The sequence below is a fragment of the Podarcis vaucheri genome, assembly GCF_965113315.1.
Source record: "Podarcis vaucheri genome assembly, chromosome: 5".
NCBI classification, from domain to species: Eukaryota; Metazoa; Chordata; class Lepidosauria; order Squamata; family Lacertidae; genus Podarcis; species Podarcis vaucheri.
Window position 1 is genome coordinate 57,747,495 of NC_138763.1, and position 118,471 is coordinate 57,865,965.

The 118,471-nt window shown below is 41.1% G+C and overlaps 1 protein-coding gene and 1 long non-coding RNA gene across 2 annotated transcripts; both read right to left on the minus strand.

The window, feature by feature from the left end:
- Window positions 1-8,863: 8,863 nt before the first annotated feature.
- On the minus strand, window positions 8,864-11,742 carry LOC309532498. Its single transcript, XR_014219884.1, has 3 exons — window positions 11,631-11,742; window positions 10,332-10,592; window positions 8,864-9,202 (listed from the first exon to the last, which is right to left on the minus strand). It is a non-coding gene; the product is annotated as an uncharacterized lncRNA (long non-coding RNA).
- A 20,913-nt stretch (window positions 11,743-32,655) lies between these two features.
- On the minus strand, window positions 32,656-102,101 carry CHST15 (carbohydrate sulfotransferase 15). Its single transcript, XM_082222779.1, has 8 exons — window positions 101,903-102,101; window positions 55,617-56,627; window positions 53,963-54,302; window positions 49,572-49,709; window positions 46,696-46,852; window positions 36,994-37,150; window positions 35,694-35,841; window positions 32,656-33,271 (listed from the first exon to the last, which is right to left on the minus strand). The coding sequence occupies exons 2-8, from the start codon at window positions 56,160-56,162 to the stop codon at window positions 33,081-33,083; spliced, it is 1,677 nt and encodes a 558-aa protein (XP_082078905.1). The 5' UTR covers window positions 56,163-56,627; window positions 101,903-102,101; the 3' UTR covers window positions 32,656-33,080.
- Between the last annotated feature and the right edge of the window lie 16,370 nt (window positions 102,102-118,471).

The window sequence follows — 118,471 nt, forward strand, 5'->3', positions numbered from 1 at the left end:
GTGTCACATTACTGTAACATTAACTTTATTCTAGGGCTGAGCTGAAATTGTTCAGTAAATAATCTTCTGATCATTTAAAAAATATTTTAAAGGTCTAAACTAGCTAAACTTCTGGAGAATCTCAGTTCTCCCTTGGAGAATATTCAGTGAAATGGCACCCTCAGTTTCACCACCCATGAATTTTGGGCAAAAGCTGATCATTGTGGGTCAACGTTTAACACTGTCTAATATTATTTATTATCATTGCAAGAAAACCATGGGCTCTTCGTCTTGCAATCCTCCTCTTTTAGCCCATTGCTTTTTTAAGCCACCAAATATTAACTAAGAAGAGAGCTTTATTCAGCATCGAGTGAGCCAATCATTTCTCATAAGGATACTTTCTGGAGGAAATGTTTGAAAGAATTTCACCTCCCACTGCTGAAAATATTTAGCATGATGCCCCCGCCCTGCTGCTTCCAATTTTGCCACCACCCACAGATTGTGTGGAGAATTTTAGAAGGCTATTTTCACTCAGCCCTGTTTTATTTTTTTCCTTTCTGTCTCCTACACCAAATCTTCAGCTAACTGAAGGCAGCTATGTGCAGATGGGAGGAATGGTAGCAATATTGGCTGGATGTGTGGGAAGTGGAAAGAGAATAACTGAATTCTGCAAATATTCTTGCTTCTTTTGGAGAATGATGTAGGTGAAGGAAGGGCTTAGATATATGTACTCCATCATTAAGAGGAGTGTGTGTGTGTGTGTGTGTGTGTGTGTGAATGTTTGTAGCAGAGCCATTCCTTGATCCAAAATGTTTGAGTTATGTCAGTCTGTTCCAAAACTTACATTAGAATGAGAACATTCTAGGAGGAACAAAGTATATGCAGAGTTAGAACCTGAATGTTAAATTAGACATCTACTAAGCCTATTCCAGCTGATCATTACAAGAACTCTGTAGCAAAGAACTAATGAATGCCTTTGCATGTTTGGTTTGTTTGTTTTGTCCTCCCTCCCAAACCCTTCTCCTTTTGTGCAAGCTTCAGGACAGAGATGGCCTTATTACCGACTTTTGCAAGACACTCTGGGAGCAGTGGTGGAGCTTCAAGCTCAGGCAGGGCGGAGAGTAGGCGGGGGCATGGGGCGCCGCCCACAGGGGCATGACACGCGTCCCGGGGGCATGGTGCGCTGCCTATGGGAGTGTGGCACCCAGCACGGGGGGGGCAGCCGCAATGGCACCCCACCGGGATCGTGCCACTGGGGGGGTGCTTCCCCCGCACCCCTGTTCCTCCGCCAGTGTCTGGGAGACCCTTTCCCCCCCTTTGGCTGAAGAGTGGGGTAAAAAGGTAAAGGTACCCCTGCCCGAACGGGCCAGTCTTGACAGACTCTGGGGTTTGTGCGCCCATCTCACATTTATTGGCCGGGGGCCAGCGCTGTCCGGGGACACTTCCGGGTCACGTGGCCAGCGTGACAACGCTGCTCTGGCGAGCCAGAGCCGCACACGGAACGCCGTTTACCTTCCCGCTGGTAAGCGGTACCTATTTATCTACTTGCCCCCGGGGGTGCTTTCGAACTGCTAGGTGGGCAGGCGCTGGGACCGAGCAGCGGGAGCGCACCCCGCCACGGGGATTCGAACCGCCGACCTTTCGATCGGCAAGCCCTAGGCGTTGAGGCTTTAGCCCACAGCGCCACCCGCGTCCCGCGGTAAATAACTATTAAATGGTAAATAACTATTCTTCATCCAGATTCCTGTTCCTAAGAGTTCCAGGCATAAGTTTGTTTCAAGCATTTTTTTCTTTGTTCCTTTTTGCTGATACTAAACAGAATTGAACTTTAGTGATCTGCATCAGAACACTTTTATAGATCCATGCATTGGGCAACCGGATAAACAACAGCAGTAATAGAACCAAACATTTGCTTTGAAATTTGGTCTAATAAATCACTAGATGTGAAATACTTTAAACACTTGAAATGTGCTACATAAATCTAAAGTTTAAACTTACTGGCAGTCAGCACATGTTGTGCAATCTAGAAGGGAAGATTAAAGGTGCAATCCTATAACCACTTGTCTGGGAGTAAGTCCTGTTAAACAAAGTGCTGCTTCCTTTTGAGTACAGACATATAGCCTTGCAGTATAAGGCATAATATTCTATCCAATGCAGGAAAATAGTATGCTTTCACATCAGAAAAATGCATATATACCTGGACTCATTGATACTAGGTTGGATGACTTCATCAAGAAAACAATTTTCTGAGATGTGTGAGTGGTAAATTGACTATATGTGGATCAAATAAAGGGCACAATCCAGTAAAAGTTAAGCACTATGTTTCATTGATTTCAATTGAGGAAGAGTTAACTAGGAGCCCAGAATCTATATTCCCAAGATCTAATGGAATTATTTTCTTTTTACATTATACAGTGTGAACAGGCTGTGGAATTTTATAGCTGTTTCAGTGTCAAGAACATGAGATTTATCTTACTTAAAAAGTAATTACCACATCAGTAACATGGTAATTATTAGAACAAGCAAGGGTAATGATAATGCCTACAGTTTCAATTCTCAGCCCTCTGCAGTAATATTTTTATAACCTGGGTCTATAGGGCTATTTATTGTACTGGTAACAAATACTGTAATAAAAAGTGAAAGCTTGAATACAAGTAGAAGTATATATGTTCTCTGTCTTAATTGTGTTGACATGAAGTTGAGATTATTTTCTGTGGTAAATTGTTTGGAGTAGATTCTAGCCATATGAGAGAATCTGGTCAAGACATTTTACCCTCTTTATTTACACAATGGGATTTAGGGGACCTTGACTGTTTTTATGTCCCCTTGGAATCTATGGGTCTACAGTGCACAACTTTGCCTAATTACCGGTAATTTCAGTGGGCCCTTTTCAGCCATTGTGATATTAAAATATTTAAAGGGGGGAAATGACTTTGGGAAGATCCACACCACAGGCATTAACTAATACAGGGGAGATTCCCTTTCTGCAGAGAATACTACGAGCTGCAATTCAGGGAGCGGGGGACTATAAATCTCTAACAGTGTCTTACTAAACTACATGATTTGGCAGTAAATATGACAGTTATAGTGGTGGAAAAGGAGAGATGGGCTAAGGAGCTCATTCTTTCCCATTTTAGTCTCACTGGCCTTTAATCATCAATCCATTGGGTGCTGTTCTGTCCCGTTTTGTCCCATTCTATGTTTGTTTGTGGGCATCCCTGTGCCTTGGTGTCTGGTTCATGCCCCCTCAAAATTGTGTATCCAGGGCTATGCCCCCACACGCTATGCCCCTGGGGATGTGGCTTTCTGGCAAGTAGGGTGCAGCTAGAGAGGTTTACCCTACCTGCAAGTCATAGGAACATAGGAAGCTGCTTTCTACCAAGTTAGATCCTTGGTCCATCTAGCTCAGTATTGTCTACACCAGGCATAGGCAAACTCCACCCTCCAGATGTTTTTGGGACTACAACTCCCATCATCCCTGACCACTGGTCCTCTTAGCTAGGGATGATGGGAGTTGTAGTCCCAAAACATCTGCAGGGCTGAGTTTGCCTATGCCTGGTCTACACTGGTTGGTAGTGACTTTTCAGTGTTTCAGACAGGCATCTCTCATACTTGAACCTGGGACCTGCTAGTTGGAACCACTAAGCTACAGCCCTTCTCCAGTCAGTGTCTCATGCCAGTGTTAGTGCCACTGCAACTAAAGCCTTCCGGAAGAGAATCATATAAGCTTGTAGCTGGGCTCTGAAGATCTATCTCAATTCACTTTTCAACTGTTGCCAGAGCCTTTAGTAATGGCTGTCATCTTTCCTCAAACTGTCCCTCACTGAGCAGCTGGGAAGAGACATAACGCCATTTGGAAAGAGATAAAAGAGGAACAAAAACACAGCTGCAAGCTCCGGTTCTCTCACATGGTGCCACAAAGACTCAGAACTGCAGTAAAGTTTAAAGCATTTCCTGACTGTGCAGCTTCCAAAGCATGATGCATTGCACAAAGTGTGAACCCAAGAAGCAAAACTTACTGTGTAAGGCCCATCTGAATTGGTCAAAAGGGTTTTCAGATGAATGTCATCGCAGACTAACGCTTTGCAGTTCAAGAAAGACTATGCATGAATTATCTTGAGAGCACATCATTGTATGCAACGCAATGTGCTCTCCTCAGGCCTCTGACAGCTCTCTCTTATAGCTATCCATCAGCCTGATTCTTTCCAAGCCCCTGGTGTGCAGCATATGTGCAATTCTCTGAGGTGCAACCTCTGCACCTGGGGGCAGGGGAACAGCAGGGTGTTTGGTGCAGGAGAGGCCCAAACAAGAATAGCCGAGTACATCGCCTTGTACTTCACTGAGCCCTGAGAGATCTCTGTAAACTCTATAGAGAATTCCCTCCATGTAAACAAAACTGCAAACTTGCATACCCTCCAACATTTCTATGAACAACAACAACAACAACCCATCTGATGGGTTGCCCCAACCACTCTGGGTGGCTTCCAACATATACAAAACATAGTAAGACATTAATCATATAAAAACTTCCCTATACAGGTCTGCCTTCAAAGGTCTTCTAAAGGTTGTGTCTTGTCTTATCTGCTTGGCTCAGAGGTCACATAACTTCATACCTTCATACCTTCCAAAAATTTCCCAGGACGTCCTACCATACCCTCCAACATTTATCCAATGAGGGATGTCCTAAAGAAAACCTAGCTGTCTGGTACTGCCACAAAATGCTCATTCTGCAATTCTGGACCATGCAGATATATCTACTATAACAAAATATAAATGTGGTAAATATATTAAAATATGCCAGAATACTATCTTTTGAGGCTCATTTATTTGATATATGTTGATTAACTGTGTTTTTTGAGCCTTCATTGTTCAAGCTAGCAGAATATGTATATTTTGAATTGCAAATGAGACCATCATAAGTCATAATCAAGAGTGGACCATTAAGTCCATTGATTTCAATGAATCTGCTCCGGCTATGGCTTAATCAGATGCAGCCCACTGTGAGGGAACTGTAGATATAAGCAAATGGCAAAGAAATTAGTTTCTCAGAAAAAGAAAAAGAAATACTGTATAGAATGCAAGATTTAGTATGACCCATTTTGCAGAAACAAACACATAAAACACCAGAATCACTAGCCAGCTTCTAACAACAGCACAAAACTAAAAATGTAAACAATATATGCAGTATATACAAATTATTTCCAAATTAAGTTGCTGGCATAGAAATAAGATATTTATTTATTTATTTATTTATTTATAAAACTTGAGTTAATTTGTTCAGTTTTATTGATATTTCTCAACATGAGGTTAGGATTTATTTATTTATTTATTTGCAATTTTTCCATGGTTACAATATGGAACAATATGGAACACTGTACAATACACATAAGCTGAACTTAACCTTCTCTAAGCTAACTGGCAACGTTGCTCTTCAGGCTCTATTCATCTTAAATATACAGCAACATTTATCAGTATGGGGGGGGGTCCGTGTGCAAAGGGGACTGCAGAATAGGAGAGAGAAGGATGCATGGAAATGGGGGTGATCTGAGTGCAAGGGAGAGTTGAAAAAAGGAGAGAGGGTGAAGGGGGTAACTGTGATAACTGTGTGCAAAGGGGGCTGCAGTGCACAATAGGAGAGAGGATAAGGCATTGAACAAGGGTGATCTTTTGTGCAAGAAAGAGCCGAGGAAAAAAAATGCCTCAACTGTTTAAAATTCTAGTTCCATTTTCTATCATCTGGGGGTGATAAAGTTGGAGGCTGGATCTTCAGTCAGCCTCTCAGCATGATGTTGCAGTATGCAAAGTATAACCCTAGGAGGAAAACGACCATATACGCTATAAGCAGCAACAGACACTTTCGCTGAAGCAAAAGTGGAAAATGCAGCTTCTTCCTAGCAAAGAAAAGATGATGTTTTGTGGATGATAAAAAAAATACCCCAACTAAATAAACGACTTGAAATTATAAATACGTCTAGAACTCTAGATAATAACATTACTGTTATTTGGTGGAAGACAATTATCCTTTAATAGGTCATATGTTGGGCTGCATTTGAAGGCTGTTTGGAAACTGCAGCTGGTGCAGAATTTGGCAGTCAGATTGTTGATCGGGGTCAGATGATCAGAACCTATAACGCCAATTGTGGCATGACTGCACTGGATACCAATTAGTCTCCAGGCTCAGGTCAAAGAGTTGAATTGGGCCTATAAAGCCTTAAGCTGCTCAGGAACCCTGTACCTCAAGGACCACCTCTCTCCACATGAACCAGCCTGGATCCTGTGTTCTTCATCTGAGGCCCTTCTTCATCCACCCACTCCATGAGAGGTTTGGAGGGTGACAGATGAGAAGAGGCCTTTTCATTGGTGCTCCCTAGCACAGCTTGTAGAATGCTCTCACCAGGGATGCATGCACAGAACCATTTTTATCCTTTGGTTATGGGTACCAGACAAAAACTTTAGTTTCCTCCCAGGATTTTGGCCTTCTTCTGAAAGATATTGTGGCCTATTTTAAAGGAGTGGGATTTATAGTCCTGCTTTTTGATTAGCTGTGTGTATCCTATTTGAATTGTTGTGTTTTTAGGTTTTTATTTTATTTATTTACACGAAAACCCTTTTGGCATCACAGTGCAGAATGGCATCATAGGAATGCGTAAAGGAACGAAAAGCTAAAAGCAATAATACACTGTCATTTTTAATGATAAATTGCAAAGTCTTTGGGGAGAGGATTTTCTTGGGAGGTGAAATATTAAAGACAGAGCTATATAGCTACCATAACATGTAGTGTGGCCATGATTTTCTAGGCTCATCTAGATTTTTCTAGTTCATCTGTCTCTAAACTTTTTATAGCAATGTAAAGTTAGTCAGCAGGGTCTGGAAAACATACTGCGTGTTATGGAGCTTTAACCATTCTAAAATTAAAATGTGATTTTCAGGAAACTGTTTCTCAGAAAGAGCAATAATTTATAACAGAGGTGACTAATTTGGGACCCATGGGCTATATATGGCTGCCAGAAGGTTTTTTGTGATCCTTAAAAAAAATCAAATCAAAAAATGTGTGTTTTTTTAAAAAAAATACTCATATACCATGACACATGTATCTTGAAAAACTAGCTTGTTTTCAATAGACAAGTGAGATGTTCACACATTTCCACATTGTCATCAGTGGTGGACGTTGACGTCTCAAATTTCAGTGGTGCCCTGTGTGATGCTCAAAACCAGCACCCCATGCCTCAGCTCTCACCTACCATTTGATGTCACAATTGTGACGCCCCCCTGCGGCATTCCAGAAGCTCTGCACCCACCTCACCAATCATGCTCCCCTTGATCTGCCTTATCTGTTATGTCTGCTTTGGCCTCTACTGTTTTTGGAAAGAGAACATTAGTATGTTTTACACAAAATGTAAAAGATCACATTTCATATATTGTTCTTTTAGAACATATTACTTAGCATCTGGAACTGCATATCTCTAAGAATGTGTCTCTAACTCCTAGTCTAGACAAAATCCTAGAAATCTTTTCATAGGCCAAAAGCTTTGGATCAAAATCCAAAGGATGTCAAATGTTTTTTTTTTCTTTTTCCCTCCCTCTGTCCTTTTTCTGGTTTAATATTCTTTTCTGGTTTAATATCTGACAGGCCTTTTTGAAAGAGATCTATTTTCTATAGCTCACTTAGGAGATACCGTGGCCAAAACAAGTTTTCTGCTTCCAGGAACTGTTAATAGTACTGAATATATTGTTTATTGCAGGGAATCAAAGTGTACTGAAACCCACTGATTGCTACATATAGAAATTTGGAACAAAAAATATGGCATGCTCATTTGAGAAAACTTGGCAAGTTTTTGTATACTTCTTTTCTTCTGATTTGTGTAAATTGACTTGGGGAAATTCTGATTTGATTACTAGACCATCCTTATGATAATGTGCCTTAGGTGGGCCTGTGTTGCTGGAAGCTGGCACGGCCTATCCTTGAAAAGCACAGCAAGAAGGAACTTAATGAAAAGCATCGAAGAAGGCTGCCAATTGTGATGCATTCATCCGGCAGGACAGTCAGAGATCTCTAAATCGGTCTGCTTCTACTGTTCATCCGAGGGGGAGCCACATCAATAATCAACATGCAAAACAAATCAAGGATAACAAGTGAAGCTGAGGCAGGGCTGCAACAGCATATGCCTCTAAAAGAGTAACACTAATCATGGGCTTAAAGATATGCAACTCAAGGTGGCCAGAGCTGCCTCTACTGTAACAGCAACATGATTTCCCATCACCTGAGATGCCACCATGGCTAGAGCTTCACATTGAGTAGGGTTCACTTTTTCTGGCATAATGCCACTTCGTTTCATTTTCAGGCAATATTAGATGCCCTAGACCAGACCATGGTCCAGAACCCAGAAAACGGATGTCTTTAGCTATCTTCATCAGCCTGCAAGTCACAGAATTCATTGCCACACTCAGGTCAACTAGGGCACCATGAGAGGAACAAGGGCTTCAGATTTGTTTTGAGCAGTAATGAAGGGCAAGCTTGTTAGCGCAGCCATCTTAGCAGCTATCTTCTCAGGAAAACCAATTCTTGTGTTCATTTGAATGCAAACAGAAGTGCCAACAGCACTGATAAGATCCTAGTGATTCCATGTCTGACTCGCTGCACCTAAGAACTAAATTCCTGCCCAGGGGGAAAGGGAACTGCATCCCTTAAAACAGAATTTAAGATTGGAAAAATGTGAAACTGGGGAAACCAAAATTGACATATTTGTCCATCCCTAGTTACAACAAAATCAATAAAGGATATTTTGGCACCTTAAAGACCAACTATTTTAAATGATACAAGATTTTGTAGGCTTGAGTCCATCCGGTGCCAAGAAATCTCATCCATGAAAGCTTATGTTAGCAGTAGACTATAATTCCCATCAGCCTCAGTCACTATGGTCAGTGTTGGGGATGGTGGGAGTCCCAAAAATATCTGGAGGGCATCACATTGACTACCTATGGCTTATGCCACAATAATAATAAAAAGATCTTTAATGTGCCCCATAACTCTTTGTTCAAAATGGAAGGTGTTGCAATATTTCACTAATGAACAAAAGTTGCAGGAAAATTTTCTGAGAAGTCAGAGTTCTAGCATTATGTTTTAATACTGGCGTAACTATGAAGAATTGTTTGTGCAGCACTTATCTGAACCAATACAAAAGGGCAAAAGTATTCTGTAAACACACCACCACATGATACATTCCTGGAAGACAAGAAGAAAGCAGGAATCAAAAGGACAGCTGCAGCAGGGTGAACATCAATAGCAAAAAATAATAATTGTGTGCTTCTCAGTTTCTGCGGAATATGCTTTTTCAGATCTTCATACTGTACTTCCCATTATATTTTACCTCTTTCTCTCTCTGATGCCATTTGTGTGGCTGCAACCAACTGATTTTGTTGTTGTTGTTGTTAGAAACACCAGTCTCCCAAGGCTATATTAACATTTTATGAGGTTTTGTGTTCCCGTGGGAGTAAAATGATTCCACAGTTCACCTTTAAAACAGAAGTCTGAAAAACAGTAACTTATAAATAGAAGTTTTGGCCAACCATGCTGTGTCTTCAATCAAGGTGCTTCATGAAAATATTTTCTATTCAAGCTGCTTGATGTTGACATCTATATTGTGGTTTGTTAAGTTGCAGTACCTTGTGAGGTCTGAACTAAGAAACTGTAGTTTGTGCACTACTTGAAAACTAAGTTATCAGGATCTGATCCTGGAAGATCCAGGCTTGATCCCAGTTACTTCCCAGAGAGTCAGAGGTAGCTGCTCATGGTAGGTCTTATATTACTGGTCACCTATTCCTTCAGAAGTAATCTGTCAAAGGCCACATGCCACTTGTATAGGATGAGAGCCCAAGGTGGGCAGTTTGCAGGATTGCATAGCAAACTTGCTCACCGACACCCCATATCTCTCCTCCTTTCTTTGCTCCCCCTCCCTCCCTCCATCCAGTTTGCATTCTCATACTGCCTTTCCCTCCTCCATTAACACAGATTACAAGTGACTGCTTGCAGTTGGCTTTCCTTCCATTGTTTCATCCATTTCCATTTCCCCCTTTCTACTGTACCCCCTCCCCATCCCAGGCTTCCCCAACCCTCGTTTCCTGCCAAGTTTTTTTCGCCCAGCCTTATTCTGTAGCAACAACATCTTCTCCACCTCTCTACCCCTATCTCTCACATTCACAAAACAGGAGAATAAATGATGCCAAGGAGGTGAACTGGGCAGCTATAGTGAACCTGCAGTGTCCCAGAGAACTGCATTAAATTAGACTGGCAACAACAGGTTCCCAAGCACTGCACTAGGGCATGCGTGTAAGGGATCAGTTTTAGGACTTACTGGTGTGACCTTGACCATTTATGCTGAAAGTTATTATATGTTCTATGTTCTTGAGCAGACTTATTGAATCCAATAGATCTTGGTTAATCAAGTCACATGAATATTGTCATGCAACCAGACAGGTTTCTTAGGGTCCTTGGAGATTATGGCAAAGAATGTGCTGTCAGTTGACCCATCAAAGATCCTATAGAGAAGAAGCTTGTCCCTTCCAAACATCATTTCTCTGCAAAGTTGTTTCCAAGCTGAACAAGTGTTGTAAGTCTGCAAATGAAAAAAGCTGATTATTTGGGGTTGCATTTTCCACCTTGCTCAGGGTGAAAGTGTAATTCAGATTATTTGCAGCTGGACAGCTGGAAATTCGCTCCCCTTCCACCAGCATCCTTTTCTTTGCTAATGCCTACAAGATGATGATACGTTTATATGTTTGAAAGGTAGACTTCTTTGATAAAATGTATGTTCCACTGAAATTTATAGCTTTCACACGCAGACCAGATGAACTAGAAATAGCAATCTGGCAAATATGATCTCTCTCAAAATAATGCTTGACTCATTCTGTGATTGTTACTTCAAGTTTCAAACCCCAAATATTTATAAATTCGTTTTTATTGTGCCTCTTGCCATATTGGTACACTAGCCTGTGTACAGCACATTGTCAAAACAGCAAAAGATGCGTCTTTCAAAGTCCACACCTCTAAAATAGACACCTTTTTAAACTAGGTGTTTTGGGACTACAATTCCCATCATCCCTGACCACTGGTCCTGTTAGCTAGGGATGATGGGAGTTGTAGTCCCAAAACAGCTGGAGGGCCAAGTTTGGCCATCACTGAGGTAAAGGCATGACTTTTCTGCAATATATTTTATTTCTCCTATCAATGGGGAGCCTGATCCAATCATGTGTGAATGAGTGCGAGAGAGCAAGCGTTCATCTCATTGTCAGAATCTGACAGGAAGAGATGGTGAGTGGGAGACCATGCTCCAAATTCACACTCGGAGAAAGGCGTTTGGAAGCCGACGAAAGCCACTTCTGTTAAAATGACTTTTATTATAAAGGAGGAACAGAATAACTTTTCTCCAGCACAAAATGCCCTTACAATACCAAATCCTGTCTTGTGCAATAAACTAATACTGCAGTCATTTCCCCCAGTCCAGTTCCTTAGGATGTTGTGAAGTTCCCTGGCTGTTCCTGTGAATGTTATGTTGCTCCTTGGCATTGCTGCTAGCCAAATCCCAATTCACCTTACAGCTCTTCTCTCTCTCGTCATTATTTTTCCTCCCTGCCTCTATCTACCACAGTCACACCTGGAACTTGGCTGCAGGGTCCCCTCACTGAATGTGCTTCACAAACTCACAGCAACACTTTCTTCTTCCTTCCTAGCCCACCCTTCCTGCTCTTCTCTTCTCTTCCCCCTTCCCCTGCCTAATTGCCCCATTGTCACTTTCCCAACATTCTGATTCCCTTGGCAACAGTTGCTATGACTGCCCAGAACTCTCTTGCCCTCAGCTAGTTACATATATATATATATATATATATATATATATATATATATATATATATGCTTTCGTAGATTTTCACGGGTACAGGAATGCAGGTTTTGGTGTCTTCGGGTGTTTTCCCGTGTAAGAGTCGGGGTGTCTGTGCGACGTTTCGACGAGGTCTCACTCGTCATCTTCAGGCTGGTGCTTTCGGCTTCTTGTTACTGGAACAGAGCAGAGTCTGGTGTTTGAGTTCCTATAAATACTGTTGAGGGGTGTGGTGTATAGCCTCCAACGTTCTGGGCAGAGAGGAAGTTCCTAGATTAGTGTGCCTTTTTTTTTTTTTCTTTTGTTCCTTAATTACTTGAGGGATATCTTGGGTGATTTCATGAGTGATATTCAGAATATCACTGGGTGGGTCATTAAGTGTAGATTAGTTGCTAAAGCTTTCGTGTCTTGACCTCTTGAGCTTGTGAAGAGTTTTTCTGAGAAGATGGCTGTGCTGTATTTAGTTGTGCTCTGGCTTGGCTTCGTGTATAGGGGCGAGCTATGGTTTTGTGCCTTGTGCCAGCCAGATCTGTGTAGGGATTGCAGGGGGGTGCAGCATCCAGTAACAAGAAGCCGAATTGGAACCAGTAACAAGAAGCCGAAAGCACCAGCCTGAAGATGACGAGTGAGACCTCGTCGAAACGTCGCACAGACACCCCGACTCTTACACGGGAAGACACCCGAAGACACCAAAACCTGCATATATATATATATACACACACACACACACACACACACACACACACACACACCTATCCCGTTTTTCCCCAGGCGACTAGCCTTATGAAATACACGAAAACCAAAACAGAAATGTTAAATGTTCAATAAATTTGAAAATATGACTATACCTATGTTATCTGTCCCAGGGCATTTCCAGGTGGGGGTTTCATATTGCAAATGGGTTGTTCAAATGTCATAACGACAGCAGCTAGAGGGGTGTGGTGTTAGAGTTGCATTATCTGCAGAAAGAGTAAATCCAGATTAAATGGGGGAAATCCAGGCTGGCATTTTGATGGCAATTGATGTCATGTGAAGCCTACAAAAAAAAATAATGCATGAGGTGTGCCTATCCCACAAGAAACACCCACCTGGAAGCACTGGGAAATACATTTAAAAAGTGTGGCTTAACAAAAGTTTTCCAGGTTCTTTAACTGAGCAATTTCTGAGTTCAACCATAGAGAGCTATTGATTAACACTCTGCTCTGCAACTGTTTGCAAGCCTGTTTTTGTAAGCCTGACAGTTTGTTATCTGGATGTGTTTTGCTCATTAGCCTTAGGTCAGTGTGAAGGATCTTTCCAAGATAACGCAATGTACTTTGAAATCTAAAAACCTAAAAAATAGTAAGAGCAGGTTTTATCTCTGGACTCTTTGAAGAAAATTAGGAGAAAAGTATCATGAACAAAATGTGCATAAGCAGAAATCAGGATTTGGCAATCTCTTTTAGAGGTGATGGTTTTTCCCACTTCTGTAAGTTGCAGACCATAAGTAAATTATGAATTTTGTTCCTTGGGCAAATTCTAAACACAGCGGCATTAGTTAAGAAGCTCCTTAAAGCAGTAGTGCAGTCCCTTGGGGAAGCAAACAGAACAAGGTTAACTTTCTTGCTTAGATGCTTTGAAGACAAAACTGCTTGTGTCGGCTGTTGCCCATGAAATCTCATGCTAAATTAAAACCAATTTGTCACAAAGATGCTGTAGTCGGCTATAGCACTCTGAAATCCCAAATACACAGGGCTGATATTTCCTTGCGATTTTGGTCAGCTCCTTGAAGATCTTTCGCTTCCTCTCAAATTATCCTGTCAATGCTATGGAACGGTTCGCAGGCCAGGAATGTCCCTGAAGATTGTTTAACGCAACCTCTTCCCTCAGGCAGATTCCTCCAAACATTCTTGGACGTTCCCATTCCACCTCATGATGAGCGTGGTGTATTATAAAGCGAAAGCTAGAAAGGTTCCCTAAGGTAGGGAGGCCTGCTTGATTCAAGGGATACATTATTCAAGTACAAAAGTGCTTGACTAGGACATCACAACTACTATTCCATTCTAAGGCAGTTTTTGTATGCCTGTTTTTTTTGGGGGGGGGTATGTGCAGCATGAGGACAGTCCACCGTGGCTCCCTTTTGAGAATCTATAAAACAACCATCTTGCCTGGATGATCAAATAATCTTTTCATTAGCACCAAACTTGTGTTAGGGATACTCTTGAGTCTGACAGCTTATCCTCACTGAGAGGAAATTACTTGAACCATTAAACGAATTCACCAAAGGATGAGTGCAAAAGAAATATCTTTCATGGGACTGAATGGAATCATTTTTTAAAAACATTGCCATCTGTATCACCCGAACTTTCCACAGCAAACCAAAACTGTTCTGCACGTAATTATCTTGGTCTTAGGTAGGTGAGAATGGAGGTGGGAAAGAGGAACGAGGCAACAGAATGGCACATTGTGCTGTCACGCACATGTTTTTTGCTCCCTGGTAATCGACATGGCAGCAGGTGACAGCAACTTATGGCAGGCAATTAAAGTGTGGCTGCAGAGTGTCAAAACTGGATACCTAGCTTGCAGCAGCTATCACTGCCCCAGATTTGATCTCCAGTCTCTGCACTTCAACAAAATAGTTTCCTTAAGTCCTAAGAAAAGTGCTGTGTTTTTGCTTTAAATTCTAGCTTTGGAAGTGTGCTTACCATTCGTTTATTCCTAGGGTCCAGGAGAATTTTTAACTATCCTGTCTATTTCCCTACTGCACTCCTATATTCAGTGTAGGTGATATCATTCAGTGTAAGTAGGAACAAGCAAAGCATACCATGCCCCAAACAAGTTTCATTTAAAATAAAACAAATAAAATAAAATAAAAATTGCTCCATAGATGAAACCAGGCCACATGTGCCCAAAGTTTAAACAAGCAAAAAGGGATATCAGTCATTCTAACCTGGGAATGTGGAAGTCCTCAAGTATGGAGAAATTGCTGAGATGCTTCCAAGTACCATCTCCAGTGGTAGGGGTTTTGTGATCTTTGCTTAGTAGTTTCCCACACACAGCTGTGATCCCACCTGCTGCCTGAATGTGGCCTTCAAGGGGGGGGGGAGTTTCCAACTACTAATCTATTGGCTGCAGGAGCTGTATACTCATTGCACCTCTTCCACTCTGAATTAATTGTAGAAAAGATCAAGCATGTTCGCATTAGTATTATTCTAAAATTCAAAATCTCTTTAGAGAAGAGCAAAAGGACGTGACCATTCATGCTCCAAAGAATATGGAAATAGCAAGTAAAGACCTTAACTTTAATGTCATGTGAGCTGTAAACATCTTCTACAATTAGCCACATGCTTCTTCTAGCTTACAACTTTAACTTCATGAACCCATATTTTGCCTTTTTCTTTTAAGACTCAGATCTAGTACGTTGCAGTTTAGGTCTGAAGCTGAGATCAGGGGTAAATATCACAACTAAAAGAGGGAGGGGAAATAAACTCTCCTCTGCCCTTTCAAAAGCTTAAGCAAGTTGAATTGTTTTCACCTGTAGCAACAGGAAGGTAAGGAACCAAATGAATTCTGCTGGGAAATCAAAATCTGGGGGCCACCACAGAAAAGACTGTTCCTGATGCTGCCAACCTTTCTTCAGATAGTGGCATCTCTTGGAGCAGAGCCTCTCCTAAAGAAATCAGCATTATGGTTAGGTTTACATTGGACAAGGAGACCACATGCAGCTAAGGTTGTTTAATGCTTCAAAGATCAGTGTCAGGGATTGAATTGCACTCAGAAACCAACATGAAGACATCAAATATCATTCATCACCAGAGGTATGTACTCAGAATTTGGGGTTCCTATTAAAAGCCTGTTTGCTGCTGGGGGAGCTGCTGTTTTTAAATGTTTTTCAAGGGCAGTCCTATGTAAAGTGCATGTTAATAGAAGAAGGATTTTCTTGCTGGTCAGGTAGGGCTGTGGGTAACCCTGATCTGAAATCCTGGAGAGCTGCAGGAGTGTAGAAAATACTGAGCTTGATGGATCAATGTTCTGACTTGGTGGAAGGCAGCTTCCTATGTTTCTTATTTTACTCATTCTCTATATACATACTTTGCTTTGCATGAAATCTGTGTGTGTAAATTACATATTCTTGCATTAGCCTGCCCTCTTGTGGTATTCTTAGCTTCAGTACTGACAACTCATCTGGCAATTAGGTTATATCCTGATACATTTTAAAATCAACGTTCACTCTTCTTTCTCCAAAAGCTCCAGGCCACATTTTCAATGACTTTATAGCCCTTCTAGCAGGTGAACTGCTTAACAAACTCAGCACTAATACAGATGTCTTTCCATCTGAGCTTCAGGTGGCCTCTCCATCTTCCTGCATTTGAATGTTTGCTCAGATTTGTTGGTTTTGGTTTGTAGTCATAACTACCTTTTTAATAGTTAGAGAAACTGCTTGGAGGCAGGGGGTGAACATGTCACATCACAGGGGTCAGCCAACCAGTGCCCCGTGCAATTGGCTTATGTTGCAAACAGGAAGAATCAGATTTATGGGATTTGGTCCTGAAGAGAAGACTACAGTTCCTCTTCTGGTGTCCCACTCGTGTGATGAAAAAAGTGGGGAGAGATCGCAGCAGCCCCCACTCATAGAATCATATGTGTACATAGTTCTCTATTGCATGAATGGCAAAAACAGTGGTACCTCTGGATGCGAATGCAACCCGCGTCTGCACATGCGCAGGTCGCAATTCGCCACTTCCATGCATGCGTGTCATTTTGAGCGTCTGCGCATGCGCAAGCAGTGAAACCCAGAAGTAACGTGTTCCATTACTTCCAGGTTGCCGTGGAGCATAACCTGAAAATGCCCAACCTGAAGCATATTTAACCCGAGGTATGACTGTATGCCACTGATTGGGTGCCTGTTCACCTATATAGAACCACCTGTGCCTTCAGGTGTTTGCATGGAGCCTCCTGTCAGAATCAGTACATGAAAGGAAAGGGTCCATAGGGTCATTAATCTTGTGAGCAGAGCCCCTGAAGGAGGTGGTACATATGTGTGGAATATGGCAAGTGGAATTTCTCAGTGGGATTAATAACTCAAAGTTGTGTGTGTCATGCACAGCCTAAGTCTTCAAAAAGAACTCTCTCTTTTTTGTTCTTGTAATAGGTGTGTTACTCTCTTGCATGCAGAAAGTGAGGAGCAAATATCCCCATTTCTTTCTGCAATAGCATTTATCTTCTTAATCTTGGTAGAACTGATTTTTCTTTTGTTTCAAACCCTTGACGATAAAGTACATAGTATCTCAGACATTTAAAAACAATGTAGAAAGTATCTAAGCTTGCATACTGTGTAACAGTATATAAAGTTACTTTTGAATATCACTCACTAGCAAACTACCAGACTGTGGAATGTGACTAAAATACATTTATTCCTGTCCTGCATTTGCCAACACAGGTGGGTGGATTAAATTATCCTCTAACTAGCAAGAACAAGGAGCTTTCCAATAGGTCAGAAAAGGTTGCTAAGAGAGCAGGAAGCTGTCCAACTATAGAGCCACATGGAGCTGAGACAGATAAGATGGTACACCAGGATTGTCTATGCACCACCTGCCTTAGTTCTGGCCCCCCAACTAACCCTGCCACTCAACTCCTTCCTGGAACATCAGCTGGGCCCTGATCAAGAAAATGTGTTTGGCTATTGCCCCCTGTCCCAAAAGTCTTGTTCCTTGTGGTCTAAGACTCTGCTTGAACACCCTTTCATCTCCTTTCTCAGGATTGTGGGGTTTATTTGGGGGTGAGAGGTGGAACCAGCCAGAATGCATTTGCCCCCTAAAATCTGGAATCCCTACAAGTGTGGCACTTTCCTTGGTGGTATATGAGGAGGTTTATGAGTCTCCACTGGCCCCATCTTGATTCCCAATATAGAAATTAGGGCCAACAATGGGACCCTCCTCTGAGCAAGAAGATCCTACCTGGATTTAGTTGTAGTTCCTGTAGGGCAGAGGTAGAAACTTTTTCCAGCCTCTTGAGCAACCTTGCAAGGGACATATGCTAGTAGTGGCTGGGGCCATAGGCAAAAGTGGGACAGATATGGCTCTTACATTTACACAACAGGATTCAACCTCAATCTGTTAGCCGCCATCCATCCTCCAACCGCCTCCAGACACTCACACAGGACCTTCCCCGCCTTCACTGGTTCTGATTTGAAAGAGAGGTAGAGCTGGGTGTCATCCGCATACTGATGAACACCCAGCCCAAACCCCATGATGATCTCTCCCAGCGCCTGCATGTAGATGTTTAAAAGCATGGGGGAGAGGACGGAACCCTGAGGCACCCCACAAGTGAGAGCCCAGGGGTCTGAACACTCATCCCCCCCACCACTTTCTGAACACGGCCCAGGAGGAAGGAGCGGAACCACTGTATGACAGTTCCCCCAGCTCCCAGCCCCTCTAGGCAGTCCAGAAGAATGTTATGGTCGATGGTGTCAAAAGCTGCTGAGAGATCCAGCAGAACTAGGAAACAGCTCTCACCTTTGTCCGAAAACCCTAACCCTAACCCTAACCCTAACCCGCCAGAGATCATCAACCAGTGTGACCAAGGCAGTTTCAGTCCCATGATGAGGCCTGAATCCCGACTGGAAGGGATCCAAATGGTCCGCTTCTTCCAGACGTGCCTGGAGTTGTTCAGCAACCACTGCTTGATCATCTTTCCCAAGAATGGAAGATTTGAAACTAACAAATGTAATAAATAATAATAGCTCACATAATCTTCTTTTTCTCAGTAATAAAAAATAAAACATCAGACCCGTTATCATTACAGGTACACACTTGTAACAGGCCTGTATCTATAGTTTTTCAAAAGTAGCTGTCATGTTGAAGAGAGGAGAGGCCTATTTATTTATAAAATGCATCTAATACATAATAAAACCATGTGAAATATTGTTAATTATCTCTCCACCCCCCTCCCCATCCATGGATCCTGAAATGTAAGGAGAAAGTGACTTTTTGGTCTCACTCATCTACTGAAATACAGAGTGCATCCATTGAAGTCTCAGTGGAGTTAATTCCCTCTTCAAATTAAATTTAGCTTAATTGAATAAAGAGTTTTCCAAGGAATATTCTCTTTCTATATCAGGATGTTGGTTAACATTGGCCAAAGAGGTTAGGTCTTTTTGTATAAATAATATGTCCCTGGGGCATTGCTTACATTCCAGTTTAGTACCGTGCCATCAACATAGTACCCAGAAACCTCTGTAATTGGATGAATTGAGCAGTTTTGTAACACCAAGCACTTAATCTGGTTTGATCTATGCACATAAACATAGCCTTGGAAGTTGCATATGATTTAATTTTAGCAGGAAATTAAATAGACATGAAGAGCTCATCCTTTCTGGGAGTGCTACAGTCACTTCTCAACATCATCAGCATAATGTCGTGAGCGCTGCTTTTCTGTTGCTGAAGATCCCTGAACAGAGCCCTTCTAGCCACTTCTCAAAAGCCTGAATTGTGGCCATACTGACTTCCAAATATCAAGTAAAAGATCCAATATTAAATATTAGTTCCTATCAAATAGAATCGGATACCAACTGTCAAGTGTCAATAATCAAACCCTGACAACATTTTTTTTTTTTTTTTAGCCTGATGGCCATTATAAAATTACTTTAGGCTATATATGAATCTCTGAGAATACTGGAAAAGTTGTTTGGTATCCCGGTGGTCCTAATCAGAGAAACTTGAAAACCAGATCTCAGTTTGGGAATATTCTACAGCCTACAGCATGCTCCCTTTCTCCCTCCTCTCCACATGAGTAAAATATCACAGCTCCTCATGAGCCTCAAGCAATTTTTCATTCTATTTTCTCTGCATTGAAAAGGATTTCCCCTTGCTCTCCACTGTCAAAGCATCTGCACAGGGAATTGCAACAAAATCTAGGGAAATCTGCAGATTGAAGTCCCAAGTGACAGTATGGATAAGATATACAGTAATTTGCACACCCTGGGACCTTTGGGTGAATGATAGATTATAAACACTTTTAACAAACCAAATCTAATTAAATAATTAAATTCAGCTGCTGGGCATGGAAGCCATTTTGAAGTTTCCACTCAACTAGCAAATTGCAGGCAAAACGTTGGGCTCCGCGTATTCTTGGTGGCTCAGAATAGGAGCAAACGGAAAGTGCCCAATAGATTCATCCTTTCATACAAAGTCTGCTGTGAGCCAAGATATCAGTGAAAAACTGAGGCATTTCCCCTCCTCACCTCCACTTAAATAAGCAAACCTAAGTTTGTCACAATTGCAATGTAGAGCTGCAGCCAATCAGAGCACCCCAAACATAGAGCTGAAGCAAATTAGGTCACACTGCTGAGCATATCTGTGTAACGCTTGTGTTTACAAAAACTTATTTGTTGCATTTGTACTCTACATTTTAGGTGTTGTCAGAGATTGAGAACTTCTATCTAAGAATAGCTTTTTCCTTAGAATGTGGGAAGCCAGCAGATTGACCGTTGAATTTCCCCGGGTGACAAGGCTACTACTCTCAAATGTGTTGGCTCTATCATTGAGCTTTGCTTTGACAAATAACAACAGGAGTGATTCTCCATGTTTTTAGCCTTTTAATGATTCCCCCCCACCTTTTAATTAAAAATGGGTCAAAATGTTCAAAAGCATGGTTGAATTAAAGTCAATACTCAATATAAACAGAAGTCATTTCCCTTCTTTTAAAACATCTTTGGCACATGCCATGAAAGTGTAATTTACTGAAATGTAACTTGTGCACCTTTTCTTTTTTTAAAAAAAAAGAAGCACTGCAAATGCATAGCAAATAGGTATTTTAAAAATGAAGAGCAGAGCAGCTGCTCCCATGAATCTGAGAAAATTGTAATAATTTCCTTACTACAGGAAGAACTTGGATTTTACGTACAATATAAAAGTGTTCTGTGTAAAAGAGCTTTGTGGTGCCATTAGTAGCATGTGCTTAGCATTTACCATGGCAACTGCTACTTCAGTAACAAGGAACAAGCTGAGATCTCCCAGAATCTAGCATACAAGATTTCATCAATATCCTATATGCCTGTAATGTGTAACTAACGGCTAACTGAATTTTGTACTATACACAAAGGAGAAAAATCAGTTTCCAATGAGCTGAAATGTTTTGAAGGCTAAGAGACAGTCCTTCAATATTCGTGGAAGGACCAGCTACTCATCTTGCCACTGTGGAAAACCGGCTTTTGCACATCCTTTCCCAACTTAGTAGCCTACAAATGTTTTGGACTCCAACTCCCATCAGCCCTACTGAGCCTGCCCAATGGCCAGAGATTATGGGAGTTGTGGCTCAGCAAGATCTAGAGAGCACCAGGTTGAGGAAGGTTACCTTAGAGCACAGTTGGCCAATGAGATGCCATCCAGAGAAGGAGCATAGCTCTTAAGGGGAAAGGCTATAGCTCTGGAGTTAGTGCATATGTTATGCATGCAAAAAGTCCCAGGTTCAGTGTAATTTAGTTGTCAATATTTGTTTTTAAAAGTATTACTAGTTTTACCTGTGCTTTATTGATGATTGTTTTATGAAACTGTTAAAACAATTTTGTGGATTTTAGCTGTGTTTTACCGCTCCGGCGGGAAGGTAAACAGTGTTTCTGTGTGCCAGAAGCAGATTAGTCATGCTGGCCGCATGACCCAGAAAAATTGTCTGCGGACAAACATCGGCTCCCTTGGGGCCACCAGGTGGCGCATTGGAAGATGGCCAACAATAACATCTCTCTGACCCACATGAGGTAATTAAGAGGCTGCTATGGGAAGTATGCAGTCTCTCCCCCCCCCAGGATATGGGGGGGACTGCCTTGCCAGCGGTGGCCACAATGCACCCCCAGATTTGAGAGAAGGGGGTGCGCCGGTCACTTGGCTCAGCCCTCAGTGTGGTCGGCTCTTCCCGGACGCCGTCTCCAATCTGCGTGTGCTGGTTTGCTTTAACATGAAAATATAATTCGAAATATATAATTGGAAGATGTTAAAGCACATACGTCAAGCAAAGGTCGGGAGATAAGACTGCTGATTAATGGATCTCTGGGATCGGAGCGGCGGGCGAAGACAAATAAATCAAGAGATGAAGCGCCATTAAGAGATGGGTATGTTTGGAGCTAAGAAGGTGGGGTGGAGGAAAAAAACTTTTCTTTCTTTGTCTTATATGAGCATAAATAACTCTCCACCCCAAAGAAAAAAGAACCGCCGTATTTTACTACACAAGCAGGAATCTAAAAACTGTGTGGGATGAATTAATGATGAATGAAGAGAGGATTGGTAAAGATCGGAGAATGGAAAAATTTTATGGCGCAGTTTTAAAATGGCGTCTCGCAAGACAGGCTTGTTTAAGAAAGACGGGGGGAGGAGAACCAGGACTATTTGAAAGTGAACGATGTTTGGAATTTGATCTTTAACCTGGAAGAGCACTCTAGGAGATATTTTACAAGCCTGGGAAAACTAAAGGGCAGACCGAAGATAAATTTTCGAAGGAGGAGTGGAATGGCGGCTGTCCCTATGAGATATGACTTGTGGAGTGCGTAAAACCCACGCAGACGATGTTTGTTCTTAACCTGCCTGTGAAGATTATCAGAGATCGCAAAGAAATGAATATATGACAACAACAAGAAGATGAAGAAAGTAAAAAAGAGGCTATCTGGATAGAACTGGATAGAACTGTCTAATTAAAGCAGTAATAGAAGTGATGTTTAGATTCTCGTCCGGAGCTTGATGTATGGGTACCCCCAACAAAATTGAAAAATTTGGCTGTATAATTTGGAATTAATGTGATTTGAAATAATGTGATATGATTGGCCTGTTAATAAAAATTATTTTTTTTAAAAAAAATAATTGGTTCCCTTGGCCAGTAAAGCGAGGTGAGCGCCGCAACCCCAGAGTCATTCGCGACTGGACTTAACTGTCAGGGGTCCTTTATCTTTACCTTTAAATTTTATAGGGTTACAGCCTCAATTTATTTCTTACATGTGTCTGCAGCTGCAATAGAGAATATCTAATGCTGTAGGTCTCTGTTATACCGGAATGCCTTTCCCCACACTGACTTCAGTACTGTCTGTTTCTAACTTGTACATAAATTAAAACTCTTGTACCTCTGGGTTAAAAACAGCAAACTTTAAACTGGTGAAAAAGAAAGCAATAGTGCCCTCTAGTGATTTGCCAAGCACTGAGCAGAGCTGTGTAATAATTCATCCTAGGGAATTTAATCTAGGGCCATAAATGGATTAGAATTTACTGATTTGTTGCATAACAGATAGCAGGACTGTGCAATTCTGACTGCACTGTATCTTTCATAAATTGCAGAATATCATTGTGATCTGTCAAATTACAATCTGTCTATATCACAGTCCTGGTTATTCAAATCAGCTCTGAGAACACTTATAAGTGCTAATCTGAAAGATTCCCGCCCCCCCTCCAAATCTATATATGAAAGGTGTTTCACTCCTCATAAATTAAATATGATATATCAGCTGAATCTATTTTGTAGGAAATGCAGGAAATTAAAAGCAGATTATATCACATTTTCTAGAGGTGCATCAAAATAAGAAATTTCTGGGGCAAAGTCCTTAACACAATACAAAGAATGGACCATATAAGAAATCCAAAATATTTACTTTTTTGTTTACTAAAAACAAAAGTAAGAGACATAGACTTGCAGCTTGTTTCCAGCTTACTGCTGAGAGCTAAGATATGTATCACACAATTATGGAAAGAAGAAAGACCCCATACATTAAGAGAGTGGATACAGAAGTCCTGGGAAATTGTTTTGTTAACTAAATTGATCTACCAAAGGAAATAATCAATTAAGCAACAAGAAGATAAATACATGAAAAATAGGAACTTAAAAAAAATACTGGAACACAGAAACAATCTAAAACAGTTGTGCTTATGTGGAAATCAAAAGTTGTTCCTGCACTATAAAAAATCATTGTGTGTTAATTTGGGCCTGGCCTCCTCCATCCCAATCCTAAATACTGTACACATGATTCTTAAAGGAGTATTTGTTCATGTGTGCACATACGTAAATTGGAAGAGAAGTAGTAAAATTATATGCAGGAAAGTTGATAGCATTTCAAAGATTCTTAACATAATGATTATTATTTGATTATATTTCATAACTCCAATGTAAACTATATCCAATTCAAAAAATTCACGCTTGTATGAAATTATTTGCAAACCTTATAATTAATGTTTCTTGACTGCACTAGTTTGATTCACTTTCATAATTATCCTTGATGCTTCATAATAATTAAGTATTTAGAATAAGCGGCATATGTAAAATTTAAAGAGTTCGTTCCAGAGATTTTGACACCCCTGTAGTGAATGAGACAGTGAGCTGGGTTGCCAAAGCTGCTTCTCTAGCCAGCTGCTGGGCTGGACTACAATTTAGATTCCTTGTAGTTATTTAACAAGGTTGGTGATGATGGGGGGACTATTTTCTTCAGCACATTGAAGATCTCCTGCCCTCAATGAGGATCAGAGAAAACTAGGAAATGATGGCCTTTAAAGATGAAGCCCAGACCTGCGAAATAAAAAGGACCAAGTGGATCAAGATATTGGCAAATCCACATGCCCTGATTATTCCTCCCTCATTCCCCAATCCAGTTGACTCCCACCCCCCTCCTGACTAAACCCCTTCCAAATACTTTACATTCCCTGACAGTGATGATGGCAGTTTTAGTTCTCCTGTTGTGCACCTTTCCCTGCCTTTCTGGAGCAGCCAAAACAGCACACACTACAAGAATACATAAGAATAGCTCATCGGGATTAGGCCAATAGCCCATCTAATCCATCACTCTTCTCCCAGAGTGGTCAGCCAGGTGCCTATAGGATAATTGGAAGCCTGCAAGCAGGACCAGGGTTACTCTTCCCACCTGTGATTCCCAGCGGCTGGCATTCAGGCAAACTGCCTCCAACAATGGAGGCAGAATATCATGCAACTGTGGTCCATGAACCCCTTCATTCAGAGGGTCCATAGCATGTCCCTTAAAATACAATTGAAAATTGTACAGCATCTTGCTACAACAGGCACTAATGTTGAGTGTCTGCCAAGAATCTCAGCAATTTTCAAGTGGTCTGTAGAGGAAAGTTTGGGAAACACTGGGTCAGACCATGCTTATTGCAAAAAGATCTCTGTTGCAGCAAGGCATGCTGGGATGAAGGAGCGACAGCTGTTTTCCCTCTCGAGATGTAAAAGCCAGCAGCAGTTTGGCTTTGCCACTAGCATTAACCAGAGCCCAGCAGAGAACAGAAGCAAAGAAAAATGGAGATATCTTTATATTAGCAAACCTGAAGATTAATCTTAGGTGATGCACAAGGCATGGAATCTATTGAAGCCAATTCAGGTAGTGATGGATGCTAAGCATGTTGTTCTTTCCCCTGTCATTAGGCAATAAATTGAAGGGTGGTGGTCTTAAACTTTTGGAGCAGCTGCTTTTGATCGTCTTTAGTATTCAAAATGTAACCATGGTGCATATTTGTTTATTTATTTACTGTCTTTATAAATTGAGCTCAGGGTAGTTAAAGTCACAGTATACAGTCATAAGTGCAGATGTAGCGTATAGGCAATGTACCTTTTGCAACTGCCACATAACATCATTTCCTGGCCAATCCTTCAGTGTAGCAACACCAATGTTCTGCAGCTCCCTGGCTGTTAGGATTAGGCAGGTGCCTTCATTGCATTGTTTTCCATGTCTGCTATAAAGGTTTTTAAAGGCAAGCCTATCCAAGACACATAATTTATGATGCCTTAATAGCAGGATTTCCAATTGTGCCTTTAAGGTATGTCTTTTAATTACAGGCTGCCTTGTTGCGCCACAGTCCTGTAGAAAATAACAGATGCCCCATATTTGCACAGAACAATCCAATGCCACAGATTCATAAAAAAGCCCTTTGTTGTTGTTGCTTTCCAAAATTCTGATCTTGTACGCTGCAGGATCCCAATGGCTTCTAGCAGCTTTCAGCTCAGCGGTCTATTAAACCCCCACCAAGTTGACTTGTGTATGAATCATTTTAAGCACCATTATGTTGATACAGCACAGGAACAAGGCAGCTATTTCATAAAATGTTAATGTTTCAAAGGCAAGCCTGGATAGGGGCTTGAGGAGCTTGTCACTATCGAAAATAACGATTACCATCAGCCTAGGGCAGGGAAGTTTCACACCCAAGAGCCATACTGGAAACTTAGTTACTTATCATCATCAGAAGAGGCCATGGCAAGTTTGCCACTTTTTGTTAATGTACCAGGGAAATCTCCCAGTACATCTCTTGCTAGCTGAGCCCTCCAGTTGGCTGGGAGGATAAAAGGGGGCTGATCTTGCCAAGCCAAATTTATGCTTGCTCTTATACAATATCAGGGGCTCATATTGCATCCATTAATTCCTTTTCAGCATCTCTGGACTGCTTTTCAGAGAAAAACCCAGCTGACACAGAACATAAAACATTGCACGACAACATCCTGTTTCACTGCAATGCAGCCATGTTAAACAGCAGTTTCAAACATCTCACAATCCCGTCCATCACCCATATAAAGCTAACTAAGCCACAGGAAAACCATTTTATGCCAAGCGTGCAGAGTCCTCGTCAGACATGTTCAGTCTGAAGAGGGCTTCTAGATGTGGTGAATGCACTCAAAAATCCCAGCCGTCCAGAACCCTGTGTGATCACAGTTCATGATTATGGGGAAGTTTCTACATGTATTCAACCAAAGCTATACAGTGGTACCTCGGGTTAAGAACGTAATTCATTCTGGAGGTCCGTTCTTAACCTGAAACAGTTCTTAACCTGAGGTACCACTTTAGCTAATGGGGCCTCCCGCTGCCGCCCTGCCACCACTGTGCGATCTCTGTTCTCACCCTGAAGCAAAGTTCTTACCCAATGTACTATTTCTGGGTTAGAGGAGTCTGTAACCTGAAGCATCTGTAACCCGAGGTACCATTGTATTCAGACATTTGCACGTAATGTAAGACAACCCCTCATGTTGGGGTCAGGACTTGCAGGCACAGCCCCTTCTCCCCTCCAGGTTTTAAACCACTGGCAAACTGGCCCAGTCCTACTGAGATCTAGTGTGTTTTGTGTTTCTGGTCTTGGTCTTCAGTCCTGACTTGTTTAGTTCTGCCTCCTCAGGTTGTGCTTTGTCTTTGGTCCCTATACCTGGCTCGTTCTACCAGGCCTGCCTTGGGGTTTCCATTCTGTTCTGGATTGCTCTTTAGTCCTGACTCCTAGTTCCCAGTTACAGGCACAATCCAGGCCACTGTCCATGCCTTGACACTTTATTTGTATGTTCTAAGCATAGGAATACAGGGAGCTGCCTTATATGGAGTCAAACCATGGGTCAACCTAGTTCAGCATTGCCATTACTGACTGGAAGCAGCTCTCCAGGGTTTCAGACAACAAGCAGAACTTCCCAGGGATTGGACTTGGGAACTTCTGCATGCAGAACATATGTTCTACCACTGAGCTACTGGTCTTTCCCTTATATCAGATCAATAGACAACAGAGATATCATTAAAAGAAAAAGAAACTATGCAGGGATACATATGGCATCAAACAATTTCCTGTCATGGTTTGAAACAAAGAACAGCTGATCAGAACACAGTTGTTCTTTGAGTATCCTCACTGTGTGTGTTTTGCTGACAGTTATGAAGCTCTACAGGCTCACAATTGGTTGGTTGGTAGCCCACAAGAGCGTACATCATAATTAATGTGTTAGTGTTTAGATACCACAATAGGTATTTTGTGTTGCCTTATTTCATGTGTTATTTTCTGGGAGTAGGGGGCCCCATTTTGGAAATTGCACCAGCCCCCCCCCCTTAAATCTAAATCATAGTTAAGAGTAGACCCAGTGAGATCAATTTACTTTAGTGGACCTACTCTGATTTAGTTGGATGCAACCAGTAGAATATAAACTAATATGATACATGGCAATTCAGCAATTTTCAGTACTCATGGCTGTAGTGTAGATCCACCCTTTTTTGTGACAAAAATGTCCTATATTTAGGTTGAAGAGTCCAGAGAATATCGAAACAGCAACCTCCTTTCCACCATATGGATCTAAACTTACTTGAAATAATTTCAGAAAGTCAAAAGAAGAGTTTGAAGTAACAGAGAAGAAACTCATCTGTTTTGCAAACTTATTGCAAAGAACAGTGTTCTCCATGAACGCAAGGTGGCAGCAAAGCACTTGCCTTTCCTCTTTTTAATCTATTATTTCAAAGGCCAGCAGAAAAAGATAGTGCTTTCACTAGGGACAGACATTGTTCAGGGTAACGTTAAACACATGTACGTGCTCAATCTGGACAAGGTATCTAATGTAAATTGCTTTCTTGCAAAGAGCTTAGTGTCTTCTTATACACACACACAAAATGCCTCTGGCTTAGTTGGGAAACTTGGTTAATTCTTGGCAAGGTGACAGATGCATAGCTTGAAGGAACTTCTTTGTTTATCTTGAGATTATTAGGTTGAAAAAAGACATGCCTGAGCCCTGGGATCAACAGGCAACAATGCCTTGTTTTCTACATAAATATAAAAGTCAGTTTGTCTTGTTTCAAGGCTAATTTTTTCTTTGTGGTATGATTATACTCTGTTTCTGCTTCCAGCTTTCCAAAACTCATAGATATATTGCAAAGCTTTACTAAAATATTTTTTGCTACTAAAGGCACAAAACAAGAGGTTAGAGGATGTTTTGAAATCCACCCTTTCCTGAATCTATGTTATCTTCAGCCTCCCCTCGATTCCCACAGTTCAAGAGAAATTAGTGGAACTAAATGATAAGTCCTAATTAATTTGTATTTTGACAATGTATGAAGCTTGACAAGTACTCTGGCAATGGTGCAAAACCTTGGTCCAGGAAATGCTAGTCTTTTACGCTAAAGCGCCACTCTGAATAATGCTGCTGGAATATTTGGGATTTGTTCAACTGGTCTTAGTCCAAACCAGATTGCAGTGCCCTGTAGGTTACTCATTATCTCCTTACCCTTGAGAACAGTATGGTCAAAACTCTGAGGCTCGTGGGAACGTGATCCTGGACCATAAACAAGTACCAAAACATGGGACATATAATGTTGGGAAGGTAGTTTTAAGAACTTGTGGGGAAATTTTCCCTTACATTTATGATCTCTTTGTAAAAGGAGAGCAAGCAGGCCCTGGGTCACCCATTTTCACTGGTGGCCCCAGGGCTGGTGAATAACCTCCCTGAAGAAACTCACTATGCAACTGGACTTCGTAATTGTAGGCATGCTGTTAAAACTTTTTACTCTGCAGCTTGTTGGTGTTTGGTGGAACTATTGCTCTTGTTTGCTGTGTTTTATTACTCAGTGCTGGTTTGATTGTACACTGCCTTGGGTATCATTCTTTCACAGAAATGTTATAAATAATATAGAGAGATATATATACAGGGCAGACTATCCTGACCAGTAGTGTGGGTTGGAGAGAGATCTGGGATACATCCACTTGACTCCACTAAGCTCTGCCAACAGGGCGTACATCTGAACTACAGTGGAATGGAGGCAGGGTGAAGAAGAGTTGGGCCACCCAAGGATCTGCTGGCTCTTAAGCCTGGAGTTGGCACAGCAAAAAAATCTGGGAGGGAGGCTTCTGTCCTAGATGGCATGAGCAGTGGGGCTTCATATATGGCAGTGGCTCCACCATTTTGTTCAGCCGTGCTGCTTGTTGGTCTAGAAGTTAGGCTTGCCCCCTTCTTGCTCCCTATAACACTAGATCCCTAAGCAAATACACACCCCTGAGCTTACGTTTAGTGGTGCATCATCAGAACTCGCTATGCATTGGGCCCATCTATTTTTTTCAGCCTCTAATCTATTTCAATTCTCTTCACTGCATGATGGGCTGAGTCACATAACTTGGTGTGAGATTTGGCAGAAAAATAGAACCGCAGCCTAATGGCCAAACTGCCCATTACATGAAGCACACTGTTTAAACATTCAGTTAGGATCTGCCACTTCAGCCCCTTAATGAATGCAGGGGGGCCATGGCAGAATTAACTTCCCCACTCCCCCATTTCCTGCTCCCTCTCTAAAATCACCCTCCCTCCAGGTGCTTTTTGCCCCGTAAGGTATTGATGAAGCAAATAGCACATTCTAGATGTCTTTGTTGGTGGTAAAGAAACTGGAGGGAGGATTTAACCCCCCTACCCCACATGCCACAACCCCATCTAGCCTTGACCCAACCACCCCCACCCCCTCTTAACAGCTGCTTTTCTTACAAAGGAGAGCAGGCAAGTCATAAACATGTGTTGCACAAGGACTTTATGTAACATGTAGTTTGTCCCTATGGTGGCTCTCTAGTGTCATGGCTAACAAAGATGCTGAGGAATGTGTGAGATCTGCAGAGAATTGCCCTCAACATCCTCCCATACCTTTAATCCACAGCTGCACTCCCAGAAATATTACCTGTCTGCTTTTGCTTTTCCCTTTGAGTGGGATCCATGCTCTTAGGTATCCCTGGGTTTCTATGCAATAATAATGAAGGAAAGAGGCCTTTCAAAGAGGTCTCCAAGAAGCAAAGTGTGAACTGTAGGAGAGAAAATGGAAATAAAAATATAACAAAATGGATGAGAGTCTCATGGGTAGGGGTGTGAGAGAGGGAGAGGGGAGGGGTAATGGAGGGAGATATTGAAGGAAGGCTTCAAGAACGAATGTCTGCAATGAAGATCTCATCAAACTGCTCCAGGGTCCTGCAGGGCTGTTTTCCTTTGGAGTTAATGGTGATGGTGGTTGTTTTGTTTTGGGGTTTGTTTGTTTGTTTTGCAGTGTGTGATATGCTTTTATCTGTGCCTGCTTGCAACAATACTTTTTGTCTGTTAAGTTAAAATTGATCTTCCCAATGTGCTTGCATCAGTATTTTGAATGCTACAGTTAATATTCCCTTTCCATTTTGGAATCAATACCTTTGGCGTGGGGATGGGACAAATTCTCCATCTCTTTTTGTCTTTCAGATTTTCATGTACTGTATGTTACTGAGGTGCCAGCTAACTGGCTAGGGCTGAGCTTCCTGGATGCTCTTGGGGACAAGAAACACTTTCTGATGGAGTGGTGTGAGAAGGCAGCCGATGATCATTCCCTCCGGGTCCCACTCATCCCCATCTCTTTGAAAGCCAAGTGGAGATAAACTGCATTGCTAGGTGGGTGCCAGTGTTGATACTTCCTCTCTTTTTTACATGGTTATTAATGATGTTGCTGTTGGGAGAGCGTAGATTATACAGTAAACTAGTTAAGCTGATGTAAACTAGGTCTCATGGCAGCTATCTTAATTGTGGTGTAGGCCTAGCTTGCACATTGTTTGATTGTGTAGCCTAGGGGTGTCTACTCCACAAGCTGTATTTAGCCTAAGTGATATGTGGTGGTCCCCAAGACCTCCAATAATGCAATGTTTGTGGTGGCAAAAGGGGGGGGGACTACTCTGCTATTGACAGGCAAGGTGTGCAAAGGAACCCCCCAAGGTTTTCAGAGTAGTTAAGCCTCAGCATTTGTGGTTGAGAAGCCAATAACAGAGTTGGCTTGAGAGTCATAGGTCTGTTGCTTATTGCTACTGCAGTCACAACAGCTTGTATCAGATACACATCTCAGATAAGCATCCTGCCCCCTTCCATGGGAAAGCTTGGCACCGTTTTGCTTTACTGTGGGCTATGCTGTGTTACTTCCATTGAGTCCTTTCTGGGGAAAGTTTCTTTTTCTTTCTTTTCTTTTCTTTCTCATGCAAAACATTTTTTTAACTAGTAGCCATTGAGAAGGGCATATGGGGTGTTGAGGAGGGATAGTACCTCTGGTGGGGGACTCATTGTGCTCCTTCTAGAGTAGTTTATCTATCTTTGGTTTGCACCCTGCACTCAACTCTCACCTGTGGCTCCAAGAAGCTGTTAGCATGTGACAGCGGCCACATCCCAGGAAACTGCTTTGACTAAACCAGTTGAGGAAACTGCTTTGACTAAACCAGTTGAGGGTAGCCAATGGGTCTCAAACCCTTGTTCAGATAGGGGCTTCACATGCATGAGGGGGAGATAATGTGAATAAGTACTTCAGAATGGATTACTTGGACCCTGAGAAGTTCCTTGGGGGGAAGGCTCAAGGAGCTAATTAAAAAGCTCATTGGTCTAGAATGGATAGTGAGGGAAGCCAACTCAATATGTGTATGCATGAATTTGTGTGTGTATGGGTATGTGTGGCGAATTTGTATTCTGTGTGTATGCATGCACAAGTTAGAGCAAGTGCATGTTTGGTGGCCCAAACCACTTTGTCCTAGCATGTGGCCATTCTTGAATGCTGCCCTTGGGCTGAAAATATTAACCACACCTGGCCTAAGCTAATCATCAGGCCTAATCATCAGGATTTTAGGCTGTGTACTTCAGTGGAATATTGTAATTCTATAGCTAGATCTGCTCTGTAAGTCAAACTCCCAGTACTTTCAATAGCTTTTGGATGAGACCCATATTGCATAGGGACAGAAACAGCACATAACTATACCAAACGAAAAGCAAAGCTATAATTTCCCTCCCTCTTCTTTTATTTTATTTGATTGTAAACTTATTATGACTGGATCATATTCTTACATCAGTTTGAAAGTCAGCCCTCTTTTCAATTAATATTTTAGAGTAAGTCACCATTGAGAAAATTCTTCTCTTGATCACTGTTACAGGGGAAGGATTCATTCTGCTTTGGGCTTACTAAAACACAATCATCCATTCAAAAGTTACTTGGTTTTGAATTAAGTTACACAGCTCAGGCAGATTCAATAGGTTTATTATGGGCAAAGAGAACACATATTGAAGAGTTTGTTGAAATTAAAAACAGACTTCCAGATGAAAATCAATTAACTTTTAATGGTTAAAAAGCTGTTTTGAATAGTTTAAAAAGAATGCGAGACATATCTTAAAAATTAGAATGAATGTGCATTTTTAGGTGGCTAGTGCTTTCTGTACTGTAACAATAGCTTAAAAATGGCATTTCAAAAACCATAACCACAGAATGCGAGACTGCTTCATATCAAGGCTATTGGCGCACTGTTTGCTGAGAGAGAGAAAAGTTTACAAAAGACATTGATAGAGCTTTATGTTCTTCTATGGCAAATCTGATATAACTTCGTTGACATATTGTATGCTGAACGTGGAGACAAAGATTTAACTGCAGTAGGCTTGCTTGGCCTCAGAGTGGGCAATTGCTTACAGCTGAAAACAAGTTTTAAAAATAATCCCAAGCACTGTGTTTGTGGTACCGGAATTGACACATCAGGATTTTTTCCATAAAAAAGCTTCATCAGAAAGAACTTGAGCCAGTTTTGTGTTGAAAGGCTGATAGAAATCTCGTAGAATTTCCTTTGTGATAGGTAACATAGGGCCCAAATTGCGATCTTCAGGCCTCCTAGTGTTTGATGCAGGACTTTTGGTAATTAGAGCTTCTTCTTTTTCACTTAGAGCACCTGTAGTAAAATTAAGAAAAAGAAAAAGATAACCACAAAATATTCTTGTATAGCTTTCTGTTATGCATTTCCTCAAACATTTCTAAGTTAAATGACATGAGATGTATAAACGTGGCTTTTGGACATTATAGCTTGTTGTCTGAACAGGAAGCATGACTTCTTGGCAGTGCCTGAAGCACACACCACCCCTTTTATTAGGACCAAACTATACATGGCATGAAATGTTTGCAAGCATTTACTATACAAGATTTTCGTTTTTAAATTGTTGTTCTTTTGTTCTTTTCAGCTGGTAGGGATAAACAGCCCCATGGAATGTAGAGAGGAAGCTTAGCCTTTTCTGTACATGCACCAAAAATCCCCCATCCGCAACTGCTATTGATGCCAATGGAAACTTCTCTGCTAGGGCTAATATAGCAGCTTTGGAAAGAACGTATATGAAGAAAAAGAGCTCTCTGCTGGATCAGGCCAAAGGCACATCTAGTCCTGTGCCCTGTTCTCACAGTAGCAAACCAGATGCTTGTGGAAACCCTAGAAGCAAGACTTGAGCACAACAACACTCTTCCTACTTGTGATTCCGGGAAACTGGTATTCAGAAGCATGCTGTCTCCAACGGTAGACATAGAACATTGTCATCATGGCTAGTAGCCACTGATAGCCTTGTGCTCCTTGAAGTTGTCATTAAGGACCTTTTTCAGTGCGACTCCATTATGTGAGGAAAGGGTTAATTCTCCCCTTCTCTTGCACAATGGCTCTGGTTATGTTCACTGACATCCCCACTCTTTAAGGAAGGGAATTCATGCATATTGAATGCTTGCATACATTTAACCTCAGATCATTGTTTGCCCCATAGGAGCGTGAGCTTGAGATGCAGAAATAGGGGTTCTAGCCATTTTGTCCTACTCAAGAGTACGCCCCTTGAAAAGAATGAATATAATTAACTTTGGGCCTTTATTTTCAGTGAGTCTACTGTGAATAGAACTTAGCTGGATACAACCCTAGGTATGTTAGTTCAGAGGGACCATGTGAAAACATGAAGAGTGTGACTCCTGTTCCACTTGCAAGCCATTCTAAGTAAATATGTGTTCTTTTATTTCTTTACACAATGTAAAAAAAAAATTCCCTGCTGGTGCTGGATCGTTCTAGCTCAACACCCTAATTCCCACATATTAATACAAGTTTAATGCAACTATTCTACTCCAGGTTATGTTCTGTAGTATTTAGACAGTTTTTAAATACTTAAAAGTTAACTGCATTTAAAACATAATATGATTCCATCCCCCATGTATCACTTAAATCATTTTGCATCATAAGCAGCATGAATTGTTCATCTATTTTTAAAATGTCTAAACCAACCTTCATCCAAACAGAATAAATCCTTATGGCTGATTGTTTGCTCGGAACAATTTAGCATAAAATAATCATGAATGTACATTCTTTCTCCTTTTTTCTTAAAAGTTATCCTCTTATGATGGAGCTCCTGATGTCAGGAAGCATTTATGTCACTCATGCATAGAGGTCCAGCACACCCTCATGCAAAAATGATAGCAATTCACTTTTGAAATATATTACATGCTACAACCTTTTGATGATCTAAAGCAGAGGTAGGCCACCTTGACATCTGGGTGGAGCTGAATACAAGCCCAGGAATCGGCTCCACTTGGGAGCTCCTAAGTGGAGCAGTTCCCAGCAGGACTTGCATTGGTGCCATTTAAACAAAAAACACCAAACCCAAGTCCCATTTGTAGGGGAACAGTTGGAACCATACTCAAATGCTCCCGATTGTTCCTTTGCAGTTGCAGCTTTCCCTTACCCACAGATGGCAGCAGGTGGACACGGCAAAAGAAAAAATGGCCTCATGGGCCAAATTAGAATCCCTGGTGGGCCTAATTTAGCCTGTGGAGCACGGTTCCCCATGACTGATTCCCAAACCTGATCTAAAGAATAGCAGCACATGTTGATCAGTTTCCACATAGAAATGGTTCACTGAAGGCCATTTTTGATATAGATAATCACTAAATTGCTCCATGTGGAGGGGGGGAGTGTGCAGCCATAACTTGATGCAACTGCACTACTTCATAAGTCTGTACATCTGCCAGTTCTTCCAATGAACATGCAACATTCTTAAATGCTATATTCTTATACTATCTGTATAGGAAAGCATGTGGCAAGTGACCCAAAGGTAACATGAACCTGTGGATTAAAATTAAATTTAAAATAGCATACCTCTTGGTTAAAAGACAAAGAATGGCTAAATTTAAGCAACTTGTTTTTCTTTAAATTTGAATATGTGTGATCTAACTACAGAGCAATTACCAGGGACTGTCTGAGAGCAGATTTAGGAAGGGGGCTGAAGCAGAGCCTTAGAAAAACAGGGCAATTTCATTAAATGTGCTTTAATCAGAAAGGTCAGAAAATTTCCTACCTAAATCCAGAAACTGGAACACCATGTGCATAGTAAACTTAACGTTGGATGCATGATCCTCCAAGCGGAGAACTAGTATTTGATCTTTATTAAAAACTGTCAGCCAGTCCAAGAGAAAAACAACATACAGACCAACCTGGAGCCTTACCTAAAAGAATGAAAAACAAAATAAATTATTGTTTTAAGAAAACACTCCAAATGAATTGGCCATGGCAGACAACAATAAGTGAGATTATGCAAGGCATAGTTTTATTGCAGGAATGTGACATACTCATGGGTCACCATATTTGCTATAGCAGAGGACTCCCATTCCTGAAATTAGACTTTGGAAGGCTAACTTCTTACCTCCGCCTCTGCACCCATATTAGGCTTGAAAAACAGCAAAAAAAAATCATTTAATCATTTTTAAAGCCTAAATGGAGATGGGGAGAAAGTGAGTGTGCATGTGTTGTGCATACTTGCAGGGCTCATGCGTACAGCTGCAGCACTTCCATTGTACCCACAACAGTTTACCTGGTTTGCAAATGTGCCCACGGACCCAGAAAAGTTGGCAACCCTGGCATACATGCATCAGGAAAGCCCAGAGGGGAGATGATAGTTCTCCCTCAGCTGTTATGCTGCCCTCCGATACGGGAGGCAGCATGCAGCCACTATGGCAAACAGCCATTGGATTTGTCTAATCCCCTTTGAAAGCCAAGCTGGTGACCATGACCATATCTTGTGGCAGCAAATTTTATATCTTAAGTATGCATTGTGTGAAGAAGTACTTCTGACTTTCCAACATTCAGCTGCATTGGATAATCTATTGTTCTAGAGCAGTGTTATGAGAAAAGTAGAAAAATGCCCCCGTCTTCATTTTCACTGTGCCATGCATAATTCTATACACCTCTATCATGTTCCCCTTTACCTCCCTTTCCCTCCAGATTAAAAAGACCCAAATGCTGTAAAGGTTCCTCACAGCGGAGAAAGGGGATAGTACATGAAAGCACCCATTAATGCTCTAGCTGGGTGCTCACCTGATGGAATGCTCCCTTCTTACCAAAGATAAACAGTTAAATCCCCAATTTAGAAGAAGATCCAGCCTTTTGTCTTCTATGTGGATGGATTTATTTTTAAGCAGAAAGACTTTGTCATATGAACCACCAGGTTCAAACACAAGTTTAGGAAGATAGTGGTTTTTTCTGGTGTTTTCCCCTAACTCTGTAATATATTTGTTACATATTCTAATATGTGATAATACCAGTTTCATGAAATTCTATTGTCTAAGAATCGTATCAAGTGAGAACTGAAATGTACGTACGGGCATGGCATTATTAATGGTGTTGTTGTACACACAGGCTCTCAGGGAGTAATCTGCCAGGCAATTTTCAAAGAGCTGCAATGATTCAGCCACTTTTTCATGGAAGTCTTCTACAGATTTGTTAGCACTTGCAAAGTAAAGATAATCAGAATACAATCTGTAAATGAAATAACACAGGAACAATTGAAGCACAATTGCAGCTAAGCCATCCCACATTATCATCATAGTAATAAACCAATAGCTATTGTCCAGGCAAGAAAAGAAAGAGTGCTATTTGTATAGTAAGGCTGTGCTTTAATTTCTTGTTTATTCCAGCAGAAGTCTCACAGCTCCATTCCAAAGAAAATTAAACTGAAATGCCAGGCTGATCCAAGTTGCCTATCTGGCAAAGGAATCCTACAAGTACCTCACCTTAGTGGAGCATACTTCCCAGCATCTTCCCACCATCTCTTCGGTCATGCCAGGGGTGTCAGATGAGAAAAAATATTATAGGAACAAGATCTAATAATACTATTACTTGCCTTCTCTTTGCTAACTTACCATTTTTATCTCTCAAACTAGCCATATGAACCACACGATTCAGATCTTGACCCCATATTGCTCCTTGCAGACTATATTCCTTGCTGCTCTTATTCATTCTTGTTTGCGACCACTTTTATATTGATTATCCAAGTCGCATGGCCACTCTCATTAGTTTTGCTTATTTATTAGTCACTCCTTTCTTTGATTCCCCATCTTCAGTTATCTTACTCTCAAGCCTCCCTCACCTCCAAATACCCTTCCTTCAGGGTCTTCTTTTCCAGTCCAGTGTCCACCAAACACTCTTTTTCAGCCACCTCTCCTCTGGTCCCACTATCTGTTGATTCCCTCCTGCTGTGGCCCCTTCCCTGACCTGTGCCTGCTACACAAAGTCACACTCATCCCTAGGAACCACCTTGACCTTGGAATTTTGATACACTTTACTTCAGCCGGCTGTCACCTTTTGTTTTAAAAGATGTTTTAAGGTAAAACACCTGCTAGCAGCTTCAAGCTTGTTTACTTTGAAAGATATCCCCCCTTCCTTTCATGTGACGAATAAAAACTCTATTGATTTTCATGAGAAGGAGGAAAAGAGAGTGCAGCAGAGATGTCAGAACAGCCAGAGGTGGGAAAGGAGGGTCTCACTAACTGCTGTGTCTCTGTGTGGTATGTTATAACAACAGAGCCATGTACGAATGGGAAGCTCTGTCTGTAGGTGTAATGAAAACAAACAGAAAAGTGTGCCACTCCCAGCTTATATTTCACTGACAATACGGACGTGCTGAATATTTGGCCGTGCTTAATATTTTGCTGCCTTAGGCAGCCGCCTGTTTTACTGTGCATGAAATAGTTGGCTGTGAAACTGGAAGATATGAGAAAAATAGGAAGGATGGAGCCAGCCGATTCATTAAATGCGGCACTTTGAAACATAAACAATTTTCCCCCACTTTCCCTGCAGAAATGTGTGTGTAGAAGAAGGTTACTCACTAAAAGCACATTATCAAAAGAAATCGAGAAAGGTGAAGTTTGCAATTTCTGCCTTGAGTAGCATCAGTGCTAGCTAATAGTGCTTGCTATCTAGGTTAGAGGGACGCGGGTGGCGCTGTGGGCTAAAGCCTCAACGCCTAGGGCTTGCCGATCGAAAGGTCGGCGGTTCGAATCCCCGCGGCGGGGTGCGCTCCCGCTGCTCGGTCCCAGCGCCTGCCCACCTAGCAGTTCGAAAGCACCCCCGGGGGCAAGTAGATAAATAGGTACCGCTTACCAGCGGGAAGGTAAACGGCGTTCCGTGTGCGGCTCTGGCTCGCCAGAGCAGCGTTGTCACGCTGGCCACGTGACCCGGAAGTGTCCCCGGACAGCGCTGGCCCCCGGCCAATAGATGTGAGATGGGCGCACAAACCCCAGAGTCTGTCAAGACTGGCCCGTTCGGGCAGGGGTACCTTTACCTTTACCTTTACCTTTATCTAGGTTAGACAGGCGAGAAGGTGGCCAAGAAAGTGAGCCAAAAGGATGGCTGGCATATGCAGCTCATTTAGATGGCTCTTTCTTGCCAACACCATTTAATCACATTCTCTAGATCCGAGGTGGGGAACCTGTGGCCATCCAGAGGTTGGTGGGCTACCAATCATGCTGGCTAGGGATGATGGGAGTTGTGGTCTAACAAGATCTGGAGGACTGCAGTTTCTCTATGCTTGCTCAAGATGGTAGGAAACTTAAACAGATAAAAATAAACAACATGATCATACATATCCATTCCAAAATAGAACGTGAGTATGAAATTCTGTCTCAGAATTAAAATCTAATCTTATAGGAGGGCAGCAGCTTTCTGTACTTACATAACCATGAAGTTACCCCCTAGAGTTTAGGATCAAGAAATAAGAATTGCAACTAAGCTACTCACAATTGTGATAGAGTGGAAATCACTTTAACGTCTGGGATAATCTGGACATATGGCAACCTGTGCTGGGAGTGTCATTTAAAAATAGCTCAAAAGCTTCAAAAAAAAAATAAACAACTTTCCTGTCCGGATTTTCACTTTCTGAAATATGGCAACCCTGCATTGTGATTACTATTATGCAATTTACACCCATAACAGCTAATATTTTGCTTGATACCAAGGGATATTCCTCAAAAAACTGGGGATATGTCATTCATTTTGATTATAATCAACTTCAAATATGTTTCTCTCTGTGTGCTTTCTGTTGTTATCACTTGTCTGAATATTAGCAGAACTATGCCCAGCACAGTATGCTCTGTCAATGGTCTATCAGTTATACTTTTTAAAAACAAAACAATTCACTAAAATGTATATCTTAAAAGAAGAGTTTGGATTTGAAGAAGAGTTTGGATTTGATATCCCGCCTTTCACTCCCCTTCAGGAGTCTCAAAGCGGCTAACATTCTCCTTTCCCTTCCTCCCCCACAACAAACACTCTGTGAGGTGAGTGGGGCTGAGAGACTTCACAGAAGTGTGACTAGCCCAAGGTCACCCAGCAGCTGCAGGTGGAGGAGCGGAGACGCGAACCCGGTTTCCCAGATTACGTGACTACCGCTCTTAACCACTACACCACACTGGCTCTGACCAATCAGATTCTTATAACCAATTTTCCCATTACAGGAAACTCATGCCTATATCTTGGTTAAGTACAATGACCTTTAGAAAGAGTCTTATCTCCTTCTCCAAACCCTTTAACTGAAACCAATCTGCTTTCTGATGACCTTTTCCTGAATAGTCTGTTTATGTATGTGTGTCACAACAGAATCCTATATATGTCTACTCAAAATTAAGCCTCAGAGATCAGTGGAACATACTCCCAGGTAAGTATGGATTAAGATTGCAGCCTTAGTTTCTCTTGGTAGAACATTTCTCCAAAGAGGGAATGAAATTGATTTTCCCAAGAGTTGTTAGAGATACATATGTTCATGTTTGTATGTCCAGATAAAATATGGTTTATGCACAAGCCTTGAGCTCTCAAAACTCCCCTCCCTCTGCATGGCCAAGAGGGGGACTTTGCTGAACTAGGGAACCTGGTTCACATTGACTATGGTTTATTGAAGCAGTACAGCTTCAGAAACCAAGGTTACAACTTCCTATGTTTTTGAGACGTACCATTATTAGAGTTATACCACAGTCCCTGCCTCAGAGAAAAGGAGGTTAAAACTGTTAGCTAACTAAAGGGTTGATTAAAATGAAAAGCTTAGGAAGTCCTTCTCCCAGATGCAGGGGAGAAGAGATGGCTGAAGCACACCCTACACAGTTTAGTAATTAAACTATGGTACAGCAAGGGGACTTCATGCAGACAGAGATTCTCATACAGTGGTGCCTCGCAAGACGAAATTAATCTGTTCTGCGAGTCTCTTCATCTTGCGGTTTTTTCGTCTTGCGAAGCACGGCTATTAACGGCTTAGCGGCTTTAAGAAAAAGGAAACAAACTTGCAAGAACTCGCAAGACATTTCGTCTTGCGAAGCAAGCCCATAGGGAAATTCATCTTGCGGAACGACTCAAAAAACGGAAAACTCTTTCGTCTTGCGCGTTTTTCGTCTTGCGAGGCATTTGTCTTGCGAGGTACCACTGTATTCTAATGAAATCTGTATAAGTTGTAGGATATTTCCTTATTTATTTATTTTGCTTTGTGGGACATCTTTATAAAAACCAAATATTTGCTGATGAGGATTTCAGCTGCTCTTGCTACTTATGGCTCACTTGATGCTGCTACCGACTGCCATAATCTATCACAATTAAGTGTAGGTGCACATGACTGCCTCTTCATCAGAAAAGATTGCAGAGGAAATGGAACCTAGCATAAAAAGTGGAACCATTTCTTTCAAGCACAGTTCCATATTTCAATTCTATCAGCATAAATACTTGGTTCTTGATGTGTTCCCTATGTTAACAATTTTGCAGAAGCTGTTTAATGATAGCAAAAATGAAAGGCTGACCCAGGCTTTAAATAAATGTTCACGGGTGGTCACATGGGCCTGCAGCTCTCAACGGTGTGACTGTTCCTCTTCCCTCTGTGTTGTCATGGTACAGAAATGTGTTTTTCCACAACTAAGGAAACATGCAGCTGCATGGTAGCTGCCTGATTGTCTCTCTAATGCCAGAAGGAAAAGAGAAGGAAAACAAAGGCATTGGAAAGGAAAAGTGAGTGAGCACGCATGCCATAACACAACAGTCACATGAAGTGCTAGGGCAGCAGAAGAGCAACTGCAAGTGCAGCTGCCATAGTGTTCTGTTGCATTTCTAAGTTTAAACTATTAAATAAATTTGCTGTATGAATCCCTTTGTTCGTGCAGATTCTAGGAAAGGAAAATATGTGCACTGCAGCTACTGCTGGAATATCAAGGGGAATAGCACCAATGAGGAATATCTAGGCATTACCACAACCATGGCCATTGTATTCTCTTCCAGTACCCAAGATAACACAGATTCTCTTTTGGCCAAATACTAATATCTCGGAAGATATTTTACAGCTGAGCTACGTAATTATAGAATTCCATGGCTCAAAATGACTGGAAGTCAATTAGTTTACAGGGGGAAGCTATGCTGTATATCAGTGTACAATTTTTCTAGACATAAAACACATATTTAACTCCAGTCCAGTTTAGGACTCTTAGTTTTTCTTTCTCCATCCCTACAGCATTCCTCTAAAGAAAACCCCAAAACAATTAAATAAATAGTGACAATAATATTGGTGTAACCTCCCTTAGGTTAGGATGAAACCAGCATGTGGGTCTTTACTCTACCCATCAAATATTTACATTATGGCAAGGCACAGTTATGCTACTTTGCTGTCAGGACTAAAGAATTTACAATTCAGCAGTACATATAGGGTTAGATTTATCCCGTGGTGAGAGAAAAAGCACGATCCATTGTAATGGAAACTGTATCCATTACAAGTGGACAAAATTGGTATCTCCCAAGTTAAGGGGGTATATTATGATATGAGACAGACACTAAAGCAACAGCTGGTGAATATTAGAGTCATATTGCAGAGCATTTCCAGATCATTTACAGAAGAAAGCCACTTCATCCAGCTCTCTTGCATACAATTACCATCTGTTAACATTCAGAGGCCACAAAATATATTTATCAAGTCAACAGTGCACTGTCTGCCATGCAGGGGGCCATGAGGTGACTTGGGCAATGGGGAGCACTACTGTTGACAGCTCTTATTCTATGTAGTGCTGCTGATGAGAATAGAATTCTAATAAGGAAAATATTCACATCAGGCGGTAGTGTGTTTTCCCTATGACTATCTTTCAAAAAAGAAAAAAAAATTAAAAGCCAATTTACATTCTAATATTTGATTTTTATATATGTGGCCATGATGCAGGAAATGCTGATGGCACTGGAAACTGATTTACCACCTTTTCTCCCATTTTGTAAAAATGACTGATCTGGAAAGAGGCAGGGCCTATGGACACAAATCAAATGAGACAAGGCAAATAGTCTATGAGCCTGATCAGATTTTACTTCCTCCCCTACTTCCCACTGTACCTCCTTTTCACAGGGGGGAAATGAATGAACCATACGTTCATCCATTTATTTGAATATGGCATGACTAAAACTTCTTGGAAGGAATTTAATGTCACAATGGGCCAGTTTAAGATTTACATCTTCCCTTGTATCAGGAAAAGAACATGTGATCTTGCATGAATCCACAGCTCTCCCTAAGTATAAGCTGATCAGAAACAGCATATGAACGGAACCTTTAAATAGGGATAAAAGTTATCATTTCCCTACAAAAATAATCTCATTCCTAAATTCCACAAGTTACTATTTTCAACCAGTGGTGCAAGTAATTATAGCCTCTTTAATAGTTTTATACCCCGACCCCCCTTCTCTTTAGATACTAATGTGTATTACTTCACAAATGTGGTAAGCTAGCCCTCCTATATATAGAGTCTCTCTTGTTCAGTCTGCTGAGTTTGACCTTCCAGCTCTGTTCTAACCAGCACCACTGTGTTAGAGATGAACAAAAATCCCCATGTTCCACTTGAAAATCATTTGAGTTTTCCAAGCATTTCCACTGAGAACATTTTATTTTCAAGCACTCGCAAAAGCCTTCGAGCTTTTGTGAATGCTTGAAAATAAAATGTTCACAAAAATCCAATGTGCCCACTGAACTCAATGCAGGCATCATGCCTCCATTAGTTTTAATAGACAGATTGAAACCTGTTGTGTACCCCAAAATGGCTGATGAGGGACAAAAAGTGATAACAGCTGGGAGCAGCTCCTGCTTGAAATCCTGGAGAGCTGTTATCAGTCGCTGTCAACAAGACTGAGCTAGAAGGATCAGTGGCCTGATATGTTAATGTTTCAACACGCAGATATAAACCTGCGGCATTCTCTCAAACACCTGGCAGGAGGGCAACAAGCAATGCACTATCTAAGAAACTTTAGGACTATTCCTTGGAAACTGAAGCCAGCACATTAAAGCCTTGGGGAAGAGGGGAACAGAACTGATGCAGGAGACTTGCTCAAGTCACCTTAGAGAAAAGTGTATCTTTGCAGCAGCAGACTAAGCTTCTGATCCTGCAACTGTAGTATTCTCATTGCACAAAAGTAAGCAACAGTGAGTGATATTGCAGTGGTAAGGAAGCTTGCTTGTTTCTTTTTAAATACAAAAAGGGGAGATATGTGCCATGAGGCTAGAAAGGAGGAGCACATAGACTTGTGGGAGACAACTATGTGCTCCCTTGCACCACTTTTTCTTTTCAAGGATTACACAAATGCCTGTATAGCATTGTGGTAGGAATGGAGAAGGCATGGAAATAACAGCTGACAGAACCAAGAAAAAGAACCACAAATACAAATACACCTTAGAGTTGGGGGTCCCAAACTATGGTCCATAAACTTCACCCAGATGGTCTGTGGATTTGTAGTTGAAGATGACATATTCATCACATTAAATATAAGTATTGATTTTTGAATTGTACTTTTATTGCTTCTTTTGTTTCACATTTTGCATTTTATTATATTAGGATCTGAATCCTATGGCATTCAAACTGCAATACAAGGAAGTACAATATATGAGAAAAAAGAGCAATAAAAATAAAATTAAGAATCATATAGCATCTAGCACAGCACATTTCAATTGCTACAACAGGCAGAAAAAACAATTAAGTGATCCACCAAGACCCTGGGCAATCTTCAAGGGGTCCATGGGGTAGAGTGTGGACAGTTTGGAAACCACTGCCTTCGTGTGTATAAGCTCACATCAAAAGATGTGGCTGAGTATTACAGATTATATTTTCCTTTACTATCCTTGCCTGGGGCCTGCAGAGCAACATATATTGCTTTCCAATATATGCTGCTAGCCTCTGCCTAAAATATACACAAAAGAAGAAAATAACTGAACATACCTTTAGTAAACTGAGGTAACAAATATTTCCAGAAAACAAATGTTATTACTTCAAGCTAGAAAGAAGCAATACTTTGACCAAAAACCATTGGAATAACAGGTGGGGTTTGGGACCTGAATTTCAGCTGTCCTGCATTCCTCAGATGTCCAAAGTTCTTTATAGTTTCACCTCTTTCTGCCGTAACAGTAAAAGGATGAAAGTCATGGAATCCACTCCTAATAATGATTTATACACTCAGAGGAATGGTTGTTTGAAATTTAAAGCTTTGTTCTGATTTATCCCAAACTAATTATAAAAAGCAGACCTCAGCACTAGTGGGCCTTGCCAGGATGCAAGAGCTCCAAATGCCAATGCCAAGCCTGGATGTGGTGACCTTAATATAATATTACTATTATCTGCCATTTTACATATGATGAGACGTCTTTTGAGTATAGTTAATGAGACCTGAGCTTAATCATATCATCAAGGCTTTTTTACTTAAATCCTTAGGAAAAGATGGCGCTATATTGTTCCATAAAACTGTCTATACCAGTTGCCATGGGCTCTTTCAGGAGGAAGAGCAGGACAGAAATGTTACGAATAAATAATAAGAGAATACCATGTGACTGTTGAAATAAATCACTTTACCATTTAAAAAAGGTGAGAATTGGACCATGCAATACAAGGCAAACAAATCCTTATATCTCACCAAAAACAGGGATATTAAGAAGCTGGTGGAATCCTGTGAAGAGGCTTAAAATATTTATTCCCATATTACTGCTAAGGAGTACATGTCAGCAAAGGCTGAAGAACTGTGTTTCCTTTTCTTTCACTACAACTTGGAGTGGACTCTTGACCAAGGTACACACTACCTTGTGCAGGGGAGGAAAACCTGTTGACCTTTATTTCCATGCCTTATAGCAGATGGGATACATTTGCCTTTTTCACACTGAAATTGCCCTAAGCAACTGGGATCTCCACACAGTTCCCGGTTTCCATAGTTACCTGCATCTCTGCTAATGTCAACAAGATGAAAGATTATCTGTTATGGGAGTTTTACTTGTTCAATTTTACAACTCATATCAGTTCAGATTGCATACTGTATTAACTCTTTCCCAGATCATGCACAAGAATTAAAGGTATTCAAAGTTTCTCCAATATATGGAAATGAGGATTGAAAATGTGATTAATTAATTCAGAATGGGAAGTCAAAGCTACCAGAGACTGTAATTCACCTTATTCTGAACACTAAGCAAAACAAGGAACATTCATCCTTTGGTCCAGGGCCACATGCCAGTGGTGGGTGTGGCTACTCCACCCTCTCGCATGCACTCACACATCTTCCTAAGGTAAGCTAAGTGAATTAGCTGACAGGGAGAGGGAGGTGCCCCCTCATCAAATGATCAATCTGATAAATAGTGAGGGGGGCAATTTGCATCAGGGCTGGGTGGAGAGGTTCAAACCTCTCTGCCCTCTGTCGTACCATGTCTACTTTAAATTTTCTTTTCTCTATTGCTGTTACCAATGTTGTTGAAGTCTTGGGGGATTGCATCAGGCTACTGGGCTACAGGTAAGCCATCTCTATTCTAGAGCTTCCTAAAGATTCCATTTCTACACTAAAAACACTATAGCTTTCCAGATTGTATTGGTCATATTAAAAACAAGTTTTTTAAAACAATGGATTCAATGAGGTGGTACGAGTGTTTATGGAGTCGAGTTGCAGGTGAGTTATGCTGCTCTCAACTTACCAATTTTGGGGGCAGCTGTCAACTATCCATGAGAACAAATAAAAAGAATAAAATACATTTCTTTGATACTATGTAAATATGGCTTGCTAACCTTTCAACAGGGTCCCTAAGCATAACAATCAGCTTTGCATTTGGCTGGAAGGCATGGATGAAGTCCTGTATTAAGAATGGAGGCTCCCCTTCTGTACTGTTGTCATAGAAGAAAATCCAAGCGTTGTTGTCCCACATTGTCGAAGCACTCGCCTCTCCTAGGAATCACAAAAAGCTGCAGATCAGTGTCACTCTAGATGACTGGCTCATTCTGAGCACTGTTGTAAATGCACTGCAGGACCAGAACATTCAATGAAATATGCTAGGTCACTTCCTATTCTTGGCTATGGCAGCCAAAAATGCACTTCTTAATAGTTGAGGGAGTTGGGTATGTCTTGGGCGGAGACTGAAAGCAAATACAATTGAGATTCCTGCATTGTAGGGGGTTGGATTGGATGATCCTTGGGATCCCCTTCCAACTCTACAATCATTCGATCTTCAAATATCTGAAGGGCTACCACATGGAAGAGGGGGCAAGCTTTTTTTCCACTGTTCCTGAGGGTAGGGCCCAAGCCAATGGATTCAAATTACAAGAAAGGTGATTCTGACTAATCATTAGGAAGAACTTTCTGACAGTAAGAGCTATCCAATAGTGGAACAGACAACTTGAAAGGTAATGAAAGGTCTTTCAAAGGAGGTTTTTAAACAAAGGTTGGATGGCCTTCTGTCACAGATTCTTTAGCTATTATTTCTGCATTTCAGGGGGTTAGATTAGATAACCCCTTGACTTCCCATCCAGCTCAGAAATTCCATGATTCTATTGTTTCATCATCTCTCTCCCCCACCCCATAGCACCGCAACACGAATTAATGTTTGTGAGGAGGAATCTATATTTAACCCATGATGAATTAAATGCTGCTGCATTTATATATCAAATGAGAACAGCGCATTCCAAAATATACCAATTTTTCATAGACGCTAAAAGCATACAACATATGATGAAACTGCCTACTTTCATTAAAAATGGCTCTTTAATGTCCTTAGCCAGAGATTAATGGGGAAAAATCATGTTGTGCTTTCATAAACCATTCTGGTAAATTTATCATAATAAGGATCAAAAATAAATAAACCCTGTCTAAAATGCCTGGAGCTGCAAGGGTAATGTCTTGTGTAGGGCTTCTGAAACCTCCATGGCTTCATCTGGCAATATAATTACAACCCAATAAAGATTTGATTCAGAGATGTTTTTGATTGTAAAATTACTTTCCCTGGTAAAGTTAGAGGGATGTTTATAGTTTTAATTATATCTCTCCTTTTTAATCATTTGACGTTTAATAATGTGGCTCCCTAAGAAAATCTCAGATTTTCATATTTCCTATAGATGGATTCTTGACTAAATTGTATTTTTAACAAGGTGATAAAAAAAGTTCATTATAATGAGCATATTAATTCAGATGATTTCCTGTAAACTATTAAGAAGAGGCCATGTAAACATTTTCCTTAACAAAAAGTTCAGCTCCTTGCAAAGGCAATTGCTCAAAAAAAGTACATTAGCCGTTTGAATTAGCATTCTTTCCCTTACAAGAGACCGATAAAATAAAAAATGTAGCTTGTATGTGTCCTTGATAATAAAAGTCCAGAAAGAGCACTTGAGGCACAATATTTGTTTATAGAAAGAGCAGTGAACCTGCTCATATCACAACAAAATAATGAGGCCTAATAGCTTCTTGATTTAAAAAGTCAGGATATGTCAATAATGTCATAATAACTTTCGTAGGTCACAACAGCTTAGACTTTCCCCAGTCTCAGTAGACAGTAGAATAAATTGGTCCCTTGAAGGAAATCCAACCTATCCCATCTCTTATGCCTAGCAAATGTTTATTGTCACTATATTTGGTTCCTTTATGTAACTAAACAGCAGCACAGCAAGCAGAAATTACAGGTGGAGGTTCCTATTAACACCACATCTCCATCCCATGAAAAGTTTTATTTCCTAAAGTTTCCCATGTCATTTGTAGAGTCTGAGCAGACTTTGTTTCCGACCTGCTGATGCCACACTTGCAACTATCCTGCACTGTCTTCCAAAAAAACAAAGTGCTGTTGCTGAATTAGGGTGACCAGATGCAAAAGAGGAATCCTGTGCCTTTAGCATTGCGTAGAAACAGATATTTCAGCAGGTATAGCTTCTCATGCAAACTACACCACCTGAAATTGCCTCTCCTACCCAACCATTAAAGGTGCAAGGACTCTGTCCTCTTTGGCATCTGGTCAACCCTGCACTGAATGGATCCTAAGGGAAACAATAGAGCTAAAGTCCCATATACGTTATCTCATATATTCTTCCATGCCCATCAAGTTAATCAGATTACTTATTTGCTTCATATGATGTCATTTGCTGTGGTTAAATCAGTGGGACATAGTGATGGAATGCATCTAGATTTCACTAGCAAGTGAAGGTATTTTTTATTCACAAAGTTTTTGCCCGATTCTGCATGTTTGTATTTCTTTGTAGTTATTTTTTATTTTAGATGGACAGGATGTTGCATTGAACACTATATTGTTGCCAAGGTGCTATAAAGTGTTATAAATAACTCAATAATATTAATGCATTTTTAAACAGCCTCTATTTACACTGAAAACAAGGTGCAAAATTAAAGATTTATAATGCTCTTCTTTTCAGACAGATGTTTGCTCAACTTTTCATTACTAGTTGAAGGCACACTTTCATGATGCTGTAAAGCTTGCATTACCCTTTTGCCAACAGAAGTTGTTCTAATAAAATGCCTTATCCACATTTTTGCTATCGTATACTTAGCTTACATTGCTAAGATACAGAGGAGATCAGTGAACTCTTATCTTAGTACAGATAACTACCGATGTTATTAAAGCAAGTCTCATACCAGCAACATAAACCCCTATAAGCAGTAGTTTCTGTACCAATAATTATCTTGTTGAAGTCTTTTGCAGTGTCCCCCTGCAACACACTCTGAATCTGATGAGCAGCCAAGTCAAACAAGTCCAGGTAATCTTCCACTGGGTAGCGATCATGAAATCCATCCCTCAGACGAATTATCCCTGAAAGCAAAAATAAATAAATAAAGTGAGCCTGGAATCTACAGTGGTATAGTAGAGATGTTTACTGCTCTGCCTTTTGGACTATTTGGTGGAAGACCCTGTTCAAATAGCATAATCATAAATAGGATACGATAGTTATTCAATTATACTGATGGTTCAACAAGGAAGTAACATGAATAACTATTTTCTTGCATGGTAGCTGCAGCAGGAATACTGCTTGCATAGAAACAGAGCTCTCAAATAACACCTGGTATTGAATTAGTGGACACATAACATTTGGGAATTTCTTTTAATGAAGTCAAAAGAACCAGGACAGAGACAAAATGGCAATATAGCAAACTGGATTTGATGTTATGTGGTTAAGTACCATCAAAAGAACTTATTTTCTCCAAATTATAAACTACTGCTGTGAAATGTTCTGAAATTTAAAGAACTGATTTACTCTCAGTATATCAATCTCATTTTGTTTTTCAACTTACTTTATAAAACACTATATTCTATTATTTTTTCAGGTTCTTTTTTATTGTAAAATTAACAGTAATAAAACATGTCCAAAACCCTAAATAAGGATATGATAAAAAGAGTCTGAATGGTTGCATGATTAATTTCTACATAATCTATTCCATGTACCAAGTTCTTTGTAGTCTACATGTACATGAACATGAATAAATTGTTCTTATTTTTTCTTTAAGCCACCTTGAGTTCTTGTCAGGGGAAAAGGCAGCACTATAAATAAATATATAATTACAGTTATACATATGTGTGCATAAATACGGACATTGATAATTGTGTATTTATTTCACATGAGTGTAAATACTATTTACATACTGGCCACATAGTAACAGAAGCCACCTTGGTGCTTGCTAGGGAAGCTCTTATTGACAAATCTAAATGGTGTAACCTTATAAAGAAGACCACAGGATGACATTAAATAAGGAAGTGCTAATTAGCATGGTCCAGGGGTCCTTTACCTTTAACCTTTGTATTATAGAACCGGCCCAGTAAGCCAGAAGCATACAGAGCACAAGGAAGGTCCAATAAAATATTTTATTGGAAGATGCTTATAAAACGAATCTCTTTCTCTTTCTAGATTATGGTTGTTTCATTAGGCAGAAAAGTGCACGAGAACCATGAGTCAAAGAAAGTCTGCCTAGTATCTTCTATACTAAAGCACAGTCTGCCACTGTAGAAATGAATGAATAAGGAGATATTAATAGGTCAGGGCAAACTTCAAAGACTTCAGAGCAAAGAACCGGGAAATGCAACCAAGAGAATTATGTAGAAGGCCCAGAGGATTCTGGTTTTAACCAGGTATTTATTATCATGCCAGTGTTTGTGAAGCTGCTCCAAAATATCTAGGTCCTGGCACATCTAGGCCTGATGGTGAATAGACTGGAGGCTGCTATAAAGATGTAGACTGGGTCCTGGAGTCAGGCAAGGAAGTGAGTACCTGATTCATATCGAGCAGGCTGCAAACTTCACAGTGCTCCTGTACATAAGCATGGTATGGCCTGCATGCTTTGAATTGGTTTTTCATGGCCTCCTTCTTTTTGGATGCTGCTGGAGCAATAGCCCAAAGGACCTTATTTGTGCTGTGCCAGGCACAGTAGGCATAAAGGCCTCTTGCTTTTAGTGTATAGCAGTGATGACATCAATATACCTCAAAAGGCCTTGGAGGTCTCTGGACAGATAAAACAAGGCATGGCATGGTGGGCAACCCAAGCTGTATCAAGACACATCATTGCATTAGAATTTAGTAGTTCCTCCCAATTTTTATAGGGTGCTCTGCCCTGTCAGAACTCCAAATCCACAGCTAAATGCCAAATATTTGCAAAATATGGAAGCAAACCTACTTATAATATAACTTGGAATTCTGGGGGAAAGTGTATTTTTTGCTATTATGTTAATGAGTTTCATGTTCTTATGTTGTGTTTTTATGTTCTAAGCCACCCTGTGATCTTCAGATGAAGGGTGGTATATCACTTTTAACGAGGAAGAAGCAGTAGAAGAAGGCTGGTTTATGGGTATTCTTCCATGCTGTTACATGTAACTTGTTAGCATGCCTGTGTTCCACTCAGAGTGGCACACACAGTCTTCTCGGCCAGATGGCAAAGCCCAGAGTTTCTCAGCTTTGGAGATGTACCTGCCTGGTCCTTTCAAATAATTCTAAAACAGTTGTTGTTTGCATTTGGCCTCAGAACATGGAATTTTATTTGAAATAAATTCAGAAGTTGTTTTATTGGGCCAAGTATAGAACTCGTATAAGAGACAAACCACAAAGAATATGCTTGAAAGAACACTGCACACCAATTAAAATCCCTCTGAAATTAGTTCAGCTCAATTTTATTGAGTTTGCTGCTTCAACTGCCTTAGTAGAGGAAACCAGTTATACCAATTTAGTCCATTTCAACTAGAGGGACTTCACTCATACTTGAAAGCATTATCATATATAATCTGAAAAGCAGTGGTTTCCTATTCAAACCAATTTGCAGACAGAAGAAGCTCTGTTGTGTATTCATTCTAAGGCTTTATCTGAAGCAGGGGGAGGGCATACACAACTGAACCTATCCCCTGTCTGGTATAAACCTCAGGCTACTAGGCCATCTATATCACTAATCATAAGCCAAAACACTGGTGTTAAAATCCATAGAGGCTAAACTGTTCCCTTGTGTCTTGAGACATACTGAGCAGAACCAGACTGAAGTGACTACAACCAGGCTTGGCAGGGAAGGAGCTCAGTTTTCAATAATAAAAAAATAATGAAAACATATTCTCTACTGCTTTGATATTTCAAGATTTGAATCCTTGCAACTCTTGAAAGCAAATAAAAATAAATCTGTTTCCTGAACTAAAAATCTTAGGAAACCCGTCAGCAGAATGGTAGCAGGGTCAGTGTCAACATCCACGGGCAGAAGCCCAAGGATTCCAGGTGCTGACGCTGGTCCTGCTTTCAGATAATCATTGTAATTGCTTCCAACCCTCACTCCTGCCAAACTGGCACTCAAGCAAGGTAGATATTAGAAACTGTTGTCACTATGTCCTTGAATGAGCTCATCATCAGATGGGAACTAGCACTAAGTCTGTTCACCTTTCAAACCAGGCCAATATAGACCGTGGAGTCAAGTTCTGTTATACAACACTATGCAGCTGAAGCATCTGGGCAGGCTAATCACACCTGCCTGTATTCTGAGATAGCTCAGTTGGTAGAGCACGAGACTCTTATTCTCAAGGTTGTGGGTTCGAGCCCCATGTTGGGCAAAATATTCCTGCATTTCAGGCGGCGGAACTAGATAACCCTTGCAGTCCCTTCCAATATTATTCTATGCAACTGGCACCTTTCCTCCAAGGGAAAACCCATGCAATCTGCCTTATCCTTGTGGCTGCATCATCCATATACCAGCCACAGGCCCAGCACCAGAGTTCCATGGGCAGCTGCCCTTGACATGAGCCCTTTGCTTTGGGCAAATGAAAACCACTGATTCTCCAGCACTACAGCCTTAGCAGCTGAAGCACCCAGCATATTAACTCCACAAAATAAACTACTCCTACACAGGGACCTCACATACTAAGAGGGGGCTTAAAACAGTGGAGACTAGCAGAACTTGCTCACTAAACTGCCCCCTCCCTTTTATGATGCTGCTGCTGTATATACCTGTCACTTTCAAGGTTAAGGGGTGAGAGTCCCTGGGGGCAGGAAACCAAGAGCCCCACTAAACCTGGTATTGATCAAGCCACATGGAACTGTCAAAAAGAAAAGCAGCTCTCATGTTACTGCAAGGCACTGCCTGAAATGGTATTTTGAAAGAACTGCACAAAAAGGCAGATTTGTATAGACATCTGCTTATGGCCAAACAACAAACAGTGCTACCCATACTAGGTTTTTCTAGTTGATGACAGATTATAAATTTGTGCAATGTTAAGACTTGTTCTGCACACAGCTGTCAAGCAACCTGGGCATTATATAGATCAATTAATTAATATTAGGGCAGGCTATTGTTTATACCAATCCAGCTGATAGGCTTCTCTATATTAGGCTACTGATTTGGGGGCTTGTTACGTGCACTTCCAGTGTGTATCCAAGGCAATTTGCCACAGATACAGACATTAAGGCTAGACCTATTGGTTTCCAGCATTGGGTCTACTGCTAAGTAGGGATGGAGAAACTTAAAAATGAAGAGATGCTGCTTCCAAAGGAAGATTTAAGAATTCATTTCTGCAAAAACAACTCTGTGTCAGATAGTGTGTTTACTCACCAAACCTTTTCCTTGTCCACCAGTGAGGCTCCTTAATTGCTGAGAATCTCACATCAGGATGTAACCTGAGCCTATCATAAAGGTCTGTTGTTCCGCACTTTGGCTGGCCTATGATGTAGAAATGGGGAAGGCAGCGTAGCCGGTAGTGCTTCTCCTTGTAATGATACAAATGGCTCCAAAACACCTTTCTAAGGTAATCAAATATTGTCCTAAAACGTTTGGAATACAATGCATATGAGTTTGTAGCATAAGGATCCCTAGTAGTGTTTCCTTTGTATTCTTCATACCAACAAGGATTCTTGCTGTTTGGAAGAAACTTGTTAGGAATTACGGAGAACATCTGCAAAACAGAGAATAAAAGCTCTCATTAAGGCAGGAAACGAACATGGTACCACTTCCGGTTATGATAATCCTATTGTTTACACATTCCAGACATTTTAATGTTCCGATAGCCTATGCTGTTGCACAGATATAAGACCAGGAGGATATGTAGAGCTGGCAGAGAAGAGGAATATATTTGTAAAGCCCAGCTCTTAAACACAAAAAGAAGTGATATGGTTATCTAAACCTAAATATTGCATCTATGCAGACTTCCATAGATAGAATTGTATTTTAAGAAATTAATTCCTAGAGCAGATGGAATTCATCTATGTATAACAAAATTATAATGCATCAACAGAAGGAATAATTTGAGAAAAGCAGCACACACTACATAATACAGCAATTCTCTACAAAAGCTTCTTCATAGCAACCACTCTATTAAATATGAGGGGTTGGGAACCTTTTTTTAGCTCAAGGGGCTTCTGGGACCCACATGCCAGTGCTGGGTGGTACCAGAAGCAAAAATAGATGGAGCAACAAATGTGAATTTTACCATTGTACAGTAGGCTAGTTTCTATACACATTCACACACACACTCTCTCTCTCATCCATCCAGACAAGCAAACAGCATTATCAAATACAGATAGGTAGCCGTGTTGGTCTGCCATAGTCAAAATAAAAAAATTCCTACCAGTAGCACCTTAAAGACCAACTAAGTTAGTTCTTGGTATGAGATTTCGTGTGCATGCACACTTCTTCAGATACACTGAAACAGAAGTAGCCAGATCCTTCTATATAGTGAGATATATGCAATTTTGGCTTTACTCGCAATCCTCCAGAACGTACCCCCTGTGCAACTTGTGAGTCTATTGTACATACAATTGATAAAAATCACTTTATTTAAGGGTCTGATCTGACGGGTGGAATGTCTATGATCATCCAGCTACAGTAACTACCTCACTGTTTGATCTGATCTTCCCATATTTCCAGAGGGAAGTTATAAAGCACCACAGTGGCTTTCCCTAGGCTCCAACATGTGTGTTCCAGCTTCTGAGACTATCTATTGTTCTCAATCATATCTACTACTGGGTCATATCAAAAGCATGAATGAAGAGATATACACCTATACAACTGATAGGGAGTCCCAACACCTTGCTAAATGTCAGTGTTAACCTAAACTGAAGTGCATCTGCCTTGATTCCTCAGTGAGTGTTAACTTAAGAGTACATTGGCTTATAACAGCATCACTCTGTTGGTGTTGAATAGATACTACAGAGAGTAATGGTCAAGGTTACCATTTTTTAATAAATAGTTCTCCCTCTTGTATACTCACATGCATCTCTTGTTTCTTCAAATCTTCTAAGTCTGGAAGATGTCTAGTTATAAACTCAATGTTTGTAGTAATTGTGTCAATAATTACTTTAATGCTTGGATAATCCTTTGCATATGAAATATTCATTTTAGATGTTTGGTAATGGTCTTTCATATCACAGAGGCTCTCATTGTCCATTAAGTTTGAACTGCTAGTAAAAGCTCCATATCGTAGTGCTGGCTGCATCAGCAAGAGGCCACGTTTAGCTCCAGTCAGTATATAGGATGCCATCACTAGCATCATTATTAATAATCCAAACATTAAACTGCATAGTTTTCCTTTCTTCAAGCAAAACAATCCAGTCCAGCTTTCACTGTGATAAGTCCTTACTTCTAGCACTGCAAGCAAGTTCATCTGTTTGCTATCCACGTGCAACAGAACTTTATTTTTATCTCTGCACAGAGAAGGACACTCTTTAATATTTTGAGTTGGCCGCTGGCACTTGAAACACTGTCTGTGCAAGTCATTTGATAACAATGCTATGCAATGTTGAATGCAATGCTTCATATTAGTACCATTAAAGAATTGGTGTAAGGAGCCATTTCAAATGGATGAAAGTCACTTTCTACAAGCAATCAAGAAACTTTGTCAAATCAGTATATATATATATTTTTAAAAATCAGACTAACCAAAATAGATGGCAACTACTGAAAATAATATGGCAATGTATTAGAGGCACATTATACTTGATCTGGACATACAAAATTTTCTTTTTAAGTTGATGATGATGACTTCAGGTTTTTCCCATTGAACAAAATGAGGAGAGTGGGATTTCACTGTACAGAGTGAAGAGACACAAAAAACAAAAGGAGCTCATTGTCCTTTCATCAAAATTAAACAAATTTAGGTATGTGAGAGAATAGGTTCTTCTTGAGATTTAAATATATTCATTTAAAATGTAGGTTCCAAGACAGAGAAATGATCTGGAGTTCTTCATTTTTATAATCACTTCAGAGGATTCTGTTGTGTAACCTAGAAGAGAACAAAGAGAAAACGTGAATAAAATTATCTGTCCAGAAGTCAGATCAAAGTGTTACTCACTTTATTAGGTAATGGACTATTAACCCTGGTTGATGAATCTATGCTAAATTGCATATTCAGCGGAAAGGTAAATTCTGAGTACTGGGAATAAGTATAGATGACTTGGAAATGATTTGGACAGGAACTTGAAGGACTAACTACTTGCATGAACTTGCTGAAGTACTCAGCCCCTTTTGAGGTGGTATCTATCCAGTGCCCCATCCTCTGAGGTGAGGAGGATAGCAACAAGAGTCAGGGCCTTCACCAAACCATAAGGCTCCCCCCCCCCATAATTTGGGGGGGTTAAATTTCTGCTTTTTACTTTGGTTTTTAATAGCATCTGGTGCATGCTTCTGAACTGAATTTGTTGTGTGTGTTTATCTGCTTGATTTTTCCTTGATTGTTTTGTGGTATTGTGAGCCATCTGAAGAATCCCCATGATTAAGAGGCAGGATATAAATATTTGAGATAAAGAGATAGAAAGATAAGGTACATGGAAGGGAAAGGTGGTGAGCGTGTCAACTGACAATTTTATGCTGGGATATTCTGAAGACTATGGTACAGATTACAAATAAGATTAAGCTAAGCAATCATCTGGGTCAAGATTACCCAGTGGGACATTCTAAAGGCCAATCTAATGGATCTGTGGGGCAAGAAAGTTGTTTAGAAAGGGAGCAGCATCTGTGGTTTGTGTGAAGGCTCCACAGGCAAATTTTGAGCAAAGAATAATACTAGCACAGTGTATTTTTGAGTAGCAAAATTCACCAAGTTTGTATTGGGCAGGAAGAAAAAGCCATGGTTAAGGGTTCAGGAATACAGCAGCCCCTAGAGATTCTCAAAAATGAATTGTGGCCACAAATTGATTTCTGTTTTCCAGTCCTTGCTTGGACATACTCATTATTAACCTAAGCAACAAAGGGGTAATAAGTAGGATACTTCTGGAAAGAAAGTAATTGAATGTCTCTTTTTTTCAAGATCGATAAAGAATATTAAGCAGCAGCACACACAAAAAATGCATCAAACTGTTGCAAATAAATTTTAATACTGTGGAGGTAGCATATTCCAAGAATTCAAGGGGAAATGAGAATATGGCTATATCAGACCAGAGCATTAACCCTTTCTCTAATGTGCAGTTCAAGAAGAAACACTTGGACCTTTAGGTATGTATAGCACTGGGATTTTTTTTCTCTTCCCTACCCCATGAAACAGTTGTGCTACTTGTGGTAAATCCAAAGTCTCACTTAAGCACACAGAGCCAGCAGCACAAGTCTTTGAAACAGAGCCTTAATTGCTTACATTCTATTAAATTAAAATGTTGATCACAATTAAATTTCAGCAGGACAGAAAAGCCTCTGATTCCATTCTGACATACCATCTTTAAAGTATCTATAGCATCAACTAACATTTTGTTTATATCATGATTTCAGAGATGTAAACATTATGACCAATCACATTTTACAAAACATAACTGAAATTATGTGTGCTACAAGAAAAAAAATGAACCAAGAAATCACTTTAAACCACACACTGCTGCTCCTTAGGGATGCTATACTCTACGATTTCATTCAACATTTATTAAGCACACCAACCTGATCCCCACTTCCCAGATGAATACATAAGATTGTAATGTAGTTGTTGCATTGTCTTCTGTTGCTTTTGTAGGAACTCTACAAGCTGAGTTAATGGCAAATTAAACTTCATTCTTGACGAGGCATGGGAGCCCACACTGATCAGTAACCAGCTCCTTCAGCCAGACCACACCTCTGACTCATAGATGTTTCTCTTAAAGTTGCCACATGCAGGAAACTGTATTAAGTTGCTAATGCATGCATTAGAGCAGGCATCCCCAAACTCGGCCCTCCAAATGTTTTGGGACTACAACTCCCATCATCCCTAGCTTACAGGACCAGTGGTCAGGGATGATGGGAACTGTAGTCCCAAAACATTTGGAGGGCCGAGTTTGGGTATGCCTACATTAGAGATATCCTTCCGTTTTCCATTAGGGATACTGTTCTTGGCTCAGAAAATGTATCAAAATATGCATTAAAATGTTTAGATGAATATAAGAATATGTTTAATTTATGTCAAAATGCACATAAAATGTGTTTTAGGAGACTATATGTACAGAAATGCATGTTTTGTTGGGGAGAAAACGTCAGTAAATGTGAATTTTTATACATTGTTTTAAAATGCAGATTGACATGTAAACAGGGTGGACTAGATTTAGGAATGGGCTTATGGATGCAAAATACACATGGACCAGAAATAGACATCCATCTATCCCCAACTGTTGAACCACAGAAATAAAATGAAAATTGTGCACATAAGAACTTAGTCTACAAATAGGGTTCCCTATGCTGGCTAATTGGCTATGGAGTTTGAGAAGTGCAGAAAAAACTTTCCACTACAGCAGAAAAATCCCTTATGTTTAAATCATATGTTTGATGAGAGATAACCTTTTGAGGGACACCTAAACAACTTGTGCAAATACCAAGCTTTTTCCCTCCTTTTTGTGCCAACTCTTGAACACTGATTGGACCCAGATCTTAATAACTAACATAGACATAAGTGCCCCTTTCCATGAGATGGTGATCGATAAGGTAGCGGCCTCTCAAGTCAAGACATTATTGGAAGTTTCTATGCCAGGTACAAAAGTTGTTATTCACCCTAACTTTTAGTTAAAGTAGTGCTCCTAACTTTGTCGGAGTAAGATCAGTGAAATCTCCAGTCCAAGCTCATGAAGAATCTATTTATATGTTATTTGTAAACCTCCTTTCAAGACTGCATTTTTCTGATTCAACCAATTATTCTGGTTACACAGTAGCGAGAACAAAGTTTGCTAAATAGGACACAGAGGAAATCAGATAAGATTCAATATGGTTGGTAGAATACATGTTATTAGACGCCTGCATTTACAGGTGTTTTTGACTTACAGAAAATCTTTCCGTCTGCAATTTGTAAAAAAAAAAAGAGACAAAGAACACAGCATATAAAGAACACAGATTCATGTTATCATTGGCACTGGAAACAGGTACATTCCAGTTTTTACTTTGTAAAACTAGCAAATATATAAAAGAAAATTATTACCATGAAGTATTCTTAAAATGTACCAAACTAAGTCTTCAACTACCAGTTGCTGCTTCAAGTGCTTCAAAACAATGTTTTCTTATACAGTTCTTATGAAAACCAGCTGAGTCCCTAAGGGCTTAACACTGACTTACAGGCATAATTACTGTAAGTTTGAAAAAAGTTTGTAATTAAAATCAGCAAATGACAGAAAGTGGAGCATTTGAACTTCTTCTTGTGTTGAGCACCGGCTTATGTCTGAGTAGAATTAGAAGACCCAGAAGGAGCCTTCAGAAATGTTCAAAAGCATTATTAGAGATATATGTGCCAGTGCATAAATAAGAACCTTCATATAACAACTCCTGAAAATAAGTTTCAATATGATTACTCACATTAGTAAAAGGAACACATGGATGGGTTTTAATGACCCTGCAGGCTTTAAACTAAGATGTTAAGAAAAGGGAAAGAAAGAGAATTGCAAAAATAGTAAGCTCTCTTCATAATGATTGCATAATATGATTATGGAAGATTTAAATAAATGGGATGAATTATTTAAATAAACAAGACAAATATGTGATTCGCATTTTACAAGGGTTTGTTTCGCTGTGATCAAGTAGTATATTTGCACACCAAGAATGATGAAATACTGTAAACTGCTATAGTAGCTAGAGAATAGGAAATTACTCACCCTTTAAAATTAACTATTAAGAGCAAACTTTAACAGTGACATGTAACATTTTTTCTACATGTTCAATATCATGGTGTTTTAATATACGGTACTTGCAAACCATATGTAGCAATCCCAGCAGAAAACTTTAATAACCTGAAATCAGGATGAAGGAAGAATCCATTGTATCTGGATTTATACCAAAGTGAGCATTGCTGCATCTTGCATTGAGTGCCCATTTATGTGTGAGTGGCTTGTGCAGTTTATTAAAAGTAGCCCAATCAATTATATGCAAAATTATGCACCGTGTGTGTGTGCGTGCGTGTGTGTGTGTGTGTGTGTGTTATAAAAGGACCAGGCCCCATGCAGTACTACATTTCTGAAGAGTAATTTTGCAAATATTAATACATGCATACATATTAATACATAAGTTTCTGGGTAGTTTTCCAACAGCACTTCCCATAACACAGCAAGAGAGTTAGAGTAGCCAGTAAGAGAGGCAGTGACAGCCAGTGTAGATAAGTGGTTAGAGTGTTGGACTAGGATCTGGGAGACTAAGGTTCAATTCCCCACTCAGCCATGAAGTTCATTGGGTGACCCTGGGCCAGTCGCTGGCTCTTAGCCTAACCTACCTTCCACGGTTGTTGTGGAAATTAACGTGGAGAAGGAACAACCATGTATGCCATCTTGAAGTTTTTTGGGGAAAGGAGGGGAATGTAAATGCAATAAAGGATGTTATCAGATTACCAAAGTACAAAGCTGGTACATCAGCTATACCTGGTGAAATATGCTATAGGCCACAGAAGTCAGTTGGGTAGCACCACCAAGCTGCAAATCTAATGGAATAGGGACAACTAAACACTCCTTCCCAAGCCAGACAACCCCCCACGCAGCAGCAGCAAATATTCTATATTTTACAGACTGAGCTACGTAACTGTTCTTGATATTATGTTTTTGTACACCTGAAGATACAGCTGTGACTTCAGAAAACTGGTCCAAATCTTTCAAATGGGAGGAAGACCAGAATAGAGCTATTTTTAATGTGTAAAATGTCAGTGGGTATCTGACTGACTTGGGGATGGAATCCAAGCAACTCAATTCTCACCCTGATCCATCAACCTGCTCTCAACTTTTGTCTGGAGCTACGAAGACGCTATGAATAACAATTTGTTAAAGAGGAGATTTGGAATTTCTCTTCAAGGCCCATCAATGCAACACTTGTTAGGAAGCTCCATTCTTGAAGCCAGACAAAGCTTCTATGACTGACATTAATTCTTATTCTTCTAAAAATGAACTGTCAAAACTATATTAAAGAATGCAGAGCTATGAATCTTGCATAATGCTTCTAAGCCTTGCCCCCATTCCCCGCACAAGCAAATTTATTGTGACACTTCATATGGAAACAAAATGAATAATAATTTATTAGACCTCTACTGGAATTTATTGGAATGCTTTGAAAGGTATTTGCATTTGACGAACTATACCATTTCAATGTGCATGCAATGCAGTGATGATAGATGGCATCGATAGCTGGAGCTTGCTTCAATATGGATCTAATTTGTGTCTGTAGTTCCTAATTCAGATATGCATGTGGATCTCCTTAGCTTGATTAGAGTGATTTTTTAAAAAATGAAACATTCATATAGAATATTACAAACCGGTGTGAGAGCCCCCGTTAATTGCTACACTAGTAGAATGATGCAACAGGGAGTCAGTACATGTCCAAATCTCTCCAGCTGTTTTGAACTACAACCCTCATCAATAATAATAATAATAATAATAATAATAATAATAATAATAATAATAATAATTTATTATTTATACCCCGCCCATCTGGCTGGGTCTCCCCAGCCACTCTGGGCGGCTTCCACAGAAACCAAAAAAACACTAAAATATCATACATTAAAAGCTTCCCTGAATAGGGCCGCCTTAAGATGTTTTCTGAATGTCAGGTAGTTTTCCATCACCTTGACATCCGATGGGAGGGCATTCCACAGGGCGGGCGCCACCACCGAAAAGGCCCTCTGCCTGGTTCCCTGTAGCTTCGCTTCTCGCAATGAGGGAACCGCCAGAAGGCCCTCGGCGCTGGACCTCAGTGTCCGGGCAGAACGATGGGGGTGGAGACGCTCCTTCAGGTATACTGGGCCGAAGCCGTTTAGGGCTTTAAAGGTCAACACCAACACTTTGAATTGTGCTCGGAAACGTACTGGGAGCCAATGTAGGTCTTTCAAGACCGGTGTTATGTGGTCTCGGCGGCCGCCCCCAGTCACCAGTCTAGCTGCCACATTCTGGATTAGTTGTAGTTTCCGAGTCACCTTCAAAGGTAGCCCCACGTAGAGCGCATTGCAGTAGTCCAAGCGGGAGATAACTAGAGCATGCACCACTCTGGCCAGACAGTCAGCGGGCAAGTAGGGTCTCAGCCTGCGTACCAGGTGGAGTTGGTAGACAGCTGCCCTGGATACAGAATTGACCTGTGCCTCCATGGACAGCTGTGAGTCCAAAATGACTCCCAGGCTACGCACCTGGTCCTTCAGGGGCACAGTTACCCCATTCAGGACCAGGGAGTCCTCCACACCAGCCCGCCCCCTGTCCCCCAAAAACAGTACTTCTGTCTTGTCAGGATTCAACTTCAATCCATTAGCCGCCATCCAGCAGGTGTAGTTTTGGTGATGACTGTTGTAGTCCGAAACATTGAAAGGACACCAGGCAGGCAAAGACTGACCTAGAAGGTGATTTATATTAATTTATTAGGTTTGTGAAATGCTCTCCCAAGGGAGGCTTGCCTAGTACCTTCATTATACACATTTAGGCAAAACCATTCATTTTCAACCAGGCCTCCGCCAGGAGAAAGACAGGTGAAATGTGTCCTTGTTGATTCTCCTTGACCTCTCAGCAGCTTTCAATACCATCGGTGATGGTGTCCTTCTGGAGCAGTTGTCCAAGTTAGGGGTGGGTGGCACCACTTTGCCGTGGTTCTGGTCCTACATCTACAGGTTTGGTAGTGCATGTGCTGGACTGATGTCTTGTTTCAGTAATGGACTGGATGAGAGTCAATAAACTGAGATTCAATCCAGAGAAGACTGAGGCACTGTTGGTGGCTGTTTCCCTAGACTGGATGGGGTTACTCCTTCTGAAGGACTGGATACACAGCTTTTGGATCCTTTTCTGTCACTTGAAGCCTTGATGGGCTCAGTGGCACAGAGTGCCTTCCATCAGCTTTGGCTGATGTCCTATCTGTGCCTCAATCTGGACAGGGATAGTTCCACCTTCTGCTGTCTATGCTCCGGTAACCTCTAGGATAGAATATTGCAATGGGTTATACATAGTTCTAGCTGGGACTGATTGGAATTGTAGTCCAAAACATTTGAAAGGTACTAGGTTAGTGAAGGCTGATCTTGAAACATTTGGTTGGCCACTATTGTATTTAATGCCAGACCATATGGACTTTGGACTGTTCCAGCAAGGAAGTTCTTATAAAGCATGTCCTTCTAGCCCATTAGTGTGGAAACTGTGCACTAAGTAGGACCAGATGACTGCTTCTCCAGCCTTTGCCTTCAGTTCCTTTAGCTACTATGTGAGTGTTATGTATTTATGAGATGAAACGTTTATTTATTTTTCCTCAATAGCTCCCACAAGAATAGACAATTCTTAATTAGCTCAACTGGTGCCCTTTGCCAGATTTCAAATGTACTGTTTGTCAATAGTTTCTTAACCGTCCTATGCAAGGAATGCAAATTTTATTCATGCCTTATTGTATGACATGTCAACTCAGAAATATTTGTGCAATTAAGATTCAAGTCTGTAGTATTTATACTACAGATTGCTGTGCAGAGGTCCCTTAAGTTATACAGTAGTCACCAACTGCTCTCTTGGAGTAGCAAATGTTCTCCATTTATTAATATTTTCCCCTCAAGAGCTACTGTGAATTCAGTGTGATAATAAATTTACAAAAAGTATATGAGTAACTAAGTGAAAAGGTTTCTCACAGCTATATTAGAGTATGAATAATGAATTCTTTCAAGTTCAAATCGTGTGACCAGAATAAATTATGTCAATTAAATAGAATAACAAGTTTGCTTGATTAGTGTTATTCTGGTTTCAAAAAGGAGTGGAGGAACATGCAAGCTTGTTTTTAGTACAGTTGTACATCAGAAGTCAAACAGAATCTGTTTGACTTCCAAAACATTTGGAAACCAAGGTGCAGCTTCTGACTGGATGCAGGAAGCTCCTGCAGCCAATCAGAAGCCGCGGAAGCTATGTCGGACGTTCAGGTTCCCGAGAACATTTGCAAACTGGACACTCACTTCTAGGTTTGTGGCATTTGAGAGCAAAATGTTCAGGATCCAAGGTACAACTACATTCTTTAGTATTTCAATATTATTTTCTGAAGCCAAGAAACCAGATAAAGACAATATACTTGGGAAAAGGACAAGAGCAGTGGGTCTCTCTCTCAATGCATGACACAGAAAGGTGGCTTCACCTTTCTACAAAAGTGGTGAAAGCTCCCCGCCCCCCACCCCAATTTCTCTGAAATTTGCACAGTATTTTTGTGATCTGCTTTTTCCATTGGGGGACATAGCTGAGCACCAAATCTGGAGTGGCAGTTGTCACTGGTGATGGAATTTGTTCACATTTGTCTATGAATTCTGAAATATTTAGGCTCCTGATGTAAGGCAAAGCAACATTTGCTATCCAGGGAATTCTTCTTTAAACCTACATTTTCCTTGAACCAGACCAAATTTACCAACACATTCCTCCTCCCTCTTGCTCTACTCCTTTAGAGTAAAACAAATTTTGACTAATATGGCAATCCTCTATTGCAACAACAGTGCTCTCTCCATTTGTAATTCCAGCAACTGGTATACAGAGGCATACTCCTATAGCATTTTACACAGAAGTAAGGCCCATTGAATTCAACAAGTCTTACTTCTGAGTAGATATGGTCAGGAGCACACTTGTTAGGCCCTTTCAGCCATTTCTTCCCCTCAGCATTACCTGGTATCTCCTGCTGCTACCAGCCAGCCAACTCCAGCCCTACTTCCTTGCCTGGCTGAAGCTCCACAAAGACGACCCAGAACGGTGCCTCTACTGCATACCCCAGCCAGCTATAAACCCACTCCCCTCCCTGTGCTGGCCAGAGCACAAGCACCCTAAAGATGGCTTCTATAAAGGCCATGTTTCTAGATTACATTCTCCTTGACTCACCCCTTCACTCATGATCATCTGGGCTTTGCCTATACAAATAGCAATATTTCACCAGAAATTTAATCAGTTCCTTAATGTATTGAGCACTTTGGTATTACTGTTTCACTCCAGCTCTTGGCTCCTAGTGTGCTTTGCAGCTTTTACAATCTTGTGTTAGCTTCATTTCTTCAACACTCCTGCCTCTCCTAAGCTCTTTCTGTGTCAGTTTCTTGGATTTCAAAAAAAAAAGTCAATTGTAATAGTAACAGAAGTAAACAATAACATTCCAAGATGGTAATCTCAGCAGCGATCCATCAAAGAAAGCTTTTTAAAACAATTTTTAAAAAAGATGCTGGCAAAATGTCAAAAGGGAAGTGTCCAGCAGATTTCCTTTAGGAGTATGTTCCACAGTGTGGGTGCAGAAATAGAAAGGGGGGAGGAATCTTGTTCCTTTGCAGTGAAATATAAAAGAGAACTTCACTAATCCCAGGGACTGGGGAGAGCCATATGATAAAAGGTGTTCTGATACCAGCTATTAGTTCTGACCTTTTTATGTGGTGGGCTACTAATCTGTATTGTTGTGGAAATTTGACCACATAACAAGTACTTCCCATGCCATAATATGCAAAGGACACTAGTGCTAGTCCTTTAATAATAGCGGTTCATGGGTAGAAATTGGAAGACCTGAAATTGGTATTATTAAAGACTGGGTTTGGGTTTTTTACATTTTCCAAATTCCTGTCTTAGGTTTAGAGCATGGCATAGCACTGTTCTGCCAGTACTTACTGTGAATACAGTAAATAAGCCTGATATTTAACATGTATGGGAATAAACTGTGGCTTGAATGTGAAAGAAATTTCACTGGCCATAGTATGTGTGAAATGCACACATGGATAACTTGCAAAATATGTTCCTGGAGACCAAACTGAGTGAATACTTCTCAGAAAAACAATTCTCTCTCTCTCACACACACACAGAGAGAGAGAGAGAGAGAGAGAGAGAGAGAGAGAGAGATATCTAGGGGGGGAAACCCGCTTTGAAGAATTCTGTCAGAATATTTGTGAAGATTGCCATCCACCATACCCCGGCCAATGCCCTAGGATGACTCTAGGTCCAAGGCATTGTAGAGCATGCAAAATCATGACTCAACACAATTGCTGCCATTTCCACCTAAAGAGGAGGAGGAGGAGGAGGAGGAGAAGTGGTGGAGCCAGAACCTTAGGGAAAGAAGCTGTGCTATTTCCATTGCTAATTTACATTAAAAAAAAACTGTTAGAGAATTTCTCATCTCTCTGAAAAAATGGTGAAATGGTCCCCCCAATTTCTCTGTCCACAAACAGGGTGGAGAATTTCAAGAGTCATTTGTGAACAGCTCTAGACCAAATCCTACAATGAAGGATGTCATCATGTTCTGTTGTAGTACATCATCAGTATAATGGATGTCAAGTGTTTGGGGCCCATTCCAAGATGCAGGAGCAGCTACAATACACTCACTGCACTTTACAGAAGACCTCCCTGATGGTGTTGTCCATTCCATTCCATTCCACATGTACCCCATTCAAAAGTAGCTTATATGGTTCCCAGAAATACATCCATTCAAAAAGACCTGAGCTTTTTAAAAAATTGTATTCCAAAGGGGGTGGGGCAGAACCAGCCACCACCATTTGAAATAGTTTAAGTGCTATTCAAGTTGCAACTTCTGCAAATGAACTGCAGGAATAATAAAACGTGAGCTGTATATGGTTTTTTAAAAAAAAAAATGTGAGGTCGTAGATCAGTAGACCAATACTCAGCTGAATGTTTAAAGTACTGGTCTTCCCTGATTAACTTTTTGTTAATAAACTTTGTGTGAACTTGTAGCTATTTACTTCTGAGCAATCAACAGTCTGCCAAAAAAGAAAATCAATTATATGAGAAATCACTACCCTCTGTGACCGTGCCACAAAAAGGCTTGAGTAATGGTTTTGAAAGCCCATATGACATGTTATGCTGGTCAGTGACCTTCTCCAGCTAGAGCACTCTGGCTTGATATAAAACTTCTCAAAATTCAGCCGGGGGGGGGGTGGACATTTGTAACATGTCTGTCAAACAGTTTCCTTGAAGGCAAAACTAACAGCTAGTGGAGTTTTAAGACGGCTATTAAAAAGAACATTTGGTAACAGTCAGAAAATATATACACAGCCTGCCTAACAGTTGTTCAGATATAAACTTGCCATCACAGTTAAGTTTTTACAAAGGCTACAAAACACAGCATTTTCACTTAAATAATAGTTTTATGGATTGCACTGTAACTTGTTACATTTGTCCTAAACGATTCAGTCCAAATATGTTGAAACCTACCATCACTGCTGTATTCAGTGAGAACAGGAAGCCATCTGTGTAAATCAGCATAGCTTCATAGTTATCAAGAGGGAAAACAGCTATTTAAGTCTGCTACTCAGGATCATTGTTACTAAATTCATTCCTTTTAAAGGAAGCTACAGAAGTTTCATTTCTATTACTAACTACTCTTGTTTGCCACAAATTCTTATTCAGCTGCACTTCTCTAGAACCCATTCTTCTGTTGCTTGGTTTTATTTTCAAAAAATGTATTTCCTATTAGGATATAAATGAGTACTTTTAATGGCACACCCAAAGTCAGAAAGGTCAGATTAAGTGGAGATTCAGCTTGAGCTTTTCTAACTCATATCAGGCTTATAAACCTCTGCAATTGAGCTCTATATTTTCATGTTCTGAACACTCAGAATGCACTGTTGTTATTGTTGACATCCTCCTGTCTCAAGAGACAATGGAGTGAGTTAACAGCATCATAGGGACCTCCCCAGGGTGCAAGCCTGATCAGTGTGTATGGAGGTCCTGGGCTGCCTAGAGAACAAGACCGCCCCCCCCCGACCCCCGGTCTCACTGATGTGGTCTAAAGGAAAGCAGAGCGATATGTTTGGCACCAGCTTAGCTGCAGGAGCTGCTGGAAAGAAGCATACAAGGTGCCATCCAGCCGTTTTAGGGACTCCACTCTGAATTTATGTAGGCTTCTCCCAAGGCAGCAAATATTTCTTATGGCAAGAGTTTATCTTCTCCTGGAAGGGCTACCTTTTCAGGTTGATAAGCCCCATTTGCCCCTCACTACCCTCTGCAGCAAAAACTGCCTTCTTCACAACTGGATCCACTATTGTTCTCATTGGCTCAATCTACCAGATTTAGCTGTCTTCACATGCAGGAGAATCATAGAATTGTAGAGTTGGAAAGGACCCTGAGGATCATCTAGTTCAACCCCCTGCAATGCAACAATATGCAGCTGTCCCATATAGGGATGGAACCTGTGACCTTGGTGTTGTCATAACCACACTCAAACTAAGGTTTTGAGACCCATCAGCTACCCTTACCTGGTTTAGCTGGTCCGTTAAAGCTGCTGTCACATGCTGACAGCTTCTAGGAGCCACAGGTGAGAGCTGAGTGCAGAGTGAGGACCAGAAGTGGACAAACTACCCCAGAAGGAGCATTGTGTGTACTGCCTCTCCTCACACACCCCAAAATGCACTAGTTCTTAACTACTGCCCTACTCCCTCAAAGCCTCAATAATGCAACTTTCTGTGGCAGCTGCCATATCAGTCTGTGATTCAGGGTGATTACATGTCTCTTACACAATAGCTTGATAGAGTAATTAAAACTTACCCAGGATACCAAAGTATAAACCAGGCATAGGCAAACTTGGCCCTCCAGATGTTTTGAGACTACAATTCCCATCATCCCTGACTACTGGTCCTGTTAGCTAGGGATGATGGAAGTTGTAGTCCCAAAACATCTGGAGGGCTGAGTTTGCCTATGCCTGGAATAAACTAAGTTAACTGACCCTGGCATCAAAGGTACATTTTTAAAAATAAATAAAAATTTGTTTTTAAAAATTTAAATTTAAATTTAAAAATGCTTAGTGTAGTAAATATTCACCTCTTGCATGATTTTTTTCCCCAGCTTGTAAATTCATGACAGAGCACAATTGGCACATGTTGGTAAAAATGCTCAAAATTATGTGTGTTTGAAAAAATATATATAGACTTCCTACTTCTGGAGCCACACTGAGCAATCTTCCCAAGCATCCCACGCTACCCTGGAGATTATACACTAAAACTAGGGGTTGGGGTTAAAAACACATTCCATCTGCAATCTCACAAAGACAGCTTGGATATATTGCTGCAACAAATTCATAGCAAACCATACATTTTTACAGCACAAACTTTGTGTCTGTTTAAATAGTGCTGAAAGCTTGCAATATTTCAGTTCCTCTTCAATGGAAACTAAATACACCACAGGCTTAAATGTTATAATATGCTGTTTATGGTAATTAATTTTCACTCCCTACTCATTGAAGTATTCAACTGATACAGAATGACAGCTAGAAAATGCACAGAGACCAACTGGAAACAAATTATGATACAAATTATACCAAAGTAATTTGCATATTCATGAGTTTAGTACTACCGAGGGTTGTGCTGCTGTTTTAAGCAAATCTATCTCCTTTTTTAAAAAAATGTAACAGAATGATAGAGAGATCTTTCAAAAGCCAGATTAAACTGGAATGGACAGAAATGGCACAACTGATCCATTACAAAAACATTGTGAAGTTGCAATACTTTCTGAAAGGTCACTAAAATACTATCACCTACTTGTGATATATAATCTCAGAACCTGTTATTCCTATACTCTGTGATTATAATCTCCATCAGTATAGAAGAAAGTGGTCTGGGGTGAGCGATTTTAGCAACTATCCCTTGTCATGGTCATATCACCTCCGGGTAAGATTTAGATGTTCAGTGGTTTTCCTGCTCTACAGAGCTGGGAGACATATTAGAATGGTTCATCCTTGGAAGCTGATGGAACTAATTGATTTTCAGATGGCTCTGGGGGGATTTTCTGGCTGATATAACTGGCACTGCTGTTGAAATCCGGGTTGATCTGTGGAATACACAGATGACCTGGGCCATTTACACAATCACTCATGAGCACCCTCTCCTGCTTGATGTAGCCTATCCGTCTCCTTGGTATACACCTGGTATACATCGAGGAGAGCGATGAAACAAGCTAGGATAGGGCTAGAAAACAAGTGGAGGGAAACTCCAGAAGAATGCAACTGAACACTGGTAAGAACCCACTACTGAGCCTACTCAGTGGCAGGGAAGGCAGCAAAGAAGCAGCACTTCACTGTTTCCTTGTATGCTCACTATGCCATTCAGTAGTATGTGGGCAGTATGAGGTCTTTTAAAGTCTGGCCTGAAGGAGGGGGAAGAACCAACAGTGGTCCACTGCAGGCCCATGCAGGGCAGGGGGGGGAGCAGGTACACTTGCCTTTGGCATCAGAAGGCTAAGCTGGCTGGCAGACACTGCCAGGGACTGGCTGCTTTTTTTGTTTCTAACAAGACTCCTGCCATGGACCTCACCCAAGCTCTGCATGGGCCAGGCCCACTGCAAATATTTTGCAAAGCACTTTTAGAATAAAATCACTTGCATCTTCTGAGACCTACTATAGTAGGTGAATTTCAATAGGTATCTAGAGCACTGTAATTCTCAAGTCTCCAAACACAGTTCCTTAGGAGAGCTAAAGGACATCTTCTATAGGAACTGGCACAAAATATAACATTTCCCCCTTACTTAACTCATTTTCATATGAAAGATGATTATTTCATTTTATCTGAGCTCAAAGGGCTTCCACTTGATCTATACCTGGGTTGGACCAGTGGGTGGGAAATCAATGACCGATATATACATCCAACAAAAGATTTGAAGGAAGAGGGCCTACAGTGTTTAACAAAGGGTGGAAAGGGGGGCATTTTTGGAACTTAGAGCTGCTTCATATACTGCATATTGCCTACACATATATTTTCCTGTGTGTGGGAAAATACACTGTTGTGTATTAAAATTGCACAAGAGTCTTATTTTCCTGAAAGTATATGTGTTTATAAGCCTTTGCAGTTTCTATGCATCCTTCCACAGAACATGCTACCTTTTCTATATTCCTTCCGAATCTTGATTATTTACTGGCCTGTTGGTTTTTGTATTTCTAGACCGAATCCTATTATGTTGCCTCTTTCTTGCTTCATTTCCCATTTCTTCTGTGGATCTCCTATTGTGTTCTAGACTAGAATCTTTGAAGACTTGCATCCCTGGCACTATTCTATAAATGTTGTAGGTGCATATGCAATGGTGTCTTCTTCTACATACAGGTTCCAGTTGCATTGTTAAATATATTTATTTATTTTTAATTAGCAAGAAAGACAGCAGTGGGACCTATGGACATTGTTTTTTATTTGAACCTTGGAGACTAGATGGTGTATGCTTTAACCCCGCAACATAGATCTAGATCCTCCAAAATGCAGAGCAGTTTTGCTCATTTGCATTTGCCATTAGGAGAAGAACACCGGGAGAGGGTATTAATTCCATTTTTTTAAAAAGAAAATTCTGAAGAGACAGAATTATCATTCATTAGTCGCACAATAAACCATTAAATTGTTAAGATCAGGAGACAGCTAACTAGGGATTTTTAACCTAGACTGACTTCATATGATATGAGTTAATGAGCTGAATACATAAACTTTTAATAGCTGGGGAAATGATATAGCATTTGATCTTAGAATCATGCCTTTGACAAAGATATCTGTGAAGCATACAAGTCATAGCTGCCATCAGCTCTTGAAGTGCTTGGGCAATTTTGAATTGACAATTATATAGACACCTAGTCGTACATGATAGACTTCTTATCCCTTTTCTTCCTAGCATATGTACATGAAGTCCAAACACAAGTTGGACAGAAAGAGAAGATATTACAATGAATTTGAGGAAATACATTTCTTCCCATTTTTCAACTAACTGGATTCCATTTAATTCACACAAGAACAAGATGTAACAAAAATGATTAGCTTTGTAAGTGATATGACAGCACCAACATGGTATTGGTAGTACCCATGATTTGATATATTGTAATATTAGCTTTGAACAATCTCTTGTGCTCATTTTGCGTTTTTGCTACAAAAACGTTAAGTTACTCAAGGCATTTCCTGACCTGAAGATACAGTATTTTTTATAAATCTCCCTCTCCCCCTTTTTGAATCCTGAGCTTGATTTCTATACATGCATATGTAATTCGCATTCTGTTTGTCTGCAATGCAATGAAACTCAGTTGAAAACTTAGATACTGTAATGACATTCAGTAAACATTTTCAGGACAAAATTACATATTTCAGATTCAATCACCACCTTAGCCTCTACATGCATCTTCAAAGTGGTGTGGTAATCCAAAAATAGAATGCAATGCCAGACCTGCCTTGAAGGTCAGAATTAAAAGGTGAAGTACATGCTCAATACCCTTTCCATATTTGTGAAAACTGCAGTTTGAACACACAATCCTGCCTTATACCAAGTCAGACCACTAGTACACCTAGTTCAATATTGTCTACTCTGACTGGCAGTGACTCTCCGGGGTTTCAGCCAAGAGTCATTGTGTGCATGCAGAGCTGTGTTCTACCACTAAGCTTTGACCTCTCCCCAATTCTGCATCCATTCTTAAGACAAAACAAATTTCAATCCACTACTTCCCTCAATGTTGAATAGTCAAAATAAAATCTGGTGTTCATTTCCGGGGCACCATACTCATTTCAGCTATGAACTGCAACATAAACTGGGACAGTTTATTGCAGCACAAAGCAAAATTTCACTTAAAGACAGAGAACACAGTAGCCTTATCCACATGACAGGATAAGCCTTGGTTGCAGCTTCTGCACATTCACACAGTCTAAGTAAACCATGGTTTTGCTTACCATGTTGTAAGAACCATAATTTTCCATAACTGCTAGGCTTATGCATGTCTTTCCAAAGGCATAGAAACGAAGCATGTAAAATATGTTGTAGTACGATATATGTCTTAGAGCAGGGGTAGCCAACCTAAGGCCTGGGGCCAGATGCGGCCCAATCACCTTCACAATCCAGTCCGCGATGGTCCAGGAATCAGCGTGTTTTTATATGAAGTGAATGTGTCCTTTTATTTAAAATACATCTCTGGGTTATTTGTGGGGCATAGGAATTTGTTCATATTTTTTTCCAAAATATAGTCTGGCCCACCACATGATCTGAGAGATGGTGGACCGGCCCATGGCTGAAAAAGGTTGCTGACCCCTGTCTTAGAGACTAACATATTATCCTGAAAGCTGGTAGGCACATTCAGGCTGCAATTTTATGCTTATGTTCAAACATGAGTTTGTCCTGCCTCTCCCTGCATTCTGCAACACACACCTATTTTTAAAAACAACTATCAAACATTGTCACTTACCAGTATATTTCTGGTCCTAATGTCACCTTCTGCAATTCTCAGAACACTTAGAAAGGGGAGGGGGTAGGCTTGTTCCATCAGAAGTAAAGCCTCTGGATGAGTAACGTCATTTACATGTGTCTAATTAAATGTCTTTACATGTATGGAATAGCATTATGAATTAAATCTGGGCATGTCATGATCTGAAGCCTAAGAGAGATGACTTTACAGGACAATAAATGCTAATTACAGACTATTAATATTTTGACCTCTTCAACACTTAGTGCAGCTGAATAGAAGCCAGAGGAAAAGCTTCACTAATTCTGCATGGATTTTAATGAGCCAGAAAGATTCTGGCTTGCCCTTTTGCTGAAAAGACAAATTCCACAACAGCACATCAGGTAGAGTTATTTTGTCATCAGTAACTAAGCCAAGGCAAGCTCATTAACGTGTTTTTAAAATGATTCTTTTCCTGTGGTGTTAACCACTTCACTCTTATTAATGCAGAAAAATGTCTACACCAATACAGGCTTGTCAAGTCTTTCCCCCAACCCATGAACCTCTCCAAGAATTTTGAGTGACACAGCAAAGTGATAACGCCAATTTCCCAGGAGCTGCACTGACTGCTTATGTGCAACCAGGCCCCATTCAAGGTGTCAACTTTGAACACATGAAGCCCTTATTGGCTTAGGATACAAGCACTTGATGGAGTTCCATGTCTGCCAAGCCAGCCTTGTGGCCTGCAGAAGAGGCACTTCCCATCAAAAGGTATGGCTCATTGCACTGTGACTTGTGTTAGGGCTTTCTCTTTGGTGGCAGACTATTAGTGCAACTTCCTCCCTCTGAAGGCACAGCTGATGATTTTGCACTGTCAACATAAAACATATATTCCCTCCCAGGCATTTGGCCTTGGGCAGGGAGGACGGGATACAAACAAATATTATTATTAATTATTATTATTAATAAGCCGGGGCATGGCTACTTTAATGTACACTGCTGAACTGTTTTAATGATTGGAAACTTTTTTTTCATCTTGCTTCATTTAATGTTTATGCCATACTGGAATCCTATGAAATGAAATTCAGTCTAGAAGTACCATCAATCAATCAATCAATCAGTCAGTCAGTCAATCAATCAATCACCATGGTTTAGCATTATGAGCTATTGTGATAAGCCATACAATAAAAGCCAAATCATACTAGATGTTTTATACCCTTCTTCTCCATTCTCTTAAAAAGGTATGGTTCATGCTCTAGTTCAGTAGCAGACAGCAGGGCAGTGTAAGGTAAAGGTAAAGGGACCCCTGACCATTAGGCCCAGTCGTGGCCGACTCTGGGGTTGCGGTGCTCATCTCGCTTTATTGGTGTAGATAGGGCTATATTGTTCACCTGCCTTCTGAACAAAGAGCATCAGTTCCTGCGAGGGAAAGGAGAGGGGCAAGGTTCAGGGAGCTCAGTGTGGTGCAGGCATGGCAGAACAAGGATCATATTTACTCTGCTGCTGCACCACACTGCTCTCTCCATATCTTGCCCCATCTCCCTCTCAGGAATCAGCACTGACACTTCTTGTTTGGAAAGCAGGTGCTCAATGCCACCCCCTACCTGCACCACCCCACTGACTGCTACTGCCTTGGTCATATATCATCTACAAATATCTTTTCTCGGGTCTTGAGTAGTCTCACCTTGGTCACTTCACATCTGTCCAACACTCCAAAATATCCCACCTTTCACATTGCATTAATTACATGAAGATCCTCCTTACAATGGATTCCAGTCCATTCCTAGATTCAGTACAAGCTACTTGTCTTTGCCATTTGCACCTCACAGACTCCATTTGTCTTGCCCCCTTTTCTCTGTCATTTTGAAGCCACAATGCTCATGCTCTCCACCATGCCCTGTTCCTTCAAAAGCCTTCTCTCGTTTCCTCATATACTTGCATCTGCCTCCTAAAACACCTGCACGATGCCACCTCTTCATTTTTTGAAATCCTCCCTCAAAACCCACTTTTCATGAAGCTTTTGGCACAACCCCCTAAATCCCCATGTTCTGCTGCAAACTGGCCTGTAAATTGGTCTGTAACTAATTCTAAGCATGTGACGCTGAAACAGATTGCTTCACTAGGAGGAATTCAATACCACAGTATTACCATTGTTTCCTCAGTGCAAGCAGTTCTGTTTACCAGATGAAATGGACTCTCCCCCCTCCCCTCACATGCTGTTCAGAGGGTGTTCACATGTGTACCCTCGAACCAAAATAGGGGCGCATGGGGGAGGAGAGGACAGCAGCCCTGTAGCACTAGCAGGATTTGTGCCACTGGCTCCTGATAGTACCACTATTTAGTGAGTCCAGCCCACTGTTTACCACTGCCACCACTTGCTTCCCCCTTCCCTTTATAGCTTGACTTTTCTGAATTTTAGATTGTAAGCTCCTCTTTCCCTTGTACTCTGCAAAGTGCCATGCACACCGATGGTGCTGTATTAGATGGTCTGAAGATGCAGAACTTTATGTATCTTGTTCTCACAAATAAGGACTAACTGGTAAATGAAAATATAGAATGTAGCTGGACAAAACCAGTCATGTGATGACTGAAATTGTGACTCTGAAGAAGGCAAGAAAGGGAAGAAGCCTTGTTCCCTTTCTTTAAAATAAATTAAAAAGCTGATTTAATGGAGCTAGGGGAGTGTCAAGAAAGGCATTTGCAAACACATTTCTAAAGTAAGCAGTTAAAGTCACTGGTCTATCATGCAAAACCAGTTTTTTATGAAAAGAATAAACTTCAGGAAGCCTCAGGCTTATGTGCTCTTATGTTTCTCTTCCAGTACAGTCACAAGGAACAGTTCAGAAGTGTTCACTTCCAGTTTTGCTTAGGCACACACATCATCAAACCCAAACAAACCATGTTTATTGTTAACTAATAGTTGTTTCAAACAAGTGAATAGATTTGAAACAAATTGTCACATCTTTAAACAACCTATAGTTTAGTGCAACATTCAGGCATGGCCAGTGTGGGGCCTACAATGGTTATACTTACTGTACTACATTTTTGGTAACATGCGTAGTTGCAGTAGCCTCATTCACACTAATCTCGGTTTCTGTAGACTCACAACACTTAAAAGCTACCAAACCTCTTAGCACTAAACATACAATAAAATCAAACCAGACACTGCAACTGCATTTCTAACTAATCTCAACTGAGCTGAACTAAGAACTAAACTGGCTAATAATAAGTTACTTCACTTTAACTCATGCAAAAGAACCACTGCACTGATATGCAGAAGTGTAAAGCCAAACACTCTATATATTACAAAATAGTAAATGTCCTGTCCTGTATAGATTTTTTGTGAACATTTTTGACAGGTTCAAAGCTTGTCTCCTTCCCTTCTGACCTTTCCTCATAATTGCTTTAAAATCAAAGTATTACTCTCTCACTTTGAGTTGTCCATAGTTATCCTTAGTTATTTCAGCAGGTACCCAAATTTATTGGCTTTATAGCATTGTGATGTCATCACATTCACCATATAATCCCTGATTGGGCTGCACTAGTCACCCATGTGAGTAAAAAGAGCAAAAATCAGAAAAAAAAGAGTGGCAGATAATGGAAACAACAGTATCAGGCTCTGGTGATGTTATTACATGGATATAAAGTGACAGAAGAATATCTTCAAGCATTGTGAAAATTGCTCTACTCTTTTCTTTTTAAAATAAACTTTCACTATACTTAGCTGAAGCATGGGATATATTTTAAGCTACTATTGTCAACAGTGTCGTTCTTATTGTTACTTAACTCTCCACTTCTACAGTGCTAGCTTCAAAACTAACACTTGTAATAATTATAGTCCCATGTACCTCTATTATCCCACTTTATATGAACTCGTTTCTGGAACCCCTTGAGAGACTACTTCCCCGAATTCCTTCCAAAGCATACAATTTATGAAGCAATTTAACATAAAACATTTCTCAAGGTTCCAAAGATGTTTTCCTTACAAGAATAAAAAAAAGGATGTGGAATGATGGATTTAATATACTTTGTGATTGCTTCACTTTTGAAAGAAAATGAATTCAGAAGTGACATCAGCGTAAGGTAGTTACCAACATGGCTGCAGCAGAACAATTCTTTTAGCTTAAAGTGAGCTACCAATTGTTCACTTGCTGTAGCAAGGTGTCCTCGCATGTGGGAATGCATCTTGCTCCAAAGTATGGAGTGGTATATATTAAAACTGCTGCTAAAATTGCACTCCCCCTACCCACCGCTACCTGTTTAATTAGGTATTGTATCAAATGATAGTCTGCTTCTAAGTTCATATATTCAGAGCCAAACTTCACACTGGCAAGAGACCCTGCTCTTTAATTATGGGTCTGCCCTGGTAACTTGAAAATGGGGAGATTTACAGTGCAAAGGGGAATGTAAGTCATGACTCCTATAGAGACATTTTGATGAAACTGGTCAGAGGGGAAAGATAAATGGGACGAGAATGTGGATTCAGCTAGGTGGAAGAGCCCAGTGGTCATAGGGGAACCATCAGTATGCCGATGATACCCAGCTCTACCTCTCTTTTAAATCAGAACCAGTGAAGGCAGTGAAGGTCCTGCGTGAGTGTCTGGAGGCGGTTGGAGGATGGATGGCAGCTAACAGATTGAGGTTGAATCCTGACAAGACAGAAGTACTGTTTTGGGGGGACAGGAGGTGGGCAGGTGTGGAGGATTCCCTGGTCCTGAATGGGGTAACTGTGCCCCTGAAGGACCAGGTGCGCAGCCTGGGAGTCAGTTTGGACTCACAGCTGTCCATGGAGGCACAGGTCAAATCTGTGTCCAGGGCAGCTGTTTACCAGCTCCATCTGGTACGTAGGCTGAGACCCTATCTGCCTGCGGACTGTCTCGCCAGAGTGGTGCATGCTCTGGTTATCTCCCGCTTGGACTACTGCAATGCACTCTACGTGGGGCTACCTTTGAAGGTGACTCGGAAACTACAACTAATCCAGAATGCGGCAGCTAGACTGGTGACTGGGGGCAGCCGCCGAGACCACATAACACCGGTCTTGAAAGACCTACATTGGCTCCCAGTACGTTTCCGAGCACAATTCAAAGTGTTGGTGCTGACCTTTAAAGCCCTAAACGGCCTCGGTCCAGTATACCTGAAGGAGCGTCTCCACCCCCATCATTCTGCCCGGATGCTGAGGTCCAGCGCCGAGGGCCTTCTGGCGGTTCCCTCATTGCGAGAAGCAAAGCTACAGGGAACCAGGCAAAGGGCCTTCTCGGTAGTGGCGCCCGCCCTGTGGAACGCCCTTCCAGCAGATGTCAAAGCGATAAAAAACTACCTGACATTCAGAAGACATCTTAAGGCAGCCCTGTTCAGGGAAGTTTTTAACGTGTGATTTTACTGTATTTTTGGTTTTATGGAAGCCGCCCCTATTATTATAGGGGAGGCTGTGGTCTTGGAAATACTGAGCTATATCTTGGGGAGGAGTACAATGGCAATAACTGACCCAAGTAACATGTATACCAGTGGCAGTAAGAACAGCATGTCAGGGAAGCTGATGAGCCTTTCCCCACATCACACATACTTATGCAAGGCAATACTTAATGCTAATCCTACTCACTGAAGTTAATGGACATGAGTAACTTACATTCATTAATTTCAGTGGGTCTACTCTGGGCACTTTGTTTGACTACCACTCTCTGAAACCATCCCTTCAGCCACTTTTCTTCTGTCCGCTTCTAGCACTGGAGACCAGCAGAAAAGGTACAAATGACTTCAGGAGACAAGCCAGAAGTGTGTAAGCAGTAGGTGGATAAAGAACAGCACTATCGACACACTTCTTGAGCTATAAATCACAACTGCTGCTTTACATGTAATTTGGCACATGTACACCTGCTGTCATCATATGCATTTTGACCTTGAGATTTTAGCAGCAGTACATTTAAAGATAATGTAATTCCTTAATTTGCTACAGGTTTTACCAATCAATCCCTGTAGAGTCAGTTCAGGCTTAATTCTAGTTGTACACTTTAAACTTAGACTTTTGTAAGTTTTACACTTTTTCTATTAATTTCTCAATCCTTTTGAATCCATTCTTACCAAGAGGACATGTGTGCAAAATGTGTGCCCATGCAGGGTATACAAGCATCTAATTGTGGCACTGATGTGCATCACTAATTTGTGCAAGAACACCGTCACTCAGCTATGCATACACACGCAGAAACCAGCTTCCTCATATATTTGCCACATAAGTAGATCAAGAGGCGTGTCTGTGGTATTGTTATAGCAGAGATGGAGAAAAAAACAGGGTGTTCATTCATCTGATATCCTAGAAACGTGATGTTTCATACTGCTCACTTTATAGATATATTTTAGTATTTGCAAACATTACCTGTCTTTTGAAACATATCTTCAACAAAATGTTCTGTCAGTTATAGCTTATTCTTCAGCAATTATCAACATAAAAATCTAAATATAAGGATATGATTTAAAAAAACTGGTGGTGTTGATTACACAGAAAAAGAGCAAAGGCTACAGCTAAGAGACAAGGACCTCTGTCATGCTTACAAATATCTTTGCTACAAATCAAATGAGATTGCTTTGAAGGGAGGGGGAGGAATAAAAGGGCAGAAAGGAACAGGTGGGACTGATAAAGAAGAATGGCAAAATACACCAGCAACATAGGTGTCTACATTTTGCTGCCTGAGGCCTGGAACGCTGTCTCCACCACCACACTGGTATCAGACTAGGGACAAGAGGTCATATTTCTGCAGGCAGCACCCCAGCTTAAAGGATGCAGGGCAGGCTTAGTGGATACAGAACAGCCATATTTGCCAACACCTTGCTGCAATCCTCACCTCCAGTATCTGCTGCCTGAGGAAGTTGCCTCACTCTCCCTAATGGTAGGGCCACTACCATTACCTACTAAAACTGATATGTGGAAGAGTGGGTGCCATTTATCCTGCTAAATGCTGGGAAAGACTGACGTTGGCTGCTAGTTAAGATGTCCCGCAGCACTACTCAGATCAAACCAAAACTACACTAGATAGATTACACAATCGACCTGTAGGAAGCTGAATAAGCTGCAACTCTTCTGTTTTGGACAAACCTCCACAACCATGAATAGCAACCCCATTCCAACCTTATGAGTGTCTTTCTTGGTGGCCAGTCCCTGCATCCTTTTCCTGAACTAGGTAACCCCTAATGTCTTCAACCAACCTGACACAAAGGTAAAAAATATTGCTCCTCTTTCCTCTCTTTCTTGATCTTCCCCTGAATCCATGTTTGATTCCCTATATTGATTTCACAGTCCCTTCTCCACCACCAACCATAAAATCTAAAGCTAATAAATGTGCCCACAGTCACGTTCCCTGTTCTTTCTTTCAAACTCAATTAAAAAAAATAACTAAATTGCCCAAAGGCTGAACGAGAAATAGAACTTCCCATTGGGAGCACTTTTCAAAATAAAACCTATTCTAAAAGCAAATCACAGATTATCAAAGTCCTCAGGATTCAAAATCAAAAGTGAGAAAGCGGATTTTATATTATCCAAATTCTGCCGTAAGAGCATTGGGCATAACACATGCACCATAGCTATAATTCTTGATCTATGGCATCATTAACAGATTATGCCTTCAGATATGAGAGAGTTGGTGTTTGAGTTTGTATCCACCTGGAACCTTCTTGCGGGGGCAAGGTGTACAAATCTAGCATAGAAAGTACCTGATGTTCTTCCAATATCCTGCTCCATTTTGTCTCTTTCTCTTTTCTATTTCACTTGTTTCAAATACTTGGCCACATGGAATTTTAAACACAGTCATAAAGCTGTATTTTTAAGAATACCACATTGTTCCTCTTGGACTACTCCAAACCAGGTTCCCACCATTTCTTTACACTCCTCTGTCAAAGCTTACCAACCCAAGCCTGATCACAGCAGCCCTGTACGGCAGCTCCAAGAGGACTGCCCAAAAGTGTAGAATTACTGCTTTAGATTGATGTCCACTTATTTGAGATTAGCTACCATTTTTACATTGAAGCTTGCCTGTCCTAACTGATGTCTAGAAAAGGCAGGAAGTGGGCTTGTATAAGTCCCAATTGTGCCACTTGTTCCCAACACTTGCAAGACACAGGACCAGGCCTTGGCTCTTGCAAAACATAAAGAGGACATCCAAATCCACCACTTCTGCTCTCTCAGCAACCTCCCACTCACTTCACAGGCTTAGCTGCAGTGGAAGCAGGGAATTGTTTTTACCTTGTATTTTTGGGGGGAAAAACACTTTACCAACAATCAGTTCTGGAGCACTATGTCTATAAATTAATGTCTCATTCCTTAGTGCTGTCACAGGCAGGTCTAAATTATGTGCATATGTTTTCCATTGTATATAGTCACCATAGCAGGGCACAAAAGGTGAGAAGCTGACAAGGAGAATTATTAAAAGAAAAGTGATGAAAAAGAGAGAGAGAATGTCAAGAGTGATATGTCAGCAAATCCAGGTGCCACTTAGTGAAACATTTTAAAATCTGATTTATAAAACCATAACTTTGTTGAAGGACCTGGCACTTCGAGGATAGAGATTAGCAAATGGCTGCAAGGAAATATCAGCCTCCATCATAGGCTAAGCGAATCCTAGCTGTTCAGCCCCACCCCTTGCCTCACATGACCTCAGTGGGTTCTGCCACCTAGCAGGCAGAGGAGGTAAAAGGAAAACCACAGTGAAGGCCGGGGATGCCGACTTGCCTCCCACATTGAGAGGGTGTGGTCATGTGACATGTCATGTCACATGGTGCCGTGCTTTCTTGCCACAGCCCAGCAGCTCAGAAGCCAGGCTATGGCTGGGACGAGTGAAGCAAAGATCTTCCGCACTTGTCCCAGCCACCGCTGGCTCCTGGGTTACTGGGTGGAAACTGGGGTTGTGGCACATGGAGGGGTGTCAGCCCTCTCAATATGGGGGGGGGACACAGCCGTCTGCCAAACAATACTGAGGGAGCTGAAGTCCCCAGAGCTGCTAGTGAAGGCCAAGGATTAGAACAAGAAATGCCACCTCCATAATCCTGGCACCATAGGGACACATGACTAATACTTCTGTTCCCGATTCCAGACATAAATGTGATTTTTAATATTCTGAAAATATAGCAACTTGTGCAAAACAATGAGTTGGATCCAGGTTAGCCATTCTGTATTCCTTTTGTGTACTATTTATGAAAGACCCTGAGATACAGAGTAAAGGCTCCCTGCTAGAGGAAGCATGGAAGTGAATGTCACCAATCAATCATTGCCCCTGTAGCTCCCTGAGCTGCCTCTCATTTCATCTCCTACATTTAGCCCACCTTTCTACTGCGATAGAGCCCAAAGCAGTATACATCTGGATTCCACATATGGACACATATGCAGACTTGCTTAGCTTCAGTAAGGTGGCCATCTCATGTGCCTTCAGACCACCCCCTGGAATTTGACCTGCTCTTGAGTACGCCCAAAGCCCTACTGAAGAGGTTAATGTCCAACAAAGTGAATGTGGGTATAATATGGAATAGTATAAGCAGGTAAGCTTAACATGTTTATGTGTAAAGCTTAATTAAATTATTATTTAAAATGCTAATTAAAATAATATAATATAATAAATATCTAAATGTTAATAAAAGCTCTACAAATATCATCCTCGTGGAAGAAGATGCAAGAGGTTTGCCACTAGATATTGAACAACTGATGACCTTTGGGACGTACATCAAGAGTAACAGAGGTAAGTTTTAGAATAAAACAGGGGAAACACTAAAAGGTCTGAAATTTTTTTAAAGTTCAAATAAATGCATGATCTCTAAACCCATATGAAGATTCTCAAACGATAGACTCACATTTTTCACTTTTTTGAATTAGAACAAGAACATGGTACAACATGTTCTCCATCTCCAGCTTTGCATCAATATGCAAATTGTGCAAAACCACATGGAACCAAAATATGCAAATTAACAGCGGCCTCATGGAATATCCATTCAGTGCTGAATGTTCCTCATTCCTGAAAGAGGGAACAATCTTTCCACTTCTGATTAAACACAAAACAACAGTTATTTCCTTTGCTCACTGCTGATGTTAACTAGAACCATACTAGATGTAAAATCACAACTAGTCCTAAATTAAAGTGCAGCAAAAACTAAAACCTAGTGCAGCCTAATGTTATAGACACTAAGGTATGAGCAGATTTGTGAGTCATATCTTACCTCAGTCATGAACTCAGTTGGTGGTGATAAAAGTGATGATGATGATGATGATGATAGCAGGCTGTTGTACAGATTATCATGTGTGAATTAATGCAGATCAAGGGGTGAAACATTTCCTGGCCTATACTCTTTAAGGCAGGGATAGCTAATAAGGTACCCTCCATGTAATTTGGACTACAACTCCCAACAGCTCCAACCTGCATGACCAATGGTCACAGATGATAAGAGTTGTAGTGCACATCATCTGGAGGACACCACATTGGCCACCTCCAGTTTAAGGCTACAGGTGGGAATTACATATCTAAATGTACCCTTACCAAAATAAACAAGTCATCTGGGAACACCAAAAAATAGCATGTTTTGGACCTACCTGGGCTTAGCCTTTTTCCTGACATACTAATTTTCTACAGAGCAGCACGGGTGTGGCATGTAACCAAATAGTCTTATCCATGGTTGCTCCCATACTATAGCTCAAGGACAGCCACTTTAGTGCCCTCCATGTGTTGCCCAACTCCATCTCTCAATATCCCTAACCAATACCCATGCTAACTGGGGCTGACGGGAGCTGGAGTCCAATGACAACTAGTTGTTGCTCTAGTCTAAGTGCTAGTCAGAACCAGGCCAGATGGCTAGTCTTCTTATCTAAAGTTGGGTTCAAAGGGAGTTAGTTGAACTTAGGTCCCAATAAAATCAGTGGGACAAATTAGCATCATCTTAAATCTCATTGCTTCAAATGGAAACTAAGTGCAATTATCTTGGACTAGACCTACACTTAGGCCACTTTTATGTTTGTTTAAAATAAATGGCCTTTAAATCTGTAGTCATGAATGAGCTCCAGAACTGGATATTGGAAAAAAGATTTGCTTTTCCAGATTCTGAAAAAGACAGAGCACTAAACTGCATATTGTATGAACTTTGGCACACCCAAGCATTGCCAACTTTCTAAACATGCCATGCTCATGGATTCCCAATGTATGGCTTTGAACAGATTTCAGACTCTATGGCTACACCCTCTATAATGGCTAATGATGTGCAGAGTCTCTGTGTCCTTAGAATATACACATCCCTATTTCCTTTGGTAGCACACACTGGATTTCAGTAAGACTAGGGTTTTACCTATATTCTGCTGCCTTTTTTTTGTTTTGCTTTTTATTGAAATGTATTGAAAAGTAAACAGGCAAAAAAGCACACACACACACACACACACACTTATTCATTAATTTTAAGTATCATCCACTTATTTACACAACGTTAACACACGTCTTGACCTCCCTCCTATCCTGTGACGGTTTTCTTACATCTTTTCTTCTCCTGCAGTCTCTAAATCTATGATTTACGCATAACAAGGTTTATGTTAAGCCTACTGTAGTTTTTAATTTGTTACAGTTACTTTCAATGTACTTCACAAATTTACTCCATTTTTCAATAAACTTTGTTTCTTTTTGATGTTTAATTTTGTTTGTCATTCTTGCTAATTCTGCATATTCAAATAATTTTGTTTGCCAATCCATAATTGTGGGGGTCTCTGTTAATTTTGAGCTATCAGTATCCTAGCTGCCGTTGTCGCATACTGAAATAAATTCAGGTTTCTCTTCAGATCGTATAAATCTTTCACCTTTTACATTCTGCTGCCTTTAAATGCTTGAAGCAATACTGTACTGACTTGTTACTAATTCCACATATATTATGTGTTGCGGCTATATTTTTATTGCTCTTTCAAAATACAACAGGACAAGGGACCATAGCTTAATGGCGCCACATGTGCTTTGCATGCAGATCAATACTTGGTATTTATATTTAAAAGGATCAGAGAACTGCCAGTGTGGTGGAGTGGTTAAGAGCGGTGGACTCGTAATCTGGTAAACAGGGTTCGCGTCCCCGCTCCTCCACATGCAGCTACTGGGTGACCTTGGGCCAGTCACACTTCTCTGAAGTCTCTCAGCCTCACTCACCTCACAGAGTGTTTGTTGTGGGGGAGGAAAGGAAAGGAGATTGTTAGCTGCTTTGAAACTCCTTAGGATAGTGATATAGTGGGATATCAAATCCAAACTCTTCTTCAAATGATGGGAAATATCCCTAGCCAGGGACCCTGGAGAACTGCTACTTGTCAAGGGGACAGCACTGAATCAGATGTACAAATAATCTGACCTGGTAGAAGGCAACTTCCTATATTCCTAATGTGTAAGAAATCTTGATTCAATTGGAAAGTGCACAATTCTACCACTCTAAATTGTGTAGATATTGTGAAATGATTCTACATCCTAACATATATACAAATATCTTTTTTAAAGGTATAACTGTTCATTAACTAAAAAGTATTTTGATAATTGCAACTGTGTAACAGAAGAACAACATTATTGTGGTACTTCCAGCTGATGCAGACAATGGTGTGCTTTGTCTTTATCTTACATTTATCTCCCACCCCCACCCCTAATAACTTTAAAATAAAGGGGATCAAATTAAACAAGAAAAAACCTCCTCAGGGATGAGTATACAAATGAACACAAAATATTTTAGAACAGATTCTGGAATGCTTTTGCAATTTACAACCCAATGTTCCAGTGCTGGAGGATAAAAGCCTGAAAGACTAGGAAATTATTGTGCCCACTTAAAAGGCTACTATTAAGTAACTATTAAATCCTGGCAGAAGCTTTTTATACATTTCATTGTACAGTGCCAGAATGAGATATCTCCAAATTGTAGCTTGTGCCATCCAAAAATTATATATTATTTAGTGAGAACATTTTGATGTGCTAAAACTGTGTTGGATAATTGTTAGTGAGTGGCTGTGGAGGAGACATTCACGGAAAATGCTTCAATCATAAAATTACTTAAATTTGATTTAACAAAACTGAATTGCAGTGACATTCAGCTAAAAGCTACTCATAAAATATCAAGAAACCTAAAAGAACAGTTACAACACACTGCTCTTATGCTTTCACTACCTTGCTGATAAAGACAAGCACTTTACTCATGCAGTGGCAGCCCATGAGGTAGGGCAGAAAATGGTAAACAGCCACAGCCTCTGAGTGGCTATAAGAGGGGGAAGGAGCCCTATGAATTTGCCAGTAACCTTAGGGGAACCAAGGCTGGTGGCAATTCAGGCCGCACCCTATACACCAATGATGAGGTTGTTGCTGGATTACAACTCTCATGCTGGCTGGCACTGATGGGAGTTGAAATCCAATAACATTTGAACGGCCACAGGTCCCCAAGACCATTGGACCATACAATTTCAGGGTGCTGCTGGCTATTCACCAGCTGTGCTCTTGTCTCATCCTGCAAAATACACTTCCTTCCTCCAACAGATGCTCATCAGAAAGGGTCCAAACTCTCTTGCCACTCAGTCTATGCCTGATATTGGTCACTGGTGTTTACTGCCCCCACCTTGTCAGCTGCCACTGAATCCATGATGTTTCTGAGACACATAGTAAGTCTATAAATTCATCACACATTATCTGCACACAGACTTTAGGTCTCTGTAGTCAAAAGCTGACTATAGCACAGATGGAGAACCCCCCCCCAACCAAGTTGGAATCCCACAATAGTTTGTACCCACATCCTACAACTACTTAACTAAATAGTACCTGGGAAACAACAACAACTGTAAATTCTGTTATGGAAAATGACCATCTCTGATGACTGGGGAAACAAAAGACATATGGACTGAGATAAAGCAGAAAGGTGGCATTTTAAGTATTAGTGCTAAGCTCTGTAGCGAAAAGTGAATTATGCCATCTATCAGACTACATTGAAAGGTAGCACCATATCTGGCTTCTGAACTTAAACATTGTAACTGCACAATATGTATTTTAGTTACTGTGGTGGACTTCTTACTGGACTTACAGCTGCATACTCCTATGCATCGAAAAATAACTCTCCACTTTTTTTTACACCCTCTGTTGTTTCTTTCCCTCCGTTCTCTTTATCTTTTTATCCCGCTTTGTTCTATAGCATGGGACTACAGACCTAAGCTACAAGTGATCCTGCTTACTATCTTTGTCTGTGTATAGGATACAGAAAGCTGTCTTCTGGATGCTTCCACATGGCAGTTTATTGTGGACTTGGTTTGGCTCGTGCTCAAACGCTTTTCACAGTAATGATATATCGCTATTATCAAAATGCCAGCCCATACTCTCTTACACTCTCTGCATCAGATATAAAGGTTTCCTTGCTGGGTCTTAAAAGTCAGGTTAATCTGGGGGGGGGGGGTTGAATTAAAAAAATCAATTGGAAGCCTCATCACTTCATCAACTCTGAACCAACCTCAGATAATTGCTGGAGAAGTGGTACTGTGGGAGCAGGTCTGTACCCATAGGCAGACTGAGGGGAGCATGGCCAATTTAGTCGCACTGGGCCTAGAGCTTTGGGGGGCATCACAGGGGCACCACAACTATTATATAGACTGGAAGGCGAGAGGCAGAATGAGAGGTGGGGGTGCTGGATTTTGGCATTGCACAGGGTGTTGCTGAAATTTGAGACCCCAAGATCTGCCATTGCTGTACCATATGCTTTTGGGGTATGTGGTGATAGTACCATTGTGGAAGGAAACTTTGATTCATATATGCATGCCAAGATGCTTTACTTTGCACTAAAATAGCCATACCTTTCTTAGGCATATTTTCAGAATTTGCTTTCCAAAATGTTTGAAGACTTCCTTGCAGATTACTGTCAATATATGTATTTAAAATAGCCTTACAAAATGCACTTTGGTTTGTATATTTTTATGCATCTCTGAGTCACCTGAAGCTCATGTTACTTGATTACACATCACACATCTAGCAATTCACTGAAAAAGTTTAAAAGCCAATATAGTTTTGGAAAGGGGGGAGGGAAACACCTACAAGGGAAGACTGTCAAGTGTGACAGTGAATTCACTAATGTGAACTCTTTACTGCTAGCCTGATTTATTCTGACTCATTTCTTCAACCTGAGATACTCTGTGTTTTGTGGCCTTCTAAATGTGTGTGTGTGTGCGTGTGTGTGTATAATATCGAAACTATTTGAACAGATGGAGAATGTATTGCAAAAAGCCTTACAAGAAGTATTGTGGTGAATTATCCAGAACTATGTAAAATGGTTTCTGCCGTATGCATGTCTTGGATCCTTGAACCCTGTGTAGGCCTTATCTGAAATAACTGTGATATCAGCTCCTGAATCTATTTAAAAATTAATGGTTGAACCAGATTTGTTTGTTTGTTTTCTTGTTTGGTCAAAACACACATTCCCCACGGTAGGAAAAACAGAGGAAGGAGGAGTGGAATTGCACGATGTGTACATATCATGAAACGCCAATGTCCAAAAAGCACACATTACAGGGTAGATAAAAGTCAGCAACTCAATGCAAAAACTATCACATTTCGAACCAACATGGTTTATTGTCAAAAACTGGCAAAAAGACATTGCAGATTCCAGCTACTGTTGCTATCAAATCTAGAAGACTTAACAGAAACTGATGACATCTTTTTTCACAGCATAAAGGAAAGAACTGCCATGCATGCTTTGTAACTATACAAAGTTAGAAAGAGAAACAGTTCATGTTCACTGCAAATGTGATAGAAGATCATAATCTGGATAATCTCCTCAGTAGTGGAATAGCTGCCCCAATTTAACTGAACTATTCATTTTTCCTTGTACAGGAAATGGTTCTGTTTTCTTTGTCAAGTTAGGAATCTACAACTTTTAAAACTTAAATTCTAACAATATGTCAAGGAAGACTTCAAGGGCACACCAGCCAGTAAGCTAGTTGGGGAGGGGGGGTTTCTATTTTAAGCAAGAAAAAAACAGACACTACTCAATACAATTCCACACAAATACAGTGCTACAAAGTTCAGTGCAGCATAGGGATTAAACAATATAAGGATATTGAGGGAACTTTGTTGTCTTGCACTCCATTTCTGAGCATGAGTCGAAGTGGTGATGTTTATCTTTAACACCACATATGGCTTAGGACACAAGTACCTGACGTGACATCTGCTCCCATTCGAAACTGTCCATGCTATCCTTGCCATTCAAGGCAAGGCTATTGGGTGACCACAGATTGAATCTACTCAATCTGAATTCCCTCCCCAGGGAGACCTGCCTGGCTGCAACATGCTTACCTCTCAGCACCAGGCAAAGTCATTTGTATTCCCTAAGGCTTTTAACTGTATTTGTTTATTGTGTTGTTATTTATTTTATTGTAATTCAGTTTTGTATTTTATCATGTTTTTTGTAAACAACACTGGAAACTTTGGTGAATTATATAAGCATTTTGAAGAAAATAAGCAACTTATGTGATTATGATTTCTAGTGTGCAGATAGCAGGGATGGGGACAAGGCAGCATGTTTGTTAAATCAAATGCTTGCCTACTGCACTGGTGTGAGTGCTTCTCTACCCTTTGAAAGCAGAACACATATATAGCAAGTGAGATGTTAGCATTACAGGCACACACCATGTTTACTTTTTAGCCATTTTCATCCATTCATTTTACCTTTCCTAGATCCCAAACAGTTAATTCTCTAAAACTTTGGCCATGAGAGTTGGTGTGTCTTCTCAAGAACTCATTCTTCTTAAAAGAGTCACAATTTTTCACAGCATTTCAGGAATAGAAGGGGATGGGAGAGATCTGCCAATAATTTTCAGGATGTGTTTCTTAAAAGTAATCCCCGGAAAGTGCAGTATACATTTGTCTTTTCCTCTTAATGTCCATGATAATAGCATCATGGATCCCACCCTTAACCTCACAGGAAATAACATTTACCATCTGGCGCAAGTTTGCCTTCACATAATAGCTATGTGAGTGGCAAAAAAAGGCACAAACCTAATCTGCTGGCACTAAACCAAAACATTGAGCAAGCCTGTGCAACTAATACAGCCTGTGCCCTGGTTATATTAAGTGTGTGTCTCACACACCATGATCAATAACATGTCAAAAACAGGAATGTAATTAATGAACTTCCATGTGTCTTCTGAATGCTAGAAGGCTGCTTTGTAAGCTCATATAATTAGTCAGTTAGTTAGAGCTTTCCCCATCACTCCCAGCAAAAATCGTTCCTTTTTGCCTATTTTTATGTGATTGCATATTATTCTTGAGAAAGTTCAACTACCGGATCCTTACATACACCAAAGGAAACAATGCAGGCAGTCATAAGATGACACAGTCTGCCCTTCACAGACCATGACACAGTACAACTACAGAAACAACTCAATTAAACTTGGGGGGAGACATGAATAGCACTAAGAGCAATAACAGCTCTGGGAAATGACACCCAAAAAAGAAAAATCAAGAGAGGCCTTCTTGGCACCTACTGGTAATTTTTGTACTTACCAAGCAGAAATTCAAAGTTAATAAACAATAGGACTGCTTATGAGCCTCACAATCTTTGTCAAATCATTCAACATTTTGAACACTAAACCCATCCGAATCTCAAGGTTGGAGCCCCATATTGGTCAAAAGATTCTCCATAGCAGGTGTTGGACAAATGACCCTTACAACCCATTTTCTAGGCCACTTATCTCAAGTAATGAAATAACATTACAGTAATATTGGGGTTAGGGACGCGGGTGGCACTATGGGTTAAACCACAGAGCCTAGGACTTGCCAATCAGAAGGTCGGCGGTTCAGATCCCCGTGACGGGGTGATCTCTCATTGCTTGGTCCCTGCTCCTGCCAACCTAGCAGTTCGAAAGCACGTCAAAGTGCAAGTAAATAAATAGGTACCGCTCTGGCGGGAAGGTAAATGGCATTTCTGTGCATTGCTCTGGTTCGCTGGGAGCGGCTTAGTCATGCTGGCCACATGACCCGGAAGCTGTATGCCAGCTCCCTGGGCCAATAAAGCGAGATGAGCGTCGCAACCCCAGAGTCGGCCACAACTGGACCTAATGGTCGGGGGTCCCTTTACCTTTACAGTGGTGCCTCACAAGACGAAATTAATTCGTTCCGCAAGTCTCTTCGTCTTGCGGTTTTTTCGTCTTGCGATGCACGGTTTCCCATAGGAATGCATTGAAAATCAATTAATGCGTTCCTAGGGAAACCGCCTTCAGACCAGGTCCGGGGACAGTCTGTTCCCGGACCTCTTCTGAAGGCTGGGGGGGTACAAGGGCTTTTCTTCCCACCCCCAGCATTTTAAAAAACCCTGGGACAGCGGAGGACTTCTCTGCTGTCCGGGGCGATCTTAAAATGCTGGCGGGCGGCATTTTAAAATCGCCCCGGACAGCGGAGGACTTCTCCGCTGTCCGGGGCAATTTAAAAGCCCCTGGGAAGGCAGGCAGGGGGGACAAAGACTTTCGCCCCCTGCCCGCCTTCAGAAGGTGTTCCCGCCCCCCGCCCCGCTTCGGAACAGCGTTCCGAAGTGGGGCGGCTGGGGCAGGTGTCCCCGCCCCCCCTCCCCGCTTCGGAACAGCGTTCCGAAGTGGGGCGGCTGGGGCAGGTGTCCCCGCCCCCCTCCTCGCTTCGGAACAGCGTTCCGAAGTGGGGCGGCTGGGGTAGGTGTCCCCGCCCCCCCTCCCCGCTTCGGAACAGCGTTCCGAAGCGGGGCGGCTGGGGCAGGTGTCCCCGCAACCCCTCCCCGCTTCGGAACAGCATTTTAAAACCTCCCCGGGACACGGGGAGATTTTAAAATGCTGGGGGTCGGCAGCGCTTCGCTCCCGACCCCCAGCATTTTAAAATCTCCCCGGGACAGAGACTTCTCTGCTGTCCCTTGGAGATTTTAAAATGCTGGGGGTCGGCAGCGAACGCTTCGCTCCCGCCCGCCAGCATTTTAAGATCGCCCGGGGCAGGCGGGGGGGAAGGCAGGCGGGGGGGAGCAAAGACTTTTGCCCCCCGCCGGCCTTCAGAAGAGGTCCTCTTCTGAAGGCCGGCTGTGGGCGAAAGTCTTTGCTCCCGACCGTCAGCATTTCCCTATGGGCTTTCGTCTTGCGATGCAAGCCCATAGGGAAATTCGTCTTGCGAAGCGCCTCCAAAACAGAAAACCCTTTCGTCTTGCGGGTTTTCCGTCTTGCGAGGCATTCGTCTTGCGGGGTACCACTGTACCTTTAATCTTGAGGTTATGTTTTATAGCACCTTAGAACTTCACACCAAAACTAAGTAGCTGGCTATCTTCAGAAAATTCCTGTAGTACAAGGAAAGGCCTATTCAAGACAAAATATCCACTTAATTCAGTAAGATTTTCTTAATTTAAAACAAGGTTCATACAGAAAAGGACTATTCACCAATACTGCTGTATATGCCAATAATTTTTTAGGAGTCGAAGGTGATGAAAATAGTTATTACAGGGACAAATGCAATACAAAATGTTTGTATACAAACCTACCATTTTAACTTTTAATTAAAATTGTGTATTTTAACAGAACAGGTTGAACCAAGATCAAGGAGCAAGATGGGAAATAGAAAATAATCTGCAGATTAGACTGATATGACTTTTTTCATAATGATTCATCCCTAGGCAATGCCCCAGGAGTTCTGTTTGAAGCACCCCTCTCAACTTAAACATTTTGAAAAAATAAACTCTATGAGTCTATGATTCTATGATATATGCTTACAAGCACCTAGGGAAAAAACACTCTGATTTTATAACAGTTCCAACGAACAGCCAACCAACCTTGAGTTACCAACCAAGTATGGCATTAAAACTAACTTGACTAAGGAACATCAGAAGTAGACCCAATTGATTCTCGTGACTGCTAGGAGAAGCGCACCTACTCCCTTTATCCAAAATTACGGGTAATTATGCCTTGAATACACAACAACAGAAAAGTTAGCACTAAGGAAGGTAAGAAGTGAGAAGTTTCAGTTAAGTTAGAAGTAAATGTAGAGTAGGAGTAGATGACTTGAATCAAGAAAAAACTAAGACTGAAAACTCATTTATAAAGTGCTTCCTTTTATCATGAGAGATAAATAAAATTAATTTTGAACACCATATCATGAATCATAGTTAGCAGGGCAAAGCAGCATTCCCTGTAGTGTTTGAATGAAATGTTGTACTATAATTTATTACAGGAGATACAAGGAAATCAAATGTGTTTGCTGTACTAAAGCCCAAGCAATTAAATGGATATTATCCATGTTTCAGTAATGATGATATTCAAGGAATCTAAATAATTATGATTTCCATTGTATTATTATTTTAAAATTATTTTTTCCCCAAAGAAAGCATCCTTTAATAAATGCAATGTGGAAAAACTGTTTTTATGGAACTGCCAAGAAAAACAATCGTTTCATTAAGGTTAACAGATTTACTTTCTCAAGGATCACTTGCACTTGGAACACAAAGGGCAGATTAGAATCAGCAACCTTTCTATAAACACAACAATGGTACGAATTAGCTGACAACCTGACAGCGTGATCCTTCCCTTCCCTATTGCCATTCTGAAGCTGTGTGCTGCTTCACCAAGGGCAATGCAGCACACCCTGCCAGTGCACACGTGGTACTCCTATCCCCCACATCCAGCAACCCAACAGCCAACATGTACTGGGAATTTGAAGAGAATTGAGCTGCTTGATGGTTGGATATGAAGGGTACAAAGTTATCTGTGAAGCACTGAGCATAATCCACTGTGACCCTGCATAGTGACAGCCAACCAAGCTCAGGGCAGGTAGAAAGGAGGGAGATCCACATCAGATATACAGTGGTACCTCGGGTTACATACGCTTCGGGATACATACACTTCAGGTTACAGACTCCGCTAACCCAGAAATAGTCCTTCAGGTTAAGAACTTTGCTTCAGGATGAGAACAGAAATCGTGCTCTGGTGGCATGGAAGCAGCAGGAGGCCCCATTAGCGTTTCTGTTACAGACGCTTCAGGTTAAGAACAGTTTCAGGTTAAGTACGGACCTCCGGAACGAATTAAGTACTTAACCCGAGGTACCACTGTATGTACATATGAGTTGTGGCACTCCCTCCCCACATCTTCATTATACAGTTTCCGGGCTTCTGACACGTTAGGTCACATTATTTTTCAGATTGCAAGGTGTTTTAAAACTGTGTTTCAAGGTTGTAATCAGCCCTGGGACCTTAGGGTGAAGGGAGGGTAATTGTAAGCGCTAAACATGCACAGGTTCTGCATGGATGCAAGAGAGATTATGTCATTAGTCTGAATATATAAGTAGGTTTACACTGGATGGATTCTAATTATACCTAGACATATGCAGGTAAACATATATAAAAATAGCAAACTAATTGTACGTATGCCAATCTAACATTATTTTCTTGCCCATAAATCAATGGGAGTCACTCTTTTCAGATAAAGTACAAGGAGATGCAACTGAGGGCACTTACAAGGAGGAAGGTGGTGTTCCTGACACTTCCCAAGGTTACAGACGTGAGGTGCAAATTCAGTCTTCATCAAAATGATGTCTTCAGTACATTTTCTCCTAAAACTAAAGTCAATGGTTCCTATTGACTTCTTTGGGAGCCAGTAAAGGGTTGTCCACTGGAGTAATCTGTCCCCCCAGCAACAGAAATGGAGGGAAAGATTTATGGAGACAGGGGAAGATATTAACAGGGAGAGGGAGAGGGAGAGGGAGAGGGAGAGAGAGAGAGAGAGAGAGAGAGAGAGAGAGAGAAGTGGGGACCTAATTGTGAGTGCTGAACCAATGTATTGCCTTGGTAATGGACACAATGAGAGCCAATAAACTGAAGCACAATCTAGACCGAAGCAGTGTTAGTGAGTGGTTCTCTAGAATGAATGGCTAGGAGGTGGCCTGCTCCCGATGGGGTTACACTCCCTTTGAAGGAGTAGGTACATAGTTTGGCATTTCTTCTGAAACCATCGCTGTCTCTTGACCTCAATGGTGTAGAGTGCCTTCCATTCACCTTGGCTGGTGGCCCAGCTACACTTCCATCTGAACAGGGATAGCCTAATGTCTGTTGCCTATGCTCTGGTAACCTCTAGGTTTTAATACTGCATTTTTAAATAGTTCTAACCTGAGCTCATGTTGGAGAATGGGTAAGAAAATAATTAAATATAGTAGTAGTAAGTAGTAGTAGTAGTAGTAGTAGTAGTACAGTGGTACCTCAGGTTAAGAACTTAATTCTTTCTGGAGGTCCGTTCTTAACCTGAAACTGTTCTTAACCTGAGACACCACTTTAGCTAATGGAGTCTCCCACTGCCGCTGCACGATTTCTGTTCCCATCCTGAAGCAAAGTTCTTAACCCGAGGTACTATTTCTGGGTTAGCAAAGTCTGTAACCTGAAGTGTCTGCAACCTGAAGCATCTGTAACCCGAGGTACCCCTGTAATATATTTTCCTTCCAGCTCTTATTTTTCATTTCAGTGCCTGCTGAACTTCTATCCTCCAGCCACCACTCCAGCCACCACAATAAAGATATTCTTATTCTCCCAGCCACTACCTTCCCTTTCTTCCTAAACCTCTTTCTTTTGAGCTTCCTAGTACTCAGTCTACTTGCCTTGTCCAAACAGATCAGCCTGTCCTTTGGGTTTGAAATGAGGTTTCCTTAGCCAAACCTGAAATCACAGACAACTTCCCTCAGCAGACAGAATATATATGAACATTCTGTGGCATAGCATCTGCTCAGCCAAAAGGTACCAGGGGCATCATTATCACCTCAATAAAGCACACTGCAATCATGTTGGATGAAGCTAGTAAATTATTATTCCTAATAATTATTCCCCCCCCCCAAAAAAAAAAAAAAAGTATCAATCCATGGTGTTTTGTCACAACTGCTGCTTTGGAATTTGATGGTGATGGCTGCCAGCTGAGAACTACTATCCTCAAAACAAGCAGGTTTTTTCGTCAGCTGGAACTACTGGGCATTCTATAATTATAACACCACTTAGCAATTATATAGTATTTTCTGAGTGTTGAAAGTAGAGGTGGATGGATCAAGCTATTTCCAGTTCATGTCACTTTTGTATGTGTTCATCCACAAATCCTCTCTGTCTCATTTTCACATTAATCGGAGAGCTTTTCTTTGGCCAGCATGAAAAACTACATTTAAATGTGTATTTTGAGCATATTCTCTCACAAAATATGCATTTCAAGTGGAACACAGGCAAGACTGAATAGGTCACTGTTCCCCACCAACTTGATGATAAGCAGTTTTCATCAGGATCTCCTGTCCTCAGTTCAGTTACTTATATTTTAATCTGTTTTATGTCTTCAACATATTGGTAGACATGGAAAATGCTCTCTGCAATGCAGAAACTACTTTCAATATTTTGTTTCTCAAAACAACTACTACCCTAATGTTGAATATTATTTTCACAGTGTTTCCACATTTTCTGTTACTTTATTGTCTTCCCCAACAAAGAACTAAATGCAAAGTTATCAATATATCAATTGTATCAAAAGCCAATGTCAACAAAAGCAGTACATGCAGCAGAGAATTAGTCAAGTTAACTAAAACTATTTGTAAATGCATGTTTCTATCAAATAAGAGGTATATTTAAAATGTGGGTTTTATTTATAATGCTTTTGAGTTATACAGTTTCATATTTTTCTTTGACTGTTAAGAAATATTTGAAATATCATAGTTGAAATTTCATAATTTGCTCACTTGCTAGCCTTAAGTCACTTCTTGTTGGGCAAAGATAACAAAACCTGTTACAGGATTTCATATTGCAATTGGAAGCATTTTATAATGCAAATTCAAAGTTTTAACCTATTCTTATTTCAGTTAAGGTAAATAAAAGTTGGTTTTGATGTTAAATTTTGTATCAGATTCTAAACAAGGGCTGGAGAACCTTTATTAGCCTTGGGGCCACATTTTCTCATGGATAACCTTTTGGGAGCCATATGTCATTGGTGGGTAGGTCCAAAGGCAAAAGTGAAGGCAGCCAGAACCAAAAGTGGCGAGAGCAACAGATGTGATTCTTATCTTTGAATGTGACTACATTCCAGTCATGCAAAAGTCAGCAGTTCCTACACCCACACACCTCCAGCTTCCATCCAGACAGGGAAGAGACATCACCATTTCAAGGATGCTTGACAGTCAGGCAAAAATACTCAAGGAGAATGAAGAGCAGGGCCAGTGAGTACCATGGGCAGGAGAGAGGGGCATGGCCTAGGAGTCCCAAAGGCTGGACAGAAAGGATTGTGGGGGGCACATTTATCCACACATCCAGCCTGAAATTCCTTACCCCTGTTCCAAACTGTACAATTACTGACTTCAGACATTAGGCTTTGGCTCCATATTGAGTATATTTATAAACACTGGAATGGTTTTCAGGATACCCTCAGGGTCCAAGCACAATAAATGCTGTTGTGTTCAGTGACCTTTATATAAGCAAAGCATTCTTTTCAGCATGTAAATTAATTTTCTTCTCTTGGCTTGTAACAAGCCAAATGACTATTTTGACTCAGTGCCCAACTTTAGGAGAAAGTAAGATAGTGGCAGAGAGTAGGACTGAAACTTTTAAGATATCATAAGACAGCCAGTTTTGAGCAATTATATTCAGCACATTTAATGAAAACTGGTAATTATAGTGACTGGTGACTTCAGGAATTCCCCTCCATAATTACGGTAAGCAGAAGACTAATGTTGTTCAATGAAATGTTTGTCTACAGAAATGAATAAACAAGCACATCTTATTCTGTCATCTCTCCAAAATATTTACTCTTCATGAAAAATCATTGCTAACCAGTAATGTGCAAAATTGAGTCATTCTTTGATTAGCCCAGATTTACAAGTTGCCAATGGCTTTATATGTCAGAAACAAGAGATATATATCTTAGATATGCTTCACATGATGAAGGTAATTCACTGCTATATAAATTCAGAATGGATATTCACTGACATAAGATCTGAAACTGTTGGAAGAAGTATTGAAGCCATGGTTTATGAAATGAACAATAAGTGACAGTATTCTTTATGTGAAGACTTGAAGAATGACTTTGCTAAAGATACCAGTATTTGTCTTTCAAGTCTACCAATAATTATGATCTAAAGGGTCAGATGTCTACAGAACAAAGTATCATAATAGTAAAATGAAAACATTTATCACCAATATAGCAATGCTTAAATTTAATGGTGATTAGATGCTTAAAGTTTTTGTGTTACAGTGGTACCTCGAGTTACAAACACCTCAGGTTACAAACGCTTCAGGTTACAAACTCCACTAACCTGGAAGAGTTACCTCAAGTTGAGAACTTTGTGCCAGGATGAGAACAGAAATTGTGTGCCGGTGGCACAGCAGCAGCAAGAGGCCCCATTAGTGAAAGCACGCCTCTAGTTAAGAACAGTTTCAGTTTAAGAACGGACCTCCGGAATGAATTAAGTTCGTAAGTAGAGGTACCACTGTACATAAGAATTTGTTAATGAACTCTGAAGCCAGTTTCAGCAGCAACAGACAACTATTAAGTTCATCAGTTTGATGTGAATATTTCATCATTATCAGAATATATTTACTAGTTTTATCCCCATAAACACTTTTTCTGGAAGACATATCTATCTTGATTTGAGTTAAATGAGGGTGGCAGCAGGAAGAATAGCCAAGCCGCACTTGAGATACAGGCTATTTCACAATTCTTTCCTGACAAATCACCATAAAAATGCTGTAATTAGCCAATCAGCAATTCTCAGTTTTATAGTGGTGAGCCCAACAGGCAACCCAGCGAGGTGGCAACAAAATCGCATTATCTTAGTTATTATGCAACTCTTCTAAGGCCTTGTTTCAGACACACAACATTTTGAAAGGGCAATTTCTTTTTCTTAAAAAAGAAAAATCAAGTACCCTTTTCATTTCACAGAGTGTAAATGCTGAGTAGCACAGCCTGTCTACTGAATTAATGGATGTGTGTATTAAGAAACAGACACAACGCACTGCACGCCTCACTGTTATTATCAATAACCTAAGAAGCAGTGAGAAGGGCAATTTTAAAACTCTGCTTAAAAGAGGATTTTAAAGGTTCACATGCCAAATGCAAAACAATGTGCCTGCTTTTCTGACTTTTCAATGCTTTTCCCCCCAGGAAATTGCTATCATGTGTTGCTTTACAGGAGAAGACGGAAATGAGGGGAAAGTTAAAAGCATTTCAAGTTCATCACCAAGTTGTCGCAGAACAGTGACTACCACTAGCAGAAAGCTCGAGTCAATGACTGACCAATGTCTCTGTGTCAGATGAATCCACAAATTGTCTTCTCTACAGATGCTGTGGCCGATATTGTCATGGCAGAAAGCTTTTTGGCAAGCAGTCTAATCAAGCAACCGAACGATACTATGTCAAGAAACACAGTTCTCCACAAACTGTGCTAATATATAAAGGCCACTTATAGACACATTCACCAACTCAAACACACATGCATTCATATATAAATGGGTCCATACAGAAATTTCCATATCCTTATAATAGGATTGTCAGATCAAACGATACGTTAGAATGATTATTATTTCAGATAGGCTTATAAAAGCTGGCATTCATTCAAAAGCCAGAATGATTTAGCAAAACTTCATCAAAAAACGTGTGTATCTCTATACACCCTCAAGACAATAAAAAGAAGTAAATGCTTCCAGTTAGCAATACAGTATGTTTTGTGCTTGTTCTAATATATAACAGTAAAATATAGTCATATAGGTTTATGAAGCAGCGAGGGCTTATATGATCCTGTTTAAATATATGCTACTGCATTGACAGAATGCCTAATCTACATGCTTCCCAAGGATTTTACACAAATACTATCGACCACACCACACTCCTGTACAAAGAACTCCTACAAGCAGCCAAGCCTGCAGCACGCCAACTCAGCGTTTGAGAGTGTCAGGACAAATATCCCAATCATGACTGTGCTTCTGGTAACGTGCCATGTGCATGCGTTATGCCTTTGCTCCCATCCCTTCTTATCATACTGGTCTAATATACCTTGGAAGTCCAAAGAGAGGGCAGTACTTATCAGAGCCCTATAGCCTGCCTTGGATATGGCTGGTGCTAAATAGATGTCAGAAGTACAACTATCAGTGGCACTAAGTGGGCAGGAGAAGAAAGGCAGAAAGAGCCAGTGCATTATGACAGAGTTCTCCCAAAATAACTCATCCATATTCCTTACAGTACCCCAATAACCCTGTTTGGATGAGTGCACGGTTATTCTAACGTCTGAGGATTTCAGCTACTGCATCTCCTTAGCCTGTTGACTGTCAGCCCGGTATAGTAGTTAGAGGGCACCCTGGTTAAAATTCCTGCGCTCCCTGGGTAGCTTTGGGCAAGCCAGTCTCTCAAAAAGCCAGCTTATGGCAAAAGGCTCTGGAGGAAGGGAAATAGGGGCTAAGATCCTACAAAGTGCCTTCAGCTGCTGGGAAGGAGGGCAGAGTACAATCAAAGAAGCAGAGGCAAAGTTTCCTTTTGTTGCTACACCTGTGCCAGCCTGCGCCTCCTGCCAGGAGGGTGCAGAGACGACTCCCAAGGCGCCCCGGGCGTCTTCAGCGCCTCTTCCCCACGCCCAGCCGCCGGTGCCTGGCTCCGCTTCCCTCCGTGCCCCTTGGGCTCTCCAGAGGGGCACCGCGCGCTGCCACCTTCCCGGGCAGGTCTCGCGCTCCTACGCCTGCGCACTGAGGCCGAGCCCCCCCCCTCCCCTCCTGCGCACCCCACCCCCTCCTCGACTTGCTGCTCCACACAACTTCTTCCCACAAAGTGGAGACGAGAGCCGGGGTGGAGCCCCAGTTCGCGCGGACGCCGGAGCTCTCGCCTGCTGCCGCTGACCTTGGGGCGCTTCCCCGGCGGCGGCGGCGCCGCGCGCTCACCAATGCGGGTCCCAAACGAGACCCGGCGGCGGCGGCGGGGCGGCACGTGCCGCGGCCTCCTTCCCCTCAACTTCTTTCCCCTCGGCGTCGCCTCGTCGAGCCTCCACGGCCAGCATCTCTCGCCGCCCGCGCCCCGCCTCGCCTCCACTTACCTCGCTCTTGCTCGCCCCTTTCTTCTCCTCCTCACACTTTCCTGACGAGGGGACGGCGGGATGGGGAGGAGGAGGAGGAGGGTCGAGGAGTTCGCTCCGCTTCGCAGGCAGCGCAGCCTAAGCCTCCCGGCTCCGGCTGGCGGCGGTGCTGTCGCGCCTCCAGCCGCTTGTTCGCTCGCGAAGCCGCGCTCTGCACCACACGCCGGGCAGCGGCTGAGGGGAAGGAGGGGCGGGGCGGAGCCGGAGCCCGAGGGAAGGAGGGAGGGAGGGAGACGTGGTGCCTCGGACCTGCCGCCTTTCCTCAGCGAACGGGCGCGAAGCTAATTGCCTGCTGTTACAGGGAGAGCGGCGGCGGCGGCGGCGGCGGCTGGGGCTGCTTCCCTCGCGCTCGTTCCGGGCTGAAAGAATGAAGGCGTTTCAGGCGGTTACCGGCGGCGGCGGCGAGTGCCACGAGCCGAGCGCCAAGAGAGCCCAGCCCAAAGCTGCGGGCTGATACTTTCCGAGCCCGTGGCCGCCGCTCTCGAGTCCCCTGGGGACGGGGAGCGAGTGAGTCTCCGCGAGGCTAAAAATAAAGAAGTTTGATTAAAGTTCCTTGGCGCTCTTCGGAGCAGCAGCCGCAGCTGCCCAACCCAAGGGTGGCACCCTCGCCACAGCGCCGCGAAGGGAAGGCGAGGCTAGCTCGGACCCGGCTCTGAGGAAGAAAGGCAAAGGCACGTTTCTCCCTACGGAGATGAGATGCTGGGAGCCTGGGCCAATCCAGAGTTCCCAGCGCCATATACCTCTTCCCAGCGCGTGTGCGAGGAGATACACACGCCGCGTAACCTAAGATGCTGCTGCTGCCGCCGCCGCCGCCGCCTTCTCCTCCCTTCTTCTTTTCAAGCACTTCCACTCACCGATTGCAATGTCAAAATCCTGAAAGAGGTTTCGTTATCTTTGCCTGAGGAGAGCAGATCTGAAGGCTGCTTCACCTGTCACAAGATCCTTACTGAAAAGTCGGAATTGGCATGCAACCCATGCCTGCACTATCACATGTGTATAAGATGTTGCTGAACGGCCAGGCAACAAAAAAAATCACCCAAGTGTGCTGCTGTCATATGCAATGATCTAAATGCAGCATGCAGGCGAATTATTTGTGTAGAAATGCTTGTTCGGTGCATTTGACAGTTGTGCAGGAAATGCAGTGGGGTACAAGGTATCTTAGGTTGTGCAGTGCAAAGAACAGAAAAAGGAACACTTTTTTGTTTGTTTTTTGTTTTAGTTCAACCAAAGGTATGGCCAGCCCCATCCCATGGGGGGGGGGTAATACAGCAATTCCTGAATTCTCTGGATCTGCCTCTCTATTCTGAACCACCAAAAGTTTGGACTGAAATGTCTTACACTGCTTCTGGAAGATGCCCAGCTTTGTCAAGTTTCCAGGACTTTTGGAAGCAAAACCTGAAAATCTATTCAGATGTTATCTTTACTCAACAAATAAAAGAAAGTTCATCCGAGAACGGCCATTTCTCCAAATTACACTCGTTTCAGTTAGAGCTGTTGATTTAGTAGCAAAGTTTCTTGATGATTAGCCCTCTTTAACGATTCATTAATTGAGTGATTCAATATTACTTTGTCCCCATATTGAAAAACAAAAAGTCTCTCAGCCTCACTCACCTCACAGAGTGTTTGTTGTGGGGGAGGAAGGGAAAGGAGAATGCTAGCCGCTTTGAGACTCCTTCGGGTAGTGATAAAGCGGGATATCAAATCCAAAATCCTCTTCTTCTTCTTCTTCTTCTTCTTCTTCTTCTTCTTGTACTTCTTCTCCGTCACCCTCTATCTGAATTTGCATCTGAACAGATGTAAAAGACTAGGATTGAGGTTGAATCCCAACAAGACAGAAGTACTGTTTCTGGGAGTTAGGAGACGGGCAGGTGTGGGGGACTCCCTGGTCCTGAATGGATGTGCTGCTGAAGTTTCAGGTGCACAGCCTAGGAGTCATTTTGGATTCACAGCTGTCCATGGAAGCGCAGGTTAACTCTGTGTCCAGGGCAGCTGTCTACCAGCTCCATCTGGTATGCTGGCTGAGATCCATATACTAAACAAAGGAATCAGTAGGCCTGAGAGAACAGCAAGGTTTGCAGAAGTGTGAAATATCCTTAGAAAAAAGCCCCAAACAGAGAGACCCTAACAAATCTTATTAAGGTCTCAGTATGCTAAGTGGCCACAGAACATTGGGGGGAGGCTGCGGTTAGTGGCTTGAATCCTGAAAAGAGGGTATTTCACACTAGTATTTTGTTGTAGGTGCCATTTGTCATTCAATAACAACCAACTCTTTATCTTAGATGAATCAGCCAAAGACACACATCAATGACTGATCTAAACTGCATCCACTATTTTCAGCAGTGTTTATTAAAGCATTTGTTTACTAATTTTAACTGTGTGTAAAGGAAATTGAAAATTCCTGCTGCTTTCTTGGATGTCATTTATTTATTTTTAATGGCTAAGGCTGCAATAATAGGTTAACTAGAAAATAAGCCCCAGTTTGACTTATTTCCATAGAAACATGCATAGGAATTAGTTAGAAAGATAGGCATCCCTGTGCTAACTAAATCTCCTTCATCAAGACCAAGCAACATGCCAAACTATGGTCTTACAGACTAACTTCACTGAGCATCCATAGACCATTCTGGATGCTACTCTTCTGTACGTGCAGTTTGAAAATAACTTTAAGAGCACCTGAAGCTGCCTTTGCATGTCATATCTATTCAAACAAGCAGAAACCTTTGCTATTTTTTCCTTGTTTCTCTACCCTAGTGGTAGGAAAAGTGAAATCTGCAAAATGTTTATTTAAAATATGGGTGATCAAGTGCAATGGCTTCCAACCAGTTTGTCATGTAATGGACCCCTTGCCTTTATTTTATTGTATTAAATGTCTACCCCACCTTTCAGCGCCCAAGGCAGCTTCCAGATTAAAAATGCAAAAACACATTAAAAAGTAATGAGATAAAAACAAATACACCACTTAAGTCATTAAAAACAGCTGCAAGAGAGGAGCATAAAACAAATAGGTTGGTTTAAAAATACATACGTTGCCACAGCAGGTAGCACATGTTAAAAGCATGGCAGTGGAGTTTTTGGAGGGTTTGTTTTTTTAAAGGTCTTTGCCATCCTACAACACTCCCAAATGTTGAATTTTTCAAGGAGTGTAAATCCCCGCCCAGCATAGGCCTTCACTTCAAGCCCAGTTCAGATCTTCTACTAGGTGGAAGTATTTCTGTCTTACAGGTATACCTCAGGTCCTTTGCTACAGAGCCATCAGTCCAATGGGATCTTTTGATTATAAACCACTTCCTTATTGATGAAATACATATGTCTCTGTTCCAGTGACTTCCAGCTGCATATACCATAAAATGTGGTTTCTTGGATTGCTTTAAATTCCTGCTTCAGGGATTACCGTTTGAAAGCAAAGCAAATGTAATCCTTATAAGAAACAAGATGTCTCCATTCTGAAGAAAATCAATTCCGTTTTATAATTTGAAAAGCACAGTAACAGCATGAAAGATTGAGTAAAAGCACAGAAGTGGATGTACTTGTTATGAAGAGCATCTGATCCTAGAAAGTGAAACAACACAAGGCTTTTATTCGGCCATCTATTCACTCCATGTTTCTGTCTAACCATTTGAACTTTGGGCCTTACCCAAATTCTTGGCCCAGTTTTGAAATTGTAAACCTTCTGAAAACCCTTTCCAATACTGCTGCTGAAGAACCCCTGGGCACTCACATCTTCCCAACATATGAGTTGATACTGCTTCCCTCTCTTTCCTAGTAAGCAGCAGCAACTTAACTGTCAGCTGTTTGCCACTCATCGGCTGAGAGTATACCTACTCAACACTTCCCTGCAGCTTCTTTCAAGGAAGCATGTCCACCACCAATGAACCAGTGTTAGAAACTCAGGTGTATAAGCTAATTGCCAAATGGGACCTTAAAGCTAGGTTACTGTCATCACAATGGAATGTCTAGGTGCCATTTCGTTTTGCAGTAGAATTTCTTCTTATTCTTATTTTTATTATTCGATTCATTTCTATACCACTTTATATTTTAATGGGGGGGGACTCAAAGCAGTTCACAACGCATTGAAACAGCAAATAAAACAATCCAGAATAAAAACAAATTCAAGCTTCAAGGAAAATATTTTAGATCCTTCTCTAAGAGACATTTTGTTCCCCATTTATTTATTTATTTACTTACTTACTTACTTACTTACTTACTTACCTACCTACCTACCTACCTACTTAAATTATATAGCCCCACAGCAGAAGTACTCTAGGCAGCCAGTGTGGTGTAGTGGTTAGAGCGTCAGTCTAGGTCCTGGGAGATCACGGTTCAAATCCCCATTCAGTCATGAAGCTCACTGGGTGACCTTGAGCCAATCACAGCCTCTTAATCTATCACGCAAGGTCATTGTAGGCATTAACTGAGGAGAGGGGTGAACCATGTACTCCTTGGAGAAAAAGCTGGGATACAAATGAAATAAATAACCTACTCTACTGGACTTGCACCAGTTGCAAAATGTGCCCGGCACCTTGGGAATTTCAAGCACTACAAATAACTCCAATACGCTTTCAAGGAAATTCAGGGTCTGCCAGACCATAATTTGAAAACCACAGTGTTTATCAAATAAGAGCTATTAACAAATAACTATACACATAACAGAACACTACAAACTTAACCTCTGGCTTTAGAGATCACTCAAAACAAAGCAGTCTAACATTTCTTCAAAAAGCAGCAGTTCAGTGGAAAGCAAAGCACAATAAAAGTCGATTGTGTCACATGCTCAAGTTGTAATCTACCAGTCTGAGTCTTTTGCTCCTTAGAACAAAGCAGATCACTGTTAATCAGAGAACATATGCTTCAGCCTTGCCAACACTGCAATCCTATACCATGTCCACTCAAAAGTAAGTCCCACTAAGTTCAATGGGGCTTACTCCCAATCTATGGGATCTTGTTTCAGGCTGAGGCCAAAATAGCTTTTCTGTTTAATTCAAGGCATCCAGAGCCTTCTTTACTTGTTCTTCATAAGCGTGTGAGAATATAGAGTCTCGGAGTGCAAGGCTGCATATAGCAGCCCATGGCCAGTGTTTCTGTTCCTGCTGGTTCCTTTGCATGTTGGGTAGGAAGGTCTGAAGGGCGATTCTTTGTATGGTAGCCAAACATGCTTAGAATCACCCCTGATAATGCAGAGTTCCTGATCACTAGAAGGATCCTAAGCACACTCACTTGAATCCAGGTAGAAGATACCTGTTGGGTTGAAACAAACGACAGACAAGTGGCAAGTGTCATGTGGGAGGCATCTATCGAGCATGTCTCGGGGAGTCCCTTTTATTGAATATTACAGCATTGCCACGTATGTGCTTGTTGCTGATTGGTTAACACAAATACATTGCAAGAGTTGCATATAAGACATTAATCATCAATAGATTAAAGGTTGGGAAAAGGAACACAGAGTTGGACAGGTGTGAAGACCTCGTAATTAAACAATTACTAATGATTGATATAGCAAGACTTAAACTATAACTAATGATTGATATAGTAAAACTTAACAGGGCATAACTATTGTATTCCATAGATGTGGTCAACCATGCTTTAAGAACAGGTCAGGGTATGTTTCATGAACTCAATGTGAACTGAACATTCTAGGAAGGAATGTTTCAGCTCAGAGCAGTTTGCCAGACTCATGTGCAGAAGCAAATGTGCAGAAGCAAAACTTCCCATCAATACCTTCAGATTTTTTTGTGCAATGCAGAAAGTTCAGGGATGAAATGGATGGGACCAGAATGCTGGGATGGGGCTGGCACACACGCACCCACACCCACATCCCCACCATGCTTTAACACACTTCTGAAAGATGCCTAAAGAGGGCCTTAATAGGTATAATGGAGCGCTGAGATATAGAGATAAATCTACTTCTCGATAGCCATAGGATAGAGTGGGTAGGGATGCAGACTTTCAAAGCATCCCAGAAATCTTGATGGAAACAGCTGGCTCCATTGAAGGCTCCTAAGGCTTCTCTTTATGCAGTTCACAAGTCTGACTAAAATTAGTTCGCTCTACATAGGAGGCGAGAACAAGGGGAATTGTGCGGCCCAGCTCCATTATAACTATTTCTGCAATGGTATGCATAAAAAGGCATTTTACAAATTCTAGCATATTTTCTTTTTTTAAAACCCATTGCTGCAGCAAAGAGTTTAAAACTCTTACCATTTTGCTCACAGAGAATGTGAGGACTCCTGCCTAAATCTGCACATCAAGTGATTGATAAAAGTACTCAACCATCTCACATATTGCCCTGGCTCCATGTATCTACACTTTGCATTGGTTTTTCAGCTCCAATCCTGTTTCTCTGCAGGCTGGGGTGAGCATGGGGACAGTAGGCACTTTCAGCTTCCTTTCCTAACCACCATCACCCCCTGTTTTCCTTATATATTTCTTTTGCACACATTTCCATTCCTCTCTCTCTCTGCAGGTTTAGAGGAAAGAAGCTGATGCTTTACAAATGTCCAATACGAATTTGATACATGATGGAATTAGTGCCATGGAATGCCGTTGAAAGAAATGAATGAGGCAGCAATGCCAATGTGGAAATAAACCCTATAATCATTCACAGATCCCAGGAAGTGACTGTAAAAGAATACAACGGAACTGTATGGGACGGAGGCAGCTATGGAACAGAGCAGAATGAATGATTGAAGTGCTCCCGATTCTCTCTTATCATTTCTCGCAATAACTCTTTCTGCTCAGACAGTAGTCATTCTGTTTTTCACAGCATTCATCCTACTATTCCATCCAGGTCCTTGCTGCTCTGCACAAACCTGGAAATCTTCTTTCCCATAGCTTCATTCTTCCTATTCCCTCATCTCTTCCTCATTGTTTTCCTCTTGCCCCTCCCAAAATCACCATCCCCTTTGCAGGTGGTAAATTTGCAGAAACATTTCAGAAACCTTTTTCCAGGATGCAGGGCAAAATGTGTTTCAGTCATGGGGTGAAGATTACCAGGTACTGCTGGCAGAAGTGGGTTCCTCCCTTCAATGTTGTTTTGCTACCACCATGCTTGATAGCATGTAAAACACATCACCAAATTTCTTTATCCTCACAAACAACTGAGAGTGAGTTGGCTGAGAGATTGCCCAAGGTCAGTCACTGAGATGCAGAGATGGGTATGGATTTGAAACCTGAACTTTTTCATCCCATCTCATAAAATGCTGTGCACTGTACAACACTGATATTATCACTGCTTTGTTTCCTATTACAGCATTGATCTAAGAATCAACATTTTAAGTTAGTGTTTTGCTTAAAAGAATCGTTTGCAGTAACTGCAACTCCCACAAATTCAGCTTTCATCCTCCTCTGGTTATGTATAGTTCTGGGTGGATCAAGATCAGACGAACTTTGTTTGAAAAGTAGCTGCCACCTACTCTCATGGTTTAAAAAAAGGTTTAAATGGCAGGATCAAATTCACATTTACCACAGTGGATTTTAAGTGTACTTGGGTGTACTTTAAGTGTACACATATTTTAAAAAGCTGTGAAAATGCTTTTTTAAAAAAACATTTTGAAAAATATATTGAATTTGGCTTAGCTCACTTTCACCATCTAGTTTCACATTTGTATATGGCATTTCACAACACATTTAAAACGTTTATTTTCAACTGTGTAGTCGAGTTTCTCGTCTCTCAGTAAAACACCTGACTGCGACACTAATTAAACCTGTAATTTGAAAAACTTACATTTTTTTCTGTTCCTGCTTTGAATTAGATATGTTGCCTCTTCAAAAGAAGGGTGTGCATCACAGAATAAATTATGAACATGATTATTCTTTAGAAAGCAACTTATGTACACATATTTTAGCACACACTTTCTGATTTATTTATTTTTTTAAAAATACTGATGATATAAAGTCTATTTTCCCTAAATCATATTGGAGCAAAATATGTAATACCACTTAAGGTTGTTAGTACCAATCCTGGGAACATGTATTTAATTCTGTTTTGTTATCTATATTACTTTCTTCCTCCAAACAGCACAAAGCAGCATCAATTATTCTCCTTCCTCCCCCTGCCCCAAACACAAACACACACTTTTTCCTCTTAACACCCCTGTTAGGTGGTTTAGGCTGAGAGCTTCATGGCTGAGTAAAGAGTTGAACCTTGGTTTCCCAACCCTAATCCAACATTCTAACGGGGGCTGCTAGGGGGTGCATCAAAAGATGGCTGACAATACCATCTCTCCGGCTCACACAAGGTAATTAAGAGGCTGTTATGGGAGTATGCAGCCTCCCTCGTTACCCCAAGGAATGGGGAACGCTGCCTTGCCTGCTGTGCCCATAATTCACCCCCAGATTCGAAAGGGGGTGAGGGCACTAGGCACAAAAGCCCTCGTGTGGGTCGGCTCTCCTGGACGCTGTCTCTGATCTGCGCAGCTAGTTGCAGGAGCTCAAAATAAACAATCAGAACAGAAGCAAACGCACATACTTCAAGCGATGATCGGGAGTAAGGACTGCTAACTAAAGGGATCTCTGGGAAGAGGAGTGACGGGCTGGACTTAACAATAAATCAAGAAGAAGAATAAAGCAAGAAGAAGATTCATCAAAGGATCGGTATGTCGGAGCAAGACTGAAAAGGAGGGGGGGAGAAAAACTTTTCTTTTTGTCTTATGTGAGTACCCAATAATCCTCCCCCCAAAGAATCGTTGCAATTACTGATCACAAGCAGGAGGAATAAGAACTGTGTGGAAATTAATTACTATGCAAGGACGTGGCTTATGGGAGTATCGGGAAACGAAAGTAAGTCCTTTGTGACGCAGTCATAAAAAGAGATTTATCATGGCAGGCCTGCCCGCAGGAATTCAGGGGGAGGAGGACTATGGCTGTTACTATGTTGGAGCGTGGGTTCGGCCTAGCAGGGCCCCCTGAGAAAATTTATGAGGGAGCGGTGGGCCTGGGGAGATCAGGACAGACTGTCGGAATGTTTTGTACGGAAGTGTTGAAATGGCGTCTGTCTACTTTTATGGCTCTTGGATGAGTGTAAAATCCACACAGGATATAATAACGTCTGTCTTCAACCCGCTTGTGGAGATTATCAGAGATCACAAAGAAAGGAGATAACAACAAGAAGATGAGTAAAACAACAAAGAGAAGATTGAACAGAACTGTGAATATTATTTTGACAGAACTGTGTAACTAAAGCAGCAGCAAGAGAGATGATCGGATCCCTTTCGGAGCTCGAAGCATGGGTACCCCCAACAATTTTTTAAAAAATTTGGCTATGTAATTTGGAATTATTGTGATTTGGAATTAATGTGATGTGATTGGCCTGTTAATAAAAATTATTTAAAAAAACAACAACATTCTAACCACTACACCATAGCAGGAGAGTGAATGATCACCCCTCTGCCTAATAATCCTTTTGTCCATGCATACAACACCTTCACTCCTCCCTTCATGTAAGCAGGCAAACCAGTGGAGAAGCAATAATTAAAAACTTCAGAATGAACTAGGATGTTAAAGCAGTTTGCAGCTGGTTTATACTGGCATGCTCTAAAGTCGTTAATCAGTTTCGGTGAAATAGGAAACTACAGTTAATTAAAGGGTTCCTGGGCTGTATCTACACTGATTTGTAAAAACGCTATTAAAGGCTATTAAAAAAAGTTATATAGCTCTCAAAGCAATTTCCCATTGGCGACGAATCACTGCTCTGCAGTGCCTCTGGTGTCACATTTTTATAATGCATTTTTAACGTTATAACCAATGACTGTGGATTCACCCCTGGTTTGTTTGCCAGCTTGAATGAAAGGGAGAAGTTTAAGGGTTGTGCACATGGGCAAAAGTATCATCCATATCTCAGTTTATTAAGCCAGGATACAATAATCCCAATGCAGCTAGTGACTCTTTAATTTAAATTACTTACTAGTAAGAAATCCACTTAAGAGAGGAGCCACCTTTTGCAACTCTCATCTAAAACACCCAGTGTACACATTGGTATCAGCAGTGTACTAATTATTAGTATGACCATCAACATTTCATTTGTATGTACAGTATGCTGCCTTTCCATATATCAAAGCATGCTCAAGGTGGCTCGCAACATGAGACAATTTACATAATTGCAAGCATAACAAAAGTAGCCTTAAACAATAAATAAAACACATCAAAAAGTACACAACCATAATCAATTTCCACATGAATCGTTCTATGATCTAAAAATCAATATACAAAGAAACCCTAAACAATACCTCAACCCAAGTACCCTCAGCTTTTGTAGCTGGAGTCGGTTAGGGTCCCACTGCCCACAGCCAGGTGGCAAAAGGCCAGCAAGGCAGGGAATGGGTCTCCCAGGACTCACAGCGAATATGTGAGTAATAATGTTAATTACTATTTGTTATTTCTGAAGTTCATAGATTAACAAGGTACTGGAAAATGAAACAAAATTTAAGAATTTTTTCTCACACTTACAGTTTGAAACAAGTGATACTCAAGAAAAGGAGAGGCGTGAAAAGACAGAGGAGAGATACCAATGTGAGAATATTTCAGTGAATAAGTATGCTTTTAACATTTAAACAAATTAACAGGAGCCAGATAACTCCATAGAATCCTTGCAGTACTGTAGATTCTTAAGGCCAAACTAATGAAATCCTTCTTAAAAAGGGCAAAACAATAATCAGTTTGCAATATGTCTCTGCTGCTGTACAGCAATTGAAAAATGTTTCATAATCTGTTAAGATGTTCCAAGGAGTAAAGTCTGATGAATCAGCCTTTTCTGTAACGCAGGTGACTAAAGTTGAGCCATAGTTTGAATTGATTGCTAAATGCCAATGATTGCTAAATTAAGCATTGCTTTATTGTATTTTCTCATTATACTTACTATACTTATCATTTTTTGTGCTCAAAGAAACCTCTACAATATGTAGCATCCTGTTCTGTGTCTGCTTCTTGAGAGCAAAGAATGCACATCTACATGTTCATGCACACATGCATGCAAAGGTCATGAACCTTGAAAGATGTTGCATTAAATCCTGAAAGAATCCCAAAACACCATATTCTACTACTGTAGATTTGTGATTGAATTACTGTGGAGGCAGCTGATTATTTTCTGCATGCCTTGGCCTTAAATTACTGTCATTTTTAAAATTGATAATTTTATCTTTTTTTGTAAACCGCTTTGAGGCTTTTGTACAATCAAGTGGCTTAAATTTTTTATGAAATAAATATAAATAAATAAACTACGCATGCCACTAAACTTTTCATTTGAGTAGCAACTTCTGTTTTTTAACAATCATGGAGGCATTTTTTAACAGAGCAATGGCAGGGAAAGAGAGTTGAACATCCTCTCTCACATTCCTGATACACAAACACACCTTTGTGCTATTAGCAACTGAATTAACAAAAATCCACATCAACAAATATGTTTAGCATCACAATAATTTGGCCCTGATTGTGGCTTTGCATAGCAGTCTATGTCCAATTTGTTGGTGCTATGAACTGTGGGACTGACAAAGCATTGCAATAATAGAATCCTAATGATGTTGTTGTTTAGTCGTTTAGTCGTGTCCGACTCTTCGTGACTCCATGGACCAGAGCACGCCAGGCACTCCTGTCTTCCACTGCCTCCCGCAGGTTGGTCAAACTCATGCTGGTAGCTTCAAGAACACTGTCCAACCATCTCGTCCTCTGTCGTCCCCTTCTCCTTGTGCCCTCCATCTTTCCCAACATCAGGGTCTTTTCCAGGGAGTCTTCTCTTCTCATGAGGTGGCCAAAGTATTGGAGCCTCAGCTTCACGATCTGTCCTTCCAGTGAGCACTCAGGGCTGATTTCCTTCAGAATGGAGAGGTTTGATCTTCTTGCAGTCCATGGGACTCTCAAGAGTCTCCTCCAGCACCAGAATTCAAAAGCATCAATTCTTCGGCGATCAGCCTTCTTTATGGTCCAGCTCTCACTTCCATACATCACTACTGGCAAAACCATAGCTTTAACTATACGGACCTTTGTTGGCAAGGTGATGTCTCTGCTTTTTAAGATGCTGTCTAGGTTTGTCATTGCTTTTCTCCCAAGAAGCAGGCGTCTTTTAATTTCGTGGCTGCTGTCACCATCTGCAGTGATCATGGAGCCCAAGAAAGTAAAATCTCTCACTGCCTCCATTTCTTCCCCTTCTATCTGCCAGGAGGTGATGGGACCAGTGGCCTTGATTTTCATTTTTTTGATGTTGAGCTTCAGACCATATTTTACGCTCTCCTCTTTCACCCTCATTAAAAGGTTCTTTAATTCCTCCTCACTTTCTGCCACTTTCTGATGATAGTGGACCAATATAACAATACATATGACTGGCCAACACAATACTATAACACTCAGCGCAGCATTGCGGTACTCAGACTAGCATCAGGCATCTGAAAGTGGCTCCTTGTCCAAATGGACAGCAGTGATGCCGTGCAAGGGCACTTTAGAGAGGCACCTCCACCTCAGAGTAGGGGAAAGATAGCAGAGGATACACGCTATAAGTCTGATCTGAGACCAACACACATCTCCATCAACCAGTGGTGACATTAAGTGATTAGAGGCAAGTTTACTAGCAGCTGCAGCAGCACATGCCATTCGCTTTCTTGCAACCTGTAACTCGATATCAGCCTTCACCAGCCTGGTGCTTATCATATATTTTGAAGTCAGATGCCAACTCTTATCAGTCCCAGTCACTGCTGTCTGGGGCCAATGGCAGTTGTAGTCCAAAACATCTGGAAGGCATCTGGCTGATGAAGCCTGTTCTGTATGATTAGGCTGCCGGAGGGTGTTTTCAAAATTACACATTTCAGATTAATTATCTTATGTGAATTAAGTTGCCAAGGGATGAGTGATTAGCATAGTAAAAAATATATATGTAGATCCAACTATTTCTATCTGTACCTCTCATTAGGTTGTTTTGTCCACAGACACAAGCACACTAATATGCTTCAGAAAAGGAGAGTATCCCACCTTTAAACCAAAATTTCATCACACTGAATGATGGCTAACAAATCTAGCACAAGAGAGACCGAGAGACAGTGAGAAAGGGACAGAGAGAGATTGTTTTTCTTCTGAAAAGAAAATAACAACCAAAGGATTCATATCTCAGATTTATTTGTGGAGCAGAAATGAGAAAAGTGAGAATCCCACAGGTGCCTCAGTCTACCCATGTCTCATTTACAAGCCAAAATGGAGCCTAAGAGCCTTTCGAATGCTATGATGTACACCAAGGAAATAACTTGCCGTGAATGAAAATTGTTAATATATTGGAAGCAGCCCAAGACCTACGTATGTTTTGGTGCTACAAAAATTGAAAGAAAGGGAATTCCTGTCTATCTTTCCTTCTCTCAGTACAGTTACATAGCACTGAGGCAAATTATGCCCACTACTTATGCCTCAGTCAGGGAGAAATGTAATAAGCAAACTCCAGACAGGTTACTAGCCTTCTTTCAGTGGAAATGTTTTAAATCTTAAAAACCAGATTTTTCCCTTACAAAATTGCCCTTGGGAATCACATTTGTAGGCTCGTAAATTCTGGACTGAATCCTGGAGCCTAGATATTCAATCCAAACTCTGTGCAAGTTTGTTCTAAACAAAGGCTGAGGCAATATGCAACAAGGAAAGTCCAATATGAAATCCATCACTTGTTTTTAAAGAGCTTTCACTTTCCATGATATGGTGCTTAGTTTCATCCTTTTATTCCTTATTCATAACAATGACACTAAAGCTGCAACTCTATACACGTCTACTCAGAAGTCAGTCCATCCCATTGTTCCCAGGTAAAGGGCTATAGACCTGCAGCTTAAATAATTGCTTTGACATAATGTTTACATCCTTCAACAACTTGTTGATCAGCATCATTTCTTTCATAGCCCTCACTGAGAGAAGTTATACATATTTAGCCCTTTCTAATCTTTTCTCATAAACCACTGTCCTCAGACCCTAAATCATTTTTATTGCTGCTCCATGAATTCACTTCAATTTGTCTGTCTCTTGCAGGCAATAAAGTTCCCAGAGTAAAATAAGACATACTTGACATAATCTCATCACATCACTATAGACAGGGAGCATTATTTTCAAGAGACCTTTAATTAATTATTAGAATTTTATCAGTGTTTTAGAATTATAGAGTCAGTGGGAATTGATCCAGAAAGCTTCAAAGCGATAAAGATGGCATAAATGCTGTAGAGATTTAAGGGCTCCGCTTATATTAAGGAACACTGCACGCGCCTTTTTCAGTGGCATAAAATACTATTAAAAACAAAATTTTAATGTGCAAGTGGAGAGATAGGAGCCTTAATAACTTAATTAATAGAAAAGTCCATTCTTTTTTTTAATCTCGGTTTTAAATCCGATTTAAGTGATTCTAATTATTATGTGCTGATGGCATCATTACAGACTTAAGTGCGTAGACTTATGATTAGGCTGCCGGCAGTGGCCGTGATCCAGGACCATAGAATTGTCAGTCAATCAAGGAAAAATTATCTATTTAAGATTCATCACATTATCATAACTGACTGCTTTATACAGAGCTTAATGTACTGGCTGTCCCCCCCCTCCATTTTAACCTTTCAAAATGCTGTGATATAGGTTAAGCTGAGAGAACATGACTGGCCAAAGATCATGTCTGAGTGGGGATTTGAACCCAGCTCTCTCTAGCAACACATACACAACACAGGTGCTCTCTGTTATTTCTGCAGGTGGAAATATAAAAGGAAACAATATGTTTTCTCCTATGAAGCTAACAGTGCGTTTCATTACAACCAAATGGCATTTAAATGTTGTGAAACATACGTCTTGTCGCCAAAAACCCACTTATGAGATTTGTGGAAGCACCCTTACTTACTTCTTAAGAAATATCCCAAAGAAATTGAGAATAACCATCTGAAGGAATATCGATAGTTACTATATGGAGCTACAATTGGCACCAAATCAACACAGGCAGATAGAAATTTTGTGGTTGCATATTCAGGATGGTAAGACTGAGAAAAGCATTGCTTTAGCTCCATCTGGTTGGTACAGTACTCTTCCTTCAACTATGGCCAGCCAAATGCCTGCCAGGGCAAAGCTGCATTCCTCAAGGTTCAAGAAAACCCATTCCAGATGTTCAGTGGTGGCAAAATAACATATCAACAGCCCTCCTGAAGTAGATGTGCTAATTCCATTGGATGAATGTAATGAGACAAGCTCTTGCTCAGCTGCTTTGTGTCAGTTAGGATCACTCTGGGCACCAGCAGAAGGAGTAGTTGCTATGCAATGTACGATTATTACATTGTCCCTAGATGTAGCATTAGTTCAAGAACCAGAAGCAATGGTTGTGAAGGATTTCCTGACTAATACATGGAATGTTTTGTAATAGCCAGAGACCTCCATTCAGACATAGAATTGTAGCATTGGAAGGGAACCCAAGTCTAACCCCTGCAATGCAGGAATTCTACCCACAGCTGTCCCTAGGTGGGCTCGAACCACCAACCTTCTTGTTAACAGCCAGACACACTGGCCCATTGCACCACAGAATGTTCAGGATGCTCACTTGCAGGACTCTTGCTCAGCACTAGAAAAAAGGAGAAAGACTCTATTTCATTCTATTGTCTTCCTCTGGGCTTTTTTGCTTATTCATTTATTATTTTGAAGCTACTGTATTTTGTCCCACAAATCAAGGTGACTAGATAGACTAAAATGAATAAAATGTTTTTGGATGAACCATCTGTAGGACTTGTTCATACTAGAAACCACCTTGGGGCAAGGAGGGGGCAAGAATCTGAGCTGGTTTCCTCTGCCTTTGTAACACCATCCTGTTCCCAAAGCTAAAATGAATAAAATCCCTTAAAAACAAAAACTAGAAGTGGTTTGTGGGTTGGGGCAGACCCACTACACTAACATGCCAGTCGATGGATGTTTATTGCTTACTGGAAAGAGGAGGAGAAGCGAAGAGGTCTGCATGGTGCAAACACATTGGTGGAACCGACTGAGTGCTCCTGCCAGTGCATTTACATCATGTTGACACACTCGCCCCTCCTGCTAAGCAAAAGCAACCCATTTACTGGCAAGCTAAAGCAGAGCTCTGTTAAAGTGAATTGCTTCCACACAAAACCCCCCACCCCAATATGCATTCAGATTAATAAGTTAATAATATCCTACATGAGAAGCAAAGTTGGCCCTGAGCCAATAAAAATTGCATAATAAACCAACAGTTCCCTCACTGTGAGAAGCAAAGCTACAGGGAACCAGGCAGAGGGACTTCTCAGTAGTGGCTCCCGCCCTGTGGGACGCCCTCCCACCAGATGTCAAGGGAATAAACAGCTATCTGACTTTTGGAAGACATCAGAAGGCAGCCCTGTTTAGGGAAGCTTTTAATATCTGAAGGACTATTGTATTTTAATATTTTGTTGGAAGCCACCCAGAGTGGCTGAGGAAACCCAGCCAGATGGGCGGGGTATAAATAATAAATTATTATTATTATTATTATTATTATTATTATTATTATTATTATTACAGCCTTTCTTAAAAAGCCAGGTCTTCCTCAACTATCTGGCCAAGGACAATTATGAG

Bases quoted from the DNA above. Each gene is read 5' to 3' on its own strand.
- CHST15 (XM_082222779.1), bottom strand. From the start codon at position 56,162: ATGAAGCATTGCATTCAACATTGCATAGCATTGTTATCAAATGACTTG. The intron at 35,842-36,993 runs GTACGTACATTT...TCATTCTTTTAG, and splicing joins CCATTAATAATGCCATGCCC to GTAAGGCTCCAGGTTGGTCT. The intron at 33,272-35,693 runs GTAGGAAATTTT...ATTTTACTACAG, and splicing joins GTTCCAGTTTCTGGATTTAG to GTGCTCTAAGTGAAAAAGAA.